Source organism: Rhinatrema bivittatum, chromosome 8 (assembly GCF_901001135.1).
Source record: "Rhinatrema bivittatum chromosome 8, aRhiBiv1.1, whole genome shotgun sequence".
In the NCBI taxonomy this organism is placed as follows: domain Eukaryota; kingdom Metazoa; phylum Chordata; class Amphibia; order Gymnophiona; family Rhinatrematidae; genus Rhinatrema; species Rhinatrema bivittatum.
The window spans coordinates 263321911-263465214 of NC_042622.1; the positions used below are offsets into that span (position 1 = coordinate 263321911).

The following is a 143304-nucleotide window of genomic DNA, read 5'->3' on the forward strand; positions in this document are numbered from 1 at the left end:
ATAAATAACACATAAGCTCTAATTAACTCATAGTTCTATTATTAAAAATATGTTACCGTTCAATGATGGCACATGTATAATTTGTTATCTATACCAATTAACTTTTATTTCTTTTTGTGCCTTTTTGTAAACCGTTGTGATGGTGAACTAACTTAACGACGGTATAGAAGGGTTTTTAAATTAATTAATAAAAATAATTCCCTGTACGTACCAGGATCAGTCCAGACGGTGGGTTATGTCCCCCGTCTAGCAGATGGAGTCAGAGCAAACTTCGGAGGGTACTGGCATATAAACCCGTGTGCCCTCCCTAGATCCTCAGTATCTCTCTGACTCCAGCAGATGTGAGTAGGGGAACCTGGTGCTTCCCCTGTTTGGTGGACGTCCTCCACACACATTTTCCTCCAGATCTCAGTCGTGGCCCTGTTCCTTTTGTGTCCGCAGATCACCTAGGGAGGGCTCGACGCAGGGAGTGTCGTCCAAGCCTTCCCAATGATGCCAGGCCCGCCCACTCCACGTTACCCCGGATCGGGGGCCGCATCTCTCTTTTACGGGGAGTGGGCCAACAACACCACGGATCAGTGGGTCCTGGATATTCTAAGGCAAGGCTACGCATTGGAGTTTGCTCGCATCCCAAGAGACAGGTTCATCTTCTCGCCCTGCGGTTCGAGTCACAAGTGCCTGGGGGTGCAGCAGACCCTCGACAGGCTCCTGGACATCGGGGCCATCTCTCCCGTCCCCTCCGGAGAGGTGGGCTCGGGCCACTATTCGATCTACTTCGTGGTGCCCAAGAAGGACGGAGCCTTCCGACCCATCCTGGACCTCAAGGAAGTCAACAAGGCGCTTCGGATATCCTGCTTTCGCATGGAGACCCTGCGCTCCGTCATAGTGGCGGTTCATCAGGGGGAGTTCCTCGCTTCTCTAGATCTGACAGAGGCCTATCTTCACATACCAATCCTTGCGGCTCAACGGAGGTTCCTTCGCTTCAAGATCTTGAATCAACATTTCCAGTTCCAGGCCCTTCCTTTCGGCTTGGCGACCGCCCCCCCAGACCTTCACGAAGATCATGGTGGTAGTGGCGGCCACGCTAAGACGGGAGGGGATCTTGGTTCACCCCTACCTGGACGATTGGCTCATCCGGGCGAAGACCTCACAGGGGCAGGCGGCGGTCGACAGGGTCGTTCAACTCCTTCAGTCCCGCGGCTGGGTGGTGAATTTCAACAAGAGCAGTCTCCGACCTTCTCAGTGCTTGGACTTCTTGGGAGCCCGCTTCAACACGGCTCAGGGCAAAGTCTTCTTGCGTCCGGACAAAGCGCAAGCCCTTCAGGAGCAGATTCAACATTTCGCAGCTCTCCCCAAACCCATGTCTTGGGATTATCTACAGATATTGGGATCCATGGCCTTTGCAATAGATCTGGTTCCGTGGGCGTTTGCGCACCTGCGTCCCTTGCAGACAGCCCTACTATCTCGTTGGAAACCAGTGTCACAGGACTATCAGGTCGTCCTCCCTCTCCCCCCGACTGCCAGGAACAGCTTGCATTGGTGGCTAGACCCACGGAATCTGGCTCAAGGCTCCCCTCTTGAGATTCCGGATTGGGTGGTGGTCACCACTGATGCCAGTCTGACCGGCTGGGGAGCAGTTTGTCAACAGAGCTCTGCGCAGGGGCAGTGGACAAAGGAACAAGCCTCCTGGCTGATCAATCGTTTGGAGACCAGTTCGGTTCGTCTGGCACTCATTCATTTTCTTCCCATCCTAAGGAATCTGGTGGTATGAGTCCTCGGACAACGCGACCACAGTGGCCTACATCAACCGCCAAGGTGGCACCAGAAGCCGACAGGTGGCTCTCGAAGTCGCCCGCCTGATGGCCTGGGCAGAGCGTTACCTCACACGCTTGGCAGCCTCTCACATCGCTGGGGTGGACAACATCCAAACGGACTACTTGAGTCGGCTGACTCTGGACCCCGGGGAATGGGCCCTCTCCGACGAGGCGATGCGACTCATCATCCGTCGCTGGGGGACACCGTCGATGGATCTCATCGCAATGCTCCTCAATTCCAATGCCCCTCGATTCTTCAGTCGAAGGCGGGAACACGGCGCAGAAGGGGTGGACGCCCTGGTACTTCCCTGGCCGACCCAGCTCCTCCTCTATGTCTTCCCACCATGGCCCCTAGTGGGCAAGGTTCTAAGGTGAATAGAGACCCATCAGGGGTCAGTCATCCTGGTGGCCCCGGAGTGGCCACGGCGCCCGTGGTTTGCGGACCTGCTCAATATCGCGGTGGACGGGCCCCTACGTCTCTCCCATCTTCCTCGCCTCCTTTATCAGGGTCCAGTATTTTCCAACCAGGCAGAACACTTCTGTCTTGCGGCCTGGCTTTTGAAAGGCGGAGACTCCAGCACAAGGGCTACTCTGCCTCAGTAGTAGCTACTCTCCTCAAGGCGCGCAAAACCTCGACATCGGTCGCTTATGTACGGGTCTGGAAGGTGTTCGAGTTGTGGTGCTCTGACCATGGTTCGCACGCTGCCACGGCTTCGGTTCCTCAGATTCTGGCTTTTCTCCAGGACAGCCTGGAGAAGGGGCTCGCCTACAATTCCCTGTGAGTACAAGTTTTAGCCCTGGGCTCGTTCGTTCGAACCACAGGACAACCGGACCTCTTGGCTTATCCGGACATCGCGAGGTTTCTCAAGGGGGCGAAACACCTGTGACCTCCGTTGCAGAATCCCTATCCATCTTGGAACTTTAATCTGGTACTCCGGGTTCTCTCGGGACCTCCCTTCGAACCTCTACGGTGCGCTTCCATCAAGGATCTCACCCTCAAGACTGTTTTCTTGGTGGCCATAGGCTCGGCTCGGCGCGTCGCATCTCTGAGCTTCAAGCACTCTCCTGCAGGGAACCCTTCCTACGTTTCACGGACTCTGGAGTTTCTTTGCGTACAGTGCCTTCATTTCTGCCCAAGGTCGTTTCCACGTTCCACTTGAATCAGACGGTGGAGCTTCCGTCCTTTCCGATTGATGCTCCCCAGTCTCTCCAGCATTTAGACGTCAAGCGCACCTTACTCCGCTATCTGGAGGTTACCAACGACTTCAGGGTCTCCGACCATCTGTTCGTCCTCTGGTCCGGTGCAAGAAAAGGCTATCAGCCACGAAGACTACGATAGCGAGGTGGCTCAAGGACGTGACGGCGTACATCGGCGCCGGCCGGACCCCCCCTGTGGGGGTCAAGGCTCATTCACTACGCGCCCAGTCGACCTCCTGGGCGGAATCACAGTCAGTTTCATCTCAGGAAATCTGTCGGGCAGCGAATTGGAAGTCCCTGCACACTTTTTCCAGGCATTATCGGCTTCACTTGCCGGTTTCCGACTCAGGTTCTTTTGGCAACAGGGTGATTCGAGTAGGGCTTTCAGGGGCCCACCCGAGTTAGGGAAGCTTTGGTACATCCCACCGTCTGGACTGATCCTGGTACGTACAGGGAAAAGAAAATTATTCCTTACCTGCTAATTTTCGTTCCTGTAGTACCAAGGATCAGTCCAGACGCCCACCCGGATACTGTTGGGGCTTTGGGGTTACTCCTGCTTGATTTCTCTCCTCTTTTTCCTGATCTTTCTGTTGGAGCGGGATCTGTTCCCCGTTCCCTTTACTAAGGCTGTTCGACAGTTCTATTTGCAAGTTGCATTGTTAGTTGCATCAGTTTCAGTTCTGTTATGCTTGATCCATCCTTCTCAGTTTATTGTTTTAGCTTTGATATTCTCGATACTGAGGATCTAGGGAGGGCACATGGGTTTATATGCCAGCACCCTCCGAAGTTTGCTCTGACTCCATCTGCTGGACAGGGGACATAACCCACCGTCTGGACTGATCCTTGGTACTACAGGAACAAAAATTAGCAGGTAAGGAATAATTTTCTTTTCCCTGTACGTACCAGGATCAGTCCAGACGGTGGGATGTACCAAAGCTTCCCTTACTCGGGTGGGCCCCTGAAAGCCCTACTCGAATCACCCTGTTGCCAAAAGAACCTGAGTCGGAAACCGGCAAGTGAAGCCGATAATGCCTGGAAAAAGTGTGCAGGGACTTCCAATTCGCTGCCCGACAGATTTCCTGAGATGAAACTGACTGTGATTCCGCCCAGGAGGTCGACTGGGCGTGTAGTGAATGAGCCTTGACCCCCACAGGGGGGGTCCGGCCGGCGCCGATGTACGCCGTCACGTCCTTGAGCCACCTCGCTATCGTAGTCTTCGTGGCTGATAGCCTTTTCTTGCACCGGACCAGAGGACGAACAGATGGTCGGAGACCCTGAAGTCGTTGGTAACCTCCAGATAGCGGAGTAAGGTGCGCTTGACGTCCAAATGCTGGAGAGACTGGGGAGCATCAATCGGAAAGGACGGAAGCTCCACGTCTGATTCAAGTGGAACGTGGAAACGACCTTGGGCAGAAATGAAGGCACTGTACGCAAAGAAACTCCAGAGTCCGTGAAACATAGGAAGGGTTCCCTGCAGGAGAGTGCTTGAAGCTCGGAGATGCGACGCGCCGAGCCTATGGCCACCAAGAAAACAGTCTTGAGGGTGAGATCCTTGATGGAAGCGCACCGTAGAGGTTTGAAGGGAGGCCCCGAGAGAACCCGGAGTACCAGGTTAAGGTTCCAAGATGGATAGGGCTCTCCTTGCCGTCTTAGCTGTGTGAATCCCTCAGCTACTTTCAAGTTATTGCAAAATTATATTTGTCCCTCCCGACGCAGCCTTCGGGCGAAACACGGGGTCCGTGTCGGGGGACCCTGAAAAAGTTATTTACCTTCATTGTTTGGAGAATAGGAGTTGCCTACTTAAGAGTTTCAATAAATAAATTTCTTTTGATGATAAAAACCTTTGGACCTACAACTTCTTTGCACTCCTTGTGGATTGGATATTCTAATTCCAAAAAAGACCAGTGGCTTCTGGCCTATTCTGGACCTCTGTGCTTTAAACACATTTCTTTACAAGCAACGGTTCAGGATGGTTTCCCTGGTCACCATGCTATCTCTGCTACATCAAGGGGATTGGTTCTGCTCTCTGGACCTTCAGGACGCATATGTCCATATTGCAATCATCCCTCCTCATCACAAGTACCTGTGATTCATAGTGGGTCATAGGCATTATCAATACAGAGTACTGCCAGTTGGCCTTGCCTCGGCACCCCGAGTGTTCACGAAGTGCCTGGCAGTAGTGGCTGCACATTTACGCCGCAAGGGCGTACACGTCTTTCCATATCTGGATGACTGGCTCCTAAAAAGCCAGTCCAGACAAGGGGCCCTCAACTCCCTCGGTCTCACTATACAGCTCCTGCACTCATTGGGTTTTCTGATCAGCTACCTGAAATCCCACTTGATACCATCTCACCATCTCTACTTTATAGGAGCAGACCTAGACACCACAGTAGCCAAAGGGTTCTTACCCGATAACCGTGCAACCACGCTGTCCAACCTCGCCAGCTCTATCTGCAGTCGAAAAACAGCCTCGGCTCACCAACTACTCTTTGGAGATAAAGTAAAAGAGGCAGTTTCCCAGCTGAAGGAACATTTGGAAACCTTGCGACAGCTCTCCTCTGCTCCTCAAGAGTCTCAAACATCTTCAAGAAGACTCCCAAGGAAAGATTCAAAATGGCCATATTGTAGGCCACGGTGGTACTATCCACCTCCTGCCTGTGGAAGGTCATCTAGGCCAGCACAAAGACCGCAGGCCCAACAACCAAGAGCACCTGGAGCTCAACTCCCTCTGCAGACAGGCCCGACTTCGGGATTTTGAAATCTCACCGGAGAACAGAAGCCTACCTGCCAATCCGACCCCAAATTTACCAGTAGGAGGTCGGATCACTTTCTTCCAACACAATTGGTCGCACATCACCACAGACCAATGGGTACTCTCGATAACATCTCAAGGGTACCATCTGGACTTCCTCACTGTACCAACCGATACTCCACCCGCATCGTCTTGGACAGTAAACAATCAATCCACACTCTTACAAAAAGAATTATCCACCCTTCTGAGAGCCAGTTCCCTGACCTCAGCAGGGCAGAGGATTCTACTCCCGTTATTTCCTCATTCCAAAGAAAACAGGAGCCTACGCCCCATATTGGACCTCCGGAAACTCAACAAATACCTGAAAAAAGAAAAATTCAGGATGGTATAATTGGGCACCATGCTACTTCTACTTCAAAAAGGAGAATGGCTCCGTTCTCTGGATCTTCAAGACACTTACGCTCACATTCCAATATTCCCTCCTCATCGCAAGTATCTGCGATTCCTAGTAGGAAGTCAACATTTCCAATACAAGGTGCTACCATTTGGTCTTGCCTCAGCACCTCGAGTGTTCACAAAGTGCCTGGCAGTGGCAGCTGCCCACTTGCACAAGGAGGGCATGCACGTGTTTCCTTACCTGGACGATTGGCTCATCAGAAGCCACACAAGACAAGGAGCTCTCAACTCTCTCAAGCTCACAATAACTCTACTCCATTCGCTGGGATTCCTCATCAACTACCAGAAATCCCACTTCATACCATCTCACTTGTTACAATTCATCGGAGCAGAATTAAACACCATAACAGCAAAAGCTTTCCTTCCAAAAGACCGTGCACAAACACTCGCCTTGTTAGGAGGCTCTCTATGCACACGGATGCAAATAACAGCTCATCAATGTCTCACTCTTTTGGGTCACATGGCCTCCACAGTTCACATCGTTCCTGTGGCCAGATTAGCCATGAGAGTTACTCAATGGACACTCAGAAACCAATGGATACAAGCCATTCAACCACTGTCTTATCCAGTTCAAATAACTCAGCAACTACGGTCCTCGCTCCTATGGTGGACAAACATGGACAACTTGCTTATAGGCCTACCTTTCCAACAACTGGTTACGCAAGTGACATTAACTACAGATGCATCCACCTTCGGGTGGGGAGCACACATTGGTCATCTGCAGACTCAAGGTACTTGGACAAAACTCGAAGTTACATTTCAGAAAAATTTTCTAGAGCTTCAAGCTATACGTTATGCGCTGCATGCGTTCAAGGTCTGCCTTTCCCACAAGACTGTTTTGATACAAACAGACAACACAGTAGCCATGTGGTACATAAACAAGCAGAGAGGTACGGGCTCGTATCTCCTTTGTCAAGAAGCAGCACAGATTTGGGACTGGGCCCTAACACACTCCATGTTTCTCCGGGCCACTTATCTGGCAGGCATTCACAATGTAGTGGCAGATCACCTCAGTCGTCAATTCCAACCTCATGAGTGGTCTCTGGATCCAGAAGTGGTGACCAAGATCTTTCAACGTTGGGGTCAACCAACAGTAGACCTCTTTGCATCACAACTGAATTACAAAGTGGACAAATTTTGCTCCCTGTACAAGCAGAGAAACCCTTTACCCAGGGATGCCTTTGCTTGCCACTGGAACTCAGGTCTTCTATACGCGTATCCTCCGATACCGCTAATAACCAAAACCCTAGTGAAGCTTCAACAGGACAAAGGGTCCATGATACTCATAGCCCCATATTGGCCTCAATAAGTATGGTTTCCAATACTCCTCGACCTCTCGATCATAGACCCAATTCGCCTGGGCACAGCACCCACTCTCATAACTCAGGATCAGGGCAGGTTGCGTCATCCCAACCTTCAATCCCTATTCCTCACAGCATGGATGTTGAAAGCTTGAGTCTACAACCTCTCAATCTTTCAACTAATGTCTCTCAAGTGCTTGTAGCTTCACGTAAACCCTCCACATGAAATAACTATCGTGCTAAATGGAAACGGTTTACTACGTTTTTTTCGACAACAAAATCAAAAATTTACTTATTCCGCTGACATCTTCCAACCCCACTCCAAACTCCCAGCCTCTACCTGACCAAAACCACGCCCCATCAATACACAAACTGTCACTAGAATCTTTTGATCCTACATCATCCTTGGAAATCGAATCTATCATCAAGAAAATAAGCCCTCATCGCACCCAATAGACCAAATCCCGACCAAATTCCTTCTCACAATCCCAAACATCATTGCCAAACCTCTGGCCGACATCATAAACTGTTCCCTCACTCACGGAACAGTACCAGATGCTTTAAAAACATCTTCTCTGAAACCATTACTAAAAAAACCTAACTTGGACCCATCCAACCCTATAAATTTCCGCCCCATTGCCAACCTACCTTTCATAGCCAAGCTAATGGAAAAACTGGTCAATACTCGACTCACAGACTACCTCGACTCCCACGACATTCTATACCCATCACAATTCGGTTTCAGGAAACGCAGAAACACAGAATCTCTCCTACTCTCATTAACAGACAACATCCTGATGGGCCTCGACAAAGGTCAATCATACTTGCTAGCTCTGCTAGACATCTCGGCAGCGTTCGACACAGTTAACCACACAATCCTCATCAACTGTCTGATGGAAATAGGCATCTCAGGTTCTGCACTCCTTTGGTTAAAATCCTTTCTAAGCGACAGGTATTACAAAGTAAAAATAATCAACAAAGAGTCTCACCCTGTAGCGGCCAAGCAAGGAGTTCCCCAGGGTTCCTCGCTCTCGCCGACCCTATTTAACATATATCTCCTCCCCCTATGCCAACTACTCAATAACCTCAACCTCACCTACTTCATTTATGCGGACGACGTGCAGATCCTAATCCCCATCAAGGATCCCGTTTTCGACACTCTAAACTATTGGAATAGCTGCCTTCACGCCATTAACCTCCTCCTCACAAGCCTCAGCCTTGTTCTCAATACGTCCAAGACGGAACTGCTGGTCATTTCCCCCAATGATAATAACCCACTAGCCAACACTACTAATACACCATTAGTAAATCAAGTGAGAGACCTAGGAGCCATCCTAGACTCCAGAATGAACCTTAAAAAATTCATTAACAACACCACTAAAGAAGGCTTTTACAAACTACAGGTCCTAAAACGGTTAAGACCTCTCCTACACTTCCATGACTACCACTCGGTCCTTCAAGCCATACTATTCTCAAAGATTGATTATTGTAATGCGCTGCTGCTCGGTCTCCCGGCCTCTTCTACCAAACCTCTTCAAATGCTGCAAAACGCTGCAGCCAGGATACTCACAAACTCTCGCCGTATGGACCACATCACACCGATTCTAAAAATACTTCACTGGCTACCCATCCGCTACAGAATTCTCTTCAAGACACTGACCATCATTCACAAAACCATATATCAGCAATCTTCTCTCCAACTCACTATACCCCTCAAACCACACTCCTCAGCAAGACCTACCAGATCTGCATACAGAGACTCCCTCCAGGTTCCCCCGAACAAATCCACTATACACAACACCACTGAAAAACGAGCGCTATCAACTATCGGTCCGCATCACTGGAATTCTCTCCCGCCAGATCTCCGCCAGGAACATTGTCATATCACATTCAGAAAAAAATTAAAAACATGGCTGTTCGCCCAAGCATATCCTTGAAGAAGCCTTATGGTAATCCACACGGAACAACACCCCACGGTTGCGTCCTCTTTCCGCCGCACAAAGGAACTGTTTCTCTGCTTACTGTGCCCTCATATAACTTGCCTAATCGACTCCACTGTGTAAATTGTATATAATTCTCACCATGTAAGCAATTACTTTCTGCTTACATGCACTGCTCTCCAGTTAGAAATTGTTAATCTATCCCTTTTTTTCCAACAGCCTTGTTCCACATTCCCTGTTGTAATGTAACTTTCGCTTTCAGTGTTAACTGGTTTACCCCCTAGTTTATTGTAAACCGGTACGATAAGACCTGGTCTTGAGCATCGGTATATTAAAAGAATTTAAATAAATAAATAAAATAAATAAATACGTGGTGCACACAAAACAGTATCGATCCTTTTTCCTGCACTACATCATCTTTATTAGACTATCTATGGCATCTCTCAGACTCTGGTCTCCAGACCTCATCTGTAAGAGTACATTTAAGTGCAATCTCAGCTTATCACAATATTGTCGGAAATGCTCCAATATCAGTGCAACCCCTCATTAGTAGGTTTATGAGAGGTTTAATTCAACTTAAACCTCCACACCGACCACCGGTCACAGAATGGGACCTTAATGTAGTCTTAACAAGGCTCATGTGTTCTCCTTTTGAACCCATGGATTCCTGTGATGTTAAATTTCTCACTTGGAAAACTATCTTCTTAATAGCCATCACATCTGCTAGAAGGGTTAGCGAGTTACAAGCACTTGTCACATACTCACCCTACACAAAATTCCTACATGACCGAGTGGTACTCCGTACACACCAAAATTTCTCCCCAAGGTGGTTACGGAATTCCACTTGAATCAATCCATCATCTTACCTACTTTTTTTTTTTTTAATTTTGTTTTTATTAGACTTTTCATTTTCAAATATTACACAGAGTGTATCTTACATAAAGCTTATAAGGAAAACTCAATTATCCAATACAATATTGTACTTACTGTGATTATCTTAGACATACAATTATAGGAAATATGGAGACTGGAGAAAGGAAACAAGAGCAGATAAATACATAAATTTCTTAATAAGAAATTGTGTCTGAACCACATTTACTTCTATTTCCCCATTTTATATCTATGGAGAATCTAGGAATATGATTCAAGGTATGACCGAAGTTGATCAGGTTGATTAAACACATACCTAGAATTCTGATAGATTATTATGCAATGACATGGAAATCGAAGAAGGAATTTTGCTCCTCTTTGTATAACTTTCTCTCTCATGGATAAAAACTCCTTTCTTCTTAACTGAGTATCACGGGCAATTTAAAAAAATTTAGAGTTTTGATATTTAAAATAAAATCTAAGGTCAGAATCTCTCTCTGATATAAATGCAAATTGCACAATTAATACTGCTCGTGACTTTATTTCCATTTCTGAAGATTTTTCTAAAAAATCTGATAGATTTAAATCGTTTTCTTTTGGGTCTTGATCTTGTATATTTCCCAACCCCTGAGGGTGAGAGATATAATAGATTCTAGATATTACAGGTATCGCCGTTTCTGTATATTTCAAAACGTTAATCAAATAACTTTTAAATAATTCTTTAGGTGAGATTAAATATGTTTTGGGAAAATTTAAGACTCTAAGATTGGTTTTTCTAATCTGATTTTCCAATTGTTCTAGTTTATCCAAATGAATCTTTTCTGATTTAATCAGGTTAATTTGCACTTTTTCAATCCCATCTATTCTCTCTCCCATAGTGTTAACAGAGGCATCTATTTTTTCTACTTTTGTCTGTAACATCTTATTATTTCTTAAGACATCTTGAACCATTGTAGCTAAATTATTAATTGATTTCGGCATAGAGATAATCATAATACCTGTTTCTTCTAGGGTAAACTTTTTAGGTGATATAGTAAGTATATCTAACGTAGTTCATCCTTGACTTCCTTCCATTCCTTTCTCCATATGAGCTAACATAGGTTGTACTTGTTGGAAATCAATTTTCCCAAGTTGCTCTCCAGAACTCTGATCGCAAGTTGGTGAAAAAATCAAATTTGTCTTGGGATCCTCAAAAATAAATTCTCCCCCACCCTTCTCTGTTGGAGGCTCTGGTGTTTCTGGGGTACCAGGGCTCAAAAATGTCTCATAAGTCTGGAGAATTTGACCCTGCTCCTGGCCCTTATCTCCTGCGACTTCACCTCCTGGTGTTAACATTGTGGTTCTTGCAAAAAGATCCTGAATTTGTGGCTGATTATTAATTGAAACCAGAGTAGAGGAAATCTCTCTCATTTTCGCTTTCCTCTTGGTATGTGGCATTACCAAGAGGAAATATACCACAGTATTTATAAGAAATAAAAAGTACCTCAATAAATGACTTCTTGCAAACACAATCAATAGTCAATTCTTCCAAGCTCCATGGGCCGCTGATTTCCAAATTTTGTAATTCCCCGCCAATCCTGGCAATCGTCGGCAAAGCCACGCGCCGACGGCAGTGTCGCGCCGTACAGACGCTGATCTTATGGGCGTCTGTCCTAGCTCCTTCCTCCGACGTCAGGAACCGGTGGCAATTTTAAAGGTAAATGTCCAAGCAGTGCTTGCTACTCCCAGGCAAAGTCAGCGGCGGTGTTGTGCCGTACAGACACCGATCTTATGGGCGTCTGTCCTAGCTCCTCCCTCCGACTTCAGGAACTGGCGGCAATTTTAAAGGTAAATGTCCAAGTAGCGCTTGCTACTCCCAGGCAAAGTCAGCGGCCTTGCCTACTTTCTTCCCAAAACCGCACTCTCACCAAGGGGAGAGGGCTTTACACACCTTGGACTGTAAGCGTGCGCTTGCATACTACTTAGATCACACTACAGCCCATAGGAAATCCACCCAGCTCTTTGTTTCTTCTAATAGGCTTGCAGATTGTATACAATTTTGTTATGAAAAAGCAGGCCTTCCTCTCCAGGGGCGAGTAAAGTCTCACTCAGTAAGGCAATGTCAACCTCAGTAGCACACTATCGTTTAGTGCCAATAGCTGACATATGTAAAGCAGTAACATGGAGTTCTCTTCACACCTTTGCGGCTCACTACTGTCTCGACAAGGAAGGACGACAAGATTCAGCCTATGGACAATCTGTCTTAAAGAACTTGTTTCCAGTATGATCCCAACTCCTTCCACATCCAACCTTTCGTAATTTCAGGCTGCCTCATTTTTCCCAACAGCGCACCAGTTGTTGTGCCTGTTGCACAAATTGTACGCTGTTGGTCCAATACAAAGATGACTCAGCCTGTAGCTTGCTAATCACCCATATGTGAGGACTAGCATCCTGCTTGTCCTGAGATAAAGCAAAATTGCTTACTTTGTAATAGGTGTTATCCCAGGACAGCAGGATGTAGTCCTCACGAAACCCACCCGCCACCCCGCGGAGTTGGATCCGATACGTTTTATTATTTTATTTTTGGCTAACTCTCATTGCTACAAACAACACTGAAGGGAGATGCCTGTGGCTGAGAATATCATGGTATGCTGAGCATGCTCAGTGGGCACACTGTGCCAGTCAAGTTTCTAGAAACTTTGACAGAAGTTTTTCTGTATAGGGCTCCATTACTGATGTCACCCATATATGAGGACTACATCCTGCTGTCCTGGGATAACACCTTTTACAAGGTAAGCAATTTTGCTTAACCATTAAGCCTTAATGATTCACCTTTGATGCAACTCCAACATTACTCTCTGCATCATCGGGGTGGCAGGAAATTCGAATGAAACAGTTACCAACAAGGACCCTGAATTTGGTGGTCAGTGAAACAGATAAGTATGGGAAAATAAGTGTGGGAGCTTGCTGGGCAGACTAGATGGGCCGTTTGGTCTTTTTCTGCCGTCATTTCTATGTTTCTATGTTACTTAGAAACTGCACGTAGACAAAGGCATCATGAACAGTATCTTATTGGGCAAGGGAATTTGCACATACACAAGGGATAAGTGAGGAGGAAAAGGGGGCTTACATAAGCAAGAAAAATGTATAAAATGTACTGCTTGAGCCTGTGGGGGGATGTGCCTACTTTCATGCCAATACAGTACAGTGCACTCCGGTGGAGCGCACTGTTAGCTCGTGATTGGCCGCGCGTTTTCCACGCGCTATTTCCCCTTACTGTATAAGGGGTAAAAATTGTGCATGGAAAACGCGCGGCCAACCCCTCCCCCCAAAACTAATAGCGCTCACAATATGCAAATGCATGTTGATGGCCCTATTAGTAATTCCAACACGATACAGAAAATAAAATGTGCAGCCAAACCTCAGAAATTAACGCCTGCCGGCACCGGGAAAGTGTACAAAAAAGCAGAAAAAACTCCTTTTCTGTACACCCTCCGACTTAATATCATAGCGATATTAAGTCAGAGGCCCCAAAATTAAAAAAAAAAAAAAAATTAAATCGGCCGGTGGCCCGCAGGTCAGAAGACGGACGCTCAATTATGCCGGCATCCGTTTTCCGAACCGTGGCTGTCAGCGGGTTTGAGAACCGACGCCGGTAAAATTAAGCGTCGGCTGTCAAACCCGTTGACAGCCACCGCTCCTGTCAAAAAGGAGGCGCTAGGGACGTGCTAGTGTCCCTAGCGCCTCCTTTTATCGTGGGCCCTCATTTGCACACAGAATCGCGCACCCAGGAGAGTTGCCTGGGCGCACGTTGGGGGAGCATGCGCTCACCTTGGAGCGCCGGCTCTCCTGCGAATTTTACTGTATCGGCCTGTTTGTGAGACACCCGTACTTGCAAATTAGTGAAATACAAAACTTGTACTGTTCACTAAACTTGGGTTCACTTTCTTTCCTTCCAAGAAGGATTTGTTTGTTTCTTTCAGGATGGAAATATAATATGCATGTTGTTACAGATATTTTTACCTTAGAAAATTGTATTTTGTCTTTTTCCATGTAAAATCTGTTAGAATACATGCATAATTCTTTTATTGTGTGGGTGAGGTGGGCTGGGGGGAGAGAATCACACAAGACTGTAAAAGGTTTGCCTAGGGCATCTAATATCCTTGCATGGGTCCTGGGATGGCAGTGCTGGGTAAAGGGGTATGATATGTCCAAAAAATAAAAAATAGACAATTTTTCCCAATGGTGGGAGTGGCAGTTAAGTAATTGTGGTTTTCCTGACAGTTCTGAATTTTTGTATTTGGAATAATCTGGTTGCACCTTCCTTTGTGCCCAGTTTAAAATAGGACACAGGTGAAAAATTTACTCCATGCGTCCAAATGTTCAGAATTTCCACAGTTGCTCTTAACTGTGTGCTTCTTAATCCTATGTTTAGGCAGATTTTGGGTTTTTTTTCTTTTCAAAATGAAACGAAGTTCCCGGATGAAGCCTACTCGCGGGGGACGCCATCTTGAGGACGGGCATGCCCGGTTGAAGGGAGGGGCGTGCTCGGCTGAAGTCGGGACTGTGGAGGGGGTGCCATGTTGGGGAAGGGAGGAGTTTAAGGACGTTTTATTCCGTAAAAGGGGCCGGGCTTGGCAGGGAGGTCCCGGAAGAGGCGGGGCCCCTGTGACGCCATGTTGGGTTTTGTGCGCTAGCGGCATGGCGGTGGCCGAACGCGGCGCGTTCAATGGGGCGACGGAGCCGGCGGCGAAGCGAACGCGGAGGGCGGCGGCAGGGCCCGCGAACGCCGTCACCGTGGTGCTGGGCGCGCAGTGGGGGGACGAGGGCAAGGGCAAGGTGGTGGATCTGCTGGCGATGGACGCGGACCTGGTGTGTCGCTGCCAGGTAACGAGGTCCCGGAGAGAAAGAGCCCCTCCCGGACAGAGCCCCCCCCCCCCCGAAAACAAATTCTCCCCTATCCGCCCAGAGCTGTATGTGAAATAAGCACCCACACCTAGGGAGACACCTTCAGAAAATGAATACCCCCAACCTGGGCGAACACCCTTGGAAAATAAAATATCCCCCTCTGGAGAGACGTGCTTTGAAAATAAATATCCCAGACCGGACAGAACCCTAGAGACAATAAGTACCTCCACCTGGGCAGAGCCCAGGTAAAATCAGTAAATGCACTATGACAGTGATTTGCAGAAAATACATACTTACACCCAGCTACCTTAAAAAAATATATATACCAGGACCTGGACAGAAAATAAATATCCCTACTGGGGAAACAGGACCAGAAATTAAATAATCCCACTGAGGCAGACACCCTCAGAAAATAAATATCGCCAGCCGGGAAGAGCCCTTCAGAAAACAAATACCCAAACCTGGACAGATACCCTCATAAAATAAATACACCCACCTTGGCAGAGACTTCCAGAAAATATGTAGCCCTACCTGGATAGAACCCTTCAGAAAATACTCACCTTGAACAGAACCCTACAGAAAATAAATAACCCCACTGAGGCAGAGCCTGCCAGAAAATAAATACCCTTACCTGGGTACTTTCAGAGAATAAACCACCCACTAGGAAAGATATCTCCAGAAAACAAAATACCCCCAGCTGGGCAGAACCCTCCAGAAAATAAATACTTCTATGCAGGGAGATATTCCCAGAAAATGAGTACCCCAACCTAGGCAGGCATCTCCAGAAAGTATCTCCATCCGACAGAGCTCTTCAGAAAAGAAATAAATACCCTCTCAGGCAAACACTTTAAGAAAATAAGTATGCCCATAATTTTCCCTGCCTCTCCACCCCCTGAATGTCTCATTAGGCTGAGGAAAAGTACGTGTGGAATCATGCTGCGCTGTTTATTTTTCCCTGGATTATCCTCTGATAAATTTCAAAAGCAGATTTTTCACTCCGATAAGCAGCATGAAGTAGCCATGCTGTCTGGGGCATCCTCCGGGCGTCCAGGTGGCGGAGCTCTCTTAGAACATAGTCTTTTAGTGCCGTGCACCAGCGTGGATATTGCACGCAGCCTTGGTCCTCCTCAGTCCACTTTTTTCCGCACGCCTACCAGCACACGGAGCTCTTCTCTCCCTGACAGGGAACAGTGTGGATTAAAAAATATATATATGTTTTTTCCACCACCATGCCGCGGCTGCCTGGCCTTAAATTCTGCCAGTTTGGCCAAATCATGTGTGTGCCTCGCTCCGGGCCATGAGCAGACGACTTGCAGGGACTGCAGACGCATATCCCCCCAGGCCCAGCGGCAAAGGGCCGCCCAGATTGCAAAACTAAAAGAAGTGGCATCGGGCTCGTATGCCCCTAGCGTGGAGTCTGCCCGGTCCTCCCGGGACCCGTCCGGGCTGGTGCCGAAGCGAGCTCCCATCGTACCGACACATAGCGCAGGGGATGCATCGGTACCTCCGACGTTGCCATCAGCACCGCTCAGCCCCCAACACACCACCGACGCAACCGAGTTGCAGCGTCGACCGTATGAACTCACAGTGAAGCACAAGCACAGATTGTCATTGACGCACAGCACTCCCAGTCCCGAAGAAGCACTCGTCCGGGCATAATCGCCCTAGGGAAGCTTCTCCTCTGTTTGTGGTGGACTCTGATGTGGATCCGGCATCTCCAGCCGCCTCTCATAGTTCCTTTGCCTCATTCAGGGTGTATTTGGGCCTGTCCACTGTCTCCCAGCACAAGGACAAATCAAGCCTCCAGGAGCCGTTGAAGAAAAAGGATAAGCTGCCACCCACAGATCAAGGGGACCTGACTCAGACATACTCCTGGCAATGGTACCACCTAGGGGTTCTCCCAGGTAACCTCTGCCTGCCCCCCAGGACTCATTAGCATCTCAGGCCATGTTACAAATTTCATTCATCTTATCCCAATTCCTCAAGACAGTTGAGCAACAAGGGAAGCACCAGGATGGAGGTGCCCCTGGAAGCCCCCCCCCCCCATCTCCTCCTCCTGGGGATGGTTCCCCCACTGAGCTCCTCCACCGGATATCATTCAGACCCTGCAGAAGCACATCCAGAACCGGTATCTCTATCTGAGGATCTTTCATACTCCAAATTTGTGGGGAAGATGGGGGCAACGCTTAAACATTGAGATCCGGAAAATACCTGACCCGAGAGCAGAAGTCCTGGGTATCCTAAAAATTTTTGAATCTCTCTCAGAACCCACTGCTTTGCCGTCCTACGCCGTCTTAGATGCAGTAATGACCAGAAACTGGGAATCTCCTTTTGCCGGTCCGCCCATCTCCCGCAAAACAGATTTAAAATTCCGGATGAAGCAATCGCCGTTCTCCATTGTACAGCTTCCACATGCTTCAGTTGTAGTGGAGTCTGAGATGCAGAAAGCAAAGAAGTTACGTCTACATTCAAACACCCCCCCCCCCCGGGAAAGACCCCAAGTATTTGGATGACTTCATTAAGCGGGCCTTTCAGTTGGGGATGCTCAACGCCAAAATTCAGCAGCACCAATTTTATATTACACAATACTTATATGAATGTCTGCAGTCACTAAAACTACTGCTACAGGAGGCTTCCCCAGACCATCGACCTCCTGACCCGTTCCATGACCTGGAGGAAAGGCTACAGCACCTCCTCTGCACTATTTATGAGGCCTTCGACACCTTGGCCAGATCTACAGCAAATGCCATCGCAGGAAGAATTCACCAAATTACTCCGCCAGAGCTGTATTCGCGAGCTGTCCTCTGCTCAGCTCCATCAAGGGTTCTACTCCCAATACTTCCTCATACCCAAGATGTCGGTGGGTTTACAACCCATCCTGGATCTGCGTTCTCTCAACAAATACCTATTGAGGGAGAAGTTCAAGATGATGTCACTCAAGTCCATTCTGCCCTTTCTTCGTCCCAACAACTGGATTTGTTCACTCGACCTCAAGGATGCCTATTCGCATATCCCGATGCATCCCGCTCCACTTACCTTTCGGGCATAAACAACTCCAGAGCAGACAGACTGAGCAGAGTCTTCCATCCCCACAAGAGTGAGCGTCATCAGGACGTGGTGGAAAGACTCTTTCAAACCTGGGGTCTTCCTTGCATCAATCTTTTTGCTACAGAGCAAAATTGGAAGTTGCAGACCTTTTGCTCGGTGTACCCCAGTACCTGGCGTCTAGCTCAGGATGCATTCCTCATTGAATGGATGGGGGGGGGGGGTGTCTTCTCTACGCTTTCCCTCCTATACCCCTCATATCTTGCACAGTCCAGAAGTGCATTGCAGACAACGCAAATCTGGTACTGATTGCTCCAGCGTGGCCCAGACAGCCGTGGTACGCATATCTAGTTTGGCTATCTGTGGACACACCGATTCCCCTGGGCACCAGTTCAAATCTGCTCACCCAGGAAGGGGGCTCCTTGCTTCACCCCCTTCACTCATCCCTGCATCTCACCGCATGGAGATTGAAAGGATGGTATGCTACCACCTGAACCTTTCCCAGCAGCTTCAGGATATCCTAGTTTCCTCCAGGAATCCCTCCACCAGGCAGAATTATCAAAGGAAGTGGGTCCACTACTCCATGGACCTATTCACCTGCTGTCCTGAGCAACTGCTGGAATACCTCCATCTGCTCTATCAAAAGGGACTAGCCACGACGTCGGTCGGAGTCCATCTCAGTGCCATAGCAGCCTACCATTCCCTTCACATCAAGGCCCCAATCTCTTGCCACCCTCTCATCTCCAAAATTATGAAGGGTGTTCTATGCTTGAGGCCTCCAATCCGGAAACCTCCAGTTCCATGGGACCTAAACGAGGTCCTGGAGCAATTAATGCTACCACCCTTCGACTCTCTGGACACTTGTCACCCCAGATTCCTTTCCTGGAAAGTGCTATTCCTAGTCGCCCTGACCTCAGCGAGATGCGTCAGTGAGTTGCAAGCCCTAGTGCACTACTCCCCATACCTAGAATCCTACCATGATAAGGTCATACTGAGTCCACACCCAGCATTCCTTCCCAAGGTGGTTTCAGTCTTCCTCCTCAACCAGTCCATTGCCCATCCGACCTTTTATCCAAAGCCACACAGCAACGATGGTGAACGAAGACTCCATACTTTGGACTGCAAGCTTACACTCGCTTACTATAAACGTCGGACTCACTCTGTGCACAGAGCCTCCCAGCTTTTTGTCTCATTCAACCCGAATGCCCGGGCACTTCCAGTTTCCAAGAGAACCCTTTCGTCCTGGATCTCAAACTGCATACAGTTCTGCTATCAGAAACGATCGGAAGCCTTAGCAACTTCCCCTAAGGCTCACCATGTCCACACTATGGCAGCTTCCATTGCACACCTTCATGAGGTACCCATTTTGGACATTTGCAGGTCTGCCACCTGGTCTTCGCTACACACGTTCACAGCCCACTTCTGCCTGGACAAGCAGACTGCAGCAGACGCGGACATGGGCAGAACTATCCTCAAATCGGGCACTTTTTGAGCACTGGAAAGCTAACAGACAAGAACTGTCCGCCTACGTTATCTACTGTCTTGAGCACCCTATCTGACCTCATCTTCAGGACATACTCAGAGACTTTGCGCTCAACATATCAGCTGGGGACTCCCAAACAGCATGGCTAATTCATGCTGCTTTTCTAAGTGAAAAGAGCATGTTTGCTTACCATAAACAGTGTTTTCCGTAGATAGTAGAATGAATTAGCCATGCTGACCCTCCTGCCTCCCCGGACAGTTGTGGCTCCATTTCCATCTTGCTTGGAAACGGACTGAGGAGGACCGGGGCTGCACGGGAATATCCACGCAGGCGCACTGAACTAAAAGACTCTGTGTTCTAATAGAGCTCTGCCATCTGACCACCCGGAGGACGTCCCAGGCAGCATGGCTAATTCATTCTACTGTCTACGGAAAACAACGTTTATGGTAAGCAAACTTGCTCTTACATTCACAAACAAGGATTTGTGCATGTAAATTCTTTTGAAAATTACCCTCTTAAGTGGTTAAACTGCTGTACTTGTATGATTTAGCAGTCTGTGTTGGGGGCTGCTAGAATGAATGGGAAAGAGGATAATATGAAATGTTAGAAGTCACGTAGCTGGGTATGTCCAGGAAATTAAACGGTGGACCTAGGAAGCTGAATCTTCGGGCAACAGGCATACTGGTATTGGTAGCTATTTAAACTAGGCTTCAATGATAGAATTAAATTTGCAGCTGGATCTGTCAGGCAAACTACACAAGGGACCTAGGAGGCTGGATATTTGACTGTGCTAGTATTGTAGTACTGGTTAAGTGGCATTGTTTAAATATTCAGCTGCCTTCAGGGGATGCCACTTAATTGGATAAATATTTAGCCTGCTCAATATTTGGAAAAGTGGTGGGCAGGACAGGGTTGCAAAGCATGGTTACTTATCTGGCTAACTTTGCTGGATAATTGGTGATATTCACACTTATCCAGCTAAATTAGCCAAATAAGTTAGTCCTGCTATTGAACAGGTCTAAACTTAGCTGGATAAACATCCTTGCCACTAAATATCCCAGCTAAGTTAGCCGGCAAACTTTACTAGCTGGATATTTTTTTAATATGGGCCTCATAGCTATTTAAATTATCACTTAGCTTTGTGGATTGAATTGGAAAGGGAGGGATGCTGAGTGTGATCTAAGTGGTGATCTTGTATGCTTAGCTACCTAATAGGGTTATTCATCAAAATGCGTTATGGCGTTAGCGCACGCAATAACGCGTTAATGCCATAATGCATGCGATAGTTATGTTACCGCATGGCGCAAATGCAAATTTTTTGAAGGGGCGGGGTTTGGGTGGGATTAATGAAAATGAGGGGCAATATCACACCGTGTGTTAGCATAATGCATGCTATCGCACAATTTTTAACACCGAAAATAACTACACCTTTTTTCCTGGCGTTAAGCTGTGTGATATGCCCAAAATGGCCATAACGCAATTTGCAATAAAGATTGCAAATTGCATTTCTGCCATTTCTGGGCTTAGGGAGAGAGAGAGGCCTTCACAGTATTCAACTATTTATATCGCTATAGGAAGGCCAGCTAATAAGGTTTTGGTGGTGGTGAAGGGGCCAGTTTGACATGCAGAGTGAGATGTACGAACAGCACAGCACAGTACACCTAAGTAAAGATTGAACGTCATTTGGAGTGAGGAAAGTCTCACAAAGATGTGATTTCTACAGTGTTCTCTCGCTCTAGCTTGATAGTACCCTGTTACAGAGTCCATCAAGCTAGGGCGAGAGAACTTTGTAGAAATCTCATCTTTGTGAGACTTTCCTCTCTCCAAATTACTTCATATCTTCACTGAGGTATACTGTCCTGTTCATATGTCTCATTCTGCATGTCAAACTGGCTCCTAAAATCTAAACCACCACCTAAACCTCACATCGAGTTGTTAGCTGCCTCTCCTATAAGTGATATAAATAGTTGACTACTGTGAAGGTCTTATAAAGAGACTCTGTCTCTCTCTCCCGCACATATAGTAATAGCCTGTCTGGGCAGTTTGCGAGTAGCGAAATACAAGTATCATTCAAACTCCAATAATACTCAAAAACAACCAGAAAACAGAACTAGCTGAAAAAGTGCGGATCCTTGGAATAATAATGGACCCAGAAATCAATCTAAAACAGCACATAATGCTAAAAGTAAAAGAAGGCTATGCGAAACTCATGATCCTCAGAAAACTAAAATCACTAATAACACCTGCAGATTTTAGAACTAGTTTTCTCCAGCACTGACTACTGTAATGCACTTTTACTAGGATTCCCGAATACAACATTAAGCCCACTTCAAATACTACAAAACACAGCAGCTAGAATACTAACTGGAAAAAGGAGGGACCATATAACTGAAACTCTAGCAGAATTACACTGGCTACCCATAGAATAAAATACAAAGCCCTATGTACCAAACATAAACGAATACATGATGAAAAAGCAGACTGGCTAAACACTGCACTACGGGTACACGTCCCACACAGGAACCTTCGATCAGCAAACAAAGCACTCTTAACCATTCCTTCAGTCAAGACAGTGAGACTAACCCAAGTGAGAGAAAGGGCCTTATCTTTAGCAGGCCCTACACTATGCCCCTAGAGATCAGATTACAAAGAGATTTCAAAACCTTTAAGTTTAAAAACATGGCTTTTTAAACAAGCCTTTTATAAAGAGACTGGAGAATAGAAAATATACAGGACTAGACAGAGGAGCACCAGCACACAGCACTATTCTCAAAATGTGCATTATAATATTCTAATAAGTTTATTTCACAACTAACGTAATAGTAAAACACAGAGAATGTGAATTTTACCTGTGAATAGTACCTTACAGGTACACATGGTCAGGACCTACATCACTAAACAATTGAGAGCCTTTTTATGATATAATGTAACTGAACCTTTTTGGCATCTGTTAGAATGTACTATAGTACGCATTCACCTATCTTAATTTATGTACCTACAAGTAAACCGTTGCGATGGTATATAACTTAGCGACAGTATAAAAAAGATTTTAAATAAATAAAACATTAATACACTACCTATGCAAAGCTTCTATGTTAGCGTGGTAAGTCTAAAATGATCATAAACGCCCCTTTCCCTCAACGTATCCGAATCAGTCCAGACTGCTGAGTTTTGCCTCCCTTCCAGCAGATGGAGACAGAGAAAAACTTTGAGAGCACCCCCTCTTATCTTGGTGTGCCACCTGCTATTCCTCAGTATTTCTCTGTCTCCAGCAGATGGAGGTGGTGCAAAACCTGTGATTCTGACCCAAGCGAGGTCCTGGTGGGACCATCCTCCCTGGTCGTAGGCAGGGGACCTCTCTTTGATCGCTCCTTGGGGTGCTGGGGGTGATAACGTGATCCAGTTCACTCCCCCTTCCTTCCCTTTTCTGTCTGGTTTTTAGCCTCTGCCTTTCTTCAGACAGGGCTCCCAATCCCTTGTTTGCCAGGGATAAAGTTACCAAAAAAAAAGCCTTTGCAGGACTTTTCTGGGCAGCTTGAGCGGGTGGCGGCTGTTTTCTCAGTCAGAAGGGATCGGGAGTCTCGGCCGGGCAGGATCCCCGGTCCCGGTGAGTGCGCTGAGCTTTCCCCCGTCTTCCCCAGGCTTGTGCAAGGTCTGCCACACGGCCCGAGCGCAGTAGCATGCTGCGAACGAGCCGTTGCTTGTGCTGCGGGGATCGCTGCTCCAGCCGCAATTCGGCTGACTGTTGTGACCTGTGCCTTCCTGGAGGGGAGAGCCTCCCAAGCACGTCCGTGTTAGTTTTGGCGAAGCAGCACAGCTCTGGTAGAGCAACTGCTGCCCCCAACGCCATGTCCAACCCGTTCCCGCTCAGCACGGGAATGGTGACCATTTTGGATACTTTTTGTGTGGTGGAGGCAAGGACTATAGGGGAAGGAATCTCCCTCCAGCACTCTTCCCCACCGAATTTCACCCAGATGAGGCCCAGGGAGCCACTGTAATGGGGATTTATTTATTTATTTATTTTTAATTTTTATATACCGAAGTTCTTGTGGGAATTACAAATCACTCCGGTTTACATAAAACGATGAACTGCCCAACAGCGGATGGGGGCTTTACATAGAACCTCGCCATGGAATTAGGGATCCTAATTCCATGGCGAGGTTTTTTGAAGGTCAGACTGCCTTTTCCCTGGAGTTTGTTCTCTTAATGCACCAGGTCTTCCTGGCCAGTGGTGCTTAGAAGAGGGGGATCTTCTCCCAGTCAGGTTCCAGAGGGACCACTTGGGACGGTGGCCAGAAAGGAAGAGCCACCGGCGGTGACGTGGATTTGGATGCTTCATACCCCCGTAGTGCCGGGGGTTGTTCCGGGATGTTATTTCAGACAAGTCTGATCAGGAGGAGAGTCAGGGGGATCCCCTTCTGCCCTCCGATGGCCCAGACCCTGGGGTCGAGCCGAGCTTGGTGCCTCCTGTGGAGAGGATGACCCTAAGGTGGTCCGTTCGTTCCACCATGAGGAGCTGTGTCTCTTGATTCTGCATGTCCTGGAGGAGTTGGGTATTGTGCTGGCGCAGGTTGCTCCGAGTCTGGACAAAGTTGATCCAGTCCTGTTGGGACTGCGGGGCCACACTCAAACTCTCCCTCTCCATTCTAGCATGCAGCAGTTGAGATCCAGGAGTGGGATATTCCTGAGAACAGACTCAAGGTTGGCAGAGCCATGGCAAGCTAAACCTGTTGCTAGAGGAAATCTTGGAGCTGTTAAGAGTTCCGAAAGTGGACACATCCGTTTCGCGGTCACAAAGAGGACAATCATTCTAGTGGCTGGAGCAGCAGCGTTGAAGGATCTTCAGGATCACAAGCTGGAGGGTCATCTTAAGAGGATTTTCAAAGTTTCTGCCCTTGGCATTCGTGCTGCGGTGAGCAGTAGCTACATGCTCCAAGTTAGCCTTTGGTGGGTACAACAGTTGCTCAGTGCCAAGGAGCTGGAGGCCCAGGAGGTGAAGCAGGCGCAACATCTCGAAGCTGCCATGGCTTATGGAGCTGATACCTTGTATGACCTCCTTCGCACCTCGTCGAGAATGATGGTGTTGGTCTCTGCTAGGAGGCTCTTATGGCTCTGAAATTGTTCTGCGGACATATCTTTGAAAGCTCAGCTCAATGCCCTTCCTTTTAAGGGCAACCTGCTTTTTGGAGAGGATCTGGAGCAGCTTATCAAGCAACTAGGTGATAACAAGGTGCATAAACTCCCAGAACATAAACCGAAAGGACAGAAAACTATCTCCACAGCACGTTCGTGCTTTCATCGCCAGAGGCATTGTCAGCAGAGCAGGCCTCCGAACACGGGCCAAAGACAAGTCTTGGGGAGGTTCCAGTCTTGGTCGCAAACCTACCGCTGACGTCGAGCACCCCGGGACAGCTCCGGTCAGGGGCCTAGCGGGGCCAAGTCCACCCAATGAGTTATGGCCAACCCATGCTTTGGATCCTGTCATAGGGGTCAGCTGACTCTCTTTTACGAGGAATGGGTCAAGATCACGTCGGACCAGTGGGTTCTCAGCACGACAGAACACAGCTATGCATTAGAGTTTTCTTGTCTGCTCTGCTCTGGTTTCCCCTTGTGGGTCTCTGGAAAAAGAGTTTGTTGTCCGCCAGACCCTGGAGTGGCTTCGAAGACTGGGGGCTATCGTTCCCATCCCTCAGCCAGAACAGGGGACGGGATGTTACTCCATTTACTTTGTCATTCCAAAGAAGGAGGAAACCTTTTGGCCCACACTGGACTTAAAGAAGGTGAACATAGCTCTCAAGGTGCCTCGGTTTCGGATGGAGACGCTCCACTTGGTCATTGCAGCCGTACAGACCGGCAAATACCTGGCATCCCTAGATCTGACCGAAGCCTTACTCCACATTGGGATCTACTGGGACTATCAGAGGTTCCTACGCTCTATGGTACTGGGGCAACATTTCCAGTTCTGTGCTTTATCGTTCAGCCTTGCTACGGCCCCGCGGACCTTCACCAAAGTTATGGTGGTGGTGGCGGCAGCTCTACAGGAGGGAATTCTGGTGCATCCCTATCTGGACGATTGGCTCATTTGAGCGAAGTCGGCAGACTAATGCTCACAGGCAGTAGAGGTGGTCTTAGGTCGCCTCAGATCCATGGGCTGGGTGATCAACCTCGTCAAGAGCCATTTAGTACCCTCCCAGGTTCTGGACATTTTGGGGGCGAGCTTTGATACCAGAGTGGGCAAGGTTTTTCTCTCAGGGGCCAGAATTCTCAAATTGCGCAGCCAGATCTGGAGCCTGTTGCAAACCTTGGTGCCCAGGGTCTGGGATTACTTGCAGGTTCTTGGCTCCTTGGCATCGACTTTAGAGCTAGTCCCATGGGCCTTTGAACATATGAGACCTCTAGTACCTGCTTTGCTGTCCCGCTGGAACCTGCTGTCAGAGCAATTCCACCTTCTGCTACCGCTTACAGTTGTTGCTAGGTCCACTCTTTCGTGGTGGCTTGCCTGAGGCCATTTTGAGTGCGGGGTGGATGTGGAGATACCCCGGTGGATGGTGGTGACAACAACCTGTCTGGCTGGGGAGCAGTGTGTCAGACTTGATTGGTTAAGGGCCAGTGGTCGCCAGTAGAGGTGTCCTGGTCAATCAGTCGTCTCAAGACAAGGGCTGTTCGGCTGGCTCTGGAGAGCTTCCTCCCCCTTCTGCGCAGTCAGGCTGTCTGAGTTTTGTCAGACAATGCGACAACTGTAGCCTATATCAACAGGCAGGGAGGAAACAAGAGTTGGCCTGTTGCTCTCGAAGTGGCGATGCTGATGGCCTGGGCGGAGCAGCATCTGGCGATGTTGAAGCCTCACACATTGTGGGATCGACCAATGTGCAAGTGAACTTCCTAAGCCGACAACAGCTAGACCCCGGCAAATGGGAGCTGTCTGAAACAGCCATGCACCTGATACGTCGCAGGTGGGGCTATCCTCATGTAGGCCTCATGGCGACCTACGCAAATTCCAAGGCGCCGCGCTTTTTCATTGCTGAAGGGATTATGGAGCAGAAGGAGTCGATGCCCTAGTAGTCCCTTGACCGCTCAACGTTCTCCTGTACATGTTCCCGCCTTGGCCGCTGGTAGGCAACATAATCAGGAGAATAGAACTCCACCCGGGACGAGTGATTCTCATGGCTCCAGAGTGGCCGTGAAGGCCTTGGTTCGCGCACCTTGTGAATCTAGCCTTGGACAGGCCCCTGAGTCTGGGTCATTTTCCAAATCTCCTTCACCAGGGCCCTATATTTTTCGATCAGACGGATCACGTTTGTCTTGCGGAGGTGGTTGTTTCCACTCTACTGCGAGCCCGGAAAATCTCTACGTCCCTGGCATATGTTTGGGTCTGGAAGGTCTTCGAATCCTGATGCCAACCTCAGGGGGTGGATCCCAGAAGATCTTCGGTGACATTAGTTCTTTCCTTTTTAGAGAAAGGGTTGTCTTATAATTCCCTGAAGGCTCAGGTCTCTGCTCTGGGATGTCTGAGGGGCCATATCCAGGGTTCTTCTCTGGCGGCTCATCCTGATGTGGTGTGTTTCTCTGGGTGGTAAAACATGTACGCCCACCAACTCAAGGACTTTGCCCCTCCTGGAGCCTGAATTTGGTGGTTAGGGGGTTGTGCAAGTCCCCTTTTGACCCTCTCAAGAAAGCTACTTTGAGGAATCTCATGCTGAAGGTGGGTTTTTTTTGGTGGCGATCTGTTCAGCCAGGAGGGTCTCTGAGCTGCAAGCTTTGACCTGCAGGGAACCTTTTCTACACATCTTGGATTCCGGAGTCTCGCTTCATATTGTCCCATCCTTTTTACCAAAGGTGGTCTCCGCTTTCCACCTGAATCAGTCAGTGGAGCTTACAGCTTTTCCTGAGGTGGAACTGAGAGATCTTCATTCGAGGCAACTACGTCGGCTGGATGTCAGACGGGCCTTGTTGCTCTATCTAGAGACGACCAATAGTTTCACTTTATCAGATCATCTATTTGTCTTGTGGCATAGCGTCAAGAAAGGACAGAGGCGTCTAAAGCTACTATCACTTGTTGGTTGAAGGAGACCATTGCATCTGCATATATCTGCTGTGATTGTCCAGTCCCTGAGGGCTCATTCTACTCGAACGAATAGGCTTCCTGGGCAGAATGTCAGCTGGTTTCCCCGCAGGAAATCTGCAGGGCAGCTACCTGGAAGTCATTACACACCTTTGCCAGACACTACCGGCTGGATGTCCAGGATTCGGATGCTGGCAATTTTGGTGCCAGTGTCATCCTAGCGGGACTCTCGCAGTCCCATCCTATTTAGGAAAGCTTGGATACATCCCAGCAGTCTGGACAGTACATACAGGGAAAGGAAAATTGGTTCTTACCTGCTAATTTTCGTTCCTATAGTATCAAGGATCAGTCCAGATGCCCACCCATTGAGAGGTTCGGGTTGTGGGTGGGGAGCCCGCTAGATCTGTACTGTTGACTTTAGCCTTTTCTGAAGAAATGTATAGGGTTTTTTTTAAGGCGTTTTCCTGTTTTCAAAGTTATGATTTCATCCTCTGTTCGGGGGCGGGAATAGAGTTAGGTTAATGCATAAAACGGTTATTCTATACGATTACTCTGCTTGGGTATGAATAAATACTGAGGAGTAGCAGGTGGCAAACCAGGTTAAGAGAGGAGGCTCTCAAAGTTTTTCTCTGTTTCCCTCTGCTGGAAGGGAGGCAGAACCCAGCAGTCTGGACTGATCCATGGTAAGAACCAGTTTTCCTTTTTCTTACCGCGGGTGTTATCCATGCCAAATTATAGCATTTTGATGAATCTAGGGGTAAGATGGTAGAGTACAAATGAGGATAAGAATTCTCCGAGGACAAGCAGGATGGCCATCCTCACACATTGGTGACATCATTTTATTTAAGCATTTTTGGTATACCGCACTCCCCAATTGGTTTGATCGTAGCGGTTTACATCGTTACATACACAATGTACAAAAAAAAATTAAATGAATATTGCATTAAAATAAAAAATAAGAAACACACAATACATATTAAAATAACCTTCTAAAAAGATCAAAAAGTTATTACTGTCTCCAGAAACATTGATTATACAAGGAGTGCTGTTCCCAGATGGAAAAAAAAATATGGGGGTTCTTTAGAACTTATTTTGTAGTGTTTCAATGTCAAAGGCTTTAAATAAGAAAGTTTTTAGATTACATTTAAAAAGCGCTTAACTTTGTGCAAACACGTAGATCATTGGGCCGAGCGTTCCAAAGTAGGGAAGCCGGCAACAGAAAAAGCTCTCTTTTTCTTGAAATATGAAGCCTGGTTGTTTTTACGGTAGGGACATCCAAGGGGCATGGCACGAAATTTTGTATTCAAGGATTTTAGAACTTTTAGCAAGTATGTGCAGCTGTAGTCACCTCCCAGGCAGGGCCCCTCAGTCTCTTTTATTCCGCAGAGCCTGTAAAAGACAGTTCTTTCCTCTCTGGGGTTAGAGAAACACCTACAGTCCCTGAATGGAAGCTGCTTTCAAGTGTCTGAAAAGCAAAATATAAAACAAATACAAATTTATCCCAAAAAATATATAACTGGGAAGCACTGCCAGAAAATAAATAATTCTACTGGGGCGGACACCTCCAGAAAAGTATTTCCACCTGAGAAAAGCCCTTCAGAAAATAAATATCCCCTACCTGGGCAGATACCCCCAGAAAATAAATATCCCTACCTGGGAAGATACCCTCAGAAAATAAATGCCCCTACCTGGTCAGAGCCCTACATAAAATAACCAAAAACAACCATATTCAGAAAACCCCCAGAAAATGAGCACCCAAAATGGGGAAGGCATCCCCAGAAAATAAATATCCTCACTTGAGGAGCTACTTCCAGGAAATAAATACCTCAACCAGGACAGGCACCACCAGCAAACGAATACCCTCACCTGTGGAGATTCCTTCAGAAAATAAGTACTCCCACCTGGGCAGAAAATAAATACCACAATCTGGCACCTTTAGAAAGTAAATAACCCTCACCAGGGAGACATAAAGCATACACCAACTTTGTCCGGCACCTTCAGAAAGTATTCCAACCTGAGCAAAGCCCTCAGAATAAGTACCTATCACCCAGGAAGAGATAAATAAATAAGCCCACTCTGGCAGACACTTCCCACCCAGGCAGAGCCCTACATTTATTTATTTATTTTTATTTAAAATTTTTATATACCGGCATTCATGTTGCAAACACATCATGCCGGTTTACATATAACAGGGGTGTACAGTGAACAATTCAATAACCTATTTGTGTAGAAGGAAGCAGTTACAAATAACAAGGTAAAAGAACTGGGAGGAGAGAAGAAAAGGGAGAGAATAACATTAGGTATAGGTATTTACATTAGTAATAACATTTTTACATGTGGAAGTGGTAGAATCTGGCTGAATAGAATTAATCGGTGTCCGGGAAAGCTTTTTAAACAGCCAGGTCTTAAGTCTCTTCCTGAAGGTTGGGAGGCTGGGCTCCTGTCTAAGGTCCGGTGGGATGGAGTTCCATAGAAGGGGGCCGGCTGTTGAAAAGGCCCGATCTCTCAAGGTAATGTGTTTGGTAGATCTGGCTGGGGGCACTTGAAGAGATCCTCTGAGTGTGTCTCTTGTTGGTCTGGCGGAGTTATAAATTTGGAATGGGAATTGTAAGTCGAGTGGGGTGTGTTGATGGATGGTTTTGTATATTATGGAAAGAGATTTGTAGAGGATTCTAAAGTGAACAGGCAACCAGTGGAGATCTTTTAGGATTGGAGATATATGGTCCCTCCTCCTGGAGTTTGTCAGTAATCTTGCCGCAGCGTTTTGTAACATCTGGAGGGGTCTAGTATAGGAGGAAGGTAGGCCCAGTAGGATAGAGTTACAGTAATCGATCTTAGAAAAAATGATAGCTTGTAGAATGGTTCTGAAGTCCTGAGTGTGGAAGAGTGGTCTAATTCTTTTCAGAACTTGGAGTTTGTGGAAACAGTCCTTGGTGGTTCTGTTGATGTAAGCTTTAAGGTTCATCCGGTTATCAATTAATACTCCTAGATCTCTCACCTGTGTAGTAGTTGGGATAGTTGGAGGATTAGAGATGGCATTGTTATCTGGGGAGATGAGAAGCAGTTCTGTTTTAGAGGAGTTTAAAACTAGGTTTAGGTTAGCCAGGAGATGTTTAATTTCGAAGAGACAGTTTTCCCAGTGAACCAATGTTTTTGTGTAAGATTCTTTAATGGGTATCACGATCTGGATGTCGTCGGCGTAGAGAAAATGTTTGAGGTTAAGGTTGGAGAGGAGTTGGCAGATAGGTAAAAGATAAATGTTAAAGAGTGTAGGTGACAGTGAGGAGCCCTGAGGGACTCCTATGGATGCGTCCATTCGTGAAGATTCTTTGTTCTGTATCTTAACCTTGAAGCCTCTGTTGGAGAGAAAAGATTTAAACCATGAGAGAGCGGTGCCTGAGATACCTATAGAAGCCAGAATGGAAGTGAGAATGGAATGATTGACCGTATCAAAGGCGGCTGATAGGTCCAGTAGAATTAAGAGGAAGGATTGGCCTTTGTCAAGGCCCATTAATATGAAGTCAGACATGGAGATGAGGAGGGATTCTGTGTTCAGTGATTTGCGAAATCCGTATTGTGATTGGAATAGGATTTTGTTTTCTTCTATGTATTCGGAGAGTTGAGTATTGACAACTTTTTCTAGAATCTTGGCTATGAATGGGAGATTGGCGATAGGACGGAAGTTGTTGGGGTCTTTAGGATCCAAGTTGGGTTTCTTGAGTAGAGGTTTGATGGAGGCCAATTTGAGGTCGTCAGGATATAGTCCTTGGGAGAGTGAGCAGTTTATGATGTCCGACAATGTTTTAGCGATGGAGTCAGGGATGGCCAGGAGCAGTTTGGTGGGGATAGTATCCAAAGGGTGGGAGGAAGGTTTCATTCTTCTTATAAGAGTTTGTATCTCTAAGATAGAGATGGGTTCAAGTGTTTCCAGACCATTGTTGTTGGGGGATGATTGTTGAAGAGACTGGTAAAGAGCAGGGTCGGTGGGATTAGAAGGCAGATGAGTTAGAAGGCTGTTGACTTTGTTGTGAAAATGAAGAGCAAGTTCTTCAGCTTTGGGTTGTGCTAGGTCGTTGGGAATCTCCTGTGGGATGATTTGGGTGAGATTGGAGACATAGGCAAAGAGGGCTTTTGCGTCGAAGATTAAGTGGTGAATCTTGGATGCATAGTAGTCCCTTTTGGATTTAGAGGTAGTTGACTTGTATTGATGGAGGGTGGCTTTGTAGATGGATCGTGTATTGGTGCTTGGGGATTTGCGCCAGTCGCTCTCTTTCTGTCTTAGATTTTGTTTTAGCTTTCTTAGTTCTTCCGTGAACCATGGTTGTCTTTTGGAGGCGTTTGGGAGTGATTTTTTGGTTGCTAGCGGACATAGCTTGTCGGCTATGGAATCTGTGATGGCTTTCCAAGAGCGGAGAGCTGTGTTCGGGTTTGAGAGATCAATGGATGGAAGTTGAGAGGCTAGGTGTGAGCTGAGGTCTTCTGTAGAGCAGGATCTTCTGTATGGGAAGGATGGTGAGGGCCCTTTGGAGGTGGAGGGTTTATTCAATGAGAATGCGGTTGAGATAAGTGAGTGATCAGACCAAGGGACCTTCTTGCTTTTGAGGCGTGAAGAATGTTTGATGCCAGGGTTAATAAAGATAAGATCCAGCGTGTGGCCTGCTTTGTGTGTGGGTTTGGTAACTAATTGATTGAAACCCAGGGCTGAGAGGGCTGAGAGAAAGGATTCACAGCTGGATGATGGGGTAGGGTTGTCCACATGCAGATTAAAATCTCCTAGGATAATTGCTGGAGCGTCCAGTTTGATGAGGGTTGTGATTTCCTCTACTAAGGGGGAGGGGTCTGTCTCAAGGAGGCCCGGAGGGGCGTAGACGAGTAGGATTTGTAGTTGTTCCGAGGTGAAGAGACCCATTTCTAGCTTAGAGTCTGAGTTGTATGGGTGCTGGATGAACCCGAGGTCTTTTTTTGATGCAAATAGGAGTCCTCCTCCTCTTTTTTTCAGTCGGGGGATGGAGAAGATGTCGTAGTTTGATGTGGGGAGTTGGTTTATAATTGCTGTGTCCGTGGGTTTGAGCCATGTTTCTGTTATAGCACATATATCTGGTTTGGTATCAAGGAGATAGTCGTTGAGGATTAGAGATTTCTTGGACAGAGATTGTGCATTGAATAGTGAAAGTGAGAATACAGTGAGGCCTAAGAGTTGGGTGATGGGTGTTATCAAAATTGGGGTGAATGATTTAAGGTTTCGGTGTAACGCCTGTCGTTTGTGTTGTAGTATGAATGATCTGTTAGGTTTTCCTATTGCTGACAGGCTGTGTTGTAAAATAGGTATTGGGAAGGTGGGGAACATTTTAGCGTGTAGCGCTTGTGTTGTAGTGGTGCTGCGTTTGTGCTGTTGATGGACCGGGGGGAGAAGGCAGTCTTTGTGAGTCTTTTGCTTTAATGTAGAGTGCTGAGAGGTAGTTGTTTTGCTGTTGCTTGAGTGTTGTTTGCTCAGGATGGTTGCTTGTTCAGGATGGTTGCTTGCTGAATGCTTGTAGTATGGTTGTTTGCTCAGGATGGTTGTTAGCTGACTGCTTGCAGGATGGTTGTTTGCTGAATGCTTGCAGGGTGGTTGTTAGCTGACTGCTTGCAGGATGGTTCTTAGCTGACTGCTTGCAGGATGGTTGTTTGCTGAATGCTTGCAGGATGGTTGTTTGCTGAATGCTTGCAGGATGGTTGTTAGCTGACTGCTTGCAGGATGGTTGTTTGCTGAATGCTTGCAGGATGGTTGTTTGCTGAATGCTTGCAGGATGGTTGTTTGCTGAATGCTTGCAGGGTGGTTGTTTGCTCAGGATGGTTGTTTGCTGAGCACTTGTTGAATGTTTGCAGGATGGATGCTTGTTGAGAGCTTGCTGAGATGACACTGGCTGGGTGCAGTATGGTGCTTGCTGGGAGAGAGCTGGAAGAACGTGAAGCAAGATGGATGCTGGCTGAGTACTAGTGCAGCATTGGTGCGATGCTGCTCGGGGAAGTGAGGATCGAAAACGAAGGGGCGAAACAAAGGGGCAGGCCTAAACAAAACAAAGGATCGAAAACGAAGGGGCGAAACAAAGGGGCAGGCCTACATAAAATACATACTTAGACCTCCCTCCCTCCCATCCCCTTCTTAACTTCCTGATGATATATCATCGCTTCCCACTCCCTTTGTACCCATAAATCATTGTTTAATTGTATTTGTGTTGCTGTTTTATACCTTTTATTTTGCTTTATACAAATTATGTATGTTTTAATCTGTAAACCACTTAATCTACTATAGTCTGTATTAAAAAATGTGTAAATAAATAAATATATGCTAGCACCCAGGGAGAACACCTCATAGAATAGATGACCCGGGGAGGCCCTTCTATAAATATCCCAGTCCATAAATAGCCCCAACCTGGGGAGAAGCATCCTGTTTGGGGTTAATACAACACCTCGTATATACTCTTGTTTGTTCATAAAAATCCATACCTCATAATTACTCCTGCACATCATAAATACCCCTGCTCTAGGGAGACTAGTCCATAAATACCTCTATTCATCCATAAATGTTCTCTCCACCAAGAGACCTCTCAGAAATATAACCTTGTTCCCCCATAAATAGCCCCAACATCAGGGAGACCCTTTGTAAATACCTTCAGCCCATGAAACTTCCTGTTAATACCCTCCTCCATAAATACCTCTATCCTGGAGAGACCATTCATAAATAGCCATATTCCTTCATGAATACCTACTTTTATGAATATTTTCATAAGCACCTAGGGATCTTCATTTTTAGTTTTATTGTATTTTATCTGGGAGTTTAATGGTGTTGATTACAACACACAATATTTACCGGGAAAAATGACAAGTCATGTTTTCCATTTATTTCTCCTGTTTATCTTTTTGTTATAATAAACACTGATAAATTCTCAGTAAAAATAAAACTGAAAACTGTGGTCCCAGTGGAGACCCTTCATAAATAAATTCATCCCCCACTCCTGACAGAGACTCCTTATAAACCTGCATGTTCCTTGTATACCCTACTCTGTGTAAACCCTTCCTAAATTTCCCATTAATAAAAACCTTCATCATCAGGAGATCCTTACATAAATTCTTTAAAGAGATACTCTATCATTGGGAGATTCTCCTTATAAATATTTCCCAGAGCAGTCCAGACAAATGGATTTTTCTTCCCTATCAGCAGATGGAGATAAGAGAAAAAAAGCATTACTGTACTGTTGGTACGTAAGGTACTGTGGTTATAGCGTGTGAACCCTTGTGCTGTGGTGATGTTGATGCTGGCCTTCACCGATAGGAGGAAGACTCTCTTGAGACCAGAACTGAGCCTCACCCATACCTGCCTCTTCCCCCGCAGGTTGAGCCCTCGAGTTCTGAGGCAGGCAGGACTTAAGCGAGGGTCCAGGAAGCGCAAACAGGCCGAGGTCAAGGCAGGCAGAGGTCAGGCAGTATTGGTATCCAGGCAGGATGGCAGGGAGCGAGCAGGCAGCCTCTGTATCCAGGCAAGAGGTCAGGGCAGGTGGAGCTCATGTAGCGTTGGTATCCGGGACACGCCGTCAGGCTTGCTAACACCTGTTATTTGTTATCTTTAGGCACTACTGCTGACCAAAGTAATATTTTGTTTACATTTTGGGACCCTTCTATTTTGTGTGCTTGAAAAAAGAGACGAGCCAGCTCTGGGTCAGAGGGAATTTCTAAGAAGGGTACAGATTGAGCCATTTTGAGAACCAGTCCACTACAACCGAAATGGCAGTGCAGTCATTAGAGCATGGAAGATCTGTAATAAAATATATAATAATGTGAGGCTATTGTTTCTTGGGACCTGGCAATGAGATGGTTTATTGACAGGGCAGTCAGGGTAGGATTCCACGTAGCGGTGGACATCCTGTTTCAATTGAGGTCACCAAGAATGATGAAAGAGCAATTCCCATGTTTTCCTGGTGCCAGGATGGCCTGTGAGTCGAGTCATGTGCCAAGCAAAGAATTTTCTCTCAAAGATGTTTGGGAATGATGGTCTTCCCAGGTGGAACTGGGACAGCCACAGCTGCTAGAATTCTTGCAGGGTTGATAATATGATGGGGTTGTTCCTGTGCTTTTTCTGCTTTAAAGGATCTCGAAAGAGCATCTGCACGTAAATTTTTCTCTGCTGAGTGACACTTGAGTTCAAAATCAAACCAGTTAAAAAAAAAAAAAAAAAGGGACCATCAGGCTTGGTGTGGATTCAATCCTTGTGCCTGCTGGAGATAGTGAAGGATTTTATGATTGGTGTATATGGTGACAGGGTACGCAGCTGTTCTGGGTTCAGACCGTGCACACTGGCAGTTTGCCCAGGGGCTCTGACCTGGGGGGTAATCTCACTGACGTTTACACAGGGGCTACCTGTGGGGCTTATCACCCCTGCGTGCACAATTACCTTGGGGGCTTACCCAATATAAACACACACAATTACTGGGGTTATACCTGGGGGCTTGAACCCAGGTGCTTATTCCCTACACAAATAGCCACTCACAAACTTTGATTCAGAACATCATGGTTCCAGGTACTTAGAAAAGTAAGTTTATTTGAGCAGTAGGAGGATAGAACAAATAAAATAAGATCATACAGAAGAAGTAATGGTAGATAACAATTTCTCTTTTCCTAGCGTGTAGCAGATGGACTCGGGACCAATGGGTATAGTGTTCCTCATGAGAGGCTTCTAGGAAAAGTAAAAAGTCATGGGATAGGTGGCGATGTCCTTTTGTGGATTACAAACTGGCTAAAAGACAGGAAACAGAGAGTAGGATTAAATGGACAATTCTCTCAGTGGAAGGGAGTGGACAGTGGAGTGCCTCAGGGATCTGTATTGGGACCCTTACTTTTCAATATATCTATAAATGATCTGGAAAGAAATACGACGAGTGAGGTAAATAAATTTGCAGATGATACAAAATTGTTCAGAGTAGTTAAATCACAAGCAGATTGTGATAAATTGCAGGAAGACCTTGTAAGACTGGAAAATATAGGGAAAAATAACCCATGCTATAGTTACACAATGTTAGGTTCCATATTAGGTGCTACTACCCAAGAAAGAGATCTAGGCGTCATAGTGGATAACACATTGAAATCGTCGGTTCTGAGTGCTGCGGCAGTCAAAAAAGCAAACAATGTTGGGAATTATTAGAAAGGGAATGTGTGAATAAAACGGAAAATGTCATAATGCCTCTGTATCGCTTCATGGTGAGACAGCACCTTGAATACTGTGTACAATTCTGGTCGCCACATCTCAAAAAAGATATAATTGCGATGGAGAAGGTACAAAGAAGGGCTACCAAAATGATAAGGGGAATGGAACAACTCCCCTATGAGGAAAGACTAAAGAGGTTATAGGACTTTTCAGCTTGGAGAAGAGACGACTGAGGGGGGATATGATAGAGGTGTTTAAAATCATGAGAGGTCTAGAACGGGTAGATGTGAATCGGTTGTTTACTCTTTCGGATAGTAGAAAGACTAGGGGCACTCCATGAAGTTAGCATGGGGCACATTTAAAACTAATCGGAGAAAGTTCTATTTTACTCAACGCACAATTAAACTCTGGAATTTGTTGCCAGAGGATGTGGTTAGTGCAGTTAGTATAGCTGGGTTTAAAAAAGGATTGGATAAGTTCTTGGAGAAGTCCATTACCTGCTATTAAGTTCACTTAGAGAATAGCCACTGCCATTAGCAATGGTTACATGGAATAGACTTAGTTTTTGGGTACTTGCCAGGTTCTTATGGCCTGGATTGGCCACTGTTGGAAACAGGATGCTGGGCTTGATGGACCCTTGGTCTGACCCAGTATGGCATGTTCTTATGTTCTTACCCATAAAGATTCGATTGTGTATTTAGTCTCATGCAGGATGTTTATCCTGTTGGACTCTATGCCATCCCGGACATAAAGCGCCACACCGCCTCCCGGATGCTCCTCTCTGTCATTGCGATATAATTTGTACCCCGCTATAGCATGTCCCACACAAACCAGAAAAAAGCAAGCAGCAGTTAAACTACTTTCTCTGATAAATTCTTGCTTCGACCCCTTACACACACTTTGTACGCATGAAGGAGTGCGAAAAAGGAGCAGGCTCCTTTGTCATGCTCTTCGTGCATGCGCCTCTGGTGTTAGAAGACTCCCAAAATATCCGCACCCAGTGATGACAGAGGGTAAGCGAGGCCTTTAGTCCGAAGAGTAGCATGGAGGGAGAGAACTGGTGTTCAAGATAGCCCCTTGATGGTATGCAGGGCAAGATGTTCCATATTGCAGGGGAAGCAGAATAAGTTTGCAGTGCAGTCTTTCTTTTTTTTTTTTTAAAGTGGTGGTTCCCGTTCCAGAGGGGAAAAGAGGTCTGGAAGGTATTGCCATTTACTTCGTGGTACCCAAAAAGGAGGGCAGGTTTTGGCCCATTCTCTATTTCAAGAAGATTAACTCATCTTTGCAGGTGCCCCACTTTTACATGATCTTATTTTTTTTACCATATTTTAAATGTGAAGTGACTTTATTTTATTATGCATGTTATTTGTAAGCTGCCTAGGGCTGTTGCATAGGTGGGATATACATAAACTATAACTCTGTGCACAGTAATGATGGTAGTCAGGAAAGGGGATTTCCTTGGGTCCATTGGTGTGAAGAATAGTGGGTGTGTGAACCCTTTGTGCTGCAGCATACTTGGCGCAGCCTCAAGGACGAACCCACATGGCCTATTCCGGCAGTTGGCAAACGCGCACTGTAGCGAGGCAGTCTGGTGCTTCACCTTTCCCAGTCACCTTTCCCACAGGTTGAGCCCTTGGGTTCTGATGGCCAGCAGGACTTAGGCGGGTCTCTAAGGTGGTGAAGATAACGGGAATGCAAAGGGGTCGGGGCAGGCAGCAGACTATCAGGAACAGGCCAAGTTCAAGGCAGGCAGCTAATAAGAATGGTCAGGTCCAGGTGGCAGGCAATTGTGGTTAGGTCCAGGCAAGAGGTCAAGATCCGGGGAATCAGGTGAAGGGAGGTTGTAGACAAATGGGAGACACTGGACAGGGCAAGGCTGGAAGGTAAGGCGCAGGAATCAGGAACACTGGAAACATGCACTGCAGTGTAGGACCACCCGTTGCTAAGGTGAGGCAGACAGGTCCTGGGAGCCCTTATATAGGGCAGAACTATTGATGTCATCCTAGGGCGCCGTGGGGCATTTCCCACCGAGGGCCCTTTAAGAGACACCAAGCTCATATACTTAGGAGGACCACTGGGAGGAGCAGGAGTATGGCATCAGGGAGTGGCTTCAAAGTCACCAGCAGGGCTGGGGCCTACATGGTTCTAGTGGTGTCAGGGTTAGTGTTGCGGCTCACAGGGCTGATCCACAACTTGTGAATCTTGACAGCTGGAGGTTTATCTTCACATTCCCATTCAGAGAGATCATCAAAGATACCTTAGGTTTGTGGTGCTATGGGGAAATTTTCAGTTTCAAGCACTCGACTTTGGCTGGCAATGGCTTTTTGTACATTTTTCAAGATGATAGTGGCAGCAGCTCTGTGCAGGGAAGGAATCCTAGTGTTAACCCTGTTTGTCATTGGTCTGTACATAGGGTAGTTCTGTTGCAGATCTTAGGCTGGGAGGTAAATTTTGCCAAACGCAAACGAGCTCCTTCACAGCACTTGGAATATCTGGGGGCTCATTTCAAGAGAGATACAGGCAAAGGTGTTTCTTACAACATACAGAAGGTTGAAATTGCTGGGGTGGGTCCATCAGTTGTTGCAATTGATATCTCCCAGAGTCTGGGATTATGTTCAGATTTGGCCTTCTTGGCATCTCCTTATATGAAACTTACAGAAAGCCCTTCGTTCGTGCTGGAGACCTCAGATTCAGAAATTCAAGATCATGTTTACTTTTATTTGGGGAAGTCAGATCAAGTCTTTCCTGTGGATCTCACAGGCCAGTTTGTTCAGAGAAATGGAATTGAAAATTCCAGACTGGGTGACAGTGACTACAGATGCCAGTCTCAGTGACTAGGGGGCCATTTTTCAGAAACAGACAGTACAGGGCTTGTGGACAGAGTTGGAGACCTCCTGGTCCATCATTCGATTAGAGATGAGGGCGATCAGAAAGCCTTAATGTTCTTTCAGCTGTCAGTCAACGACAAGGCAGTGAGAGTGTTGTCAGATAATGTGATAGCAGTGGCGTACACAAAGAGACAGGAACCAAGAGCCTAGTGATTTTCTTGGAAGTGGGGATGTTGTTCTGTTGGTTGACGTGACATCTAAAGAATTTGTCAGTGACTCACGTTGTGGGGATGGAGCATGTGCAAGTGGATTTATTTTTAGCAGACATACTCTAGACCCCAGGTATTAGGAGTTAACAGAGGAAGCTGTATCTCTCATCAGGGTCACGCGCGGGAATCCCCAATTGTATTTGATGGCGATGAAGCAGAATACAAAGGCTCCAAGGTTCTTCACTTGAAGAAGAGAGTTGAGGGTCGGAGGGTCTAGGCACTTTCAGCTATTGCCTCAAGGGATCCTGCTTTATGTTTTTCCTTCTTGGCCTCTAATAGGAAGGGTAGTCAGGCACATAGAAAGGCATTGAGGAAGGGTGATTATGGTTGCACTGGAGTAGCCCAGGCATCCATAGTTTGCGGACTTGGTAAATCTCAAGGTAGAGGGACCCTTATGACTAAATCATATTCTTGGTCTACTATGTCAGGGTCTGATATTCTTGACTCACAGTCTGGCTTTTGAGAGGAGAAGGTTGAGGGTAAAGGGAGGAAGAGGTCATTACAGCCTTGCTGCAAGCTATAAAGGCATTGACTTTCTTGGCATGCATGCATGCAAATTTGGAATTTATTCAAGTCCTGATGTCAGGAGTCAGGCAGTTTTCCGCTTCAGTTCCTGTGACTTTTTTTCCTTTTTGCAAAAGGGATTAGTCTTAAACTCTCTGAAGGTGCAAGTGGCTGTGTGGTCCTGTTATAGAGGGAAAATGCACCAATCCTCTCTAGCTTCACATCCGCATGTGGTGAGACTTCTAATGGGGGTGCAGCATTTGCCTTCCTCAATTCGGCATGCGGGTCAACCATGGAAGCTTAATTTAGTTTTGACGGTCTTGTATAGGCCCTCTTTTGAACCAATAAGGAGGACATTTTTAAAGGATCTTATGCTGAAAACAGTGTTTTTGGTAGCTATTTGTTCAGCGAGGTATATTTTGGAGTTGCAGACTTGTGTAGGGATCTTTTTCTTCAGTTTTTGGAGGATACGATTTCTATTTGTATGGTGCCGTTCTTTTTACCAAAGGTGGTTCCTTCCTTACGTCTTTACATCAATTGAGTTGCCTGCATTTAGGAAGTTGGATTCTAATTTTTCTTCCGTGCAATCTCGAGAGCTTCTTGTCTTGAATTACATAGGACCTTCTGAGATATTTGAAAGTCACAAATGACTTTCATAAGTCAGATCATTTTTTTGTGTTATTCAGTGGTTGCAACAAGGGGGGAAGGCATCAAAGGCATTTATTGCTAGATGGATTAGGGGAGGCGATAGCATCTGTTTACATTTGTAAAGGCCTGCAGATTCCTGTAGGTCTTCAGGTCTACTAGCGCGCAAGCTGCATCTTGGGCAGAGTGTTAGTTGGTATTGCCGCAGGAGATTTTCAAGGCGGCGGATTGATTTTCTCGATACACTTTTTCCAAGTATTATAGGTTGGACATATAGGCTCCAGATGCCACGGTGTTTGGTGAGAGTGTGTTTCTAGTGGATCTTTCCGGGTCCAACCTTGTATAGAGAAGCTTGGGTACATCCCATTCATCTGGACTGGTATGGGAGACGATGAGGAAGAAAAAATTGGTTCTTACCTGCTCATTTTCTTTCCTTGAATCCTAAAAGATCAGTCCAGAATCCCACTCTTTGTTTCTGAAGAACGCTCTAGTGAGTGAGTCTGCATATATTCAGAATTTTTGGCATTCATATCCTTTAGTTGGAGGGGTGTTCAAGTCTACCGTTGGTGTTTACCAATAACGTTTTCTTTCCCCTGCTCGATAGTGGGAGGGTGGAGGTTAGTTTTTTTTAGCTTGGTTACAGATATATTGAGAGACTGCAGATGGCACAGTAACTAAAGTACCAATAGTACAGTAAAGCTTTTCTTTTTCTCCATCTATTAGTAGGGGAGAAAATCCCATTCATCTGAACTGGTCTGGTAGAACTGAAGGAAAGAAAATTGCAGGTAAGAACCAATTTTTCCATCCCTCAGTACCCTCACCCTAGAGCAGAGCTGTCCAAAGTGTGTGTCGGGACACATTAGTGTGTCGCCTGTAGTGTGGAGGTGTGTCGCCCGGTCCACAGGGCCGGCGGAAGCAGGGAACTATAGCAGGAAGATCGGCGGGCAGTGGTGGAGCTTACATCACCACGACCCGAAGAAAAGGGTCACGTTCACTCCTCCTCCTTCCTGCCTGTGCAGCCCTGGAAGAAAAACGTTGCCGGAGCCGCGTGGGCAGGAAGGAGGAGGAGCATCTGCTGCGTACAGAAGAAGAGCAGCATTAATGGGCCGTTGCGGATCCCACGTTGCGACGGCCCGAGAAGAGGAGGAAACCCGATAGCAGGGCCGCTGCGGATCCCACGTCGCGGCAGCCCGAGAAGAGGAGGAAACCCGATAGCAGGGCCGCTGCAGATCCCATGTCACGGCCAGGGAAGATCAGGGCCTCTGAAGAGCCCATCCTTCGGCAACCCGTGCAGAGGGACAGCATGTGCCAGTGAGAGCCTGTGCTTGAGCAAGAGAGCATGTAGGAGTGAGAGAGCCTGTGTGTGTGAGAGTGAGACAGCATGTGCATGAGAGAGACAGTATGTATGTATGAGAGAGAGGCATGTGAGAGTGAGAGCTGTGGATGTGTGAGATTGCATGTGAGTGAGAGCCTGTGTGTGTGAGAATGTGTGAGATAGTGTGTGAGAATGAGAACCTGATTGTGTGTTTGAGGGAAGACAGATGGAGAGAAAAGAAATAGAAAAAAAGACCCTGTAAAAGGAATTGGCAAAAAAACAAGAAAGGAAAGGTGGAAAAAAAAGCCTGTGACCAACCGATTAGAAAACTAAGATCAGACAGCAAAGGTAAAAAAAAAATAAATTACTTTTTAGTGATTGGCACATGTAATCTTTGGGAATGTGCAAGAGTAGCACTTTCTCTATGCCGATCTCACAATGTACGAGATCAGCATGGAGGAAGTGGAAGCCTGCAAATATTTATTATGAGATAGGTTGTGTTGTGAAACATTTTATTTATGTATATATTTAAGGAAACATACATAAATTGTTGAAATACATTTTGTTCGTTTAACCTTTAACTTCTGGTTTGCTGGTAGACTGAATTACTGTGTCACGAAATTATGTCTGTCTAAAAAGTGTGTCACCAACATGAAAAGTTTGGAAAGCTCTGCCCTAGAGAGATTCTTCCATAACTCCATAATACTTCCACCTTGAGATGCTTTCATAAATAGCTGTATAAATATCCTTCTCCCAGGAAGACATCTACATAAATACTCTAGCTCTCATTAAATACCCATCTCTCAAGAAATACCCTAACCATAGAGAGATTCCCTCATAAATACCCCTTCCCTTGTAAATACCATTTTTCCTAATAAATACCCCCACACTGGGGGGGTCCCCTCGTCACATAAATACTCCCTTAATACCCCATCCCCAGAGTTAGCCTTTATAAATGCTCCCATCTCTCAGTAATTACCCTTATCCTTCAATAAATACTTTCCACTTCAGAGAGAAATCCTGAAGGAATACTTTTGCACCCAGCCCAGAGGAAAAATTTTGAATTATTGCTCCCTTTCTGTAGTATTACCCTCATCCAGGAGAGTCTTTCAACAAATAGCTCCTTCCTCTACTATTATCGCAATCCTGGGAGAGATGCTGAGTAAATGTGCCCCTTTCGCCACATACTGTATTACCCCCAGCCTGGGAGAAACCTGTAAATACGCCTGGCTGGTATTCTCACAGCTGTCAATAGCAGTTCAATCTGCTATTGACACTCATCAGATCCCAGCTCACCAGCCCCAGGAACCTGCTTCTACAGATGCTTTTTTCCCATGAAAGCATGGGAAGGTGTTGGAACCTGATTGTGGTGAATTGAACAAAACTGATTATGTTTTTTCTGTGAAAGACAGGGAGGGAACAATGCTGGCCACACCGTGGTGGTGGATAATGTAGAATATGATTTCCACCTTCTGCCCAGTGGAGTCCTGAACAAGAATGCAATCTCCTTCATAGGTGAGACTTTTTTGCTATCGACAATATCACTATCTCCTCTCATCTTTCCCCCATAGCATTATCATCTCCCCCTTCTACGCTGCCCTTATCTTCATAATTGAGTCCCACCTGCTACACCCATACTTATGTCTCTGTTCTCAAGGAAGGAAGTTATGTTAAGAGACTATCTCACACTGAACAAGTCCGACCTCTGGAGGATAGAGTGGCAGACTTGGAGGAGCTGAGGCAGACAGAGAGGTACATTGATGAGACCTTCAGGGACATAGTAGCCAAGTCCCAAATCCAGTCTGGCAGCCCCAGTGCTGCCTTGGATCAGAAAGGTCTCCCAGTTGGAGAACATCACCCTGGTGTAGCAGGAAGGGATCCTGTAGCAAGGACCTGCTCTCCAGGTGATGTATTGTCCTCTCATACTGAGGACAAGTCTCCCAGGGTTACTGCCCAGGAGGGAAGGGTTAGGTTGGCCATCATAGTTGGTGATTCAATTATTAGAAATGTAGATAGCAGGGTGGCTGGTGGGCGTGAGGGACCGCCTGGTAACATACCTACCTGGTGCGAAGGTGGCGGACCTCACGCGTCACCTAGATAGGATTATAGACAGTGCTGGGGAGGAGCCGGCTGTTGTGGTACATGTGGGCACCAACGACATAGGAAAATGTGGGAGAGAGGTTCTGGAAGCCAAATTTAAGAACTTCCATGGTGGCATTCTCTGAAATGCTTCCTGTTTCATGAGCAGGTCCCCAGAGGCAGGCAGAGCTCCAGAGTTTCAATGCTTGGATGAGACAATGGTGCAGGGAAGAGGGATTCGGTTTTGTAAGGAACTGGGGAAACTTTGGGGAAGGGGGAGACTTTTCCGAAAGGATGGGCTCCACCTTAACCAGAATGGATCCAAGCTGCTGGCACTAACTTATAAAAAGAAGATAGAGCAGCTTTTAAACTAGAACAAGAGGGAAAATCGACAGTCCCTTAGCAGTGCATGGTTTGGAGGACTGTATCCTTGAAGGATACTAATGAAACCAGGAGAGTTAGGGCATCTCAACAGAGAGGTTCCAATAAAAGCAAACATAGTCTATGTGCCTATATGTAAACAGTCACCTGAGCTAAAGATTTCCAAATTATCCCTATCAGTTGAAAAGCAGATTGTTAATACAAACAAAAAACACACTTTGAAATGTCTGTATGCCAATGCCAGAAGTCTAAGAAGTAAGAAGGGAGAGTTGAGTGTATAGCAGTAAATGATGAGATTGACATAATTGGCATCACAGAGACCTGGTGGAAGGAGGATAACCAATAGGACAGTGCTATATCAGGGTACAAATTACAGTGGACCCTCTAGTTACAACTGGCCTGACATACGAACAACTTGGGTTACAACCAAAATTTTAGTTTGAGTTACAACCAAAGTCTTGAGTTACAACCTGAATGCCAGCCAAGGCCATGTGTATCCGCTCGTGCGTGTGGTTGATTCTAATTGGGCATTTTTTCCTGTCAATCGCGGTTTTTTGCACTTGGTGAGTGGGACTTCTGCTCTGCTGTTGCAGTGATTGGCTGCTGCTGCTGCCGATGGGGCCTGTCCATCTCAGGCACACCCAGAGCTGCAAATGTTCACAGGAGCACGTAGGCAGACCCGGCACGGCATTGCAGCAAGCAACAGCATCACTGGTGATCAAGGAAGCTTCTGTGCAGCAGCAGCAAGGGAGTGTAGCACTCAGCAAGGTATCAGGAGGGGAGGGAGTATGCTGGGAGGGAGAAATGAGTGTTTGGGGGCCAGAGATGTGCTCTGAGGGGGGGGGAATCCTCCCCCTCCTCCCTTCCTGCAAGCCAGAGATGTCAACTTGAATGGTGAGTACACTATGAAATTGTTGTTTCTGGAAGGCGAGGCACAATTTATAACTTTTGGTGAGTACACTAGGAAAATTATTGGTGTTTCTGGTAAATTAGACATATTGTTCACCCCTTTTTTATTATGAAAAGTTTAGGTAAGGGATGCTTTGGGAGGTTCGGAACACATAGGTATTTCCATTATTTCTTATGGGAAAATAGTCTTGACTTACAACCAACTTGAGTTACAACCAGCCCTCGCGAACGAATTGAGTTCGTAAGTCAAGGGTCCACTGTATATCGCAGTGATAGGGAGGATGAACATAAGAAATTGCTTCTGCCGTCGTAATTTGTGCCAATCAACTGCCGCCTTCAGTTGTGCTGCACCTTGATAATGCAATAAATGTGGCATTCCCAAACCACCCTGGCTTTTAGGCAGATACAGAGTCGCCTTGGCTATTCTGGGTCTCTTACCCTTCCACAAAAATGTATTTATATGTTTTTGCTTTTTGTCTAAGAGATTAGCAGGAACTACAATGGGCAAGGTTTGTTGCAGGTAAAGAATTCTGGACATGATATTCATTTTTATATTAGCAAGACGGCCTAACCAGGAAATATGGTACCGGTCCCATTCCTCGAGATCTTTGTATATTTTGGCCAGCAGTGGTGGGTAGTTAAGTTGAAATAGTTCTGCCTCCTGGCCAGTGTAAATCCCCAGATATTTTATTTTAGACTTAGCCCAATTAAATGGAAACTCCTTTTTCAGCTGGGCTACTAGGTCCGGTGCTATGTTAATTTTAAAGCCAGACACCTGGCTGAAATTTGTGATTGCCTCAGTGACCGCCTTCAAGGATTGATAGGGGTCCGTAATGGTGAACAGGATATCATCTGCGAATAGTGAGAGTGTAGACCTAAAAGCACCCACCGTAATCCCTTGTATGCGATCATTGTTCCGAATCCTGTGTGTGAACGGATCGAGGAAAATGGCAAACAAGAGTGGGGATAGGGGGCACCCCCCTATCCCCACTCTTGTTTGTTTCCAACAGTGGCCAATCCAGGCCATAAGAACCTGGCAAGTACCCAAAAACTAAGTCTAGTCCATGTAACCATTGCTAATGGCAGTGGCAATTTACGGCGTAAAAGCGTAAAAATCGTTCCCGAATGGCGGAGTTGGAAGTTAACATCTGACCAGATTCGTCCTTCAGCTTTACAATAGTATTGAGAGTTGTTTTAGCTTTCAATTTTTTAGCGAGTTGCCTTCCCGCCTTATTACCTCCTTCGTAGTGTGTTTGTTGAATAATTTCTAATTATGGGCTATTTGTGCAGCATCTAATTCCTCGAGATGGTATCGAAGCCTATCCATTTGACCCAAAATCAGACCATCTCCTGTTAGAATGTGAGTGTATCCCAATTTCTGCAGTTTTTGGAGTGTCTCCTGTTTATCCTTATTACGTTGTTTCTTAAGATAGGACCCTCTAGCGATTAGCTTACCCCGAATAACCACCTTTAGGCATTCCCAGATGGTCACTGGAGAAGTCCCGGTAGATACATTTATGCGTAAATATTCCTGTATATCTCTCTGAAGTTGTTGACAAAAGCTTTCGTCCTACAGCAAACTGTCATTTAATTTCCAAAATCGTAATCCCTTATCATAGGAAGCAATATGTAATTTCATAGTAATAGGACTGTGATCAGACCACGTTATGGGTTCAATAGATGGGAGTGATACCTGATTGACACAGCCCTTATCGACAAATAAATAGTCAATCCTGGAATATGTCTGTTGTGCCCTTTAATAAAAGGTATAATTTCTGGCCTGAACCAGGGTTCAAAACCAATAAAGAGATATTCCCCTTCATCTAGTCAGGCCAGTCCATCACAAGAGGATTATGAAAGCAACCAGCAGATGGAGACAGATTAATAATCTTACTGACATTACCTCTTATATACACTTACACTGACATCAGCCTACCAGTTAGCCGCTGAATGTAACAGCAAGCCTTTGAGGTAGTGGCCATGAACCACCGCTACAGGAAACTCATCGGGGTTCCTGCACCTCGGACAACCTTCTCATTACCATCACTGGGACACATCTCCGGCATACCCCGCTCCGTGGGCCACTACCGGATCTGCATGTCTAAGGTATTACTCCACTACAGCAAGCCACTACCGGATCTTCACATCTGAGGTATTGCCTTTGGGTATACCTCTCTGCTCAAGACTGCACTTTACTGCATTCCCCACTCTGCGGGTTGTGCCTTTCTCTTTCCTCAATAAAAACTCTATTTACAGCTGTGTCTGACATCGCTGAGGCTGCGCCTACCGACTGTGAGGCTCACAGGGCTCCTCCCTGTGGGCGGAGACATCTCTCACCTCGGCCCAGGGGTTCACACTTTACAAAACATAACACAGGGCTTAATCCATCGCGTAGCTCATAGAGCAACTGTCACATTACTGAAATTGGAGCAGCTGAAGTTTCCATTCTGCTCGAAGATTTTTAACTTTTCTACAATCTCTTTGGACAGTCTTGCAGACCTGTTCAAAAGTTTACATACCCTTGTTTGGGATGATAATATACACTCAAATTGACACACACAGATTGAGATGGTAATGAAGGGTAGGTGTGCCTTGTTTGACTGTAATTAGTGTCTGTGTATAACTAGTCAATGAGTTTCTTAGCTCTTGAGAAATCCTTGTGCATTTCATCCAAGGCTATGCTGACTTTGATGATTACTGAAGTCTGGGGAAAGCAAAAGAACTGTCAATGGATCTGCAAGCAAAAGTAGTTCAATTTCATAAATCAGGAAAAGGATATAAAAAGATATCCTAATATTTGAAAATACCAATCAGTACTGTTCAAGCTCTGATCAAGAAGTGGAAAATTATGGGTTAAGTTAATACCAAGCCAGACCAAGAATTATTTCAGACACAACTGCCAGGAAAATTTTGTTGGGATGCAAAGAAAAACCCACAAGCAACTTCTACTGAAATACAGACTTCTCTGAAACAAAGTGGTGTGGGTGATTCAGCCTGCACAATAAGGAGATACTTGAACAAAAGTGGGCTGCATGGTAGAATAGTCAGAAAAAAGCCATTGCTGCACTAATGCCAAAAAAGCCCACTTATAATACACCAAACAGCACCTAGAGAAGCCTCAAAACTTCTGGAACAATTTAATTTGGAGTGATGAGACCAAAATTGAACTTTAAGGTCACAACCATAAACGCTATGGGGCGGATTTTCAGAGCCCTGCTCGCGTAAATCCGCCCAAAACCGGGCGGATTTACGCGAGCAGGGCCCTGCGCGCCGGGAAGCCTATTTTACATAGGCCTCCCGGCGCGCGCAGAGCCCCGGGACTCGCGTAAGTCCCGGGGTTCTCGGAGGGGGGCGTGTCGGGGGCGTGTCGGGGGGGCGGGCCCGGTCGTCGCGGCGTTCCGGGGGCGTGTCGGCAGCGTTTTGGGGGCGGGTACGGGGGCGTGGCTACGGCCCGGGGGCGTGGCCGCGCCCTCCGTACCCGCCCCCAGGTCGCGGCCCGGCGCGCAGCAGGCCCGCTGGCGCGCGGGGATTTACGTCTCCCTCCGGGAGGCGTAAATCCCCCGACAAAGGTAAGGGGGGGGGTGTAGACAGGGCCGGGTGGGTGGGTTAGGTAGGGGAAGGGAGGGTAAGGTGAGGGGAGGGCAAAGGAAAGTTCCCTCCGAGGCCGCTCCGATTTCGGAGCGGCCTTGGAGGGAACGGGGGGAGGCAGCGCGGCTCGGCGCGCGCAGGCTATACAAAATCGATAGCCTTGCGCGCGCCGATCCGGGATTTTAGTGGATACGCGCGGCTCCGCGCGTATCTACTAAAATCCAGCGTACTTTTGCTTGAGTCTGATGCGCAAGCAAAAGTAGGCTGATCGCGCTTCTTTTAAAATCTACCCCTATGTTTGGAGACGAGTCAACACCATCCCTACCATGAAGCTTGTAGGTGGATCTCTGCTGGGGTTTTTTTTGGGGGGGGGGGGGGGGGGTGGTGAGCTACAGTGGAACAGGGAATTTAGTCAAAATTGATGGCAGGATGAATGCAACATCTTACCAGAAAATATTGGAGGAAAATTTGCATTCATTCAGGAAGTTCTGCATGGGGTGCACTTGGACTTTCCAACATGACAGTGATCTTAAATATAAGGCCAAATCGACCCTTCAGTGGCTGCAGCAGAAGAAAGTGAAGGTTCTGGAGGGGCCATCACATTCTCCTGATCTCAACATCATTGAGCCACTTTGGGGAGAACTCAAACATGCAGCTCATGCTAGACAACCAAAGAATTTAGTAGATCTGGAGACTTTTTGCCAAGAGGAATGGGCTGCTTTACCACATGAGAAAATAAAGTGCCTCATTCACGACTATCACAAAAGACTTCAAGCTGTCATTGATGCTAAAGGGGGCAATACCCTATATTAAGAACTAAGGGTATGCAACATTTGAACATGACTATTTTACTATTTCCTTTATTGCTCTGGTTTGTTTAATAAGTGTGCTAATCTGTGATGCATAAAATAGTTCAATTTGAAGCACATTAAAAATAACAGACGTGTTTTGTCTAATCGCTCATGTTTTCTTAAAATGCTACACATCTTACAAGTTCTGCTAGGGGGTAGGTAAACCTACGAGCACAACTGTATGTTCATTAATTTTGGTAGCTGTTTGGATTGTTGCAGAGCTCAGTGATGGAACATGGGGTGGGGGTTAGAGGACCTGGATGTTGGATTAAGTATGGGACCTTGTGTGCTTATCTACACTGGATGGTAGAAAACAAATGATGGAACCAACAGCTTTCCTGGATAAGGAGAGAGATCCTAGAAATGATAAGGCTTCTGTGGCTAGCCACTGGGTTATATCCTTGCCATGTGAATGGGAATAACTGGGCAGAATGGATGTGCCAATTGGTCTTTTTCTCCTGTCATCTAGTGTATTACTGTGTTGAGAGGTTGTCTAATGCTGTCTGATACATGTTGGGTGTTTCATGCTGACTTTCTCTCTTCCCCAGGGAACGGGGTGGTGATTCACTTGCCTGGACTCTTTGAGGAAGCTGAGAGGAACAGCAGAAAGGGACCTGGTGAGGGATCTCCTGACCTCCTGATATTTGAACTTGGGCCCTCTGGCACAGGGCTACCACGAGGTGTCTCAGATAATCTAATAATAGGAAAAGATCCACCTATGCATGGATTACATAAACTTGTAACACATATTCATTCTTTGACCATCATATGGAGACGCCAGGGATGCTCATTTGACAGAGTTTACAAAGTCTTTGAAAAGACTGCGCCTTTATTATAATCATTGGTCTTATCCATGAAGAATTCTTTTTGTGAAAATTTTTCAAAATGCAAATAAAATTACTTAGCTTTCATTGAAAATGTGCTCATCTTCAAGAGAAAATAGCCACCCAACAGTGTTTCATGTACCTGCACCAAAATGGAGGTGATTAATCTTAATTGTGCATAGGTAGATCTTTTCATATTGTTGGTATTTCTATGTTCACCTTTTTGGGTTCAGTTAATCTTGATATTTTCAGATAATCTAATGACATTTTGTTTTTCTCAGGTCTGGAAGGCTGGGAGTCTCGCACCGTCATCTCAGACAGAGCTCACATTGGTGAGTAACATGGCTGTGCAGCTTCTCCTCTGCCATGACACCCCTGGTGGCTGGACAGAGATTGCGGGAGCCAGGGAAAGGGACAGCAACCTTTCGTGGTCTTACCTCTCCCCTCCTCTTCTCTCTCTTCCAGTGTTCGATTTCCACCAGGCGGCTGATGGCATTCAGGAACAGCAGCGGCAGCAGCAAGCTGGGAAAAAGTATGCAGGCGTGTGTGCAGAGATTGCAGGCATGTGTGAAGGAATCAGTATACAGCATCTCCCTCAGAGACGCCTCCTCTCCCTCAGAGACCCCTCTTCTCCCTGAGAAGACTTGGAGTACCTCTGGTAGTTGCCCAATGGCCCCCCACCCATTTTGCCCTATTCTTTGCTCTCCTGCCTCTTTCTTTTATCTGTCTCTGATTCCTTGAGTCTCTGATAATTGTCTCTGATGATTATGGGGATGTATTAAGTTGTGGTTGCCTTGTTAATACACTTAGACTAAGTGATGCATCTTTTTGCTGGAGTAATTTAGTAGAAAACCTGGCTAAAAGAAAAATGAGTTCCTCTGCACTCAGGCAAGCCAATCCACACCAGTGGGTTATGCATTCCTATCGGCAGATGGAGAGGGAGTAAAGCTGACTCACTAATGTCGGAGAAAGCTTGCCAGTTTTCTCCGTCTCCAGCAGATGGTGGACATGTATGTCCCTTGTTGGGATTGCTTGTGATAAAAAACAAAACAAAACACAGAGAGAGATTAGGAGAAAATTCAGACACACCACTTCAGCTCCTGAGCTGACATCTGTTTGGTCCCTCCCTCAATTGAGCGCTTTAAGCCTGGAAGCCTGATAAGGCATAGACTAAAAAAAAAACGGAAAAGAGGACGAGGAAGTGCTCGGCAATGAAGGCTTGTGCCCTCTTCCCCCCTGTAGCTAGTGACCTCATCATGCTCTCAGCCAGGAGGCTGAGCTCAAGTGAAAAAAAGGAGGGAAGTTTTAGGCATAAGAACATGCCATGCTGGGTCAGACCAAGGGTTCATCAAGCCCAGCATCCTGTTTCCAACAGAGGCCAAACCAGGCCATAAGAACCTGACAAGTACCCAAAAACTAAGTCTATTCCATGTAACCATTGCTAATGGCAGTGGCTATTCTCTAAGTGAACTTAATAGCAGGTAATGGACTTCTCCTTCAAGAACTTATCCAATCCTTTTTTAAACACAGCTATACTAACTGCACTAACCACATCCTCTGGCAACAAATTCCAGAGTTTAATTGTGCGTTGAGTGAAAAAGAACTTTCTCCGATTAGTTTTAAATGTGCCCCATGCTAACTTCATGGAGTGCCCCCTAGTTTTTCTATTATCTGAAAGAGTAAATAACCAATTCACATCTACCCGGTTCTAGACCTCTCATGATTTTAAACACCTCTATCATATCCCCCCTCAGCCGTCTCTTCTCCAAGCTGAAAAGTCCTAACCTCTTTAGTCTTTCCTCATAGGGGAGCTGTTCCATTCCCTTTATTATTTTGGTTGCCCTTCTCTGTACCTTCTCCATCGCAATTATATCTTTTTTGAGATGCGGCGACCAGAATTGTACACAGTATTCAAGGTGCGGACTCACCATGGAGCAGTACAGAGGCATTATGACATTTTCCGTTTTATTCTCCATTCCCTTTCTAATAATTCCAATTCTGTTTGCTTTTTTGACTGCCGCAGGACACTGAACCGACAATTTCAATGTGTTATCCACTATGATGCCTAGATCTCTTTCTTGGGTGGTAGCACCTAATATGGAACCCAACATTGTGTAATTATAGCATGGGTTCCCTGTACGTACCCGGATCAGTCCAGACACCTGGGTTGTGACTCCGCACCAGCAGATGGAGACAGAGCAAAACTCGACGGGCTCCCTACATATAGTAAGGTGCCACCCACAGCCCCTCAGTCTTACTCTGTCTCCAGCAGATGGGGCAGGTCCACCCACAGTCTCTGTACTCTGCGGGGTTTTAGTTAGTTAAAAAAAAAAAAAAAAAAAAAAAAAAAGATAAATAAATAGGATAGAAGAGAGGAAGAACAGGTTTTTTTATTTTAGCAGGAGAAGCTCCCGTCGGCGTTGTCTCCCAGGGGGGTTTGGGAAGGTCCTGAGGGGACTATCCCCCCCTGGTTGAGCCCGCTGCTGTGGGTCGCGGACCCAGCCTTGCCAGGCAGCAGTGTCGGGGTGACACCGGGGAGCCCGGTTCACTCACCCCGGTGGAGCGGGAACATCAGCACCTGGACAGCGACAGCGGCTGAGTAGTAAAAAAAAAAAAAAAAAAGTTTAGCTTGTTTTTTGTTTCGCGCCGGCTCTCCCTTTTCTTCTCGGCAGCTCGTTCGGGAGGGGGGGACCCGTGCTTCGTGTTTCCTGCGGCGATTTTATTTTCTTGCAGTGCCCGCGATGCCGGTCGGCTCGGCCTGCCGCGCGTGCGGGTCGGCGCGCACGCGCGTTTCGCGCGATGGCGTTTGCTCTGGGTGTCTTGCCGGGGGCGAGGGACCGTCGGGGGGAGGTCGTAGCGGCCGTTCCCGCTCGTCCCGTTCGCCGCCGCGCGCCGGGGGTGCTGTTGCTGCTGGCCCTGATCCGTTCCCACTCAGCGCGGGAACGGCGGCCATTTTGGATACAGTTCGAGCGGCCACGAGGAGGGTGTTGGATAATGGCGGCCAGCCGCCTCCGCTCTCTCCTCAGCCGCGGGCCGCGGGGGGGGAACCCCGGGAGGCCCTACAAGCTGAACAGCCATCCTCGGGGGAGGGACCCTCCGACTCGGAGGATTCCTTTTCCGATGATTTTGCTATGTTGTTAAAAAAATTGGCAAAATATAAGAAGTCGCGACGCAGCTCCGGAGGAACTTCAGGTGGCGGAAAGGGACGCCCGCGCTCCAAGAGACGGGCAGGCCGGCCCAGGAGCTCGCCGGGTCCACCTCAGGGGAAGAGACCGGCACGGGGCGTCCCTCAGGAGTCTGACACGGAGTCTACTTCCTCGGATGAGGATCTTTCGGTCTCGGGGGCTGCAGGAGGGCCTGAGGGGCCCGATGACCCGAGCCCTGCACCGCCAGGCGCCGGAAAAGGTACGCTGGCGGGGGAGGGGGATGACCCCAAGGTCGTGCGCTTGTTTAAGAGAGAGGAGCTCTCTCCGCTGATACCAGCGATCCTGGAGGAGATTGGCATTGAAGCTCCACCGGTCGAGGTCCGTCAGACCGCAAATATGGATCCGGTCCTCCTCGGCCTCGCAGGACCTGCAGTGGCGTTCCCGTTTCATTTCTCGGCCTCTGACATACTGTTCCGGGAGTGGGATACCCCGGAATTGGGACTTAAAGTGTCCAAGGCCATGGACAAGTTGTATCCTCTGCCGGAGGACGTTCTCGAATTACTGCGCCTCCCTCGTGTAGATGCGGCGGTGTCAGCGGTCACCAAGAGATCCACCATCCCTGTCACGGGGGCCACGGCGCTTCGAGACATCCAGGATCGGAAGCTCGAGGTGCAACTTAAAAAAGTTTTCGAAGTGTCCGCTCTGGGAGCCCGAGCGGCTATCTGCAGTAACTTTGCGTTACGGGCGGGCCTTCGGTGGGCCCAGAACTTGCAAGCAAATGCTGGTCTGTCCGAAGGGGAAGCCTCACAGGCGGATCACTTGGAGGCGGTGATAGCCTACAGTGCGGATGCAATGCATGATTTGCTGAGAACTTCGGCCAGGGCTATGGTGTCGGCGGTCTCTGCTCGCCGTCTCCTCTGGCTCCGTAACTGGTCTGCGGATGGTACGTCAAAGGCGCATTTGGGATCCTTACCCTTTAAAGGGAAGTTGCTGTTTGGCAAACAACTGGATGATCTCATGCAGTTCCTCAGCGAGAATAAGGCTTTCAAACTGCCGGAAGACAGACCGCGGTCGCGATCTAACTTCTCGGCCAGGAACAGGTTCCGGTCTAACCGACGTCAGAGGCCGCAGCGATCCGGGACGGGCCCGTCCTACCGAGCCAGTTCGTCCAGATCCTCCTGGTCCCAGTCCTTTCGAGGGAAGAAGTTCAACCGGTCGGGGGGACCCTCGGCGGGATCGGGGTCCAAGTCGACACAATGAAACGAGACGGGTTCATTCCCCGCATCCGCCTCTGGACGCCGTCCCAAACGTGGGGGCGAGGCTGGGGCAGTTTTACGGGGAATGGACCAAGATAACCTCAGACCAGTGGGTCCTCGGAGTCATAAAACACGGTTACGCGTTAGATTTTGCACGCCTGCCGTGGGACAAGTTTCTCGTCTCTCCCTGCAAGGCGGTCGCCAAGCGCGCAGCCGTACGAGTGACCCTTCGGCGCCTGGAAGGTCTGGGCGCCATTGTTCCAGTGCCACCAAGTCAAAGAGGCGTAGGAAGATACTCCATTTACTTCGTGGTTCCCAAGAAGGACGGCGCTTTTCGACCAATTCTCGACCTGAAAGGGGTCAACAAGTGTCTGCGTGTTCCCAGTTTCAAGATGGAGACGATCCGCTCAGTGGTGGCGGCGGTTCGTCCCGGCGAGTTTCTGGCGTCCCTGGATCTCACAGAGGCGTACTTACACATCGGAATTCAGCCGGACCATCACAGGTACCTGCGGTTCTGCATCCTCGGCAGGCATTACCAGTTCCGGGCCCTTCCTTTCGGCCTGGCCACGGCGCCACGCACTTTCACCAAGGTGATGGTGGTGGTAGCGGCCCAGCTCCGGAGGGAGGGGCTCCTGGTTCACCCATACTTGGACGATTGGCTCATCCGGGCCAAATCCGAAGCGGGGTGCAGAGCGGCGATTGCCAGGGTCCTACAGCTCTTGCAGTCGCTGGGCTGGGTAGTCAACCTGGCCAAGAGTCATCTGGAGCCTACCCAGAGGTTGGAGTATCTGGGGGCCTTGTTCGACACGGAGAGTGCTCGAGTGTCGCTCACTCAGGAGAGAGTGGTAAAGCTCCAGGGACAGGTGAAACGCCTTCTGTCCCTACGATGTCCGCTAGTGCGCGATTACTTGATGGTGTTGGGTTCCATGGCGTCCACGCTAGCTTTGGTTCCCTGGGCTTTCGCCCATCTACGGCCGTTACAATCAGCCTTACTTTCCCGCTGGAAGCCGGTATCGGAGGAATTTCTCCTGCCCCTGCCCCTCACGGATCGCGCCCGGGCCAGCATGCAGTGGTGGCTCTGTCCGGGGCACCTGACGTGTGGTGTCTCGCTCCTCATGCCCACCTGGTCGGTGGTCACGACGGACGCCAGCCTCTCTGGTTGGGGGGCGGTCTGTGGGGGGCACTCGGTGCAGGGCCGGTGGTCCAGTCGGCAGTCCCGGTGGTCCATCAACCGGTTGGAGACCCGGGCGGTGGCCTTGGCTTTGCGGGCCTTCCTCCCATTGCTTCGGGGTCAGGCAGTCCGGGTCTTGTCGGACAACGCGACCACGGTGGCCTATATCAATCGCCAAGGAGGAACGAAGAGCCAGCAAGTGGCGGTGGAGGCGAGTCAGCTGATGGACTGGGCGGAGCGCCATCTCAGCAGTCTGGCAGCGTCCCACATCGCCGGCGTGGACAACATACAGGCGGACTTCCTCAGCAGGCATCGCCTGGATCCAGGGGAATGGGAGCTACCGGCGGTAGCGTTTCGTCTGATCTGTGCCAGGTGGGGCCGACCCCGCCTGGACTTGATGGCTACCGTGCAGAACGCAAAGGCTCCGCGGTTCTTCAGCCGACGGAGAGAGCGGGGAGCCGAGGGGGTCGATGCGCTGGTCCTCCCTTGGCCCGTGGACGTACTGCTCTATGTCTTCCCGCCGTGGCCCCTAATCGGAAGGGTGTTACGGCGAATAGAGTTGCATCCGGGACCGGTGATCTTGGTGGCGCCGGAGTGGCCCAGACGGCCGTGGTTCGCGGATCTCGTTCAGCTCGCGGCGGAGCCACCCCTTCGGTTTCACGGGGTCGCCGGCATTCTTCGTCAGGGACCCGTCTGTTTGGAGGATGCGGCTCACTTTTGTCTCGCGGCTTGGCTTTTGAGAGGGCGCGCTTGAGGACTAAAGGGTACTCCGAGGCGGTGATCACTACGTTGTTGAGAGCTCGAAAACAGTCTACCTCTTTAACCTACATGCGGGTCTGGACGGTTTTTGAGGACTGGTGTGGTTCTCACGAGGTTAACCCCATTCGACCTGCAGTGCCTGAGGTTCTAGCATTTCTTCAAGAGGGCCTCTCGAAGGGGCTGTCTTGGAGTACTTTAAAGGTTCAGATTGCGGCCCTTGGGTGTCTTCGTGGGAAGGTCCAAGGGGTGTCCCTGGCTTGCCACCCGGATGTAACGCGTTTCCTTCGGGGGGCTAAACATCTGCGTCCGCCGGTGCGAAATCCGTGTCCGTCTTGGAATTTGAATTATGTGCTTTCAGCTCTTTGTGGTGCACCGTTCGAGCCGATCAAGCGGGCGACGCTGAAAGATCTGACCTTGAAGACTGTGTTTCTAGTCGCCATCACTTCCGCTCGTCGCGTCTCGGAGCTACAGGCCCTGTCTTGTCGGGAACCGTTTTTGCGGTTTACGGAAGCAGGGGTGTCTCTGAGGACGGTTCCGTCCTTTTTGCCCAAAGTGGTATCTTCGTTCCACTTGAATCAGTCTGTGGATCTCCCGGGGTTTTCGACCGTGGATCCGACAGACAAGGGGTCTAAGGACTTACGAAAACTTGATGTGCGTAGGATTCTACTTCGGTATCTGGAGGTTACGAATCCTTTCCGGATCTCTGACCACCTGTTTGTGCTCTGCTCGGGGGGTCGCAGGGGGTCCGCGGCGTCGCGGGCCACTATTGCGCGTTGGCTCAAAGAGGCGATTGGCTCAGCGTATCTGCTGCATGGCAAGCTGGCACCTCAGGGGCTTCGCGCTCACTCGACTCGGGCGCAAGCCACGTCTTGGGCAGAGGTCTCTCAGGTGTCCACGCAGGAGATCTGTAGGGCAGCGACTTGGAAGTCGTTGCATTCTTTTACCAGACATTATAGACTGGATGTGCAGGCAGCGGAATCTCGGGGGTTTGGGGGGAGTGTTCTCCGAGCGGGACTCTCTGCTTCCCGCCCTTGAGGTTTGGCTCTGGTACATCCCAGGTGTCTGGACTGATCCGGGTACGTACAGGGAAATGAAAATTAGTTCTTACCTGATAATTTTCGTTCCTGTAGTACCACGGATCAGTCCAGGCTCCCACCCGTCTGTGTGTTCTTGTTGCTGAGAAATAGAGGGAGAGTCCGCTCGTTTCACTGGAGTATTGTTGACTCCCCTTTGGAGTCCCTGTTTCCTCTTTCGGAACTGGCCGTTGTGTTTTGTTGCTGGTTCTGATGTTTCCGATTCCAGCCGGAGTGCTGTGTTGAATCGGTGGATTTTGTTTTTTCTAGTTAGTTAGTCGGACTTTTTGATCTTGCTTTGACAGGACGTTCGACTGAGGGGCTGTGGGTGGCACCTTACTATATGTAGGGAGCCCGTCGAGTTTTGCTCTGTCTCCATCTGCTGGTGCGGAGTCACAACCCAGGTGTCTGGACTGATCCGTGGTACTACAGGAACGAAAATTATCAGGTAAGAACTAATTTTCATTTATTTTTCCCTATATGCATCACATTGCACTTATCCACATTAAATTTCATCTGCCATTTCGTTGCCCAATTTTCTAGTCTCACAAGGGCTTCCTGCAATTTATCACAATCTGCTTGTGATTTAATTACTCTGAACAATTTTGTATCATCTGCAAATTTGATTAACTCACTCGTCGTATTTCTTTCCAGATCGTTTATAAATATATTGAAAAGTAAGGGTCCCAATACAGATCTCTGAGGCACTCCACTGCCCACCCCCCTCCACTGAGAAAATTGTCCATTTAATATATATCTCCTCTTCTACTTGGAAGAATTCGCTACAGACACCATCAGTGAGTACTACTGTACTACTATCATCCACTCCTCGGAGCTGTCTCCCTGGAACCAGGTACTCGCTCCTCGAGGGCCAGCTCGAGGAGCGAGTACAGCGCCAGGTACAGCACCAGTGCCATCTCCTACGTGGAACCGCTGTGTAAGTACTTTGCCAACGAGTCTCTCTGCTTCCAGGGATCTGGTACTCGCTCCTTGAGGGCCAGCTCTCCCTATCTTGGGACTTCTCCATATTTGGGACTCTGTGAATGTTCTATTGTACTCACTTTCTCAGTTCTCTCCACTTCAGCACTGCTACCGGAGGAATCGCTGTTCCAGCGCCCTGGGGAATACTAGCCCAGCTGGGCTACTACATCTACTCACTACTGCCACCTCTGGTGGTTTATCAAACTGTCCAAATAAAGAAATATCTGTGTTTGTGTGTCCAGAGCTGAGTCTGACCTGTGGCCCCTCACGGGGCTTCCCTCCATGGGCGTGGTCAGCTGCCTCAGTGTCCAAGGGTCCACCCAAACCTCACTAATTATAACATGCAGTGATTGTTTCCTTTTCCTACGGCTGCAGTGTGAAGATTTTCAGGATCTGGTGGTGGGTGCCCTGGTGACAGCCCTTACCAGGTGTATCACTATTCCAGTGGAAGGGGATGCATCACTGAAGGATTCACAGAACAGGAAGATGGAACCACTTTTTCGGAACTTGTTCATCTTGTTGGCGACAGATGTTCACATCTCTGTTCAGTTATGGTGGTGCGAGCGCTTCTTCGTTTGATCCAGCAGCTGCCGGAGAGCGAGGAGGTAGCCTGGATGGAGTTGGTGGCTGCCTTTTTGGCAAACACGTTGTATGACTTGTTATGTTGTTCATCCCAGTAGTAGCCATTTGGTAATAGTCCGTCAGTTACTTTAGAATTGAGCAGCTGACTCATAGTCTAAGACCTAGCTGGGGAAGTTCCCCTTCAAGCGCAAGCTTCTGTTCGAGGAGGACCTGGACCAGTTAGTGAAAAACTTTGGAAACCAAAGCCCCAGCGATAACCTGAGGATATAGGTTATAGGAGAGGCAGAGGTCAAGGGCAGTTTTGGGCCTCTTGAAGGTTCCATCTCCGTTGCAGTTCTTTAGGTCCATCTCCACTACGTATCCCAAGGTGAGAGGCTGGGGTTATTTCTTTTGTGGAGCCAGGTTTCTAAGCTTGGCCAAGGGTCGGCAGAGCTGCCTCCTGAGGACCCGCGGGTCCAATGTCTGTTATTTCCCATAAGAGAACATCTACGGGAGTTTTACAGAGAATGAGCCCAGCTAACGTACGACCTTTGGATGTTGGAGATCATTCGCTCAGGGTATACATTTATTTATTTATTTAGCATTTTTCTATACCGAACTTCATGGTTAAATACCATATCAGATCGGTTTACATCGAACGGGGGATAGAGAAACTTGTAACAGAAATGGAACAGTACAATATAATTAGATCTATGTTGTCCCATGCAAAATGTCTTTCTGGTGTCGCCTTGTTCAATTCCGTCCAAGCAGCAGGCTGTCCCATAGGCTTTATTGAAGCTTCAGTTCCAGCGGAGTAGCTTCAGTACCCCCTTCCGAATGGGGTCAGGGCTGTTACTACATTTATTTTGTTGTGCCCAAGAAGGATGGATCCTTTCAGCCCATCTTTGATCTCAATCACTGCCTGTGGGTTCCGCGTTTTCTCATGGAAGCACTGAGGTCTGTCTTCATTGCGGTTCATCAGGAGGAATTCCTGTGCTCCCTGGATCTGACAGAGGCCTACCTTCACATTCTGATCCAGGAAAGGGATCAGAGGAACCTGTGTTTTTGTGTGCTGCAGGAACACTTTCAGTTCCGGGCACTGCCCTTTGGTCTTGTGACTGCGCCACAGGTGTTTACCACAGTAATGGTCATAGTAGTGGCAGCGCTTCAGTGCAAGATAATTGTAGTGCACTCATGTCTGATGACTGGTTAATCTGCGCACCATCACACGAGGAGTCAGTGCAGGTGACTCATCAGGTGGTGCAGATCTTAGAAAGCTTGGGCTGGGTGATCAATTTTGCAGAGTTCTCTTCAGCCTACACTGTCCCTGGAGTACTTGGAGGCAACATTTGACACTCAGGTGGGTCATGTGTATCTCACAGACGAGCGGGTCCTCAAGATGCGCCAGCAGGTTTAGAACTTTCTGTAATGATCGATTCGCTCGGCGTGGGACTATTTGTAAGTGCTTGGCTTGAAGGCAGCAACTTTTGATCTAGTTTCGTGGGCCAAGGTACATATGCATCCGCTCCAGGTGTCGTTCCTGTCCAGATGGTTTCTGGTGTTTCAGGACTATGGGGTGAGGCTTCCACTGTGCCTAGAGGTACGAGAGTCACTGATCTGGTGGATGGTCCTGCACATCTCCTAAAGTGGGTCAGCTTGATGACACTGCCCTAGATCTTGGTGACAACGGTCGCGAGCCTCTCAGAGGGTGCATTCTCAGGAGCAGGTGGCTCATGGCAGATGGTCTTCGACTGAGGCTTCTTAGTCCATCAGCAAATTGGAGGTCAGGGCCATTTGGTTGACTGTCCTTCATTTTCTCCCTCTGATTTAAGGGAGGGCCATTCAGGTCCTGTCAGACAATTCCACAGCAGTACCATATGTGAATTGGCAAGGGGGAACCCAGAATCAGGAGTGGGGGGGGGGGTTTGTTGGAGTCCTCACTCCTGTTCCCATGGGCAGAGAAGAACTTGCAATTGTTCTTGGCTGTGCATATTGCCAGTCAGGAAAACATTCAGGCCGACTTTCTCAGCCAGAACCAATTGGATCCCAGAGAATGGGAGTTGAGTCTAGATGTGTTCCACCAGATTTGCTGCAGGTGGGATTGACCATAGGTGGATCTGATGGCAACCCAACGAAATGCAAAGGTCGATTGGTTTTTCAGCCAGTGCCAGAAACATGAGTTGTTGGACATCGATACCCCAGTCGGAGGGCGCATGCTTCTGTATGCCTTCCCTCCATGGCAGGCTGCTCCGAAGAGTGGACTTGGAAAACAATCAGGTCATTCTGGTGGCACCGGATTGGCCTCGCCTAACATGGTATGTGGACATTGTATGGTGCAAGTGGACCGGCACTTCCATCTGCCAAGGATGTGGGAGTCTCTTGGTTCAAGAGCCCGTGGTAATGGAGGATCCAGCTCCTACTGCCTGGCTCTTGAGCAGAAACTCTATTCCTCTGCGGTTCATTTCTAGGCTTTTGAAGTCCCACAGGTGGTCCACAACTTTGGCTTATATCCCTATTTGAGCAGTTTTGTGGTACTAGAATCTCCTTGGCAGGCATAGATAGGTACCCTGTATTCTGGCCTTTCTCCAAGGCAGTTTTAATAAGGGCTTCTTCTTGAATTCCTTGAAGGTCCAGGTGGCCGCCATTTCTTGCTACAAGGGACCACTTGGGGATGTCTCCCTAGTAACTCATTCGGATGCTGCGGCCTCCCTTTCATCCTATCGTACTCCCACGGGATCTGAATTTGGTGTTGAATGCTCTTTTGAGGGACTTCCTTTGAGCTCTGAAACAGTCCTCGCTGAAGGACCTTTCTCTGAAGACAGCATTCCTGGTGGTGATTTGTTCCATGCAGCAGGTTTCGGAATTGCAAGCTTTATCTTGCTAGGGCCCTTTTTTGATGATTTCCTTGAGCGTGGTCACATTCCGTCTGCTGCTGTCATTTATCCCTAAGGTGAATTCTGCCTTTCACATTAACCGAGTGATTTCCCTTCCGGCATATTCTCGGGAGGAGTGTGGGTTGGAGTACCGGTCCCTCCAGTGTTTGGTTGAGCACAGAATGGTTCTGCGCTGTTTGGAAGTTACTAATGACTTCTGCAAGTCAGACAGGTTGTTTGTCCTATTTGGAGGTCCACATAAAGGGGAGGCGGCCTCTAAGGCTACCTTGGCCTGCTGGATAAAGGACATTATTGATTTGGCATATTTGCCTAAAGGCAAGAAGCCTCCTGAACTGGGGGGCTCACACACCACCAGGGCACATTCAATATCCTGGGCTGACATTTCAGGGCGGCTGATTGGTTGTCCCTGAATTCCTTTGTGAAGCATTATAGGCTGCACGTACTTGTTCAGGAGGAGTTTGCTTATGTGGTGGGATTTTACGAGCAGTCTTCACTTCTTCCCACCCAGGTAATTATCGCTTTGGTACTTCCTACTTTTAATGGTTGAACTGGTGTAGCAGGACGAGATGGAAGGAGAAATATTCTTACTTATAATTTCCTTTTCATTAGTTCTGCTACACCAGTCCAGGACCCACCTAGGAAGCATGGCTGCATAATTGTCAGACTGTTTTGGTTAGGATGATGTGGAAGGTTGAATTTTGGCGTTTATTCCCAGTGTGGTTCCCTCTGTGTTGTTCTTTTCCTTCTCCTTCTATTGGCAGGGAAATTTCATTTCATGGTAGAATTTGTCATCAATGGTTGATGTTTCGTGTGTGCAAGGGGGTCTGACCCGAAGCTTTATCAGAAAGATACTGGGTTCCTGTGGCTAGCACCACACAGGAAAACAGTGTTGTCTGCCTCGATCTGCTGGTAGGGGGAAATAACCCACTTGTAATGGCTGGACTGGTGTATCAGGACTAATGGAAAGGAAATTAGCAGGTAAGAACATTTCTCCTTACTTAGGGCAAAGTATGAATATTCGCACTTCTGGAGATGAGTGGTATGTTGTTGTTAATCTGTTTTTAAAGTTGTGGAATTTTAAGCTGTTTTTGTGTCTCATTGGAAACCCTATGCTTGGGGAGTGGATGGCTTTTGGTTAGTTATTTTTTTAACTTGTTACAGGAAATATTGGCAGGCTGAGGTCATCATGGGAGCATATAAGGGGTGACAACAGGAATCCTATTATTCTCTATCTGCTAGTTGGTGGGCAGATGGAGAATAATAGATAGTCTAGCTGGACTCAAGGAAAGGAAATTATCAAGTAAGAATGCATTTTTTTCTTAGAAAACGGCACTTAATGAATTAAAGTACCTCTGAGCCTAATAGTCAAAAGATCTAGGCACCTGTCTTTAAGAATTGGTTGCCTGGATCTTCCTAAATACAAATTCCCCTCTTCTCAGTGCCTACATTTAGGTATCCTAAAATTGGGTGGAGCTGTTGGGAGGAGCAAAGTTGGGAAGTCAGGGCTGATTTATAGTTTTTGGAAGTGTGATATATGTCATATGAAGCGTAAAGAATTATAACATTGGGGTTGCTCTCTGGTGCTGCTTCTGATCCTTTTTAATCCCCAGCAATAACCTGGATCTTTCTTTTCCAGTCTGGGGACCACAAAGAAAGGGATTGGTCCCGTATACTCATCCAAGGCTGCTCGGACGGGGCTGCGCATCTGTGATCTCCTGGCAGACTTTCAGGAGTTCTCCAAGAAGTGAGTGTGGGGGGTGGGGGGAGGGTGGAATAGGAAAGGTCCGATTTAAGTGCATAAGACTACTCTAGTGAGCATTCCTCAGTCTTTTATCTCTGTAGAATGGAATCTGGCACTGAGGCAGGAGAGTCTGATCTTGCTGCTAATTCCTGCAAGACAGCATGAAGAGCCAGTACCCTGCCCCACTTCTGTATTCCTTCTGCAGACTGATATTTCCAAGATTCAGAAGGAGCTCTAATCTCTCCCTCTCCCTTTCTGTGTCAGGTTTAGGATCCTTGCAGCTCAGTACCAGGCCATGTACCCCACCCTCATCATTGACACTGAAGGAGAGTTACTACAGCTGAAGGTAAGAAAGGTTCTGGGTGTGGGAGAGGAAGAGGAAGAGCAGTCTCTTTCCATTTTTGAACAGCTTTCTCTCCTTCCCCATGTAGCTTTACTCCCTCTTCTCCAACACAGCCTCGTTTCGCTCATCCTAAATACTTCTCTGTTCCTCTCCTCGCTCCCTTCATTTGCAGCTTTGGCCCTCTAATCTCTACATCTCCATGCATTTCTGTCCCTTTTTCTGTTGATAAGCAGGCTGAATTAGCAAATTAAACATCACATGTGGGTGACGTCATCCAGCAGCATCGAAAAGACTCATCTCTCTAGATAGTAAAGCCTTGAGCTCTACTGAGGATGTGCAAGAATTCCCGCATGGGTGTTGCCTCATGAGTCTCAGTCATTTTTTGTCCAAGCACAGGATGGACATGTACTCAGACTCTCCAGATATTTTTTTCAAAGTTGGAGGTGGTCACTCAGTCCAGCAGGTACTGCAGTTTCTGGAGTTGTTGGGCTGGGTGACGAACCTCGCAAAGAGTCATCTGAGGCCTACCCATCGTTGTAGTACTGATAGCCTGCTTCGGTACCCGGCTGGGGAAGTTGTTTCTGACTAAGGAGAGAGTCCTCAAGTTACAGAGTCAGGTTCTTCGGCTACTGCAACTGTCAGTACCCAGGGTCTGGGATTGCTTGCAGGTTCTGAGTTCCATGGCGTCTATGCTGGAATTCTATGCTGGAATTAGTGCCATGGGCCATGGGGATTTGCGCACATGCGTCCTCTGCAGAGGGCTCTGTAATCCTGTTGCCGGAGCAAAGTTTCAGCATTCTTTACCATTGCCATAGGATGCCAGATCCAGTCTTTCATGGTGACTGATTCGGTGCAGTCTGGAGAAGGGAATCGATCAGGAAATGCCCGGCTGGGTACTAGTGACCACGGATGCCAGCCTCTCTGGCTGAGGAAGGAGAATTTGTCTAGGAAATCAGCCCAAGATCAGTGGTCGACGGAAGAGGCGACTTGGTCCATCAGTCACCTGGAAACCAGGGCAGTCTGCAAGGCCTTGTTGGCGTTTCTTCTGCTCGTTCAGGACAAGTTGGTGCGAGCTTTCTCAGACAGTGTGATGACAGTAGCATACATCAACCGTCAAGGTAGTACAAAGAGTCATCTCGTGGCACTGGAGGTGCAAGAACTGTCCCTGTGGGCGGAGAAACATCTGGTGAGAATAGCTGCTGCTTATGTAGCCGGAGTGGACAATGTGCAGGCGGACTTCCTCAGCAGAAAACGTCTGGACCCAGGGGAGTGGGAGTTGTTGGCAGAAGCCTTTGCCTTGCTGCAGGCAAGGTGGGGCAGACCAGTGGTGGACCTCATGGCGACTCCAGCAAATGCAAAAATAGATCGTTTTTTCAGTCACAGACGAGAGATCGGATCGGAGGGCATCGAAGCTCTCGTTCAACTGGGGCCGACTAATCTATTGCTGTACGTGTTTCCATTGTGGCCTCTTGTAGGTCGAGTGTTGCGGTGCATCGAGCTTCACCCAGATAGGGTGATTCTGGTGGCACCCGAGTGGCCGCATCAGCATGGTTTGCCGATCTTCTGCATCTGGTGGTGGACGGTCTTGTTCGCTTGGCTCATCTCTCAGGATTGCTACGGCAGGGACCCATATTTTCAGACTGGAAGGATCACTTCTGTCTAGCAGCTTGGCTTTTGAGAGGCAGCGACTCTGTTTGAAAGGTTATTCGGAACCTATTATTGCGACTTTGCTTCAGGCGAGGAAATCTTCCACTTCCATGGCTTATGTCCTGGTGTGGAGAGTTTTCGAATCTTGATGTTTCCAGAACAGGGTGCAGCCTTTAAAGGTGGACATTTCGCATATCCATACTTTTTGCAGAGTGGTTTGGCTTAGGGGTTGGCCTGTAATTCCTTTTGGGCCCAGACGGCAGCCTTGGGTTCTCTTCGTGGTAGGATTAAGAGAAAACCACTGGTGTCTTATCTGGATGTGGTTCGTTTCCCAAAAGGTGCAAAACATTTGTGTCCTCCGATGCGGAAGATCTGTCTGGCATGGAATCTTAATTTGGTTATTCGCGTGCTGTGTGGCCCTCCCTTCAAGCCAATGCGGAGAGCGTCTTTGAAGGATTTAACCTTGAAGACTGTTTTCCTGGTAGCCATTGTTGTGGGAACACGGGTAGCGGATCCATCTCTGGTGATTTTGTGTACCCTTGGGCCACAACGCAGCCACAGAGGAACTCCGGCAAGCGCCAAGGCAGGTGAAGAGTGTCCAAGTGTAGGCTGGTGTTGCTGGAACCTTGGCCACAGCCGAACCTGTACGCAGCAGAGAGACCCAAACAACGCAATGTTGGTCTCGAGAGTGGTCCTCCGACTACTCGTTAGCCCTTTCGGACCCGCCACATGGGAGCAGCGACAGGATGGACAGTGGTTGAAGGACGAAGACATCGAACGAAGACTTGAAGTGAGACAAGACTCTGGATACGTGGAGTGGAACGACACTCTGGATACGTGGAGTGAGACGAGACTCTGAACACTTAGAGAGAAAGGAGATTCTGGATACGTGGAGTGAAATGACTGATCACATAGAGAAAGAAACTCAGGAAGGCCATGAGTTGCTTGAAGAGTACTGAGTCGGTACTGCACATCATGTGCCCTACACAACCTAGCCGGACTGGTCCCGGACCATGCAGGCGGCGCACCCTATACAGTTGGGTAGGCTGGTCGCAGACCACGCTAGTGGTTCCCCACTCAAGTTGCTTGCAGAATGCTGAGTCGGTACTACCACATCACGTGCCCTACTCAGCCAATGAAGACAGGTCATGGACCACGCTGGTGGTTCCCCACACAGGAAGAAGAGAAGATGAAGTGAAGACTCCGACGAAGCCTGTACCGAAGTGTGCCCTGCACAGCCAATCAAGGCCAGGCACAGACCACACCGGGACGGAACAGGAAACAGGGTTCATTCATGGAGTGAAGGCAAGTAGAAGACTGAGGATCCAGACAGGGTTGAAGATTCGAGGGAATGCCTCGGCAACAAAGTCAGGATAAGGAAGATAAAAGCTGGAACCTCTTGGAGACTTGCATTGCCATGAAAAAGGAAGGTTATCCGGAAAAAGGAGACATCTAGACGTAAAAACATCTGACGGACGAACATTAGGAACATCTAGAACACAGAAGCTTGACGAGACGAGAGACCAGGAGAAGACGAAGACACGGGATCCCACATAAAACGAAGTGCCTTGAGAAGCTGAAGACGAGAAGTCTTAAGGAGGACTGGCTCCTTGCAAAGGCAAGGTTGAAGTGACGACGAGCCCCTTTTGTAGGGCTGAAGAGGCGACTCCCACGATGATGTCAGAAGAGCACCACTCCTACGCTGTCCCTTTAAGAAGGGAAGGAAGTCGCGACCTTGCCCCCTAGGAAGAAGGGACAGGACTCTGGTCAGCGCCCATGCTGCTGAAGAGTGCAGGAGAGGAGCTAGGCCGCAAACCAGGCCCAGCACGTCGGAGGTGGCTTCCCTGCCGCATGGAAGGGCACCAAAGGCGGCTCTGAACTCCAGGCAAGATCGGGGATGTAGGCCCTTTTCCCTCTGAGAACCGGAGGTAAGGTTGGCGACCTCCGGGTCGCAAGAGGATATTGTCAGTGGCCTCCCAGCCACATGGAACTTGGCAACACGGCCCCAGCCGTGTGATGGAAGTTCCAGAGGCCTCCGGACCGCTCATGCAGAAGTAGCGCAGTGAGACACGGCGGCCCCGGGCCACGTGAAGTGAAGCAGCACAGCCCCTGCCACGTAAAGATGTAATAGCGCAGCTCCATGCCGCGGGAGGGAGCATGGGCGGCATGGAGCTGCGAGACTGCAGAAGCGCGGCTCCAGCTGCATGGGACAGATGTCGTCAGCCTCCGGGTTGCATATGAAGCAGAAAAAGAGGTGAAGAGGCGGCCTGTGGCTCCTGCCACAGGCCGCCTCTTCACCTCTTCACCTCTTTTTTTGCCTAGCCGCATCTGTGCGGCTAGGCAAATTTCTGAGCTGCAAACGTTGTCGTGTAAGGACTCTTTCCTGTGCTTTTCGGAGGATGGGGTTTCCTTACATACAGTTCCTTCCTTTTTGCCGAAGGTGGTGTCTTCTTTTCACCTTAATCAAGTGGTTGAGCTTCTGGTCTTTCCAAACTTGACGGCCCATACTCCGATGGCTAGGGAGCTTCACTTATTGGATGTGCATCGAATTCTTTTGCGATATCGCAAGGTGACCAATCGCTTTCGGAGATCTGATCATCTGTTTGTCCTGTTCAGTGAAGCAAAGAAGGGAAATAAGGCTTCCAAGGGCACTTTTGCTTGATGGTTAAAAGAGACTATAGCTTTGGCTTATATCTGTAAGGGCCGGCTGGTGCTGAAGGGTTTGAGAGCACAGGCAACCTCGTGGGCGGAGTGTCAGCTGCTTTCTCCGCAGGAGATTTGTCATGCAGCAACATGGTCTTTTCTTCACACCTTTACCAAACAGTACCATTTAGATGTGCGGGCCAAGAAGAGGTGACGTTTGGGGAGAGTGTGTTGCGCACGGGTCTTTTGAGTTCCCGCCCATAGTAGAGGGGCTTGGGTGCATCCCACTTGTCTGGACTGATCCGGGGTACGAACAGGAAAGGAAAAATGGTATTTAAATTCTAATTTTTGTTCCTGAAGTACCACGTTTCAGTCCAGAGACCGTCCCCATGTATTGAAAGACTTCCTCGCTTCTGGATATGGCTGAGCTGGCACAGGATATGCTCAGAGTAATAAGAAGTGTACATAGTTTGGTATATGTTTTGTACTTTTCAGGGGGGCCTGGTTTGCAGGGGGCTCCAATTTTAAGTCTCTGTTCACCCAAAAGGTAGACATCTTGACTTGAGTTCAGATCAATACTGAGGGACTGCAGGTGGCACTCTAGGTTATGGAGCAGTGCCTCAAAGTTTTGTTCTCTGCCTCCATCTTCTGGTAGGGATGCATAAACCCACTGGGCTGGACTGATCCATGGTACTTCAGGAACGAAAATTAGCAGGTAAGAACCAATTTTCCACACCCCTTTTCCATTCTCCCCTCAATTCTCTCCCTCCCCCATGTAACCTTTTCACTTTCCTCCTTGCTTCCCTCACCTCCTCAGTCTCCGTCTTGCATACCCCTGTCCTCCAGAACATCCCTCACATGTTCATTCACTTGCATGTTGCTCTTCCCATGACTGATGTCTCTCTTGCCTCCAGGGCTCTGCAGAGAAGATCGCCCCACTTGCAAAGGACGGTGTGTATTTCATGTACCAGGCGCTGCATGGATCTCCCAAGAAGATTCTGGTGGAAGGTGCCAATGCTGCCCTTCTAGATATTGACTTCGGTAAGAGAATCCTAACCCCCCTGTCTCAGGCCTTGAGGACAGAGAGCTGGGAATCCCTGCAGAAGGCAGCATGTCACAGGAGAGTGGGGGTCTCTACATGTCACAGGGAAGGGATGCTGGAAAACCCTAAAGATGCAGCCTGACACAAGACAGGAATTTGGGAAGCCCCTGTAGGAGGCAGGCACGAGTATAGACTGTAATCTGCTGATAAATGTTGTGCCTTCTTCCAGGTACATATCCCTTTGTTACCTCTTCCAACTGCACAGTCGGAGGAGTCTGCACGGGCCTGGGGATTGCCCCTCGATACATTGGGAAGGTGTATGGTGTGGTGAAGTCATACACCACGCGTGTTGGTGTGGGAGCCTTCCCTACAGAACAGAACAATGTGAGTCCAGCTCTTGGCAGTGCAGCATGGGATGTGTTGCCAGCTGGGCTAATGTGGTGCTGATGAGCTATGTTGTTTTCTGGGGATGACAGGTGGATGGCTGAGGGAAAGGGAAAGAGGAGCATAGCTGGGGCAGCGAGCAACAGCGCATCTCTTCTTCTTCTCCTGCAGGAAATTGGAGAGCTGTTGCAGTCTCGTGGCTGTGAGTTCGGAGTCACTACAGGACGTAGGCGACGCTGCGGCTGGTTGGATCTGGTTCTGGTGAAATATGCTCACATGATCAATGGATTCAGCGCGTAAGGATTTGCCCACTAACATGGCGGTCTCTTCATTTAAGCCACAGTTTGCCAAGCCTCCTAATCTTACCATATCCATGCACTTCCTGAACCGCTTTGCACCTGCTGTCCTCTGCTCTGGGTCCCTGTGTGTTTCTATGCGTGAGCATCGAGGGGCAGGAGTGGAGCCCCAGTACTCAGCCTTGGGGTAACAACCTTCGCCTTCCACTTCTTCCTGCTACACCAGTCCAAACATTTGGGTCGTCTCTTTACCAGCAAATTGGAGGCAAAGCACAACTTTCTCAGTGACCTCATTGCCACTATATAGAGAGAGTTCAGCACAGAGAAACCCAATATCCTCTACCTCCATCAGATGGTAGGACAGCAAGATCTTTTTCTTCAGCCTGCCTCCTGCTGCCTGGAAGGATTTAGCTCTGGCTGAAGTTCCGCTAGGGCCAGATACCTGCTTTTGGCCGGACTAGTGAGTCCCTTGGCTAGAGTTTTTCTAGGGCCCAGCTCTTGGAGTCCCCCACTCCCAGAAGGGAGTTAGTAGAAGGGGTGAGTCTCTTTCCTGGCACAAAAAAAAAAGATTCTTGTGCCAGTAATGCTCCCCAGCTAGTGAATCAGCGAAGCCATTCTCATTTGGAGACAGTCAGCGCTGGAGACACTTGGTCATAGCGGAGCTTTGTCTTGCTATCTTGTCAGTTCTCCTCAGGGAATCTGAATTTGTCATAGGGTGTACTGGGGTTCGCTGCACTTTCTGGTTTTCTTTGATATATTGCCAAATTAACAGATAAGAGAAACTTGCTACGTATGTCTCAGAACCACTCATAAATGGTAAAATTCTTATGTTTTGTGCATATTCCCTGTTTCTCATTTATGTTACTATGTGACTACTATCTAAAACATTCTTTAAATTTATAATCTATAATTAGTGTAAATAGAGCAATCATATAATAAATCAGGCAGAAACATCACTATAAAAGTATCTGTGAATACTGTGTGCAAGGTTATAATATAGATTTCGCAATAAAGAGTTTTACTGAAACTAACCTGGGTGTATGCCAGATGCTTGCAGCTTCAGCCGTTTTTTCAGGGCCTATGCTATGCTCACTGATGCAGCCAGCCAAGGTCAAGATTTAACTCCCAATATACTAGCTGGCATTAAATCAGTAGCAATCTTATGGCGCTAAGTCGTGCTACCATTTTGTGCTCAGTAATGCTCGTGACCTTGGAGCTTTGCAGACCTCAAGTTAGAAGAGGGGAGGGCTACTGAAGGGGGAAGCTATGAAGGCTGTGTGAGGGCAAGAAGATGTGCCAGAATAGTCTTAATAGTTCCTCATTCACCATTCAGAACATATTTTTACCATTGCATCTTTGTCACTACTAACCTCTGATCATACTTCCACCCATATTTGGGGCCTATCTGATGGCTGTTGCATACATCTAAAATTTTTGAGTCCTCTGTCACCTCATGCTAAGAAACCTGTTTCTTTCCATGAATCCTGTTACTCCAGTCCAGGACTTTCCCAGGAAGTTAGGCTGCAATAAGCAGAGAAAAGACGATGATTCCAGTTTTTATCTTGTATTTCCCTGTACATACCTGGAACAGTCCAGACAGCTGGGTTTGCATCCCCTCCAGCAGATGGAGACAGAGAAGTTTTTGACTGACATTGCAGTTAAGTTGAGGTGTCACCTACAGTCTGCCAGTATTTCTCTGTCTCCAGCAGATGGTGGAGGTGCAAATCCCAGCAGTCTGAGTTTAAAAAAAAATAAATTAAATAAAGGGAAGAAAATAAGAGGAAGTTCCCTGTATGTACCCGGATCAGTCCAGACAGTGGGTTGAGCCTTCTGTCCAGCAGATGGAGACAGAGAAAAACTGAAAGGGTATCCTATATCAGGACTGTTGTGTTTGTGGTATTGTGTGGACCCTTAGTCGCAGTGGAGATGACTCCTCCCACGGGGAAGGGCCACAGCGATAGGCTAAACGCAGAGAGTGGACACTTGTAGGTGGAAAGCTTTATTGTACTGCTGTAGATAGATGGTATGAGGCAGGAAGGAAAGGCACTGGAGTCCGGCAAGGTGCCGATACGTTCTGACAATCTCAGATGTAGAAGTCTCACCCAGATGTTCAAGGTAGATAGGAACCCGCGGTGCGGGATAAGCCGAGCCTGGTGGGTGGAGTTGGAGAACCGGATCGTACAGGTCCTCACTGGAGCATAGTGCAGGCGTCTTCCTGGCAATGAAGATGGTGGGACTGAAGGTCCGTGGTGCAGGATACACTGGACTGGTAGGCCCTTGAGGAGCGAGTACCTGATAGTACAGAAGATCCTGAAATAAAGAGAGAGACCCCCGAGGAGCGGTTGTCAAGTTAGTAGAAACCCCGAAGGGTAGTTGGAAGCGAGAGGCCCCCGAGGAGCTGGTGCCTAGAGCTTCGTCAGGAGCGAGATTCCCCAGAGGATAGCGAGGCGTCTAACCAAGCAGCTTAGAACGGTCAGAGTAGCTAAATCGAAGTCCTTGCTAACTCAAGGTAGGGAGCGTAGCGGAGGCTTAAATACCCGGAGGTATTGACGTCATGCGGTGGGGATGCCCCCGAGGTTCACGCCATGACGTGTACATAGGCGTAGGTAACGTGGGCGCGTGCGCCATAGGAGGCCATGGGAATGGCGGACTGGGACGCCCATGCTGGATTGGAGATGCCTTGTGGCACTCGGCACCGGAGGCAGCCATCTTACCCAAGGAGGCGGAAAAGGGTAGAAAAGAGGTAAGGCAGAGCGGTCGCAACAAGGACAGAGCCCACCCTGCGTCCCTTCAGTATTTCTTTGTCTCCAGCAGATTCAGACAGTTGAACCTGCGGTTCCCTAGATTTATCTCCTTTTCTTCTCCTTGGGGATTTCTCTTCTCTTCTTCCCTCTGATTTTGATACAGGATCAAGCAAGTATTGTTAATTTCAATTAAAAAAACAAACAAAACGGAAAGTTTTACACAGTGAGACTAAGTTGTCTCCTAGCTCTTACTGGGGACTTGTCCCTTTGAGTATTCAGCCTGGGACCCACTTTCCCGGTGACCCTCCAGCCTGGCTGCATGGGGTGATACTTGTGGTCCAGTCACACCCCCTTTTTTGCCTAGTCTGAACCAGTTGAGACTAGCAGAGAGGTGGTTTTTTCCTCTGCTTGATTAAAGTTTCCAAAAAAAAAAAAAGGAAAAATTACAAGACCTCAGACTTACAGGCAATCGGCAGCATTTTCTGGCCAATTTCTGGAGAAGGAGCGAAGCAGGTTTCATTCCCTTGCTCAGGCTCGTGGTCAGCCAGGCACTGCCACCTTTCTCTCTGCTCTAGCAGCTGCCCCCCCCACCGGAGCTCATGCCACGTTCCTCTGCCTGTCTTGCCTGCGGGGAGCCTGCCTAAAGGCTCTCCCGTGACGGGCTTTGCTCAGCATGCTTCCCTAGAGGGGAAGGTCCCTCCGGGGCAGTGGCTAGATCTCCAGCTCAGGGTCGGGCAGAGAGACTCGTGAAAAACCTCGGGAATGACAGCCATTTTGTCTCCGGAGCTGCCTTCTCACACAAGCCCTGCTGATCCAGCAGAGCCAAATTTTAATCCCTCGCCACCCGATCTCAGTCCCGTGGATTCCCCGGACCCAGTTTCTGACACACACACACACACACACACATACCCCGCGATTCTTCCCCTCCCCCCCATGCCTGGCAAGGTTCAGCATCGTTTTTCTCCTGAATTTGTTTTGTTATTACATAAATCCTTTCTGGCTAGTCTGGAGGAAGAGAATGAACCCTCCCCGGGTGTGCCCCCACATCCCCCCTCCCCCCGGCCAAGGTCCCTCGGGTGGTCCCAGGCCAGGGTCTTAGGGCCCCGGAAGTACAGGCCTCTACTAGGGTCAGGACTGTACTGGGCATACCGGATCCCCCTGAACCCCCTCAGCCGTCTCCTGCGCCGGATCCTGATTCAGATTTGGTTCTTCCAAGCCCGCCGGTTGACGGGGATGATCCTCAGGTTCTGCGGCTGTTCCAACGAGAGGAGCTTAAACCGCTCATTCCTTTTGTTCTGGAGAACTGGGAATTGAAGTTCCTCCAGAAGAGCCCCCCATTCCTTCGACTTCACGCACCGTGGACCCATCCCTGGCGGGACTGAGAGCTCCACCGTGCACTTTTCCGATGCAGCTCCTGCTATGGGAGTGGGAATCTCTCGAGTCAGGTCTCCGGGTGGGCAGGGCGATGGACAAGCTTTACCCCCTGCTGGACCAATGCCTGGAGATGCTTAAATTGCCTAAGGTTGATGCTTCAGTGTCCTCAGTCACAAAATGTACCACCATCCCGGTGGTAGAGGCCACAGCATTAAAGGATTTGTAGGATTGGAAGCTGGAGCTCCATCTCGAGACGATCTTTGAAGTTCTGGCTCTTGGTGTCAGGGCGACAGTCTGTAGCAGTCTCATGCAGCGGGCAAGCCTCAGGTGGGTTCAGCAATTACTCAGCACCCAGGACCTCCCGTCTGCAGAGGCGGAACAGGCAGAACGGCTGGAAGGCGCGATTGCCTATGGGGCTGATGCTCTTTACGATCTCCGGGTGCAGGCCAGAGCCATGGTTTCCGCGGTATCGGCCAGACGTCTTCTCTGGCTGAGGAATTAGGCTGCAGACTCCTCTTCTAAGGCGCAGTTGGGCACTCTCCCCTTTAAGGGTAAGTTGCTGTTTGGTGAGGACCTGGAACAGCTTATTAAATCCTTGGGTGACAACAAGGTCCATAAGCTGCCGGAGGACCGCCCCAAACAGTCCAGGTCGTTTTTTCCGTCGCACTCTCGCTTCAGGGGACAGCGCAGATTCACCAAATTGCGAGGAGCTTTTCAGCGGAACACCTCCACTAGGGCTCAAGCATGGCCCCAGTCCTTTCGAGGCCGGCGGCCCTTCCATGACAGTACCCACCAAGGTTCCGCCACCAAGCCCTCTCAATGAGATGCGGCCGGCCCATTCCTCCGTTCCAGACTTGGGTGGTCGGCTGCCCTATTTCTCAAGGAATGGGCCAAGATTACTTCGGATCAGTGGGTCCTCGAGGTGATCGAAAAAGGTTACGCTTTAGAGTTTGCATGAGATCTCCCGGACCTTTACTTAATCTCTCCCTGCGGACCGGGGAAACGGCCGGCGGTGTGCCAGACGCTCAACAGGCTTCTAGCGCTCGGAGCCATAGTCCCGGTTCCCCCACAAGAGCAGGGATCTGGCCAGTATTCCATCTACTTCATCGTTCCCAAAAAGGACGGATCCTTCCAGCCAATCCTGGATCTCAAGAGAGTTAATCGGGCCCTCAAGGTCCCCCACTTCCGCATGGAGACTCTGAGGGCGGTCAGAAGCCTACCTTCACATCCCGATCCGGCAAGAACACCAAAGGTTCCTCTGCTTCAACATTCTGGACAGCCACTATCAGTTTCGGCGCTTCCGTTTGGGCTAGCCACCGCACCTCGCACATTTACCAAGGTAATGGTGGTAGTGGCAGCCTTCCTCCGGCAGGAGGGAGTCCTAGTCCATCCGTACCTGGATGACTGGCTCATTCAGGCAAAGTCAGAGGACATGTGCATGATGGCGGTCAACCGAGAAATGTCAGTCCTCTCCTCCCTCGGGTGGATAGTCAACTTCTCCAAGAGCTGCCTCAAGCCCTCCCAGGTCCTCGAATTCCTGGGAGCCCGCTTCGACACCCACGTGGGCAAAGTGTTGTTACCCGAGGCTCGGGCGTTCAAGCTCATGGATCAAGTGCAACATCTGATATCCCTCTCGGTCCCCACGGCTTGGGACTATTTCCAGGTTCTGGGCTCGATGGCTTCAACTAAAGATTTGGTTCCTTGGGCTTTTGCGCATATGCGTCCATTACAGAAAGCCTTGTTGTCCCGCTGGAAGCCAATCTCGGAGGAGTTTCGAACCCCTCTGCCGCCCTCCGATACTACCATAGCCAACATACAGTAGTGGCTCTCTCTCGCCCATCTATTGAAGGGGATGCGCTGGAAACTCCTCGGTGGCTCATTGGAACGATGGACGCCAGCCTCTCCGGCTGGGGAGTGGTGTGTCAGGCTCAGTCTATGCAGGGATGTTGGTCCCCAGTTCAATCCCGCTGGCACATCAATCGTCTGGAGGCTCGGGCGGTCCATCTGGCACTCAAGGTCTTTCTGCTTCTGATCCGTCCCAAGGCGGTGCCGGTCCTCTCCGACAACGCCACCACGGTAGCCTATATCAATCAGCAGGGGGGCACTAGGAGTTGCCCGGTGGCCCTGGAAGCCAGCAAGCTGCTAGCCTGGGTGGAACGTCACCTGGATCAGCTGGCAGCCTCCCAAATAGCGGGGAAGGAGAATGTTCAAGCCAACTTCCTCAGCCGGCAGCATGTAGACCCCGGAGAGTGGGAGCTGTCCGGGGCAATGGATCTGATTGTGCGCAGGTGGGGAGTCCCTCACTTAGACCTGATGGCCACTCTGAACAACGCAAAGGCTTCCAGATTCTTCAACCGCAGAAGGGAGCACTGCTCTGAAGGGGTAGATGCCCTGGTTCTTCCTTGGCCCCACGACATTCTCCTATACGTGTTCCCACCTTGGCCTCTGGTGGGAAAGGTTCTCAGAAGGGTAGAACTTCACAGGGGGCCTGTCATTCTCATAGCACCGGAGTGGCCTCGGCGGCCATGGTTCACGGATCTGATGAACCTTGCGACGGATGGTCCTCTTCGTCTTGGGCACCTCCCAGATCTGCTCCGTCAGGGTCCAGTATTTTTCGATCAGGCGGATTGTTTTTGTCTAGTGGCCTGGCTTTTGAGCGGCGGCGTCTGAGGAGGAAGGACTATAAGGAAGAGGTTATATCTCATTTATTGCGGGCCCGTAAGCCCTCCATCTCCCTCACTTGCGTCCGGGTCTGATTCAGGTGTCTCCCTCAAGATGGTTCGAGAAGGTCTGTGATGAGTCTGGAGTACCGGCACGCAAGGCTTTGATGTCCCAGGTCCTCTCTTTCCTACAGAATGGCCTTTCCAAGGGTTTGTCTTTCAATTATTTGAGAGTGCAGGTTTCGGCCCTCTGGTCTCTCTTAGGTAGTATCGATGGTTATGCGGTGGCGGCCCACACAGATGTCGTTCGATTCCTCAAAGGGGCCAAGCACTTGAATCCGCCTGTATGGACTACTTGTCCTTCCTGGAGTCTTAACTCTCCGGCGGGCTATGCTTAAGGATCTAACTCTTAAGACAGTGTCCGAGATCCAGGCATTGTCCTGTAGGGAGCCTTTTCTTCGCTTTTCTGATTCAGGTGTCGCCCTCAAGACGGTCACATCGTTTTTACCAAAGGTCGTGTCTTCCTTCCATGTCAATCAGTAGGTGGAACTCCCTGCTTTTTCCACTGAGGAAGTTGCTAGCAACTCTGGTGGTGACTGACGGCGCCTTGACGTAAAGAGAGTCCTACTGCAATATTTACAGGTCACAAATGATTTTCGAGTCTCTGATCATCTCTTTGTCTTATGGAGTGGCCCAAATAAGGGAAGAAAGGCTTCTAAAGCTACAATTGCTTGTTGGCTAAAAGAGGCGATTGCGTCGGCATATATCTGTCAGGATCGGTCGGTCCCGGAGGGCTTGAAGGCCATTCTTTGCGTTCACAGGCTACCTCTTGGGCGGAGAGTCAGTCGGTGTCCTCTGTCCTGATATAGGATACCCTTTCAGTTTTTCTCTGTCTCTATCTGCTGGACAGGAGGCTCAACCCGCTGTCTGCACTGATCCGTGGTACTACAGGAACGAAAATTAGCAGGTAAGAACCAATTTTCGTATCTTGGACCTCTGAAGTCTTCAGCCTCCCAGAGGATTGCTAGATCCTGGGGGGACCATCCCCTCTGGTAGTTGGGGCAGAGGGTCAGAGACCTTGCCGCTCACCCCCATTCAAGTAGCCGCCAGGGTTGACACCGGGAAGCCCAGTTCACTCACCCTGCCAGAGGACGGTAGGAATCTGCAGTTGGGCACTCTATAAAGGGTGTTTAAAAAAAAAAGGTTTTGTTTCGCTGGTTTGCAGGTAGGACAATGCGTCCCGGCTCTTGTGTTTCGGCTACCCTGTTCTTTTAGGCACTGCCTTCTTCAGTCCGGGGTTTGGACCATGCTGCATGGTGCAGCCTGTGGGGCTGCGTGCCGGCCTTTGTACGGAGTCTCTCCCCGGCGGGGAGGGACCCTCTAGAGCAGCTGTTGCAGGGATACCTTCTTCGCGCCGGGAGCCTGGTAGGCTCGCTTTGGCACAAAAGCCCTTGGTGGACCTGTTCCCACTTAGCACGGAAACGAGGCCATTTTGGCTGCATTCGCACGGCCCGTGGAGGGGGAGGGGGATTCCCCCCTCGTTGTTGTCGCAGTCTCTTGGCTCTGGGGCAGACCGAGTCATTGCAGCCGAAGGATTTTCCTCAGGAAAAGGTGCGGAGGAGGACTCTGACTCCTCCTCCTCACTTTCTGCTGATTTTGTGCGCTTTCTCAGCAGAGTTTTTAAGGCGGGATGATCATCCAGGCACCACAGCCACAAAGGGGGTTCCCAGGGCCAGAGGACCAAGCGCCCGTGGCGGGGAAAAAGCGGTCCCGGTGGCTCCCACTAAGCTTGGGGCCCCAGAGGGGTCAGGGGCCTCCAAAGGGGATTAGCCAGTTCATTCTGGACTCCCCCCTCCCACGACTGAGGATTCCTCCCCCGTTGCCACCCGGGCATAGATTTCCCCCTTGGGGGTCTTCCGATGTGGGGGACCAGGACCCAGACCAGTCGCTTCCAGATGCGTCAGGCCTTGCGGGGGATGACCCCAGGGTGGTGCACTTGTTTCGCACTGAAGAACTAGCCCCCCTAATTCCCGCAGTGCTCGAGGAGTTAGGTTTTGAGGCCCTGCAAGAGAGCTCCATGCTAGGGGCTGTGGATCCGGTGATGTTGGGGCTTAGGGGCCCCATTGCGGCTTTCCCCTTCCAAATGTTGGTCAGTGCCCTGCTCTTCAGGGAATGGGACACTCCAGGTGCCGCGTTGAAGGTCAGCAGAGCCATGGAGAAGTTATACCTGCTTCCGGATGAGGCGCTGGATCTTCTCAAGATACCAAAGGTGGATGCGGCTGTGTCCGCCATCACTAAGAAGATGACTATCTCTGTCACTGGTTCCGTGGCACTCAAGGACCTTCAGGATAGGAAGCTAGAAGTTCACCTCAAAAACATTTTCGAGGTCTCTGCTCTGGGAGCTCGGGCTGCTATGTGTAGCAGTTTTATGTTGCGGGCAGGCCTTCGTTGGGTGCAACAGGTCCAAATGGATATGGTCCTCTCAGAAGCAGAGTCCCTCCAGGCAGAGTGGCTGGAGGCCGTGGTGGCCTATACTGCAGATGCATTTAACGATCTGCGGACTTCCGATAGAACCATGATGTCCGCTGTTTCGGTTCGCAGACTCCTTTGGCTGAGGAATTGGGTGGCAGACATCTCCTTCAAATCGCAGCTGGGCTCTCTGCCTTTTAAGGGCAAGCTGCTGTTTGGTAAGGAGTTGGAGGAGATGATTAAATCCTTAGGGGAGAGCAAAGTTCACAGGTTGCCTGAAGATAAGCCCAAGTCGAAGCCTTCTTTACCTCTCGTCCTCTGTTTCAGGGAAGTCGTAGGTTTCGGGCGTCTATCGTCGGGTTCTTCGTCCAGACGGCCCTCGGGCAGGCAGCACTCTTGGGGTCAGCCCTTTAGAGGTCGCCGGCCCAGCAGAGAAGGTGCTGCCCGGGACTTGGGCGAAGCAAAGTCTTCCCAATTAGATGCCGCTAATAGGGGGTCGGTTGGCTCTCTTTTACGAGGAGTGGACCAAGATTACATCCTACCAGTGGGTCTTGGACGTGATAAGTCAAAGTTATGCTTTAGAGTTTGCTCGGCCTCTAAGGGATCGTTTTCTCATCTCCTCATGGCCAGCAAAAAGTGTTGGCCATACGGGCCATCGTCGGTCGCCTGCGAGAACTGGGGGCCATAGTGCCAGTACCCCCAGCAGAGCAAAGGACAGGCAGGTACTCCATCTACTTTGTGGTACCGAAGAAGGAAGGTACTTTCCAGCCCATCCTCGATTTGAGGAAGGTGAACAGAGCTCTTCAGGTGCCATGCTTCTGCATGGAGACCTTGTGGTCGGTAATCGCAGCGGTTCACAGGGGAGAGTTTCTCGCATCCCTGGACTTGATGGAGGCTTACCTGCACATCGGAATTCGGCCCGACCATCAAAGATTCCTTCTTTTATGATTCTGAGGGAACACTTCCAGTTCCCTGTTGGGTAGTAGTGACCACGGATACCAGTCTTTCTGGTTGGGGTGCAGTCTGCCAAGGCAGATCAGTCCAGGGCCGATGGTTGAAAATGGAGTCCTTGTGGCCAATCAGTCGGTTGGAGACCAGAGCCGTGCGTCTTGCTTTTCAGGCTCTCCTCCTGTTGCGGGGTCAGCTGGTAAGGGTCCTGTTGGACAATGCGACAACAGTGGCTTATATAAATGGCTAGGGAGGCACCAAGAGCAGAGCAGTAGCCCTGGAAGCTGGGGAATTGCTCATTTGGGTGGAACTGCATCTGGAAAGGATAGCGGCCTCTTAAATTGCGGGCATGGACAACGTTCAGGTGGACTTCCTGAGTCGGCACCGCCTGGATCCCGGAGAGTGGATGCTGTCAGAGGATGCCTTTCGCCTTATATGCAGCAGGTGGGGCCACCCCTGCATGGATCTGATGACAACCTTTCGCAACACCAAGGCACCAAGGTTCTTCAGTCGGCGTCGGGAGACGGGCACAGAAGGGGTGGATGCTCTGGTCCTCCCTTGGCCGTCAGATGTTCTGCTGTAGGTGTTTCCACTGTAGCCAAGGTGTTGCGCAGAGTAGAGATTCACCAAGAGACATTAATCTTTGTAGCGCCGGAATGACCGAGGCGGCCATGGTTTGCCAACCTGGTAAACCTAGCTGTGGACGGTCCATTCAGGTTTCCGCTCCAGCCAGATCTCCTCTGACAAGGTCCATGTGTTTGGAAGGGGCAGATCGCTTTTGTCTAGCGGCATGGCTTTTGAGAGGGAATGCTTAAGGAGTAAAGGTTATTCGGATGCGGTGGTTGCTACCCTTTTGCAGTCCAGAAAGACCTCTACCTCCCTGGCGTATGTTAGAGTGTGGGGCATTTTTGAGTTTTGGTGTGTGGAATGCAAGGTAGTCCCAAATCGTGCCTCCGTGGGCAATGTCTTGGCCTTTTTGCAGGCTGGTCTGGTCAAAGGCTTATCCTTTAATTCCCTGAGGGTTCAGGTGGCGGCTCTGTGTTGTTTTCAGGGTAAGATACGCAGAGTTTGCTTGGCGGCGAGTTAACATCTGCGTCTACCCATCCGGAATCCCTGTCCTTCCTAGAGTCTCAATCTGGTGTTGCGGGCCAAGTGTACGTCGCTGTTTGAGCCTTTGAAATGTGCAACACTGAAGGATCTTACTTGAAAGTGATTTTCGTGGTGGCTATCTCATCAGCTTGTCAAGTGTCGGAACTTCAGGCCTTATCCAGCAGAGAACCCTTCTTGAGGATTTCTGATTCCAGAGTGTCTTTGAGGACGGTTCCCTCCTTTTTACCTAAGGTTGTGTCATCTTTTCATTTGAATCAGTCTGTAGAGCTCCCTTCCTTCCCGGTTTCGGGCCCTTCCACCCCTCAGTCCAAAGAGTTACGTCGGTTGGACGTGCGACGGGCTCTGTTACATTACTTGGAGGTTACTAACAATTTCCGCCTGTCAGATCACCTGTTTGTATTGAGGTGTGGCCCCAGGCGGGGGCAGAAGGCTTCTAGGGCCACTATTGCCTGGTGGTTGAAGGAGGCTATCAGCTTTTGCGTACATCGCCAAAAAGCGGCCCATGCCTAGTGGGCTTCGCGCTCATTCTACCCAATCGCAAGCAGCCTCTTGGGCTGAGTGTCAACAAGTTTTGCCGTAGGAAATCTGTAGGGCGGCCACTTGGAAATCTTTGCACACTTTTGCCAGACATTACCGTCTGGATGTCCAGGCCTCAGGTTTTGGCGACAGTGTGCTTCGAGCGGGACTCTCTGGATCCCACCCAGTGTGAGGAAGCTTTGGTACATCCCAGCTGTCTGAACTGATCCGGGTATGTACAGGGAAAGAAAAATTGGTTCTTACCTGCTAATTTTCATTCCTGTAGTACCATGGATCAGTCCAGACTCCCGCCCAATACGCAGTTGAGAGTCCAGCTCGATCAGTGTTTGGTTTCAGGTTCTGGTCCCGCGCAGGTGTGTTGTGCGGGTAAGGGTTCTTCAATATACAACGTTTCTTCTTCCCTCTGCTCATTTGGGGAGAAATTGTACATAGTGTGGTTTTTGCTAGTAATCTGGCTTGGGTACAGTTCAATACGGGCGAACTGCAGGTGGCACCTCAACTTAACTGGCAGTGTCAGTCCAAAACTTCTCTGTCTCCATCTGCTGGAGGGGAGGCAAAACCCCAGGAGTCTGGACTGATCCGGGTACTACAGGAACGGAAATTAGCAGGTAAGAACCAATTTTCCTAAATTTGTTGCAGTGTGCATTTCCTCTTCTGCATGGTTCTTTCCCTCTTCTCTTTTTTTTTGTTCCTGTTAGAGCAAGTATTACTTTCTAGAGGGGTTTTCTCTTTTGATTTTGAAGTGTTGACATTTTGAGTTTTTGTTATTACATTAATGGGGTTTTTTATGCTTAGTGTTCTGTCATAGGTATACTGGGTTTCTCTGTATAGTGACAATGAGGTCACTGGGAAAGCTGGGTGCTCTGCCTCCATCTGCTGGTAGGGGGACATAACCCACTTGTCTGGACTGGTGTAGCCAGGATTCATGATAAGAAAATTAACAGGTAAGAACATGTCTCTTTTTTTTTCTTTCTTGCTCTCTTCACAGCATTGCCTTGACCAAGCTGGATATTCTAGATGACCTGGAAAGAATTCAGGTTGGAATTGAGTACAGACTGGATGGAGATGTCATTCCCTATTTCCCAGGTTAGTGCTGGAACCTGGGAAAGAGGATTATTTTGAAAAGGCAGTAGGAATGCTTGTGGGCTCTCACTCCTCCCCCTGGGATGGAGGAAAGAACATCTCCCTGCTAGCATATCTACCAGACCCTTGCAGTAACCTTGTGACCTTGCCTCGGCCTCATCCTGTGCCATAGTCTTGTATGTTTGGGCTTTACAGCGAATCAGGAGATGCTCAATAAAGTGGAAGTGGTGTATGAGACGCTCCCTGGCTGGAAGTGCAGCACAACTGAGGTCCGAAGCTTCACAGACTTGCCGAAGAACGCACAGAAATATGTCCAATTCATTGAGAACTATCTCTGCATACCAGGTACAGGAAGCTGCCTCCCAGCGCCGTATCGCAGTGCTTACAGAGAAACGTCCATACAGCAAACCAGAAATCTGGCAAAATAGAAGTGTGTTTGTAAAGCTTGCATTGCTGCCGCCTGTGTTGTCCCAGTTCTCTGGTGGGACGGTGTTCGTCTGTGTGTGTGTGTGTGTGAAGCTTGTACTGCTGCGCCTGTTCTGTGGTGCAGCAGTGTGTGCGTTTGTATGTAAAGGAAGCCTGTACTGATAGCTGCTCTTTCTCTGCCTCACAGTGAAATGGATCGGAGTTGGGAAGCCCCGGGAATCTATAATCAAACTCTTTTGAAAAGCCATGTCTGCCTGCGGCTGGGTACTGTGCCGGAGGACGGGATCGAGCTCCTTGACCTCCTAGGAGATATGCAGGATTCATTTCTTTCCTTCGGATTGTCCTTCTGTTCTTTAACCTGGAACCGCTTGTCCTGCCTAAGGACTTCAGAGTAGAAAAGAAGGATGTAGCCTTCAGTTTCCTACATTCACTTTATTTCTTAAATACATTGTCAGTTTTATAGAATTTCCTTATGGGTGTGTTATGTCTGCCGGTGAACATGCCTCTATATGTGTTTGATTCTGTGCATGTGTATATATGGAAGTTGGCAAGTGTGGAGGGGGTTAATCTCACCTTGCTGTTTTGGCCTGGTTGAAATGTTTTTAGTTGCACTATATCCTTTGGCCAGTCCTTCCTTTTGCTCTCCTATCATACTCCTGTTCAGCCCCCTCGTATTCATAAGCTATTCCTGCACCCCCCAATGTCTCTGTGATACCTTCCGATGACTTCTGTTTCTTCATGCAGGGAAGGATTGATTTTTCAGTACAATTTTTTTTTTTCAAAAGTTAGAGGTCATTATTTAATGACAGCTATTTTTGTGTGCCAGCAGTCACAATGAACAAAGGGTGTGAAGTCTGAGAGTGTAAGGAGCCTTCTGAATGTGCTTGAGTCATGCGCCTGTGGTTTATTTTCTTATGGAGGTGCATGTGGATGTCATTGCTGATTGCCTGTCCTTTTCACAGAACATTAAAAGTATTGAATGATCATTTGAGAAACAAATCCTTGTCTCCCTTAACATCCCATGTCCCCAATATCACAAGGATATTACTGAGGCATCAGACGTGTCCTGGTAACTTCAGATCCTTTATTAGCCACCAATACACAGCTTTATTACACCACAAAGTTGGAAGAAGGTGGTGGTGAGAAGCATACACACCGTGCTTGTCATCATATAGAACCAGAAGGGAGATAAAGGCCAGTGAGAATAGCTTCATATGAAGTGCCTGATCCTTGTTGCTGTGCAGTGAGGAGAGAGACACTGCTGCAAGTGCAATGCCTGACACCTACCATCACAAAGAGGAGAAAGACACAGAGCAGTGACAGCAGCCACACAAACAATCCATCCCCACAGAGAGCCAGGAGAGAAATGGGGCAGTGAGAGCAGCCTAAGCATTACATAGAGCCAGGAGAGAGACCCAGAGCAGTGATAGCATCCTGCCCCATCACTACACAGAGCCAGGAGAGAAACAGCAGTGAGAGAGCTACACATGCAGTGCCTGCCACCTATCATTGCACAGAGCCAGGAGAGAGAGATGGAGCAGTGGCAGCAGCCACCCAGGCAGTGCCTGACCCATCCCCACACCCAGCTAAGAGAGAAATGGAGCAGTTATAGAGCACCCATACACACAGTGCCTGGCACCTATCATCACACAGAGCCAAGAGAAAGACATGGAACAGTGACAGAAGCCACGCAACCAATCCATCCCCACACAGAGCCAGGAGAGAAATGGAGCAGTGAGAGCAGCCTAAGCATTACATAGAGCCAGGAGAGAGACTCAGAGCAGTGATAGCATCCTGACCCATCACTACACGGAGCTAGGAGAGAAACAGCAGTGAGAGCAGCTGCACATGCAATGCCTGACATCTATCATTGCACAGAATAAGGAGAGAGACAGAGCAATAATAGCAGCCACACAAACAATGCCTGAGCCGTCCCCACACACAACCAGGAAAGAAATGGAGCAGCCATGAAATCAGTGCCTGACACCTGTTGTCACAGAGAGACACAGGACAGTAACAGCAGCCACACAGTGCCTGATGCCTGTCACCAAACAGAACAGAAATAAATGGAGCAGTAAACGTGAGCAGTAGTCACAGTGTTACAGAGGTAAAGACTAATGGCCTATTTCCCTGTATGTACCCGGATCAGTCCAGACTCCTGAGTTTATTCATCTGTGCCTGCAGATGGAGACAGAGAAAGTAAAACTGACAGTGCTTTATATACACTGATGCCACCTGCAGTTCCTCAGTATTTCTCTGTCTTCAGCAGATGGTGGCTGATGCATAAACCTGCAGTCTACTCCAGTATTTTTCCTTTTTTTTTGGTTGCTCTGAGCCTTCCTCCTAGAGGTCAGGGTTCATCGTGTGGAATCCCTACCCTGTTTGGTTGAGGCGGACAGGCTGGGGGTTGGTGACCCTTTTGTACGCCCAATCCAGGGATTGCCATGGGAGACTGTCCAGATCCCTCCCCTTCACGAGGTCACTTAGGTGACTAGAATTTTTTTTCTCCCAGGACAAGCAGGATTGTAGTCCTCACATGTGGGTGACGTCACTGGACGGAGCCCTATCACGGAAAACTTTTCTGTCAAAGTTTCTAGAATTTTTGACTGGCACACTGAGCATGCTCAGCATGCCATAATCTCTGTAGCCATAGGGGTCTCCCTTCAGTCTCTTTTTTGTCCACGCTGCAGTTTGCCTCGTGGTTAGGAGCTCTGTGAGATTTTTCTCATAATATTTTCCTCACAGAATACTTGACGTTTACTTGAGAACATAAGAAATTGCCATGCTGGGTCAGACCAAGGGTCCATCAAGCCCAGCATCCTGTTTCCAACAGAGGCCAAAACCAGGCCACAAGAACCTGGCAATTACCCAAACACTAAGAAGAACCCATGCTACTGATGCAATCAATAGCAGTGGCTATTCCCTAAGTAAAATTGATTAATAGCCATTAATGGACTTCTCCTCCAAGAACTTATCCAAACCTTTTTTGAACCCAGCTACACTAACTGCACTAATCACATCCTCTGGCAACAAATTCCAGAGCTTTATTGTGCGTTGAGTGAAAAAGAATTTTCTCCGATTAGTCTTAAATGTGCTACTTGCTAACTTCATGGAATGTCCCCTAGTCCTTCTATTATTCGAAAGTGAAAATAACCGAGTCACATCTACTCATTCAAGACCTCTCATGATCTTAAAAACCTCTATCATATCCCCCCTCAGCTGTCTCTTCTCCAAGCTGAACAGCCCTAACTTTTCCAAAAACTTCCCTCACACGGGTCTCCCATCCCGACATCGGTTTTCATCGCTCGGTGAATGAATTCCACCGTCGGTCGATTCCTGCCTCCCCTTTTTTCGGTGTCCACAGGCCATCGATCGTTTTTGGGCCTCCCCTTTTTCTATTATGGCAACAGGTTTTAGAAAATGCCCGGCGTGTCTCCGAACCATGTCGATTACTGACCCACATGATGTCTGTGTTCTGTGCCTCGGCTAATCACACAACGTTTTTCACTGCCCAAGTTGTGCCCAGATGACCCTGAAGGGTAGGCGGGCTCGCCTCGACAAGATGGAGTCCCTTTTTAAAATCAAGTTGACTCCATCGACGTTCACCCAGTTGTCACAGGCAGGATCATCGAAGAAACTTGTCAAACCTCGCCGGGAGCACCAGGGCAGTGGTGACCATCCGTCACCGACTCCATCTACAGCATCCACATCGTCTTCCTTGGTGCCGGAGAAAGACTGGACCGAGCACAAAGGGAAACACCGGCACTGACGCGAGTCTACTCCCGGTACCGGCACTGACCGCATTGGCCTCGATGGCTATCGAGCCGATTGCGAAGAGGACACCAGTAGAGGAGCCTCCAACCCCCCCTCTCCACCCAAGAAACCAAAGCGATCCCCACCGATATCGGTGCCGGGTACTGAGCCCCCACAAATCCCTGTAGAGATGCCAGTAGTGCCTAGCCTGCCTCCCCCTGTAGCTGCGATTTCTACACCAGCTTTCAGGGAGGAACTGGATGGTCTCATCCGCCAGGCAATGCTCGATGCTCTCCGAGACTTACAGCCATCGATGCTGGCCCCCATACAGTCACCGACATCAGAGCCATTGATGCTTACGCTGCTGCTAAGCAGACTGGATACACTCATCGATGCCCTTCTAACACAGCTTTGGCCACCAATGCCAAAGCAACCCTCAAAGACTCTGAAGGCCCCGATACCCATTCCGGGATCCTCAGAAGACGAAGGCACGGACTCCAGTCCTCTCTCAAAACTGACTGAACCGATGCCTGGTCCATCGGGGCTCTCGGGACCGAGATGCCCACATTTCCCTTCAGTGCTGCCAAAATCCCCATGGGTGCCACCGCATCTTCCATCGAGGCCATCAAAGGATCCATCGGTGCCAACACGTCCTACAGTACCAACCTTCTTCTCTCTTCAGGATCTCGCCTAGAGACCTTTTCTGACACATGGGAATATGTTGACACCAACATACCCACGGAGGACATCTTATCAGAACCATCTCCTATAGAAACATAGAAATGACGGCAGAAGACGACCAAACGGCCCATCCAGTCTGCCCAGCAAGCTTTCGCACTTTTTTAAATTTTTTTTCTTTCACATACTTATCTGTTTCTCTTGGCTCTTAGTAACCTTTTTTATTCTATTTCCCTTCCACCCCCACCATTAATGTAGAGAGCAGTGTAGGAACTGCATCTAAGTGAAATAGCTTAATTAGTTAGGGGTATTAACCACCGCAATAAGCAAGCTTACACCCATGCTTATCTGTTTATCCAGACTATGTAATTCAGTCCTTGTTGGTTGTTGCCTGAATATAGATCCACCTTTCTTCATTCCCCCCTGCCGTTGAAGCAGAAAGCCATGCTGGCTATGCAATGAAAGTGAAGTATCAGTCTTGCTCCCCTGTCGTTGAAGCAGAGAGAGCTATGCTGGATATGCGTGAAGTGTCAAACTTTCTCCCCTGCCGTTGAAGCAGAGAGCTATGCTGGCTTTGCATTAAAAGTGAAATATCAGTCTTGTTCCCCTGCCGTTGACGCAGAGGGCTATGCTGGATATGCGTGAAGTGTCAAACTTTCTCCCCTGCCGTTGAAGCAGAGAGCTATGCTGGATATGCGTGAAGTGTCAGACTTTCTCCCCTGCCGTTGAAGCAGAGAGCTATGCTGGATATGCATTGAAAATGAAGTATCAGGCTTATATGGTTTGGGGTAGTAACCGCCGTAACAAGCAAGCTACTCCCCGCTTTTTTGTGAATGCAAATCCTTTTTTCCACATTTCCTCATTGCTGCTGAAGCTTAGAGCAATGTTGGAGTCGCATTAACCGTGTGTATGTTTATTGAATAAGGTTAATATCACCAGGTACTAGCCGTTGTTCCCGTGAGCCACCCACTCTTCATTCACATCCTCTAGACTTTATGGATCCACAGTGTTTATCCCACGCCCCTTTGAAGTTCTTTACAATTTTGGTCTTCACCACATCCTCCGGAAGGTCATTCCAGGCATCCACCACCCTCTCCGTGAAGAAATACTTCCTGACATTGGTTCCGAGTCTTCCTCCCTGGAGTTTTAAATCGTGACCCCTGGTTCTGCTGATTTTTTTCCAACGGAAAAGGTTTGTCGTTATCTTTGGATCATTAAAACCTTTCAAGTATCTGAAAGCCTGTATCATATCACCTCTGTTCCTCCTTTCCTCCAGGGTGTACATATTTAGATTCTTCAATCTCTCCTCATAAGTCATTCAATGAAGACCATCCACCTTTTTGGTTGCCCTTCTCTGGACCGCCTCAATCCTGTCTCTGTCTCTTCGGAGATATGGTCTTCAAAACTGAGCGCACTACTCCCGGTGAGGCCTCATCAAGGACCTGTACAAGGGGATCATCACTTCCCTTTTGTTACTCGATATTCCTCTCTCTATGCAGCCCAGCATTCTTCTGGCTTTAGCTATCACCTTGTAACATTGTTTTGCCGACTTCAGATCGTTAGACACTATCACCCCAAGGTCTCTCTCCTGCTCCGTGCACATCAGCCCTTCACCCCCCATCGAATACAGTTCTTCCGGATTTCCACACCCCATATGCATGACTCTGCACTTCTTGGCATTGAATCTCAACTGCCATATCTTCGACCAGTCTTCCAGCTTCCTTAAATCCTGTCTCATTCTCTCCACTCCTTTCAGCGTGTCCACTCTGTTGTAGATCTTAGTGTCATCCGCAAACAGACAAACCTTTACCTTCTATCCCGTCCGCTATGTCGCTCATATAGATATTGAACAGGGCCAGTCCCAACACCGATCCTTGCGGCACTCCGCTTAACACCGCTCTCTCTTCAGAGTAAATTCCATTTATCATCACACATTGTCTTCTGTCCGTCAAGCAGTTTGCAGTCCAGGCCACCATCTTGGCACTCACTCCTAAGCTTCTCATTTTATTCACCAGCCTCCTGTGTGGGACCGTATCAAAAGCCTTGCTGAAATCCAAGTAGATGACGTTGAGCGCTCTTCTTTGATCCAACTCCCTAGTCACCCAGTCGAAAAAGTCAATCAGATTTGTCTGACAGGATCTTCCCCTGGTGAATCCATGCTGCCTCTCATCCAGCAATGCTCCCGACTGTAGATAGTTCACTATTCTCTCTTTCAGCAGTGTCTCCATCACTTTTCCCACCTCCTCCGGAAGAAAGGAGAAAATTTCCCCCAGAAGACCTCTCCTTTGCAAATTTTGTAAAGAAAATGTCAGAGACAATCTCCTTTGACCTGATTACAGGGGAGGACACACGCCATAAGACATTGGAAGTTCTCCAGTTTATTGATGCTCCAAAGGAAGTTATGGCTATCCCTGTCCACGAGGTGCTCGTGGATCTCCAGCATAGTCTATGGGAGCATCCTTGTACTGTCCAACCAGTGAATAGGAGGACAGATGCAACTTATCTGGTCCAACATATTCCTGGATTCCAAAAGCCACAACTACCCCATCAGTCAGTGGTAGTTGAATCCACACAGAAAAAGGCCAGGCATCTATGCCCTCACTCTTCAACACCTCCTGGCAAAGGCCAAAAATTCTTGGACATTTTGGGTCGCAAAATGTTTCAGGGCTCTATGCTAGTGTCACGCATAGCTGCATACCAACTTTACCTGACACAATATCATAGCTGACTCTCTTCCTCAACAAAAACAAGATAGTCTCAACGCCATACTACAGAAAGGCCTTGAGGCTGGGAAACATGAGTTTTGGGTTACTTACGACTCCTTTGAAACTGCTTTTCGCTTGTTGGCAATGGGAATCAGTGCCAGGAGGTGGACTTGGCTGAAAGCTTCTGACTTGAGACCTGAAGTCCAAGACAAACTTACTGATTTGCCATGTACCGGTGACAACCTATTCAGCGACAAGATACAAGACGAAGTGGCTCAACTAAAAGACCATAACGAGACCCTGCGTCAATTGTCCGCGATTACTACCGAGGGCCCTTCTTCTGCAAGAAGACCCACAAGAAGGGACCCTAGAAAACCATTTTATCGCCCACGCAGATATTACCCATCTGCATCTCGCAAGAGGACATCCTCGACAGACCAAGCCATCCAGGCCTCAGCCACCACCACAAACAGGCCAAGCCTCTGAATTTTGAAATCTTTCCAGAGAACAGTAGCCACTCCACAAATCCAAAACCAGATTTGCCAGTAGGAGGTCGAAGTCACCATTTCATAACCAACTGGCTCAGCATTACCACAGACCAGTGGGTTATATCCATCATAACCAAGGATACCAACTGAACTTCCTCATGGTACCCCCGGATTCACCATCCAAGCCACTGTGTATGCAAAGAGATCATACAATCCTTCTGGAGTCAGAACTCTCCACTCTTCTGGGTGCCAGGGCAGTGGAACCTGCTCCCCGGGCACAGCAGGGCAGAGGATTCTACTCCCGCCACTTTCTCATTCCAAAGAAATCAGGTGGCCTCCGCCCCATTGTAGACCTCTGCAATCTCAACAAATTTCTATGAAATGAAAAATTCAGGATGGTGTCCCTCAGCACCATGCTTCCCCTTCTAAAGAAAGGAGATTGGCTCTGTTCTTTGGATCTTCAGGACGCTTGCGCTCACATTCCAGTATTTCCACATCACTGCAAATACCTGCGTTTCCTGGTGGGACATCAACATTATTAGTACTGGGTTCTGCCTTTCGGAGCCTCGGCACCCCATGTATTTACAAAGTGCCTAGCAGTGGCTGCAGCCCATCTTGCAAGAAAAGCATACACGTCTTTCCTTTCCTGGATGACTGGCTAATCAAGAGGCAATCCAAGCAAGGAGCTCTCGACTCTCTCAAGCTCACTATCAATCTGCTACACTTGATGGGATTTCTCATAAATTACCAAAAATCCCACCTGAACCCATCTCACCTTCTTACTTTCATCAGAACAGATTTGGACACCATAGTTGCAAAGGCATTCCTGCCCAACGACCGTGCAGACACACTCTCCAGACTAGCTACATCTCTGCGCACAAAGAAAACAGCCTCAGCCCATCAATTCCTAACCTTACTGGGCCACATAGCTTCCATGGTCCACGTCACTCCTATGGCCAGTCTGGCCATGAGAATCACTCACTGGACTTTGAAATCTCAGTGGCTCCAAGCCACTCAACCTCTTTCATCCCGGATTCAAGTAACCCACCAGCTACGTTTATCGCTTCTCTGGTGGACAAGCAAAGCCAACTTGCTGACAGGTCTACCCTTCCAGCAACCAATTCCAGAAGTGACGTTAACCACAGACGCATCCAGCTTGGGTTGGGGAGCTCATGTGAACAACCTCCAAACTCAAGGTACTTGGACACAGCTCAAAGCAATGTTTCAGATCAACTTCCTAGAGCTTCGAGCTATACGTTATGTTCTATATGCGTTCAAGGACTGCCTTTCACACAAGACTATTCTCATACAAACAGACAACACAGTTGCAATGTGGTACTTGAACAAACAGGGTGGCACAAGCTCTTATCTCCTCTGCCAAGAAGCTGTGCAGATCTGGGCCTGGGCCCTTGCACACTCCATGTATCTCCGGGCCACTTATCTGGCAGGCATACAGAACGTAGTAGCAGATCGCCTTAGCCGACAGTTCCATCCCCATGAGTGGTCTCTGGATTCTGTGGTAACGACCAGAATCTTCCAATGCTAGGGTCAACCAACAATAGACCTCTTTGCATCTGAACTGAATCACAAAGAGGACAGATTCTGCTCCCTGCACAGATTCTGCTCCCTGCACAGGCAACAAAACAAGTTAACCATGGACGCCTTTGCTTTCCCCTGGAACACAGGCCTCCTATACGTGTATCCCCCGATACCGCTGATAGCCAAAACTCTTGTGAAGCTACAACAGGACAAAGGGTCAATGATATCATAGCCCCATACTGGCCTCGACAAGTGTGGTTTCCCATGCTTCTTGACCTCCCGATCAGAGAACCCATTCGCCTGGGCACAATGCCCACTCTTATAACTCAGAACCAAGGCATGTTACGCCATCTGAACCTTCAGACCCTATCCCTCACAGCCTGGATGTTGAAAGCTTGATCCTCCAACCACTCAACCTTTCAACTGATGTCTCTCAGGTGCTTGTAGCCTCACGAAAGCCTTCCACACAAAAATCCTATCGTTCTAAGTGGAATAGATTTACCATATGGTGCACGCAAAAAGGTATTGACCATTTTCCTGCCCCACTCCATCTCTATTAGACTATCACTGGCACCTTTCAGACTCTGGTCTCCAGACTTCTTCGGTGAGGGTACACCTGAGTGCCATCTCCGCGTACCACAAGGGGTTGGGGATGCCCCGGTAACAGCGCAACCCCTTGTGAGTAGGTTTATGTGGGGCCTATTACAACTCAAGCCCCCTCTACGGCCACCAGTCACTGAATGGGACCTAAATTTAGATTTAGGTTTATTGGGTTTTATATACCGTCACTAAGGACCCACCGTAACGGTTCACAACGTAAATAAAAAAAAAACATCCAGCTAAAATACATCATATAACATTAATAAACCTAAAATACATTTAAAATACATTTAAAAACTTAAAATACATCATAATTAACCTAAAATACATCTTAAATAATCTTAAAAGTACTTCATAATAAATGTAGTACTTACAAGGCTCATGCACTCCCCGTTTGAGCCTTTGCACTCCTGCAATGTTAAATTTCGTACATGGAAAGTTCTCTTCCTAGTAGCCATTACATCTGCTTGAAGGGTTAGTGAGTTACAAGCACTTTTCACATACTCACCCTATTCAAGGTTCCTACATGACCGAGTGGTCCTCCGTACTCACCCTAAATTCCTTCCCAAGGTGGTTACTGACTTTCACTTGAATCAGTCTATAGTCTTGCCCACATTTTTCCCAAGACCCTATTCTCACCAGGGAGAGAGGGTTTTACACACCTTGGACTGTAAACGTGCACGTGCATTTTACCTAGACCACACTGCAGTCCATAGGAAATCCACCCAACTCTTTGTTTCTTTTGATAAAAACAGACTAGGAGTTGCAGTGGGCAAACAAACTCTCTCCAATTGGCTAGCAGACTGTATTGAATTCTGCTATGAAAAAGCAGGCCTTCCTCTCCAGGGACGAGTGAAGGCGCACTCAGTGAGAGCCATGGCAACCTCAGTAGCACACTATCGTTCAGTACCGATTGCCGAGATCTGCAAAGCTGCAACACGGAGCTCTCTCCACACATTTGCAGCACATTACTGCCTGGACAAGGAAGGACGCCAAGACTGCCTTTGGCCAATCTGTCTTGAAGAACTTATTTCCAGTATAATCCCAACTCCTTCCACATCCATTCTGCTGTGATTTTCAGGCTGCCTCATTTTTCCCCAACAGTACACCAGTTGTTGTGCCGGTTGCACAAGTTGTACGCTCTTGGTCCAAACAAATACGAGTCAGCCTGTAGCTTGCTAATCACCCACGTGTGAGGACTACCATCCTGCTTGTCCTGGGAGAAAGCAGAGTTGCTTACCTGTAACAGGTGTTCTCCCAGGACAGCAGGATGTAGTCCTCACGAAACCCACCCGCCACCTCGTGGAGTTGGGTATGAAACGTTTTATTTTTTCGCTCGCACCTTTTGCTACAAATGAGACTGAAGGGAGACCCTGTGGCTACAGGGATCATGGCATGCTGGGCATGCTCAGTGTGCCAGTCAAAAGTTCTAGAAACTTTGACAGAAAAGTTTTCCATGATGGGGCTCCGTCCAGTGACGTCACCCACGTGTGAGGACTACATCCTGCTGTCCTGGGAGAATGCCTGTTACAGGTAAGCAACTCTGCTTTATGGGCTCTCTTTTCCTCACTTTCCTCTCCTTTTCATTAACTTGCTGAATTGAGCTGGACAGCTCTCTGGAGGGGGTGACCTGCCACGCATGTAGAGCGGCTCCCACGCAGCCGAATCGCCACAGTCTGTGTTCAGCCTGCACTTCGGGTGGGGAGGGACCCTCGAATCTCCCTACACCTGCCAAACGAGATCAGTCCTCGTGGGAGTCTGGACTGATCTGTGGGACAACAGGAACGAAAATTAACAGGCAAGAACCAAATTCTCCTGTATGGTGGCCACTGGACTGAGATGTAAGGCTCCCCAGAAAACAGCTATGAGATTGTGTCTTACTGTCTCCAGACCACCTCTGCTCACAGGTAAATTTTGAAAGGAGTTGTAACAATTTCCATAAGCCATTTAAGCGTACTTAACGTGGGTAAATCCAATGGCATATAGTGTAGCAATTTTCAAAAGCCACAACACAGGTTTACACATGTAAAACCCAGCTTTAAGTGTGCAAACGCTTTTGAAAATCAAGCCCATAATCTTTACAGAAACATGATTCTGTGGGGAACCTTTCCTGCTCTTTGGTATGCATTCTCCTGAGCTATCCTGTCAACTCTTTGACATCACAACTTGAAGCTATTGTAAATGGACTGTGACTCAGCTGCTGTAAAGGGATTTTAACCAGCAAGCTGAGTAGACATGACTAAGGACGGTGCCACTGCTCTCCTGTTTACAGCAAGGGAGTTGTAGAAAAGAATTGTATTACTTCCTGCTTTCCATGGAGTTTTGTTGTAAGCTATTTATTGTGGTTTACAGTTTTATTTCTGTGTATATTTCTCTCTGGTTTACATCCATACATTTTCAAAAACCATCAGTAGAGGCTAAGCAGGCCCAATCAGAGACAGACCCCGAAACAGAGCTTGTGCACGCTCACTGACAGCTAGAAGCCAGGAACTGCCAGAAGCCTGGTTCCATGTACCTTGGAAGATTACTGAAGAGGCTGAATCAGGAGGAGAAAAATTGCCCAGGACTAAAAATTTTTAAAAGACTCCCCTCCCCTTCCCCCCTGTCATCCTGTAGTCCACATGGAAAGATCAGAGCAGGGCGCAGAAAAATTTCTTCTCCCTAAAGGGGTTCTCGGAAGTCGGCACAGGAGTAATGAGCGGGTCATCGCAGGCGTGAGCGTCGCAATAGGTCATCAAGTCTGCCGCTGCCTTGGAAACCTGAAATGTACAGTAAAGATCCACTGTTCAAATTCGGGACCTTGGGTGCCATCTCCAAGAACCTATAGCAACTCGGAGGGAGCTCATAGCCTCTGCAGTCCCATCCGTTACCAGCAGGAGGCGCTGGCAGGGGGTGAGCTCACAACCTGCCAGCAGGAGAAATGACGGAGAGAGCAGGGCCAAATGGCACTCCCCCCCTCCTCCATCCATACCTCCCTTTTCCCTCCAGGCGTTCTCACCCTCTTCCCATCTAAGCATTCTCTTCCTCCTCCAGATACCCCCCTGGATTTCTTCCCTCCAGGCACTCTTTCCCTAACTCCGTCCCCACCTTCCACCCCTCCAAACATTCTCTCCTTCCTTATTGTCCACCAGATCAGTCCAGACAGATGGGTTTTTCTCTCCTACTCGCAGATTGAAACGGAGAACAAAAGCTTCACTATACTCTTCATACTTGGGTTCCTGTTTTTGGTCTGTGGTACTGCTACACAGGCATAATGGAAAAAGCTCAGCACTGCTACGGCCACGTTCATATGCAAAGCACATCCAACAGCACTGTGGATTTTCCAGAAGGCTTATCGCTCAGTAAAAGAGAAACTGGAAGTAACCTGTACAGCATGGCAGTTATTACTATGTCTCAAGCAGGGCGTCTAACCTGCAATTGGACTTTGCTGAAGAAATTGCACCCAGGGGTGTTAGGTCCTGGTTTTGGGCAATTCCAGAGTAGGGTTGAGGAGGGGTCCGTGCCCAGGTTTGGCTTGTACCCTGGAATTGAGGAAGGTTTGGTAGCAGCGGTGCTGGCTCCCTCATTCCCTGACTCCTCCCTCTCGCTGACTGGTCTCCACTTTGCAAGGGCACTCTTTGTTGTGTTTGGCTGTCCGTGGGTTTCCACTGCACTTACCTTCAGCCCCAAGCCACCATTGCAGAGCCCTGCCACTGCCGAAGGGTCCCGGTACAGACGTGTGGCAGGCCACTGCAGGTCCTAGGCACGCACAAGCCCGACTCACGCAGGTTTAAAGGGCCCATGGCAGAAAATCCCCAGGACACTCTGATAACATCACAAGCCTTGAGCCATAAAAGGCCCCGTTTCCTTGCAATCCATACCTCGGCTTAAGGTCTTGTAGAGTGAGTTGCTTATGTGTTCCCAAGCTCCTAGCCATCGTCTCTTTAGTTTACGGTCTTCTCTATCTTTAGTTCCTCCTCTGGTCTTGTGGTCTTTGTCTTGACAGCTTTGTGGTTCTGTGTGCTTTGCCTCCTGTGTGCTCCTCGACTTCCTGCCCTGCCTATCCATCCCGTCTTCTCTTGGAAGGATACCTGGTATTGACCTCAGCCTGCTTCCTGGATTCCTGCTTCCTGGATTCCTGCTTCCTGGATTCCTGATTACCAGATCTCCCATGAACACTGCCTGTCACCGACCTTAGCCTGTTACTGGACATTCCTGATCGCCGCCTGCTCTGATCTGAGCTCACCTCAGACTGCTCTCGTTTGCCATGACCTCATCTACAGATCTTCAGCGGAGGCCCCCACCTAAGACCTACCGGCACCAAAGGAGAACATGGGCTAGTATAGGTGAAACTCCAGTTGGGTCTCTGCCTCATCCTAGTCCACCAGCTGATGGTGGGAACCTGCAGGGCTCCATCCTGCAGGTTGCAGCAATTCCACTTCGGTCCAAGGGTCCTCACCCACAACATCTTCAGTAAGCAGTAGTGAGCCTTTGGGGTCTAACAGGCAGAAAGCCTCCTCCGCAGTCCAGCCCGTGATGTGGGTTTTTCAGGGTGCTAGTATTTGTTGCGGAGAGGGGGAGACACCCTGTGAGTATTTTTATTCTCTCCTGTGCAATGCTGAGAGCATGGCCGCTCCCATGGAGTGCAGGAAGCAGTATTTGGCGTATGGGGATTGTCAGATTAAACTACGCTCATCTGGTTTGCATGCGCAGTGTGTGTGGGCAGTAGAGGAGGGCTGCTCAGAAAGCCCCTCACTCGCTGCTAAGGTTAAAGACTTTATAAAGAGCACTCTGTATCCCTAATCAAGGTTCTGTCAGGGATTTTGGCAGAGCGGGAACGAGAACCATTCTGTCTAATTCTCTTGCCATTCAAGTGGGCACCAGGGAGGAAAATGCTACTCCTACACTTTTTTTCCTCTGGCGCGGGGATCTCGCGCTTAGCGAGTCAATTCAGGAAACCTCGGGGGGGGCCAGAGCTGAGGAGCCTTTTCCCCCTGAGTTTGTGCTAGTGATGCACAAGACCTTAATAATAAAAGGCAATATTTCCAACTGGTTTCTCCCAAATGGGGTTCTCTAGGGAAGTCCCTGTGGTTCTGTCCCAGCCAAAAAAAGAGAAAGGCGGAACCTGAAAATGGTAGGGGGAGGGGGTGCTCAGAGGAAGCTATGCGAGAGGATCTTCCAGGGGATGAGAGAAAAGCTGCCGGCTATGATTTCTCAAGTCTGCTAAGCTTGGGATAAAGGAGAGCAAAGTTGAGCCAGGGCAGAAAGAGGAAGATCTCCGAGGGCCTGCTGAGATATTTCCTTTTCATTTGAGTGGTGTCATAAATGAAAGAGGTGGTTCTAACAAAATAAAAATGAAAGTCACTTGTAGCGATTTAGAAGGGCTCAGAACATATAACTGTTACCAAGATTTAACACAGAAAAAGACAGTAAATATTGCTACAGCATTTTAATCCAATGCATATACAAAAAGTAAAACAACGTTAACATCAATATTGAGGGAAAAAAAATACCACCACAAGCATAGGAAAGGGTTTGCCGTCATAAACATAGATACAATTCAAGAGGGGAAAGGAGAGATTCCATAAAAAAAACAAAACTTGCTAACCTCGGTGAAACCTTAAAGTAAATCCCCTGAGAGCTGCCTTCAGAAGGCACCGACAGCGCGCTACATTAAAAATCGCTGATGCAAAAAGCGCACCAAATTCTAAGTCGCGTGAATTTGGGAGCAAGCGGTCATAAGCAGCGGTGAAATGCAGTAAGGCCAAGGCAGCAGGAAGCAGCGGCACAACAACAGTAAGAGAGGGCCAGGAAAAAAAAGCCATTTTGCCGATAGATGACTTCCTAGCAAGAGAGCTCCATTACACCTATTATTGTGATGCTGGTTCCTGCTGCCTGTTCTGAGCCCTTCTAAATCGCTACTAGTGACTTTGATTTGTATTTGTTAGGGCCGCCTCTTTCATTTGATTAATGACCGTGCACCATCCTCTTTCACTTGATTTATAACAGTATGTAAGCCAAAGCATTTCTTTTGTGTATCTCAGTACACTTACCTCCTTTGTTACTTGTCTAGCCCCCCCTTTTAATATGCTAGTTGCTGGTATGCTAAATTCTTTTTGCTGGCTATATATAATACATGCTGTTCTCTCATTAGGTAAGGGCCTCCTTGTATAATATGCCTTTTAGCTAAGGACTGTCGACTGAGCCACATCTGCGTCCATATTTAACGTTCTTCTCCTATATTTTCAGATCTGGTCCCTCCCGATGCAGTTAATGAAACTCGGTCAATGTTCGGGGACTGTGAACACTATTAATTGAAATGTTTCTATTAAGCCAATAAAGCAAACATCTTACACGGAAAATGGAACTACATCTCAAAAGGATTTTTCAGGTGTTGGCCTCGGCACTCCAGGTGGCGATATGTAGCAGTTTCATGGCTAGGGTGTGTTTGTGCTAGATACAGCAGATTCTGGTGGCAGACTCTGAGGATGCTGTTTCAGAGAAAGAAGCAAATTGCCTGGAGGCTGGCCTAGCCTTTATTGTGGATGCCTTTTATGATTTGCTGTATATGTTGGCCAGGAATATGGTGTCTGTTGCGTTGGCTAGGAGTCTCCTCCGGCTATGCATCTGGGCTTTGAGCGATAGTCAGAGTCTCAGCTTGGTAATCTCTCCTTTTGAGGGAAATGGAGATGTTGGTCAAACATCTAGGAGAGTCTAAGACTCATAAGTTACCAGAGGATAAGCATAAGACGACTGGGAAGACCTTCCCCACTAGACAGAAGTTTTGGGAAGCCAGGCATTATGGACCTAGGAAAAAATCCTCAATGCCATTATTTGGTCAAATCTCAGTCCTTTCGGGGAAGCTGATGAAATACTCAGAAGAGTGTGGGTCCCAGTTCAGGAGGACTTAAAGGTTTTCAATGAAGTTCAGTCAATCCACTCTTCAGTTGTGTGCATAGGGGGGCAGTTGTCCCACTTTTAGGAAACATGGACCAGGATAACAATGGATCAATGGGTCTTTTCAATTGTAAGAGATGGCTATGCCTTAGAATTTGCCACCCAGTAGTTGAGGCATTCATGGTCTCTCCATGTGCTTCATGGCTAAAAAAAAGGAAGCAGTGAGTTCCACATAGATTGTCTTCTCCTTTTGGATGCCATCGTCCCAGTTCTGGAGGAAGAAAGAAGTCTGGGACGGTATTCCATTTACTTTGTGATGCCCCAAAAGGAGAGCACATTTCAGCCTATTTTGGATCTAAAGAAAGTGAATGCATCCTTGCAGGCACCCCACTTTTGTATAGAAACTTTCCAGTCCCTAATTACGGCAGTCAGAAATGGAGAATTTCTGGTGTCACTGGATCTTTTGGAGGCTTATTGGCATGTTCTTAGTCAAAGAGATCAAGCAAAAATTCTTCAGGTTTGCAGAGCTAGGGGGGGCATTTCCAGTTTCAAGTTCTCCCTTTTGAGCTGGTGACAGCTTCTCACGCGTTTTCCAAGGTGATGATAGTCGTGGTGGTGCCTCTGTATAGGGAAGGAATCCTCATGCTTCCATATTTGGACAATTGGCTAATTCAAGCAAAGTCAAATGAAGATTGTCATCGTTCAGTTCACAGGATGATTCTCCTCTTGCAGTATTTAGGCTGGATGGTCAATTTTGCCAAGAGCAAACTGGATCCTTCACAGAACTTGGAATACCTGGATGCTCGTTTTGAGTATAAGCAAAGTGTTTCTTACAATGGAATGGAGATTGAAATTTCAAGGATAGATTCTTCAATTGCTGTATATGAGGTTTCCCATGGTCTGGGATTATCTTATGGCATCTACACTAGACCTGGTTCTTTGGGCATCTGCTTATATGAGACTGTTACAAAAAAACTTTTCTCGCAATGGAGTCCTCAATCGCAGAATTTTGAGATCAAATTGCCTCTGCAGAGAAAGGCCAGGGTGAGTCCTGGTGGCTCTTGCAGGCCAATTTGTCCAAAGGAGTGGAATTGGAAATCCCAGAATGGGTAACAATGACTATGGATTCCAGTCTGAGCAGCTTTGGGACCATTTGCCAGGGGCAGTTGGCACAAGGTCAGTGGATGGTGTTGGAGACTTCCTTGTCCATCAGTCATTTAGAGACAAAGGCAATCAGGAGAGCTTTGCTGTTCTTTCAACCTCTGGTCAAAGATAATGCTATAATAGTGATATTGGACAATGCAATGGTAGTAGCATATATAAACAGACAGGGAGAAATCAGGAGCCTAGCATTTCTTTGGATGTGGGAATGTTTATTCAAGGGGCAGAACGGCATTTAAAGGTGCTTTTGGCATCTCATGTCACCCAGGGGAGGGAGAATGTGCAAGCGGATTTTTGGAGCAGGATTAGATTAGACCCCCTTGGAATGGCTGCTGGCAGAGAAGGCTTTCTCTTTCATCGAGTCTGGGTGGGGATGTTCTTGGTTGAACTTGATGGCGATGAGACTGAATGCCAGGGTGCCGAGGTTTTTCAGTTGAAGACAGGCGTCAGGGTCAGAAAACCTGGATGCCCTGTCTCAGCCATAGCCTCAGGAGATTGTGTGTTTCCTCCTTGGCTTCTAATAGGAAGGGGCAATAAGGCAACTAGAAAGGCATCAAGGATGGGTGACTCTGGTGGCTTTGGATTGGCCCAGGCATCCATGGTTTGACAATCTGAGAAATCTCAAGGTAGACAGTTGCGGCGCAATCATGTTCCCGGTCTTATACAACAGGGTCTGATTTGCTTGGAACTGGTGGATCGCTTTGTCTCGTGAGAGGAGAAGGTTGAGAATTAAGGGCTGTTCAGAGGAAGTCATTCCAACTTTGCTGCAAGACTTCCTTGGGTACGTGTCTGAAAGGTATTGGAGTCCTGGTGTCAGGAATTGGGGGTTCCCCCACTTCAGGCTTCAATGTCTGTTATCCTCTCATTTTTACAGGCAGGTTTGCAAAAGAATTTGGCCTTGAACTCTGTGTTGTCCTGTTAGAAGGGGAAGTGCACGGTTCTTCTCTAACTTTGTATCCGGATGTGGTTAGATTTTGAAAAGGGTTGCAGTATTTGCATCTTCCTGTTAAGCATTTGGTCCTGCTGTGGAATCTCAGTTTAGTCTTGAAAGCCATGTGCAAGCCTGTATTTGAGCCAGTTAGGAGGGCATCTTTGAAGGCTGCTACTCTAAAAGCAGTGTTTTCGGTAGCTATCTGTTCAGCAAGATGGATTTTTGAGTTTGCAAGCATTGCAATCCTTTCCTTTGTTTTTCAGAGGATGGGAGAAGAGACGGCTGAGGGGAGATATGATAGAGGTTTTTAAAATCAAAATTAAGTTAACTTAGAAAAATAGCTATTACTAGCAACAGTAGCATGGAATAGACTTAGTTTTTGGGTACTTGCCAGGTTCTTATGGCCTGGATTGGCCACTGTTGGAAACAGGATGCTGGGCTTGATGGACCGTTGGTCTGACCCAGTATGGCATGTTCTTATGTTCCACCATGTCTCTGAGATGCCAATTAAGTCTGTGTCATCATTCACTGCTATACATTCTAATTCTCCCATCTTACTTCTTAGACTTCTGGCATTAGCATACAAACATTTCAAAGTTTGTTTTTTGTGTGTATTTTTATTCTGCTTTTTAATTGATAGGGATAAGTTAGAATTTTTTAGCTCAGGTGAGTTTTTAGTTACAGGCACTTGGACTACTTTTCTAATTATTGGAACCTCACTGTCGGGATGCCCTAATTCTAATGCATCGTTGGTATCCTTTGAAGATACCTCTCTCCGAGCCATGCGCTGCTGAGCGACTGTCGGCTTTCCCCTTTATTCTAGTTTAAAAGCTGCTCTATCTCCTTTTTAAAGGTTAGCGTCAGCAGTCTGGTTCCACCCCTTATGGCTCCATTGCAATATCCTCTGGTTTTGAACACCTGGGGCCACAGGTTCAGTCCCTGTTGCCCTTGACATCTATGTCCTTGGCGTATGTGCGAGCTTGGAGAGTCTTTGAAGGCTGGTGCACTGACGGGAAGTTATTGGCCGAGGGATTGTAGTGTTGGATATCCTACAGTTCTTGCAGGATGATTTGGGAAAACTGTTTGGCTCTCAAGCCATTAAAAGTGCAAGTAACAGTTGATGGCATTGGTTAGACTTTTTTCTTCCTATCCAGATGTCTCCCACTTCCTCAAAGAGTGAAGCACATCAGATCTCTGATTAGGGACCCAGTTCCATCTTAGAATTGGAACTTAGTCCTCGGTTATCTGGTGCAATCTCATTTTGAGCCTGTGAACTATTTTGGTTAGCTTGTTACAGGCTGAGGTCTGGGAGTCTATAAGAGCTGACCTCAGCAATCCTGCTGGTCTCTGTCTCCGTCTGCTGGTCAGTGAGCATAACCTGCACATCTGGACTGGTCTGGCTGGATTCAAGGAAAGGAAGTTATCAGGTAAGTGTCAATTTCTCCTTTCTCCCTTCAGCCATAACCCCCCTGTAGGTATTAGACCCGCTTCTTACTTTCCTCCTTCCAAGTATTCTCTCTTGGACATTGATCTTTTACTTTCTTCTGATTACTCTGCCCCTCTGTTCACTGATAGATTTCACCCTCTCTTTCTCCCCCTCCAGTTCTTACTGCCCGAGCTTTTCACCTCCCTAATTCTACCAATGCCCCTTCTCAGCCCTCCAAATTCCCCTGACCATTCTCCAGATATCCAACTCCGTTGTCCTTGCCACATAACTGCTGCCTCCTTTCTGACTCCCTCACTCCTCACCATCCTCAAGCTGTCTCCAACCATCCCCCTTCAAGCTCTTCTATACCCACCTCTTTACCCTTTTCTACTCGCCATTTCTCTGCATCTTCTATTGTTTTGCCTTCTCCTCACCTCTTCCCATCCTACCTCTCTATCTCTTATCCTATTATCCTTCCCATTTCTCACAGTCTCCCTATTTTTATCTCCCTCCTACCTACCAGTATTCTATCTCCCAGTCTCACCCCTTCCTAGTTCTTCTCTTTCTCTCTCACCACCTTCCCTCTATCTTTCACTGCCTCTCTAGTGCCCTATTTCCATTTTTTGTAGTCACCCCATCCCCAGTCTTCAGCTACTTTCTTCTACCTCTCATCCCTTCACCAATTCAAGCTCCTTCCCTGTTACTCACCATCTCCCCAGGCTCCAGTCCTTCTCTTCTGCTATGTCGTCCTCCCTCTCCCTCTTCATTTTCCCATCCCAATATCCTCTCCAGCTCTCTCTCTCTCTGTCCCCCTTTTCTCTCCAGATTTGTCTGCCCAACCCCTATCTGCTGTACCCTCTCAGTATCCCCTCCATCCAAATGTGGTCCTCTCTCCCACTCTCTTCCACCAGTCACAGTTTTCTCTCACCCTCCCTCCCCATCCTAGTTCTATGCCTCTAACCTGGATCCTCTCCTCCACTTCATGCCCCCGTCTTGAATCCTCCCTCTCTCTTGTTGTCACCCACCCCATTTACAGTCTCCCTGTCTCCCACCACCATCCCCATATAGGACTCCCTCTGCCTGCACCCACCACTTCATATATGTAGGTCTCCTGCTCAAGGTGCTCTCACTCTCCCAATGGCCCCTCCATGGCTGTATCTCCCGCTCTTCTTTTGGCCCCCTGTGGCTGGCAGGAGTGACACTTGGTAGCGCATTACATCTGCTGCACAGGGCCAGTCTCATGAGCTGCAAATTCCATAATCTCAAGGCTCATAATTAGAGGCTGGCCCAGCATTGTAAAGGAAGCTGACACAAGTGCTGCTCCTCCTCCTGCCAGCCAGGTATGGCAGGTGGGCTATGGAGGCAGATCTGGCCCACCAGCCTTCTGGGAGGCTCAGCATCCTCACCTCATCTTATACTGGCTGCTTATGATCCCCACTACTGCCCGGCCTCTGGCTGACCAGTCTGATGCTGTCGGGTCCCAAGGTGCCCCTCATTTCATGGTGCCCCGGGCAATCATCCAGTTCGCCCTGCCCAAAGGCCAGCCCTGGGGGAGAGCTCGCAATTTCTGCAGTCCCAACCTCTTCCAGGAGAATGCACTGTAGGGAATGGTAGGAGAGCACTGGCTGTGGGTGGGAAACGTTCACAGCTCCTACAGTCACAGCCTCTCCTAGCAGGAGACTCTGCAATGGGGCAGGAGCAATGACTGTTGGTTCACAGCTCCTGCAGTTCCAGCCTCTGTCAGCAGGAGGTGCAATAGGAAATGATGCAAGAGCACTGGCTGCAGATAGGAGGAACTCACAGCTCCTGCAGTCCCATTCTCTTCCAGCAGGAGGAGCTGTAGGGAATGGTGCAGGAGTGTATGCCATGGGGGGGAGCTCACGGCTCCTGCATCCCCAGCCTCTCAGCAAGAGGTGCCAGCTGAAGGAGGGAGTAGGCGAAGCTTACAGCTCCTGCAATCACCGAGTGTGTATTTTGTAGCAGGACAAATATCCTGGGTGCTGTCTTTACCTTTATCCGGCACATGCTTGCTTCAATCTTCAGTTGCTCCACCAACTTGCGTGCCTGTCCAATACTCATTGTGCTGTTCACAGGTGTTTCGCCTTTCATCCTAGCCATGAGCAATCAGAAAAGACTTGTAAACACAGAATGCATCAAAATACATAAAGCTACACCTCAGCATTCACACAGTCATACATATATGTGCACACAGAGGAGAAAAGAAACTGACCACCATGTTTTCAGATTCTGTAATTGATATGGTCCTGCCTTCTGTGATTCCAGAATATATTAATGCTATTGTTCTGTCCTGCCATTGGGATTCCAGAATATGTTAATGCTATTGCCCTGCCCCTCCTCCCCACTGTGATTCCAGAATCCATCACTGCTAATGTCCTGCTCCACCCACTTCAATTCCAGAATCCATCATTGCTAATGTCCTGCTCCACCCACTTCAATTCCAGAATCCATCATTGCTAATGTCCTGCTCCACCCACTTCAATTCCAGAATCCATCACTGCTAATGTCCTGCTCCACCCACTTCAGTTCCAGAATCCATTACTGCTAATGTCCTGCTCCACCCACTTCAATTCTAGAATCCATCATTGCTAATGTCCTGCTCCACCCACTTCAATTCCAGAATCCATCACTGCTAATGTCCTGCTCCACCCACTTCAATTCCAGAATCCATCACTGCTAATGTCCTGCTCCATCCACTTCAATTCCAGAATCCATCACTGCTAATGTCCTGCTCCACCCACTTCAATTCCAGAATCCATCACTGCTAATGTCCTGCTCCACCCACTTCAATTCCAGAATCCATCACTGCCCTGGCCAAGTTAACCCTTGGCCAGGGCTGTTCCCCGGACACTGTATCTGCTGCTTTTGAACAGACCTTCCCCCAGGTAAGGCTAGCTAATGTAAGCTTTTCCTCTGGTTATCCCTAAGAAGATGGACTTCTGTCTGTCTCCTTCAATGTCCAAGCAGACTGAAGAGGAGTTAATTCCCTCCTGCTATGCACTATGTCTGTTGCCAATAGCTGTTAACCACTCCCCTTTCTTTGTAGTTTTCTCTTTTGATTAGACAAACAGCACTTTAAAACAGCAATAGCATATAACTAGAAAAATATAACTAGAAATATACAGATAATATTAGCACTACCCAAAAACAGTAAATTTCTATAATAAGGATGAAATAAAGTGAAATAAAGTTTAAATTCCTTAGCTTTGCCCAAGGAGAGGGACTTCTGTCTCCTTCTATGTCCAAGCTGTCTCCTTCTATGCTGCTAATGTCCTGCTCCACCCACTTCAATTCCAGAATCCATCACTGCTAATGTCCTGCTCCACCCACTTCAATTCCAGAATACATTACTGCTGCTAATGTCCTGCTCCACCCACTTCAATTCCAGAATCCATCACTGCTAATGTCCTGCTCCACCCACTTCAATTCCAGAATCCATCACTGCTAATGTCCTGCTCCACCCAGTTCAATTCCAGAATCCATCACTGCCAATGTCCTGCTCCACCCACTTCAATTCCAGAATCCATCACTGCTAATGTCCTGCTCCACCCACTTCAATTCCAGAATCCATTACTGCTGCTAATGTCCTGCTCCACCCACTTCAATTCCAGAATCATCACTGCTAATGTCCTGCTCCACCCACTTCAGTTCCAGAATCCATCACTGCTAATGTCCTGCTCCACCCACTTCAATTCCAGAATCCATCACTGCTAATGTCCTGCTCCACCCACTTCAATTCCAGAATACATTACTGCTGCTAATGTCCTGCTCCACCCACTTCAATTCCAGAATCCATCACTGCTAATGTCCTGCTCCACCCACTTCAATTCCAGAATCCATCACTGCTAATGTCCTGCTCCACCCACTTCAATTCCAGAATCCATCACTGCTAATGTCCTGCTCCACCCACTTCAATTCCAGAATCCATCACTGCTAATGTCCTGCTCCACCCACTTCAATTCCAGAATCCATTACTGCTGCTAATGTCCTGCTCCACCCACTTCAATTCCAGAATCCATCACTGCTAATGTCCTGCTCCACCCACTTCAATTCCAGAATCCATCACTGCTAATGTCCTGCTCCATCCACTTCAATTCCAGAATCCATCACTGCTAATGTCCTGCTCCACCCACTTCAATTCCAGAATCCATTACTGCTGCTAATGTCCTGCTCCACCCACTTCAATTCCAGAATCCATTACTGCTAATGTCCTGCTCCACCCACTTCAATTCCAGAATCCAACACTGCTAATGTCCTGTTCCACCCACTTCAATTCCAGAATCCATCACTGCTAATGTCCTGCTCCACCCACTTCAGTTCCAGAATCCATCATTGCTAATGTCCTGCTCCACCCACTTCAATTCCAGAATCCATCACTGCTAATGTCCTGCTCCACCCACTTCAATTCCAGAATCCATTACTGCTGCTAATGTCCTGTTCCACCCACTTCAATTCCAGAATCCATCACTGCTAATGTCCTGCTCCACCCACTTCAATTCCAGAATCCATTACTGCTGCTAATGTCCTGCTCCACCCACTTCAATTCCAGAATCCATCACTGCTAATGTCCTGCTCCACCCACTTCAGTTCCAGAATCCATCACTGCTAATGTCCTGCTCCACCCACTTCAGTTCCAGAATCCATCACTGCTAATGTCCTGCTCCACCCACTTCAGTTCCAGAATCCATCACTGCTAATGTCCTGCTCCACCCACGTCAATTCCAGAATCCATCACTGCTAATGTCCTGCTCCACCCACTTCAATTCCAGAATCCATTACTGCTAATGTCCTGCTCCACCAACTTCAGTTCCAGAATCCATTACTGCTAATGTCCTGCTCCACCCACTTCAATTCCAGAATCCATTACTGCAAATGTCCTGCTCCACCAACTTCAGTTCCAGAATCCATTACTGCTAATGTCCTGCTCCACCCACTTCAATTCCAGAATCCATCACTGCTAATGTCCTGCTCCACCCACTTCAGTTCCAGAATCCATCACTGCTAATGTCCTGCTCCACCCACTTCAGTTCCAGAATCCATCACTGCTAATGTCCTGCTCCACCCACTTCAATTCCAGAGTCCATCACTGCTAATGTCCTGCTCCACCCACTTCAGTTCCAGAATCCATCACTGCTAATGTCCTGCTCCACCCATGTCAATTCCAGAATCCATCACTGCTCATGTCCTGCCCTCCCATGCTGCTGTTAATAAAAAGTGCCACCTCCATTCTGTACTCCCATCTCTCCAGCTTGCTGCTATTATTATTTATTTGATTTATTTATTTATTTATTTATTTTATATACCAACATTCAATCGAGATATCACATCAGTTTCCAGATAACTAAAAGAATAGGGTGGTAACAGCCCTATTTTACATTATAACATGGTAATAAATATAACAATTATAACAGAAATAACAGCAATAACAGAAATACATGGAACAATAGATTATAGTATATAACATATGTACATAAATGACTTGTTGAAAAAGATAATTTATGGTTGAGGATAGAAGGGAGGGTTGAGAGGAGGGAGGAGGGGGGAGGGGAGGGATAGGTGGGAGGAAGGTAGTGTCAGGGAGAATGAGGGTGGGGCGAGATGCTTGTGGGGGGGTGTGGTGTGTTGTTTATATTCCACCGTTGCTGGCCCTTCAAAGCATATTATATTCAGGTACTGTAGGTATTTCCTTATCCCCAAAGGGCTTGCAATCTCATTTACAAAGCATTTTTCCCCACAGAGTGGGAGAAAACCTTTAGTAAATAGGCCCCTACATTTGTAGCTGAGACAGTGAAGGGTAAAGTGACTTGCCCAATGTCACGAGGAGCAGCAGCAGGATTTGAAGCTTGGCTTTCCTGGTTTGCAGCCCACTGCTCTGACAGCTAGGCTACTCCTCCATTCTGTATGGGCACCACCCACCCTCTAAGTCATCCCGTACACTCGTACCCCCTTTCTCCTCTCTCCTATATCCCCTCTGGCACGCCAGAATCCATCGGCCCAGGAATAACATTCTCACGCAGCATCCCCAACAAAGGAGATGCCAAAAACTGAGGCTTTAGCTGAGAAGAGTAAGAGGAGTCAGGTTGCAGGAATCAATCCCTGCCTGTTGTTTGTCTGGCAATTCTACCCCGAGCTGTGTGCCTTGCTCCCCATAATGGGGGACACACAAGAATTCACTATCAGAGCTTCATTGGTTAGTGACCGCATTGAACAATATATTCACAAACCCCTACAGTTCTGTGGCGGCAGCAGCAGCAGAGACATTGCTGGTTTGTAGAATTGTGCAAATGGCCCACCCTCTCATGGCTGCCCCCCAGGCAGACCGCTTGTGCTGTCTTTCTGTACCCGGTGCCTCGTGGACTGCTTCCTGTCCGAACACCCTCACAGTCCAAAAATGTAACAGCACTGTGGAGAACCACTGAAAGCCTGGAGCTAAAGGACCACCGAGCACCAGATCCTTGAGCCTTAGAAATGCAGACATCTCCCACCCTCACCCCAAACAATGACCCTGTCATCCCAAAGGTTATGGGGCCTATCCTCAACACCTAAAAGGGTGCATAGCTGATATGGTCCCTTCCACTGAGTAATTCCAATGACTCGATCCAGTCTGAGAGAGAGGACTCCATAAAAACGAAGACGTTATCGTTCAGGTTATGGGGAGAGAAGGAAGAGGGCTCCTTTCTGGCCCCATATGAACCCTCTGGGGGAAAGGAGCCAGTGGTTTGGGTCTGGCAGTTTCCTCCTGCTCCTTTTGGGCCTGTAGCTCAGTCGGGTCCAGGGCTGGGATCTGGCACCATAAGCCTTCATTCACAACCACCCAGGGTCCCCTCCCCCTTACAACCTCTTATCACTTCTTTTAGCCCAGGCATTGCAGACGCAGTCCTTGGCTGAAGCCCTGTAGCAGGCCTTCGGAAACCCCTTGATCATGGGCACCGAATCCAGCCACTAGGTGTCACTATTGTGCATTGACTGGGACTCCCAGCAAAGGCTGGTGCCTCCCCTGACCCGGGAATTGAATCTGGATTGATTTATTGTTGAATTTATAATCCACTATCACATTTTAAAAATATAAACCTGGTCTTCCGTTTGTCAATGTGCAGTACTGCCATTGAGCTACTGGCTGAGTTGCAATATGTAAGGTGTTAAATGGAAATCAACTACCCTCAAAAGACTGAGGGGACTGGGGGACAGAGAATTATTGTGAGGCACTGACCTTTGAAGATTTTGCTTTGGGAAAACGATGAATCTGTCCTTGGAGCCAAGCTCTTGTCTCTTCCTTCTGTTGTCTTCCTCGATCTCACAATCTCCTTACCCAGGTACGGCAGAAAATCCTTCTCCCCCCGGCAGGAACAAGTAATACCCCAAGACCCTCAAAAGGCGGAGAGAAATGGTCACTGCCCTCTTTTCTAATGAATGAAATCCTGCTGCTGGGGTGAGGAGCCACCTGAGTCCTCGCTGTAGGATGGGAGCTGACTGAAAGGACCAGCGCCTTCAGGATGCAAGAAGCCCCCTTACTGTCAGGTTGTACCAACTCGGCAGGTAGGGACCACAGCAGCAGCCCTTCCCCATGAGAAGGGAATTCCTGCAGCTCCTCGGCAGCTCCCGGCTAGCAAACTGCAGCCACAGAGGGAGAGGGGATTTCTTAGAGCTGAAATGCCAGCAAAGGGACAAGGAGATGGGTTGGTTTTTTTCCTGCTTTTGTCTTCCACATCTCCCTTCCTCCCCCTCAGCTAGCTTTGGTACATCTCCCTGCAGCTGCAGTGTGGAGACAAGGCAAGGCTGGGCTAGCGAGCAGCACCCTCCACATTTATTACATTCATTAGCCGCTTGCCACAGAAAGGGCTAAGCGGGGTACATTTCAAAAGGTTGTACATAGCAAAACAGAAAACAATATAAATCGAAACCCATGTTATAGCTTGTGGTGAGTCCTGAGCTGAGCTATGTGCCTTCAAAATAGTAATGTTCAACCTGCTGTAGTTAATAGTAAAGCCTTCCACATCCCTTCCCCTCCCCCAAGCCCCCCCCCCCCCCCCCCCCCAAAAAAAATTGATGCTTTCCTCTGAGCAGAGCTAATAAGGCTCGTTTTGGAAATCTGACGTCAGTGCACACTCGGTCCCTGCTGGCTGGGTGGGCTTGCAGAATGGGGTTTGACAGCTTAACAGAGAAATAATCTTTGTACTGTGCGGTGAAATCGGAGCGGACAGGAAGGGCCATCGTTGGCAGAATGCAGGGGAAAAAAATGGTTTTCCTCTGTAATGGGTCACGGTGGGGAATCCTATGGCAGTGGAAGGGAAGCGAATGAGGGCAGGACAGAATGACAGTGATAACTGCAGATGGTGATTACACGGGACCCGACTCGTGAGAAACCCATAACCGCCTGGATACAATGCAAAACTCTCACTCTAATTCATAAATCCCTCTATAATTATGACATGCAATGGTTCAAGGAAGACATCTTCTTCCACGTACCTGGCAGACCCTCCAGAAAACAACATGCAGCTACTCTACACACCCCACCCCACAAAATGATACAGCTAAAGTCCACCGTGAGCCGGGCCCTTTCCATTGCTGGCCCTTCACTCTGGAACAACATGCCTCATACCTTGCTTTAAGAAATTTAAACAAAACCTCAAAACATGGCTCTTTAAGCAAGCCTTCACCTAATTCACACTTGCTCCCTCCCTATTCACCGCCCTCCTCTTCCCGTTGCGCCGTTTCCCTCTCTCTCTCTCTCCCTTCCCATTCTGTATTTACCGTCATCATACTTAAACTCAATGCCAATGACCCGGAGTCAAGATTTATGCATTTGATTTTAACGTACCGTTTTTATATATGCCATTTGTATATAGCTGTACATAATTTTGGTATACTTTAATCTTCCTTTTAGTACAATGACTCTCTCTTCTGTCTACTCTAGATGACATAGTTTGTTCCATGTAGCGTTCCTCTCCTTCTCCTTCCTGTTTTTGCTAATCTCGTTTTTCACGCATTTATATGTAAAGCCTGTTGCTGAATTTACTGTTCTACTGTAAACTGATTAGATGTTCCAAACGATGATCGGTATATAAAAACCACTAATAAAATAAATAATAACAAATACATCCAGTGTCGTAAGGCTATGGCGATGTGAATGTTTTTAGAGATCCTGTGCATTAATGATGTGGGGCTTAACAGCCATGATAAAGACATGAAAGACGCTGATGGGGGGGAAAAAAAAGACCACTTTGGATTTAATGACTTGGCTTTCCAAAGCTGAGTTGAAAGGAAGTTACAATAGGTAATTCCCTTCACCAGAGGGTTTACAATCTAAGGGCCCTATTTACTGAGCATTTTTCCCATCGACCCATGAGGGAAGATCACTTTTAGTAAGCAGGCCCCTAACGTTTGTAGCTGAGGGAATAGAGGGTGAAGTGACAAGGAGTATCAGCGGGATTTGAAGCCTGGCGGCCCAGCCTGCTGCTCTAACCATTGGCCCAGCCAGTCTCTCTAGTTGTGCTTTGCCTACTGTGCCGTCACAGGTCTTGCTTGATCTATGGGCTCCTTCCTCTTTTTCCCACCAAGGTCTCTTTAAGGGCGATTTTTCAAAGGATTAGGGTGGCTCACTCTCAGGCTGATAACCTGCGATTTCCACGCGCATTTTGGACGCGCTAGCTTTACCCCTTATTCAGTAAGGGGTAATAGCGCGTCCAAAACATAAAACAATATAAATCAAAACAGAATGTTAGGCATCATTATGGGAGGAATGGAGAATGAAATAGAGAATGTCATAATGCTCCTGTATTGCTCCATGCTGAGGTCGCGCTAAGACGGTAATTTTGATACCGGCGTATCAAAATTACATCAAAGGATGCATCAAAGGATGCATCCATTTTATAACTTACGCGTATGTATGCGCACTTGGTATAAAACAGGCTGTAGGCGCGTGCATGTGCGTGCAATTTTCTCTGGATGCCTGCACGTGCTCGCAAATGCTGAATCTACAGCACAAGTGGCGGGATTTCAGTAGACATGCGCATTGATACAATTATCAATCAAACCAATTCGTTTCCAGTTCGCCCTGTTAAGGGATCGGACTTCCTAACTCCCCCTATTCATTAGCCTCCCTTTTTACCCTGCTAGCCCCGACCCTTAAAACCCCACTCACCTCTTTATTTTATTTTTTGTGTTTTCTGACTTACCCGCCATCCACAGCATTCTGTTTGCTTTTTTTGACTTTTGCTGCACACTGGACCGAGCATTTCAAAGTATTGCCAGCTACGACCCCCAGATCCTTTTCCAAGGTGGTAACTACGAATATGGAACCTAACATTGTACAACCACAACGTGGGTTCTTTTTTTCCCCATTTGCATCATTTTGCTCGTCCACATTAAATGTGAGCTGCCGTTTAAGTGTCAGGTTTTCCACACTCTAACAGGCCGATACTGTAACGTGTACTCGGCTTAGCGCACTGTTTTACCCGCAGTTGGACGCACGTTTTTGACGCGCGTCCACCACCCCTTATACAATAAGGGGTTTAGCGTATCCAAAACGCGCATCCAACACCCCCCTCCCAACACTAATAGCCTCATCACATGTTGCCAAGAGCAGGCGTTAATTTCTGAGCAGCCCCAAAAATACTGCTTTTCTGTACACCTTCCGACTTAATATCCTAGCGAGATTAAGTTGCAGGAAACAAAAATGTTTAAATGTGCCGGCTGGTCAGGTTAGGAAAACAGACGCTCAATTTTACCAGCCTCTGTTTTCCTAACCCATGGCTGCCAGCGGGGTCAGAAAACCGACTCTCGTAAAATTGAGCGTCTGTTTTCTGAACCTCTCCTAGGCCAAGGAGGCGCTAGGGGCGCGTAATCGTCCCTAGCGCCTTCTTTTAGCGCGACCCCCTCATTTAAATATAGGATCGCGCGCCCAGGAGAGGTGGCTGGGCGCGCGTTGGGAGAGTGGGCGCTCAACACTGAGCGCCCGTTGTCCCACAGAGCTTACAGAATCGGCCGGTAAGAATGATCTTCCTGATAGCTTTCACAGTCCGCTTGTGATTTAACAACTTGGAATAATTTTGTATCTGCAATTTCAACATCCTCTCTTCCGTGAGGACTACTCTCCCCTCCTGCATATCGATTCGAGTTCCCAGATACTCTAGGTCTGAGAGGGAATGAGATGGCTCTTCGCAAGATTCACCACCCATCCCAGAGATTGCAACTGCCACAGTAACTTCTGCACAGACTGCTGACAGAGGCCCTCTGACTTCGCCGGATGAGCCAATCATCCAGGTACGGATGCTCCAGCACACCCTCCCATTTTAAGGCTACTGCTACTACCACCATCACCTTGGTGAACATACGTGGAGCTGTTGCCAACCCAAATGGAAGGTTGGGAAACTGAAAATGTTCCCCTAGGATAATGAACCACAGAAACTACTGGTGTTCCTGGTGATGGCTATAAGCAGATAAGCCTCTGTCAGATTCAAAGATGCCAAAATCTCCTCCTTGCGCAGTGCCGCGATGACCGACCTTAGGGTCTCTATGCAGAAACGAGGAACTCTGAGGGCCGTAATAACCTTCTGCTAGGACAAGCAGGATGGCAGTCCTCACACATGGGTGACATTATCGGATGGAGCCCGGCAAGGAACTCTGATTTCAAAGATTCTAGACCTTTCAGCATGCCCCACTCAGTAAGTGCAGCTGTAGTCATCACCCTGCTCTCTAGGCAGAGTCCCTCAGTCTCTTCTTTTCCGCAGAGCTGTCATCTCGCGGTTGTGGAGCTCATGCTCTTTTTTTATTAAAAAATGTTTTTCATGGTATTCAGCTTTGCTCTCTTCTTACAGTTTTGTAAATGATTTTTTCTAGAGCTGCGGCTTTTCTTTCTTTCTTTTTCCAACTGTCTGCCGGCCGCATGATGGGTTCTCCTCTGTGCAGCCTGACAGAGTCTGCTATTCCAAAAAAAAACCAAAAACTACCCCTGCAGTTTTTTGTACATGTCCTCTCTTTGCTCTGTCTGTTTTCTTTCCTCAGTGCTGACAGGACTGGACTATGCAGTCGGTCAGTGATCCGTGTAGGCCACTGGGCCTGGGGACTCTCCTGAGTTCTACCCTGGCTGGAGTTCCATGGCAGTTCACTGATCGCTTGGCATCGGTGGATTCAGATGGTGGAAGGATCAAAGTCCATGCCATTGCTGTGGGGAGGAGAGCTCATTCTCCCCACGTCTCAAAGAGCTAGTCTCCACAGGCGGGGGCCCTGGATGATGTTGCCTCCTCTCCTGCTTGCCAGCCTTGGCAGTGCAATCTCCCAGGGAGAGAGGGTGGGCAGAGCCTGGGCTAGCAGCAGGCTGCCACAATTCAGTGCTATGCCCATGAACTGTTGCCCGTGCACGGCTGTGACCAGTGCACCGTTCATCCAACGCATCAATTTCAGGACTGCATCGGGGACAGGGCCATTTTGAGTACCATGATCCCCTTGATGCCATCAAGGATTAAGGTCACCCTCACATCAAGGTGCATGACCACCCACAATGCCACAGTGGCCTTTGATGCCGTCGGCATCAGTGGAACTGGACTCTCGCTGCACCGGTTTGGGCATCAAGGCCTAGATACCATGGTGCCGTGATGCAACGCACTCGATGTCACGATGCACTTGATGCCACGATGCCTTCGGTGCACTCGACACCACGGCACCATGCCCTTAGTGCACTTGCCACGATGGCCTTGATGCACTCGATGCACTTGATGCCTCGGTGCCTTTGAAGCACTTGATGACTCTGTACCCTCGGTGCCTTTGGTGCACTTGATCCCTCGGCACGGTGCCCTTGGTGCACTTGCCACTGTGCCCTCAGTGCACTCGATGTCTCAGTGCCCTTGGTGCCTTTGATGCACTCAAGGTCACGGTGCCATCGGTGCACTCAATGCCTCTGTGCCCTCGGGGCTCTTGTTGCCTCGGTACCCTTGCTGCACTCAGTGCTGTAGTGACTGCAGTACAATCGATGCCACTGTGCTCTCGATGCCTGTGGTGCTCTCAATGCCATCAACATCCTTGATCCATCAAGGTGCGTGCATGGCCATCCTAGGGGCTGGTGAGGTCGAAGCGGTGGCAAGCCCTCGATGCTGTCGACTCCACTAGGTCTTCGAGGTGCACGGCCTTGGTGCCAGCATGTCCTCAATGCCATCGCGATGCAGTGCTACCCCACTATCATTGATGCCCTCTAGGCCATCAAGGTATGGGGCCACTGGAGAGGCCATCAGACCACCGATGCCTCTCATTACCACCTCGACTACGTCGAGCCCCACTGACCAGGCATTGGATTTGTCATCAGGCACGTTTGTCGCCACTGTGGCCGTCGACCGCCAGGACTCTCTGAAACGTCCGCATGGCCCTGCAGCCCTCAGAGGGGCAGGAGTTCTTGGCCTCTTACGGATCGAGCTCAGGGGTCGCCATCTACTCGAGGCACCATGGTGTGCTTGTGCATCTGTAGGCAGTGGCCCGGTGTCCACTACAGAGCTCTGGTAAGTGCAGAACTGCCCCTTCAGCCAACGATCTCAGTGTTGGGGGTCCACCAAGATGCACATACAATCAATATTAATGTGTGCTAGCGAAGCTCTTATCAACTGTAATGCTTGCGATGCCAACGAGCTCGCAGCATTGACACCGGACAAATTGGTGAGCCAAGGGAAATTGCTGTCAGCACTAACGGTCGTCAGTTCCTTTTGATATTGATGACCTGTCAGGGGGCTGCAGGGCCTCTCCCTGCAGATGCCCATGGCTTCTTTGGTCCATTTCTTTGGGCATCGTGGCCCCCGGGCGATCAAAGTCTGTGGGTACCTGTGGCACCAGGAATGGCACTATTTACTGGCAAACTTATAGATCGCAGGACATGTCCACAGTCCTCCATAAGCACCTGCACATGCCAGGGACTTTGCGGCAGTCATTCCTTGTGGGACTCGCAGGTGAGCCGGTTCCACTGCGGTTTCAATGGCCTGCCTCCCAGAGCTGGGGATGCCATTATCACACTGTCCGCTCCACTCCGCTGGAGTTATTGTGGCATTGACGTGCAGCTTGCACGGTTGGGACAGATTAGGCATTTGTTCCCAGGGCCTCGGTCACTGCCAGGTGGCATTCTCCCTGGCTGTGCAGTCCTCAGCCACACTAGAGTTCTGCCATCTTTTGGTGAGGTCTCAGCCTCCACGTCAGTCCGTACTGCATAGTGCTGAGGAGCACTGGCTGGGGAGGTGTCATAACACACTCTGTGCTTGGTCGTGGAGTGGCATGTAGCCCCCCAAGTCAGGCACATGGTTTTCAGTCCTCGCTGGGGCGTGGGATTTCTCCCACAAGCTTGGCGCTCAGGATCATGGGTGTGCCACCATCCGTGGATGGGTTACCATGGCATGAATCCCCCCAGCATGCTTTTGCAGTGGAGGGCTTCCAATTGCCCTCTGTCACCTGGGCGTTGGTGTGTGTGTATGTGTGTGTGTGTGTGTGTATTGTTCCCTCCAGGCAGTCACAACAGGTTGTGTTCTGCAGCCACACGGCTGGCCTAGGACTGCACTCCTGGTTGGATTATGAGGTGAGTGGACATCGCGAGAGTGGCTCCAACATCCTCTCCTTTCACAGCAGAGGCATATGTCTTTGCCCTCTACCATATTCTTGTGGAATATGTTTTTTCTCTAATCCGGAGCCCCAGGCTTCTCAATCGGTGTGTCTCTTTGGAGGACAGGGCCAGGAAGTGGCATCGACAGTCATTGGACCGTCTTCAGCTAGGGCCCCTCTGGGGACTGCATGGCAACTTCCCCTATCCGCGGTTGGCTGCCTGTGGTGGGTTGGTTGTGTCAGCACCTCAGCGATCGGTCGTTGGATCTCAACTCTCCTTTGGTGGGTTATTAGGCCCCGATCCTGCTGCTTTCCTCTTCCCTCTGGAAGGGGAGACTCGACTGGGTCCCAGGGCAATCCTTTCATGTTCCTCTCTTGATGCCCAACTATGCACCCCTCCAAGGGGTGTCCCTCGTTTTCCGTTCCCGGACAAGGGATGGCACTGCTCTGACTGGCACCAGCCTTGAGAAAGTTGAGAATAGCACTCTCCCATGGGCGCTCTAAGATGCAGCATGAGAGAGCCTGTCCAGTGTTGCTCCCCAGTGACCCTCTAGGTTTCCCCTTGTTCGGGAGTCACTTTGGAATCTGCTGGATCGGTGAGCATCCTCATTAAGGATCGCTATCATCAGTCATTCCTGCCTGCAGAACCCTTCTCTGTGAGGAGAGTTTCAGTCCATCAGCTGGGCGATTGTGCCTTTCACCCTATTGCTATGTCCATGGCTGAGGGAGTTGGTGGCCAAGTACCCCCACAACAGAGGCACTGCCCTTTGCTCGCAGTAGTGTGCAAGCTGTTTTTCCCCTTTTTCAGGATCATTCCATCTGTGGACAGGGGAGTCCTGGGTCATGCAACATTGTCCACTGCTGGGCCACATGCTCCCTTAGGAGGGGAAGCTTCTCCCCTAGGGTAATTGCTCTCAGTTTCCACTGTCTCAAGAAGACAAGAGTGCTCCATCTCAGTGGGTTATTCCCTGTTAGTTTCAGCATTGAGTTGTTCACTTGGGTTGATAGACAACCGGGCGACTTGTGCTTGCCCCAGCAGTCCTCTGGTCTGCTTCCTTGTGTTCGTCACTCCTTCCAATTGGATTGTCGAGGGGTATATCTCTGTATACCTGCAGGGAAGGATACACCACGTTTCTCCACTTATTTTCGCCATTCTCTGGACAATACTGCCTTAGTTTTTTCTCATTCTCTAGGTTGCCCAATGGGCCTTCCTGCTCCCCTTGCGATCCTGTGACAGAATAGATGAACCTGTTCTGACAGGTGCTCTTGAGTGAGCTTCAGGCCTATCTCATCACCCTGCTCAGGAGTTTCTAGGCCACAGGTTGGTTTTGGGGATTGTCTCTCATCCCCTGAAACCCTTGACACTGCCCTGAGCATTCAGCTACATCTGATGCTTCAGCACACAGTATCGTCCTAGGCCCTGCTGTGGTTTGCTGCTTCTTTCAAGCATGGCGTGGGTTTCTTCTGTCCATTCGGCCTACCATCCATACCTAGGCACTTTTTTCCAGACCCTTGGCTGTCAGTGGTCGACAGTCTCTTTTGGAGGGCTCTCGGACCCCAGTTTGTTTTTCGGTTGTTTTTTTCACACCGAAGGAAACTGTGCGGTTTTCATCCTAGAGTCTCTCATTTACATCTCTGGATCCAGGAGGATCTAGATCCACTGTTTTTGTCAGAAACCCTGCTTGTACTGTCTTCTGTGTTGCATAGTTGCTTCTGTTTGCACTGGTATCACTCCCCTGCTTCAAGCATCCTTGCTATGCATGGGGATTTGTGTCTCGGTCTTTTTCTTGCCTTTCTTTGTAGAACCCAACTCTTCTTCAGCCTGGTGGGTCAGCTGCCTCACAGGCAAAGGACGGAGGTAGTGCTCCAGCACTGTGCGGTTTACCACTTTGTCCTGCTTGGACAGCCTGTAGCTTGGTATTCACCCATGTGTGAGGACTACCATCCTGCTTGCCCTATGAGAAAGCAGAGTTGCTTACTTGTAACAGATGTTCTCCTAGAACAGCAGGATGGTAGTCCTCACGAAACCCACCCGCCTCCCCTGGGAGTTGGTTTCTCCATGTATTTGCTATATCATGGACTGAGGGACTCTGCCTAGGGGGCAGAGTGATGACTACAGCTGCACATGCTCAGTGGGGAATGCTGAAAGCTCTAAAATCTTTGAGATCAAAGTTCCGTGCCGGGTTCCATCCATTGATGTCACCCATGTGTGAGGACTAACATCCTGCTGTCCTAGAAGAACACCTGTTACAGGAAAGCAACTCTGCTTTCTTCAAATCCAAAATTGGTCAAAATGTCCCCTCTTTTTTTAGCACCTCAAAATAAATGGAATACCTTCCTATTCTTTGCTCCTCTTGAGGAACTGGCACTATAGCCCCCAGCCACCACAAATGGTCCACCATTCCTTGAACAGCTACCCATTTAACATGAGGATTGCAAGGGGATATAATGTAAGCGTCTCATATGGGATGAGTAAATTCTAACGCACAGTCATCTTTTATCAAACTTAAGACCGACTGGTCCATGGTAATTTTGGCCCATTCCTCATTAAAAAGCACCAAGCGCCCTCTGACGGCCAGAACTGAAGAGTGTACTATCCTCACTTTCAATACGAGGATTTCACCAGTTGTCTCTGGATGGCTTCTGGCCCCTCCAAAAGGACTGACACCAGGACTGAGGTCTGACTGCGGTCTACCTCTGCCCCGAATCTTTGGTTTGGCAAAACTCCTATTGTCTCGAAATTGAGCCCGAGCAGGAAAAAAAACCTTCTGTCCTTTGGCCTATCTTCTGGCAACTTATACACCTTGGATTCTCCGAGATGCTTCATTATCTCTCCAAACAAGAGCTTGCCCTTAAATGGAAGAGCACCAGTTGGGATTTGGACCACACATCCGCTGATCAATTCAGCAACCATAGCAACCTTCTGGCAGACACCACAGACATCATGATTCTGGAAGATGTCCTAATCAGGTCATAGAAGGCATCTGCCCCATAAGCCACTTCCAGATGCTCAGCTTTCTGCGCTGCTGCTCCTGATGTAGATTGTGTCTCTTTTAATTACTGGGCCCAACACAGACGGGCCCTCAGCATAAGACTGCTACAAACCACAACCCTTATGATCAGGGTCGAAACTTCAAAGATCCTTTTGAGGTGAAGTTCCAATGTGCGATACTGCACATCCTTGAAGTGGTAGAGCCTGCCACCAGAATGGTGGTCTTCTTGGTGACCACTGACACCAAGGCGTCAACCTTAGAGAGAGATGAAAGCTCCAGCTGTTGCGGGAGCGCTAGGAAGTGGTCCCAATTTGGAGGAGAGATTGTGTGCCCTTAGGCCGCGGCACGACCCCAGAGGAACTCCGAAGCAGCGCCGAGGGAGGCGAGATGTGTCTGAGCACGGGTGGACAGGTTGAAGACCAAGGGTCCTGACCTCTGCCGAACCTGAACGCACCAGAAGAGACCCAACAACGCAATGATAGTCTCTGGGACACTCGATAGCCCTTTCGGACCCGCCGTATGGGAACAACAGGCACGACAGGACGGATAGAGGTCGAGGACAGGCGATGATACTGGAACAAGGATGAAACATAGGTACTAGGAGACCTGGATAAGACGAAGACACTTGAAGATTTGGATGAGACGAAGACACTTGGAGAGTAGATAGACAAAGGCAAGGCTAAAAGGATGACAGAGGTATCCGGGCAGCACTCGAAGCAGGATCCAGCCAGGACGGGGGCTTCAGTGACCAAGCATGGACACCAGACTGGCTGTGGAATTACACATAGGCTGATCATCAGGAAGCAGAGATCGGCAAGAGAGCTAGGAGTAGAACCTGGAACCAGGAATATCCGAGGACAAGGGCATCTGAAGAGAGGAGCCAGAAGAAATTAGGTCGTCTGGAGAAAGGACATCAGAAGACGAGGACATCAGGAACATTTGAAGACAAGGACGTCAGGAACATCTGAAGACAAGGACACAGGATCCGATGAGAGACCAGGAACCATGGACGAAGACAAGGGAATTTCCACGAAGAACAGAGTGCCTTGAAGAAGCGAAGATGGACTTTGGAGCCTACTGGAATGAAGAGCTGGAACAATGGGAAATCCAGGAGCAGACTGGCTCCTTGCAAAGGTGCTGAAGGACTGGTGAAGGGCCCTTTTATAAGGCTGAAGAGGAGATGCCTGGATGAGGTCATCAGGTGGGGCCGCAGGGCTTTTCCCACCTCGGGCCCTTTAAGAGACGAAGAGAGGCGTGGCCGCGTGCCTAGGAGAGAGGGCAGGACCAGGGACAGCAGCGGCGGTGTCCATGCCGTGAAAATCAAGCAGGAGCGGCACTAGGCCACGAAGCCAGGTCCCGCCGATGGCAGCTCCATGCCGCGAGGGTTACAGGGTCGGCGGCAGCCTCCGGGCCACGGGAGAGCACGGTGGCGGCAGCCCTGCCTACCGCATGGAGAGAGAACGGCGGCGGCCCTGCCACACAGGAGAATGGTGTTGGCGGCCTCTGAGCCACGATGGCAGGACAATGGCGGCGGCTCTGTCCGCTGCGGATAACAGGCGGCGGTGCTAGTGCTGCAAGAGACAGCGTCAGGGACGGCCTGGCAGCAGAGGTAAGAGGCTGCTCACGGCTAGGCCCGCGAGCAGCATCGCAACACCATCTTCGGTAACAGATAAAGCTTCGCCATAGCTCTGCCAACCCTCAAGCTGGACACCGGAGTGTCCCATTCCCGAACTACCCACTTTTTTACTGACCTTTGAAAGGGAAAAATCTTTGCTGGACCACACAAACCATCCATCACAGGATCCGCTCATTCTAAATAAGACTCTTCCTGTGACATCTTGATTCCCAGCTCCTGAAACACATGCGGAATCAAAGGCCAAAGCTCCTTTCTGCCAAAAAGGCACCCCACTTTGGGATCATCATCCTTGGCCACAGGAACCTCTTCTGGGACATCGTCCAGGTCAGCTGCATCCGGTAATGCACCCGCTTCTGGGGTCTCCCCTGCCGCCACATCGGGATCCTAGGGAGTCTTCAGTGTCCCCCTGCGGACCACCAGACGGTAAGGAAAGACCCAAAACACTTCAAACGTTCTCTGTATGTTTTCTCTTGGAAGAACCGGACATCTCCAGCGACCAGGATTCAACCACGGACGAAGACCGGGATCTAGGGTGATCCCCTACTGCTTTCCTGGCCAAATATGCCTTGTGCATGAGAAGAACAGATTCAGCTGAAAAAGCATGGGACTCATCAGAATCCCAATCCAGGGGGAAATCCTCTACATCGGAGTCTCCATGATTTAGTGATCTATCGCCCATATCCAAGCCTCCTTGGTCCATCCCTGTGCCAGCCACAACAGGAGACAGTCGCAGTGGGGATCCCCTGGCTACCCACACCGACGCTGATGGAAAATAACCTGGCCGTCATTCCTGTGCTGAGAGAGCAACTCCCCTTGGCAGGCCTGGAAACTTGCACCAAAGACGCAGGTTTAGAACAGGAGGGAGGCACTCCCAACGTGCCTTCCTCCCAGAGACACACCCGGAGCACAAGCCTTCCATATTCAGCCTTGACCGCGAGCCCTCGCAAACGCAGCATTTATTACTATGGGCGATCACTGCCAACACGTGGTCCGGAGCTGGGCCCCATCACTTGCAGCCTTCTCCACCTTGGGAGTCCTGCCTGCCTCGGTAAGCAAAGGCTAGACACCAGCCCTTCACACTCCAGCACTATGATACGAGTAAAAAAGAATGCAAAGGAGGTTTTTTTTTTGTTTTTTTTTGCTTTTTTTAATCACCTTTAGCAACCAGCCCCAGATAACAGTATAGAAGAATACTTTCCTGCTCCTCAGGGCTCATTTTGCAGAATTGCTAGCAGGTGACCAACACTGCTTTGCGGGGGTTGAGGGATCTGGACCACCAGATGTCTACCCCACTGACCTCTGGATTGAGCTAAAAGAAGGGCCAGCAACCCCCTGCTCGTCCGCCTCAAACCAGGGGCGATGGCCCCACGAGGATCTCACAACCCCGAGAGGATCCAGAAATCTTCTTTTTAATCCAAAAATTTTAGTTTTCTTCTTTTTTAATTTTTTTCTCTCCAGACTACAGGCTTTACACCATCTACCATCTGCTGGAGACAGAGAAAGACTGAGAGACTGCAGGTGGCACACTAGGTTATGTAGCAGTGTCAGTAAATCTTTCTCTGTCTCCATCTGCTGGCAGGAATGCAAAACTCAAGAGTCTGGACTGATCTGGGTATGCACAGGAATGGGAATTAAAAGAATTGAACTATCTTCCAACTGAGTGTTAAGTTCACCGCTCACGGGACGGCCCGCAAGCAGTTACATTTACCCCAATGATGCCAGCTGAGGCTGGCTGCTTCATGTGGCAGGGTATTATCATTACTTCTGCTCTCCTAGGCACGAGTGCGCACTGCATACCAGGCTATAATTGTCCTGCAGCGGGAATCCTTGCTCTCAGTGCCCCCTGATGACATCACACGGTTGGGTATTTAAACCCTGGCCATGCAACTCAGTGTTGCCTCAGCAAAGATCGCCTGTCAACCCTTGTTACAGTCTTCAGCCTTGCTCTGCTCCAGTCTTCAGCCTTGCTCCATCTTCAGCCTCAGCTTTGCTCCATGTCTGTCTTCAGCTCCAGCCACAGGCTTCAACTTATCTCCAGCCTTGTCTGACTCTTCAGAGTTGTCCGTAGTCACAGCCCTGTGGACCTTGTCATAGCCTGGCTCATGCAAAGATTTGTTTGCCTGCTGTAGCACAGACCTTAGGGCTCTGCCCACAAGGTTGTGCCAATTGCGCTACAGCAAGAAAGGCTCACATTCACGTTGCTTGCAACAGGTTGCTGAGGCCATGAGCTCGGTTTACGCATCTCCGTGACAGGCTCTCGCTGCATTACCCTCCCAGAGGCAGGAGCAAAAGACTGAATTAAATGGTCTCCTGAACAGGTTCATGGAGCAAGTCCAGCAGCAACTTGATCAAGTAAATGGGTTATTACTGACTTTTTCCAGTGCTTAGATATGATTCAAGCCCAACATCTGGCTTCAGTCCCAGTTCCAGTTCTGGTGAACCCTGCACTGGCTCCTATCCAGACCATGGAATCCATGATTCACCTCCCACCACCTCCAAGGTAATCCTAAGGGGTGCAGAGTGTACCTCAATGTTTGCAAAATGCAATTCAAGTTACAGCTAGCTTGTTTGTTTTCTGATTGTCTCAAGATTACGTCTCCCTGTTGGATGGTCCTGCTCTCGCCTGGGCTTCTCCTTTGTGGGAATAAGATGATGTACTTCTCAGGAACTTGGATAACTTTACACAATTTCACTTGATTTTTGACCAACCTGGGTGTGTCTCATCTGCTGCTACAGAATGTCTTCTATTCATCAAAGCACTCGCTCAGTTGGTGAGTATGCGGTAGAATTTCATACCCTATGTTGTATATCTGCTAGGGAGTTAGCAATCTGTTAGCGCTCACCCCGCCAAGGAGGCGGAGTTAGTAATCTATTATTGATCAGCTCCCCCAGAGGGGAGGAGCTGGCAATCTGATGTAGATCATCCCACCAGGGAGGCGGAGTTAGCAGTCTGATATGGATCTGCTTCCCCAGAGGGGAGTAGTCAGCAGAGTGATGTACTCCGTAGATGGAGTTAATGATCTGTTGTGGGTTGGCTCCCACAGAGTGGCAGTCTGTATGATACCGCTCTAGAAGTATAAGGAAAAAACACTGAATGGAAATTGGTGAATCCTTGGGCCAATGGCAGATGACAGCGCCCCCAGGAGGATATCCTGAGAGGGCCCACCGGCTAGGCTCCCAGTATTTGCTCTGTCATTTTGTTTGTGGCCTGTTTCCTAGTCCTGACCACTGCTACGTATATGAATACTCTCCTGCCTGCTGCCTGGTTTTGACTTCAGCTACGGACACTAACCACCCCTCTGGATCGCTGCCTGCCCCAACCTTGGCTTGTACCCGGATACTGTCTCGCTGCCAGCCCCGAGGTTGGCTTGATTCCTGTCACCGTCTGACTGCCTCTTACTGGACTCTCGCCTACGTCCTGCTGGCCTCTGGAACCCAAGGGCTCAACCTGAGGGGAATAGGGCTGGTATTGGTGAAGATTCAGTCTCTGTCCTAGTAAAGGCGTACCCATTAGCTGTTGGAATGGGCATTGGTTTGCCTATTAGGCTGCATCAATCACGCCGCAGCACGAGAACTCATAACTGTGACAGCTTCTCAGTGTACTTTTTGGATGCAAAAGACTGTGATTATTATTAGTGCTGTTTACAAGGACTGAAAGGGGCTTATACTGGGACGAATGCAAAAGGGTCTTGGCACTATCATTCCCCCCCCACACACACACACAGGGAGCCCTGGAACTCGAAGTGTAATTGTTATCCGTGGAGAAACTGAGAGAACTGTGTGCAGAAAGAGTCTATCTCTCTTCCTATGTGCCGCTGGGTCCTGGTTAAAGGATCCATCCCACCCAGGGGTTACAAACATATTTTTCATAATAATTTGATGCTTAATTTACCAAATGGGACACAACTGTACACTTGTCACTGGACTGTTGCAGTTTGTATAAAGACCACTTGTTAAATAAAGAATGTAAGTATTATTAGGAAAGGAATGTAAAATAAAACAGTAATCATAATGCCTCTGCGTTAATCCATGGTGCGACTGCAGCTTGAGTATTATGTGCAATTCTGATTGCCCCATCTCAAAAGATATAGCAGGCCTAGAAAAGATACAGAGGAGGGTGAACAAAATTATAAAATGGATGGACTGGCTCCCCCATGGGTGAAGCTAAACAGGTAGGGCTCTTCAGCTTGGAGAAGAGGTGGCTGAGAAGAAATATGATAATGGTCTATGAAATCATGAGTTAGGTACAACGGATATCAGGATCTGTTATTTACTCTTTCAAATGTACTAGGACTAGGGGTTACTCCATAAAGCTAATAGGTAGCACTTTTAAAAGTAGGAAAATATTTTTTTTCTATCAAAACACAATTAAGCTATTGAAGTTGTTACCAGAGGATGTGGTGAAAGCACTTGGTGTAGCTGGGTTCAAAAAGGGTTCGGACAAGTTCCTGGGAAAAAAAAGTCCATAAAAGAATGCTTATCCCTGGTTGAGAGAAAGAAGGTTTTGATCTATTCTTTGGGATCCTGCTGGGTACTTGTGACCTGGATTGACCACTAACAAGAGACAAGATGTTGCATTTAATGAACCTTTGGGCCTGACCCTGTTTGGCATTTATAAGAACATAAGAACATGCCATGCTGGGTCAGACCAAGGGTCCATCATGCCCAGCATCCTGTTTCCAACAGAGGCCAAAACCAGGCCCCAAGAACCTGGCAATTACCGCAGGTAGAGAACAGAAATCGCCAGCCGGGGGGGGGAAATGCTGGCCCAGTGTACAGGTGCAGCCTGGACTCTGCAGTCTTTCCCTTTGTTGTTGTATCAAATAAGGCAATACCCTGCACGTTTGTTCATATTTCAAAAATCTGCCTAGATCAAGATTAAAGGACGAATAAAAGCTCATTGGCGGGGAAAACTCGGAAGTGCGTTAGTCCTGAATTCTACCTTTCAATATTCACATCATTTTGCTGGCCTGACGACAAACATGTGCGTTACAGACAGAAAGTCCCGTCCCCAGGAGCAAAAGGCCAAAAGGCCAGACGGCGGCGGCGGCAGCAATGGAACGCGTTCTGTAACCATGGAGACCACGCGCACGGCCCGGACCGGAAGGGGCGGGGCGCTCCCCGGAACACCTCTGTGCCGACGCTCGGTCTGCGCCATGAAGAGAGCCCAGGGTCGGCGGCGGGGGGAGGAGGAGGAGACGACCCTGCGGTGGAGGAAGCGGGAGCCTGAGGCAGGGCTCGGGCAGAGGAGGCGCGGCGGCGGCACTGGTGAGCCTGTGCGGGGCTGGGTGGTCGGGACCCTGTTGCGACCCTCCCCCCCGCCCAGTCGGCTGCCCCGGTCCCCATCCCGGTGGAAAGGTTTGGGGTTCAGACGTAAGGCTCCCGTTTGAAGTCGCGAGTGTGAGACGCAAGACTTGCGAGTCAGGGCCGAGTTTAAGAATTTGGCGCTCATTGGAGGGAGGAGATATAGGGAGGGTGGGTGGTCAGCTCCTCCGGACACGAGAGAGTGGCTCTGTTCGGACATTGGAGGGGGGGAGGGTCAGCTCCTCCGGACACGAGAGAGTGGCTCTGTTCGGACATTGGAGGGGGGGAGGGTCAGCTCCTCCGGACACGAGAGAGTGGCTCTGTTCGGACATTGCAGGGGGGAGGGTCAGCTCCTCCGGACACGAGAGAGTGGCTCTGTTCGGACATTGCAGGGGGGAGGGTCAGCTCCTCCGGACACGAGAGAGTGGCTCTGTTCGGACATTGCAGGGGGGAGGGTCAGCTCCTCCGGACACGAAAGAGTGGCTCTGTTCGGACATTGCAGGGGGGAGGGTCAGCTCCTCCGGACACGAGAGAGTGGCTCTGTTCGGACATTGCAGGGGGGAGGGTCAGCTCCTCCGGACACGAGAGAGTGGCTCTGTTCGGACATTGGAGGGTCAGCTCCTCCGGACACGAGAGAGTGGCTCTGTTCGGACATTGCAGGGGGGAGGGTCAGCTCCTCCGGACACGAAAGAGTGGCTCTGTTCGGACATTGCAGGGGGGAGGGTCAGCTCCTCCGGACACGAGGGAGTGGCTCTGTTCGGACATTGGAGGGGGGAGGGTCAGCTCCTCCGGACACGAGAGAGTGGCTCTGTTCGGACATTGGAGGGTCAGCTCCTCCGGACACGAAAGAGTGGCTCTGTTCGGACATTGCATGGGGGAGGGTCAGCTCCTCCGGACACGAGAGAGTGGCTCTGTTCGGACATTGGAGGGGGGAGGGTCAGCTCCTCCGGACACGAGAGAGTGGCTCTGTTCGGACATTGCAGGGGGGAGGGTCAGCTCCTCCGGACACGAGAGAGTGGCTCTGTTCGGACATTGCAGGGGGGAGGGTCAGCTCCTCCGGACACGAGAGAGTGGCTCTGTTCGGACATTGCAGGGGGGAGGGTCAGCTCCTCCGGACACGAGAGAGTGGCTCTGTTCGGACATTGCAGGGGGGAGGGTCAGCTCCTCCGGACACGAGAGAGTGGCTCTGTTCGGACATTGCAGGGGGGAGGGTCAGCTCCTCCGGACACGAGAGAGTGGCTCTGTTCGGACATTGCAGGGGGGAGGGTCAGCTCCTCTGGACACGAGAGAGTGGCTCTGTGGGGAGGGAGGGTTGGAAATGTCAGTGCGGCGTCCCTTGAAGGCGGTGCTGGTGCACGGCCCTACGTTTTAGGAAACAGACACGGGCCACCTTCAAACTCTGGTGCCCTAGGCAGTTGCCTCTGCCTAAATCCGGCCCTGCTGCAAGTAAAAGGGTTTCCTGTGAAAGTTTAAAAAATATATATGTTTGCCACCAGTAGTTATTTCTTATAGTACGCCCCCAGTTCCACAGTAGGGTTCTGCACATTTAAACGCTTCTTTGCTAGGGGTTTTACTTCTCTTAGAGAGAGCTCCGTCGGGATCTCCAAAGCAGTATCTCGGAACATAGGCTTAACTTGATAGTGCTTTGGCCTAAGAATTGCTTCTTGTCCTGATTCTCCTCAGATCGAGTAAACCGGAGAATTGCTTCAGCTAAGCCTTTGATCGATTAATGGCGTGGTTGATGCCGGCCTCGCTGCTCTTCCTCCCACCCGCTCCCACTAAAGGCCCAACTACTTTAGGACCACAGTCAAACCAGAATGATGAAATCTTTGATTTAACAAACCCTCCTGTAACTAATTGCCAAATCAATATGACGTATAAAACAAGGACATAAACTGGCTGTAAAATTACAAGTTGGCCACCTGTCCCTGGGGTTCTTGCATTCTGTTCTTAATCTGACACTCACTTTTGTGGTGCCTCACAGAAGTGCACATTCTCCAGGACTCTTGTTCTACATATTGATGGGTGCTACAAAGGAGTTTATTTGGACTGCAGCAACAATTCTTCATCTGGCTGATGCTTCCTGTGTCTAAACTGCAAAGCAAAACAGGAGTTTGAGAGTGCCCTTAGCAGTTCACATTGTGTGAACCTATCCCTTCGGTGAGCTGGAAGGAACAGACAGAGCAACATCTCTGCTTATTGCAATTTAAGCTACCGTGTGAATTTGTGAGGAGTCAGTAGCTATGAAGCTATGAATGGATTGTCTTGTTTCACTAGTCTTGATTTCTTTTTTTTTTCTCAAGGTTTCCTAATCCTGGCTGCACATGATGCTTGCAATTGATTGACAACTTCCAGCCTCTCATCTCCTCCTGTGAAAAAGAGACCCTCTCGAATAGTCCGCTTGCTGCTTCCTGGAGAATGGGATACAATCTAATTTGATTCTGTGGCAGGCCAAGCTGTTGGAAGCTTTGGGGGTCCATCCCATCCTGGATGGATGTGGACAAGAAGCTCAGTGCTGAAAAGAAGCTGGATCTTCATAGTGTTTGCCCGGAACCTGGCAGTTTCCCTAATTTTTCTTAAGACTTCAAGGTCTTTGTGGTTACAGCTCATTTATCCAGGTCTGTGGCTGGGAGTCAGACAGCTATGGCAACAACAGTGCCGCCACTGTCACTGTTTCTGTGGCTTCAAGATGTGGCTTTTCTATTGATGATTCGTATTCGCAGAACGATTTTACAGACGGCCTTTGTGCTTTGTGTCCTCATTCTTCTTCTCTGGATCTCAATCTTCTTGTACGGGAGCTTCTACTACTCTTACATCCCCACAGTGCGGCATATCATGCCTGTGCATTATCACTTCAGGTCAGTGTCTGTTCTCTGCATAGGGGGACAGTCTTGTAGCCCCATAAACATTTAATCAATCCTAGTCCTGTACTACCTGGCAGATTAGAGGGAGGGTTTTGTACCCCATCCTGGCAGGCCCTTTAAGTTAAGTTTGGTGGGAAGAAATGGATGATACTTCAGGGTAGGGTGGTAGCTGGTAGTTGACAGTTTTGTGATATGGTTATAATATTTTCCCTTTTGGAATTTCCAGAACTGATTGTCTCTCCCCAGGGCCAGATCTCTGCTCCTTCCCTACGGCAAATGTTTCACTGATGATGAATGGACGTGACAGGGTAAGACTTTATTTTACCTGGCTCCAGAGTTCCCACCTTGAAAGCAGATATGCACAGGTCACATTCTAAGTTAGACAAACAATCCATTGAGGCCCAGTATCCTGTTTCTGACAGTGGGCAGGCTGGGTCATTTGGAAGTATCCAGCAGATAGTAATGGGGATTTTACTACTAACATCAGGGCTGGCGCAAGGGTATTAAATTCTGTAGGTGAAACTTTCAGCTGTGCATGTTTCCCCCCTCTCCCATTACACTCTAGCCAGAGCTGATGTCCTTTGAGAAAAAAGAAAACACAGTTAGGGAGGTTGACATTGCACTGGCTTCACATTGCAGGGGAACAGCTCATTGCTGCCATGGGGCCTAGCAACCAAGTGCAAACTATCCTATGATGGAGCTAGCCCCTTAGGTCAGCTTTGGGAGGGGAAGGGGTTCCCCCCAAGCAAGCAGAGAGCAGAGGCACCAGGATGGCTCGTCTGCAGCTGCTTTGATTCCTCCTAAGTAGAGTGCTGGCAGAGCAGTCACAGCAAGGAAGGTGGAGGCTAAAGAGGAAGCCAACAAGACTGCACTCCACACTGCAGCAGTGCTTCAGCTTCAACAGATGTCCAAGTAGGACTGGGACGATGCATCGGGCCTGTCCTGTCTTCATCCTTCCTGTGCACTGCCCCATTCATGCTGTTACCAAGTGCGCACACAGCTTCTATCCTGTGTGTATGCATGTGGACCACAAGGTAAACATGGTGATAGTGATAGGAACACAGCCTCATTGATTTGCATCTCTGCTTCTGACCTGCCAGTCTCCCTTTTAAGTCTCAGATTGCAAGAGTGAGCGAGACTGGCTGGCTCAAATGATGCTAGCCCAGAACCGGGACACTCTATGTAGCTGCCTAGTTTACCTAGGTCTTCTACCATCCTTAACTAACCTTCCTCTCCCAAATTCCACTGCTTAATTAATGAAGAAATACTTAAACTTGGTTTTCTGCCTCCAGTTCATTTCATGGAATATCCCCTAGTCCTACTATTGTGTATGAGGATAAATATCTGTTTTCTATTAACTTGTTCCACACCACTCATGACTGTATAAACCTCTGTCATCTCTGCCTCCTCTCCAAGATGAACCCTAACCTGTGTAACTTGTATTCATAAAGGAGCCATTCCATACCCTTTATTTTTGTTGCCCTTCTCTGTAACATTTTTTGCTAGTTCTGTATATTTTTTGAAATGTGACCACCAGAAGTGCCCAGTACTCAAGTTATGGTTGCACTATGGATTTTTATGAAGGAATTAGGAAGAAAAAGCGTTTCCTACTCCTTTCTAATATTCTGTTTTTGCTTTTTGACTACTGTTGAACACTGAGAGCTGAGGATTTCAGTGTATTGTCAGACTCCCGAGATCCTTTTTTTGTCTGAGTGGTAACTCCTAATATGGAACCCAGCATTGTGAACATTATAGTTGGGATTATTTTTATTATTATTTATTTTATTTAGAAGTTTTTATATACCGATGAACGTTGGGAGCATCTCATCGGTTCACATTAAACGAAAAAATCAGCTACAAGAGCTTTACAGTGAAAGAACAATGTGAATAAAATTAAGTAAAAAAAAAAAGGGATTATAGATCATAGAGTACCTAACAAGATAGGGACATGTGAAATAGAATAGAATTGAACGATTTACAATTTATATGGCATAAAATATGTAGCATAGAAATATAACTATTTACAAGAATGTCATGGAGGTCAGATGCGGGAATAGGAGTCAGGGGGGAGGTGTGCTGTTCAGAGTATGCTTGTTTGAAGAGACATGTTTTCAGGTTCTGTTTAAATTTGTTTGGGGCATGATTCTTGACGTAGTGAGGAAGGGAGCTTGTTCCAAAGGGTGGGCCCAGCTAAGGATAGTGCCCGAGCTTTAGTGGAGCTGAGCTTAGACTGTTTGGGTGATGGAATATGCGGTGTTGCTCTGTGTTGCTGTCTTGTAGGTCTGTTTGTGTTGTGAAAGGTAAGGTGTTCCTCGAGCCAGTGCATATTTTGGTTGTGGAGGGCTTTGTGGATATGAGAGAGAGATTTGTATGTTATTCTTGCAGTGACTGGTAACCAATGCAGGTGTTTCAGTACAGGGGTGATGTGGACCCGTTTGTGGGTGTTAGGATCCGGGCAGCAGCATTTTGGAGTAATTGAAGCGGTTGCAGTGTGCTTTTGGGTAGGCCTAGGAGCAAGCCGTTACAGTAGTCAATTTTGGATAGAATGAAGGCCTGTAGAATGGTGCTGAAGTGTAGAAGGGGTTTGTTTTTTGAGTGAGTGTAGTTTGAAGTAACAGGCTTTGATTGTTATTAATTAATCTTTTGAAGGTGAAATGTTTATCAATAGTGATGCCGAGGCTGTGCACAGGTTGGGTGGAGGAGAAAGGAGTGTTGCTTGACTGAAGGGGTGGGGAAATGCTTTGGGGTGCAATATAGAGTAGCTCTGTTTTGGCAGTGTTGAGTGCAAGGAAGTTGCTTGTCAGGAGAGTATTAATGACCGCTAGGGTGGAGTTCCAGGTCTCGGTAGCTTTGTTGAGTGCGTCATTTTACAGGTATAAGGATTTGCACATCATTGGCATAAATGAAGTGCGGGAGGCCTAGCTTGGTTAGAAGGTTATAGAGGGGGAGGAGATAGATGTTGAATAAAGTGGAGGAGAGGGAGGAACCTTGTGGAACACCTTGTGCGAGGGGGATGAGTTTGGATGTACAATTGCTTATCTGGACACTGTATCGTCTGTCCTGTAAGTAGGATTGAAACCATTGGAGGGCTGAACCTGTTATACCAATGTTAGTGAGGCGTTCTGCTAGTATTTTATGGTTGACCATGTCAAAGGCGGAAGAAATGTCAAGGAGTGTGAGGATATGTGACAGGCTTTTGTCAAGGCTTTTGAGGATGTAATCAGGAAGAGAGAGAAGTAAGGTCTCAGTGCTGTGATGTCGTCGGAAGCCGTATTGTGACTGCAAGAGAATGTTGTTTTTGTCAAGGTATTCAGTTAATTGTCGTTTAACTGACTTTTCTAGGATTTTAGCTATTAGGGGCAAGTTCGAGATGGGGCGAAAGATAATTTACTGGTTCCTTTGAAAGAGGCTTTAGTACAACCAGTACTTAAAAAAAAACAACCCCAAAACTAGACTCTAGCCGTGAATTTAAGAACTATCAACCGGTCTCTAATCTCCCCTTTTTTGACTAAAATAATAGAAACAGTTTTGTGGATGCCCATAACACGTTAGATATACAGCAGTATGGATTCAGGTCTGGACATGGCACAGAGACCTTGCTGTTATCACTCTGATGTATTTAGGCAAAGGTTTGACCTTGTCATGCTGGACTTATCAGCAGCTTCCAATACTGTTGATTATACTATGATATTAAATTGTTTACCAGAAATTGGGATAGGTGATTTAGTCTTGCGATGGTTTCTCTCCTTGAGAGAGAGAAGTTATCAAGTGCAAGTAGCTGGTAAGAAGTCCAGATTGTTTAAGATTTCACATGGAGTGCTTCAGGGTTCGGCCTTCTCTGCCCCACTTTTTAATATATAACTTTAAATCAATCTGTCATATTTGAATTGGGTGTCTGTTATCAGATCTACACAAAGATCCAATTTTATATTCCTACTAGAAGTTCATATAGTGATCTGTTGCAAAACATTTCTTGCTTGCTGTATTTACAATATTGACTAAGAATAGGTTAGTGATAAATATGGCGAAAACTGAGATCTTGTATCAGCTGGATTTCCGTCTAACATACCCCAATTTCTAACTATTGATCAATTCTAGCAAATCTATCTCCCAGGAAGTTCGTAACCTAGGTGGCATTCTTAATACTAAACTGTCATTTCGGCCATAAATTAAACAGTTTGTGCTTTCCCACCCCATTATAAGCTACAGATGCTTCACTGCCTGCGACCTGAAGACAGCAATACATTTCATTGTAATGTTGACTATTGCAATGCACTATGTATTGGTTTGACTCTTTACATGACGCATGCACTCCAATGTATAATGTATTCAAAGCTCAGTAGCATGGCTTGTGGCAGGAATTTCTATCTCCCAGCATATAAAACCTTACTTGTTAAAGTATCACTGGTTACCCATTACCTGGAGGGTTACATTTAAGTTTGCTCTCCTGGTATCTAAGGGCATTAATGGCCTGGTTTCAAATTTTGTTTTAATTCTCTTTTGAAACTATACCAACCTACAAGGACTCTAAGTTCAAGTTCACAAATGCCATTGGATGTTTCATCTTTTTAAAGTTATTTGACTAGATGAATCATGAAATAGCCTCTCCTGTGTTCAGGGATCTTTGATCTGGAATTCACTACCAATGTGCTTAAAAAGCAAAACTGGGCTTTTAAAGTTCAGAATGTTGGTAAAGGCCTTTTTTTCTTTCACCAGGCTTTTAATATATCAGGGTAGTAAGGTGAAGTCAGTCTAACACTGAGTGGAAGTTTCTGTGCAGAAAAAGTATGAGATTGGGCAAGTGATCTTTAAATTTCAGGTAGTATGATTGTCTATAAGTGAGTCATTTTTTGTTTTAATTGTAAACTGACTAGAAATGTTCATAGGTGGTTAATGTTTTAAATCAAACTGTAGCTCTCTAATTTCCAAATAGTTGGACCACCAAGCTTTATCCAATGACAGTTGCATGAGCTACCAAGCCTTGATAGCAAACCTTCTCCCCCACTTAATTGACTGGCATTTGCTAATGTTATCTGAGGAGGGGACTCCTTATCTACCCCCTTCAAATTCTTGGACATCAGCCACCAGTTCAGATTCATGTTTGTCCTCTCCAGCACTAACGACCTTACCCTTGTGAACAAGGGTCCCATCTGGACAACAAGGCCATCCTTAGAGGCCTCATCTGCACCTTTGCCCAAGGAACTGGATCTAATGCCACTGCCATGGAGCCCAGCAGCTGAACATAAAGCCACACTGAAGGATTTTTGGTGGAAAACTAGGGTTGCACTTCACTCTGGATCTTCTGAGTTCTCTACGCCATCAAGTGAATGACGCGTCTTCGTGTTGAAATGAGTACCCAGTTACTACAGGGACTGGGTTGTCTGCAGCTTGCTTTTCAAAAAGATTCTCATCACCCATCCCAGTTCCTGTAGGAACTATACCATTTAGTGATAGCTACTTTGCTGTCCTCTTCCAATTTGGCCCAAATCAATCAATTGTCCAGATAAGGGTGAATCAAGGCTGCCACTACTGTTCGTACTTTGGAAAAGGTCCTTGGGACAGTGGCTAAACCAACAGGCAGGGCTTGAAATTGGAAATGGCCACCTAATACTACAAAACAAAGATATCTGTTTATCCATCATGGGGATAAGGAGATAGGTCTCTGTCAGATTCAATTAGGTATTCCCCTTGTCTTACTGCAGTCAATGAAATGAGGTATTTTTATTGACCTCTTTCAAATCTAGGATAAGAGGATGAAAGGAATCTTCCATCTTGGGCACTACAAAGTAGATAGAACACCTCCCTTGACCCCATTGACAAGAAGGTCAAGGGCAATATTCTATATTGATGCAGTCTAGTGTTCCCTGAACTGCCTTTCAAGTGGAATGACATGGAGAAACCATAAAAAGCATCTGCAATAGGATGGGAAAACTCTCGAGCATAGCCATTTCAAATAATCTCGAAGACCCACTGGTTTGAGGTAATCTGGACCCACCTGGAAGAAGTCTTGATAAAGGACTTCTATCCTCTGCTCTGCAGCCTGGGTTCTGAAACCTTCATTGAGAGTTTTGGGAGGTACCTTATCCTTCCATAGATGAACGAAAGGACTGGAATTAACTGACAGGTCTGGATATCTGGCTCCTTGACTTGCTTCTTCTTGAGTCGCAGAACCAGTTTCTGGAAAAGTCTAATATGAAGACCTTTCTGGCTCGGGGAGCCTGGGCATGTTAGATTTGCCTTAGCCCACTTCTCAAAGTCTTCGCCAAGCCACAGCTATCTCTTAAAGTTTTTTGTTAAATTACTCTTAGAAATTGAATCCATTGACCAGTTTGAAGCTGGAGCACATGCCTGGCTGCTTGACTACCATCAGCTGATGACTGAATACTGGTAGGCTGAGATCAGCACAGAAACCTATAAGGGATGACATCAGCAAGTTTTAGTCTTTGTCGCCATCTGCTGGTTGGGCATCACCCATACATCTAGACTGGTCTGGCTTGATGAAGATAAATTGTCCTTTAGAGTACAATAAGTTTTTTTTCCATATCCTGTGTATCGGGATGTTTTAACAGTATCCACTCCCCCCAACCATGCACACCTGTCTTACTGTCAGCTTTCTCCACTCAAAGACTGCTCTATTTCCTTTTTAATTGTTAGCACTGATAGGTAGATGTTGTTCTGGTTAGGGATGAGCCCATCCAGTCAGAATAGGTGCCCTTCTTCCTAAAACGTTGCCCAAGTTCTTAAAGAATCTAGCGTCTTCCCTGTTCCGTTGGTTCATCCATCTATTGAGATTCGGGAGCTCAGCCTGCCTCTGATAATCCTACCCTGGAGGTTCTGTTCTTTGTCTCCTGCTTAAAAGCCTAACTTTGCCCTCCAGAACTCCCTTCCCTGTGTCACTGATACCCACACACATCTTGACAGCCACTTCCTCCCCAATGTTTTTCCTGAATAGGCTCTGGGTATTGATACTGTTGCTTCACCAGAATCGGGCAGTCACTGAGATGCTGAGGGGAGAGTATGGGGTGCGAGGCAAGAAATTGTACGGCAAGTTCTGTTTTTCTTTTGTCCTGTAATGGTGGCAGGAGGTGCTTGGCAGAACATAGTGATGTGGAAAATGCTGGTACAAGAACTCTGCTGTTCAGGCTTCTTCAGTGGCAGAAGGGAGGGCCCAGTCTGTGACGCCCTTTGAGCAGATTTGACTTTTTTTTTTTTTTTTTTTTGACCTCTCTCTTCCTTTGCAGGTCCTTATGTATGGGCAGCCGTACCGGATTTCACTAGAGCTGGAGATGCCGGAATCTCCCACAAATCAGGAGCTGGGGATGTTCATGGTGTCAATCATGTGTTACACAAAAGGGGGCCAAATAATATCTTCCTCCACCCGAGCGGTGAGTACCTGCAGGCGGGGGCATGGGAGATGGGGGGACACAACTCCCCTGAGTGGGGGAGCACCTGTGCCATGGCTTTATGTGACCTCTCTCCACCCTGCAGGCCATGCTGCATTATCGGTCCCGTGTGCTACGCGCGATGGACACCTTCTTCTACTCTGTCCTTTTGCTGACTGGCTTTCTGGAGCAGAAGCAGACAATTGAGGTGGAGCTGTACTCTGACTACAGGGAGGATTCGGTAGGAAGCGTGCTTGTGCTCTGTGCTGTACATGAAGGATTAGGTAGGAGAGATGCTCCTGTATAGGAACACTGTGTTCAGATCTATGTAGAAGTGTGGGAGAGCACACATGGGATACCATCCTTTCCCTTACAAGCCAGGGATTAGAATCCCTTTCTCGCTCTTACTTTTGCCTGTCTGGTTCAAGAGAGAATGTGTATGCAGACATTCAACCTACTACAAGCACATTTTCAGTCTTGGTACATCTATAGAAGGAGAGACTAGAAACCAGAATGTTTTCCTGTTAAACTTATAAATCTAGCCCAAAACTTGGGGGGGAAAAAAAACCCCCCAAAACCCTCGGCTGTCCTGTCCACCTCCACAAAAAGAAACGCGTGACAATCCTCAACCATTGCATCTAATAGTATTTAACATCAGCAGCCTTCCTCATAAATTAGTGTTGTAAAACTAGAATTCCTGCATATTGAGACCAAGAACATCTGGGTCACAAACGTTCTTACATTTATGTAGCACTTTAGTGTTGAACTGGGACTGTTTCTCAGGGACATAGCTGAGCCTAGAGGGTATGGGGCCTGAGTTTATTCTGGCCCAATAACCGCATGCCCTCCAATGCATTCCCCCCACCCCCCTTTCTGGCCCATTGCAGAATTGCAAATGTCTGGATTTGGGATAGAGTAAGACATAAGAACATGCCATACTGGGTCAGACCAAGGGTCCATCAAGCCCAGCATCCTGTTTCCAACAGTGGCCAATCCAGGCCATAAGAACCTGGCAAGTACCCAAAAACTAAGTCTATTCCATGTAACCATTGCTAATGGCAGTGGCTATTCTCTAAGTGAACTTAATAGCAGGTAATGGACTTCTCCTCCAAGAACTTATCCAATCCTTTTTTAAACACAGCTATACTAACTGCACTAACCACATCCTCTGGCAACAAATTCCAGAGTTTAATTGTGCGTTGAGTAAAAAAGAACTTTCTCCGATTAGTTTTAAATGTTCCCCATGCTAACTTCATGGAGTGCCCCCTAGTCTTTCTACTATCCGAAAGAGTAAATAACCGATTCACATCTACCCATTCTAGACCTCTCATGATTTTAAACACCTCTATCATATCCCCCCTCAGTCGTCTCTTCTCCAAGCTGAAAAGTCCTAACCTCTTTAGTCTTTCCTCATAGGGGAGCTGTTCCATTCCCCTTATCATTTTGGCAGCCCTTCTCTGTACCTTCTCCATCGCAATTATATCTTTTTTGAGATGTGGCGACCAGAATTGTACACAGTATTCAAGGTGCAGTCTCACCATGGAGCGATACAGAGGCATTATGACATTTTCCGTTTTATTCATCATTCCCTTTCTAATAATTCCCAACATTCTGTTTGCTTTTTTGACTGCCGCAGCACACTGCACCGACGATTTCAATGTGTTATCCACTATGACACCTAGATCTCTTTCTTGGGTTGTAGCACCTAATATGGAACCCAACATTGTATAATTATAGCATGGGTTATTTTTCCCTATATGCATCACCTTGCACTTATCCACATTAAATTTCATCTGCCATTTGGATGCCCAGTTTTCCAGTCTCACAAGGTCTTCCTGCAATTTATCACAATCTGCTTGTGATTTAACTACTCTGAACAATTTTGTATCATCTGCAAATTTGATTATCTCACTCGTCGTATTTCTTTCCAGATCATTTATAAATATATTGAACAGTAAGGGTCCCAACACAGAACCCTGAGGTACTCCACTGCCCACTCCCTTCCACTGAGAAAATTGTCCATTTAATCCTACTCTCTGTTTCCTGTCTTTTAGCCAGTTTGCAATCCACGAAAGGACATCGCCACCTGTCCCGTGACTTTTTACTTTTCCTAGAAGCCTCTCATGAGGAACTTTGTCAAACGCCTTCTGAAAATCCAAACACAGTACATCTACCGGTTCATCTTTATCCACATGTTTATTAACTCCTTCAAAAAAGTGAAGCAGATTTGTGAGGCAAGACTTGCCCTGGGTAAAGCCATGCTGACTTTGTTCCATTAAACCATGTCTTTCTATATGTTCTGTGATTTTATTTATTTATTTGTAGTTTTTTATATACCACGGCACGTAATGCACATCACCTCGGTTTACAGCAAACAGTAATTCAGCCACAGCCTTTACAATAAACATAGGTGGAAAAAGCCAAATGCTTGTTTAACAGTTAACTAGGAATATAAATATCATATACATATGTGTAACAAGGATAACTGAAATAATTAACTTAGGCTGTCCTGTAGGGAGATTTTTCAAGGGAATAATACGGACGGGGGGGAAGAGAGTCATGGGGGTAAGGGAAAAGCGGGGTAGGGGGGAGGAGTCAGGGGGAGGTTGAGCAGCAATGTATGTAATTTGCATGAGTCCCCGTCCGTCAAGGGTAGGCTTTTTTAAACAGCCATGTTTTTAGGTTATGTTTAAAATTTCTGTGGCAAGGTTCCTGGCGCAGCTTTGAGGGCATACTGTTCCATATTGTGGATCCTGCTATGATGAGCGAGCGTTCTTTTGTAGATGCATGTTTAGTTTAGGAGAGGGGATCGGCAGTCTGGCCTGATGTTGGGATCTGGTTGGACGGTTTTTTTTTGTTTGTTTTTTTTTTAAATAAGGTGATCTGAGAACCATTGCATGTTTCGGTTATGGATGGCCTTTGTGTATCAGCGTAATAGATTTGTATATGATCCTGGATGCAACGGGTAGCCAGTGAAGGGATTGAAGCGCGGGAGTGATGTGTTCGTGGCGGTGCGTGTTGGTGATGATATGAGTCGCTGCATTTTGTAGCATTTGTAATGGTTGTAACGTGTTTTTTGGTAGGCCTAATAGCAATGCGTTGCAGTAGTCAAGCTTTGATAGAATAGTATCTTGTAGTACTGTGCGGAAGTCGTGTGGGTGTAATAGAGGTTTGATATGCTCCAGCGTGTGGAGGCTAAAAAGTCCGTGTTTTAGTGTCAGTGATGAATTTTTTAAACATAAAATTGTTGTCTATGATGCCAAGGCTGCGGACTTGTTGTGCAGTAGGAGGGCAGCCTTTGGGGTAGGACAGTTGTGTTCAGTGAGGAGTTGTTTGCAGATGATATGATGAGAAGTTCAGTTTTGTTGGTGTTGATAGCGAGAGAGTTGTCGGTGAGAATTTTTTTTATTTCTGTGAGGGCTGCGTTCCAAGTGTTCAAGGCATTTGAGAGAGAGCTGTTGATAGGTATGAGGATCTGAACATCATCTGCGTAAAGGAAGTGTCGAAAACCCAGTTTTGACAGGAGATGGCATAGTGGTGTGAGATAAATATTACCACGGAGAGACAGAAGAATTAAATCAGTCCCGAAGCATCCAAATTTTTAAATATGCAGTATTTTTATTCATCAAATCGGCAACTCCATTGCTCAAAGATGCGGAATTAACTTAACACCGGGTCCCCCGACACGGACCCGTGTTTCGCCAAACGCGGCTGCGTCGGGGGGGAACAGTGAATTCTTTATGGCATTCAAACTAAAATAGAAGAAAAACTATTAAAGTATTTAGCATAGAGACTGATAACAAAGGTGGATCCTATATTATCAAAACAATGAATACAGTATCATATCGATAAATATTTTTATGAACTCTATAAAAAGAGAGCAAACAGTGCTAATGCTATAGGATTTTAGCCT

At 48.2% G+C, this 143304-nt stretch overlaps 3 protein-coding genes across 6 annotated transcripts in view; 2 read left to right on the forward strand and 1 right to left on the reverse strand.

The window, feature by feature from the left end:
* The first annotated feature begins 14951 nt into the window (after positions 1-14951).
* On the forward strand, positions 14952-85455 carry LOC115098316 (adenylosuccinate synthetase isozyme 2-like). Its single transcript, XM_029614850.1, has 13 exons — positions 14952-15196; positions 43962-44064; positions 50906-50974; positions 51463-51513; positions 51647-51713; positions 64659-64766; positions 65028-65109; positions 70311-70437; positions 70668-70822; positions 70994-71118; positions 83949-84046; positions 84239-84388; positions 84657-85455. The coding sequence occupies exons 1-13, from the start codon at positions 15011-15013 to the stop codon at positions 84707-84709; spliced, it is 1374 nt and encodes a 457-aa protein (XP_029470710.1). The 5' UTR covers positions 14952-15010; the 3' UTR covers positions 84710-85455.
* An 11109-nt stretch (positions 85456-96564) lies between these two features.
* Positions 96565-128863, reverse strand: GNG3 (G protein subunit gamma 3). Of its 3 annotated transcripts, none has more exons than XM_029614853.1 (3): positions 128798-128863; positions 106637-106736; positions 96565-96991 (listed from the first exon to the last, which is right to left on the reverse strand). In XM_029614853.1, exons 1-3 carry the CDS (start codon positions 128800-128802, stop codon positions 96863-96865), a joined length of 234 nt encoding a protein of 77 aa, XP_029470713.1. In that variant the 5' UTR covers positions 128803-128863; the 3' UTR covers positions 96565-96862. The 3 variants fall into 3 exon arrangements, with proteins under 3 accessions (XP_029470713.1, XP_029470714.1, XP_029470715.1); XM_029614854.1 differs by having other exon boundaries at positions 128784-128863; XM_029614855.1 differs by lacking the exon at positions 128798-128863 and adding an exon at positions 111855-112083.
* A 90-nt stretch (positions 128864-128953) lies between these two features.
* Positions 128954-143304, forward strand: part of BSCL2 (BSCL2 lipid droplet biogenesis associated, seipin) — a 30226-nt gene continuing 15875 nt past the window's right edge. Inside the window, exons 1-5 of one of the 2 annotated variants that reach the window (XM_029614851.1) lie at positions 128954-129109; positions 131449-132003; positions 132236-132317; positions 139251-139394; positions 139498-139632. In XM_029614851.1, coding sequence (XP_029470711.1) covers positions 131789-132003; positions 132236-132317; positions 139251-139394; positions 139498-139632 — 576 coding nt within the window. In that variant the 5' untranslated portion in view covers positions 128954-129109; positions 131449-131788. The remainder of the gene's footprint in view (positions 129110-131448; positions 132004-132235; positions 132318-139250; positions 139395-139497; positions 139633-143304) is intronic. The other variant, XM_029614852.1, reaches the window with a different exon arrangement.

Excerpts from the sequence above, each read along its gene's own strand:
- LOC115098316 (XM_029614850.1), top strand. The coding sequence starts at position 15,011 with ATGGCGGTGGCCGAACGCGGCGCGTTCAATGGGGCGACGGAGCCGGCG. Across the intron at positions 51,514-51,646 it reads CTCAGACAGAGCTCACATTG|TGTTCGATTTCCACCAGGCG; the intron begins GTGAGTAACATG and ends TCTCTCTTCCAG. Across the intron at positions 84,047-84,238 it reads TGTCATTCCCTATTTCCCAG|CGAATCAGGAGATGCTCAAT; the intron begins GTTAGTGCTGGA and ends TGGGCTTTACAG.
- GNG3 (XM_029614853.1), bottom strand. Across the intron at positions 96,992-106,636 it reads CAAGCATGTGCCGGATAAAG|GTTTCCAAGGCAGCGGCAGA; the intron begins GTAAAGACAGCA and ends TGTACATTTCAG.